We start from the raw sequence: 144179 nt of genomic DNA on the forward strand, positions 1-144179 counted from the left end.
TTTAGTCACTCGTAGGGTGAGTCATGCCTGAGAAGCCTAATTACCTTCATATGAATGTTTTACGTCACCGCTGGTTCTACAGACTCCCTTCAGCTTAAATTGGGGAAAATAGGTCACAGTTTGATGGCTTCCTGTAGAAATAAACTGAAAAGTGTCTCAGGTCAATTCAGTATTTGTCTCCTTTCAGTGAATCTTTCAATGATGGAAAGTTCATCTGTTGTAGATGTGGTGTCCATTTCATTCACTGGTTCTTTCTGAATTCAAAATGATGTTAAATAGAATAGAAACCATGAATGTGAGTGTGCTAAGCTTATTCTAAACCGCTCTTGTGTTATGCTGAACCTGAGATGATTATTCAAAGGTAATAAAAGCAGTGACTCCTCACATTGCTCCTCATAACTGGGTCAGGAACACTGAAAGAAGGTGTCTGACTGAATCTACCCTTTAGTCTGTTGTTCTTTTAGAGGGATTCTTTTACAAAAGTAGACACATAAAGAACCACATTGCGACCATATACTGCTAAAAACACCTCAAGCAAAACAAAAAAAAAAAAGACACTCATTACCTCTCTGGGACAAATTTGCTCTGAAAGTTGGCCCAGAGACACAAAACAGGACACGCACACATCCGTCCCTTTCATCATGTGCAACCTCGGTGTTTGTTCACCCTATCACTTCATCTGGGAGCTGGTTTGCTGGCCTCAGCAGGAACATGAATGGGGAGCAGCTTTACTCATCTGTTCTGCTGTATCTCACTCAGTGATGTCCCATACATTTAAATACCAAGTGAGAAAGAGCTGCCACTGGAGGAGAGATGCTGGTGAAAAATGAAACTCATGCCTGGCTCTGTGCTCTCCTTCTCCTGTATTTCCCATGTTGCCCTGCAGCAATTGGCTGCATATGGTGTAGCCACACAATGCAGTCAGTGAATGGCAGACGGGCAGGCGCAGTGAGGAGAGGCAGAGACAGGCAGCTGTGCGTAAGTAATGCCTCCACCAGAATCTGGGTCACACACACACACACACACACACACACACACACACACACACACACACTAGTTTCACATTGTCACATTATTTCACCCAGTTTTATAATTTAACAAGTCATGCTGTCCTATATAGGCTACAACGATGACAAGACAACTATAGGCATTCTGAAGCATTTGGATTAGAGTAAAGATGAAGAAAATACAAAATCTGATTATCATTGAACTCATGTTAAGGATGATTTTTATAATTAGACATAATACTGTAGAAAATAAAATAAAAAACCTAAAAATGCATGAGTGTGATAATAATGATCTGCAGATTATTGGTTATATTTTTGGTCTAACAGAGCTGGACTGTACGTCCTGACGACGTTACATGGTCAAACACCGGCGTGTTCACGCATTTTCCGCGCGCGGTGTCATTCTTGTACACGCAGTCAGGTGTCGCGGTTCTTTCACGCTACCGGCGACGCCCGCCCAGCATTTTCCCACGTTCACGTCGCGCTGCTTTCCACCGAGCCCATCCTATTTATTTATTTATATATTTCTGTGCTCGTGGATTCAGTGTATAGGGAGGGATGACGTACTGTGGAAGTGTGTGTGTGTGGGCGTGGATGGAAATGTCAACGTGCGGCTGAGAAGGAGGAAGGAGGAGGAAGGAGCCATATCTCTGATAGTTGATGGTATAGCCAATAACTCCTGAAAATACCACTTCAGTTTTTGCGTCAGCTGTTGAAAATAATCTAAAGTTTGCGATGTGCAGTTTGCGGAGCTCTGCATCTCCAAGTGCATGAGGTGAGTTAGAACCACCCCACGCACAAGAACAGCCTCCCTTCCTGGATGTGAAACACATCGACGTTTCAACATCAGGCAACTTGTAACCGCCGGATCTTTATTGAAGGTAGGTTTTTGTCTGTGTTCTAATGCCTGACAACTTGTGCAGAGTGTTGTTTTTCTGCTGACAGTCGTCTATCTGCAGCCGCACATCCGTGTTTCCTCCGCTAACGGTGCAGGCATTGACACAGAGCCATCACAGACCGTGGGGTTTTGCAGAGCTACATCATTATTTGGCTTCGGATGAGAGTCTGGGCCGCCTTATGGTCCACTCTCATCCCACCCGGTGTGAGAGATGAGGTGCATTTAGGTGCATGCTGAACCTGTGGTACATCTCTGGCCTCTATAGTGGACTCGGACAGCCCCATGAGGAAGTATGAATTCTGATGAAACACGACACGAGTGATTGAAATTCAGTGCTGTTTACCCACTTGATAACCTTACATTATTCGAGGCTTTTCCCGGTCTTAAAGGGAGGCCGCTGTGGGGACGTGGTGTACACTAAACGCACCATAACTGTATTGCATGTACATTGAAATGCGCCTCGGTGGTTGCAGAGAAGCATCAACATATGATGTAGTGGAGCTCCAGTGCAAGGACATCCGACCTCTGGTGCTGGAGGATGCTCCTGCAGCCCCACGCATGTCGCCGTGGGGTGTGGTTGGCAAACCGGACAGGCATCCATCCATCCACCCAGTCAGCAGTGTAATAATATTCCCTCCAGCAGCTCCCCTGCCTGTTTATCCCCCATTTGACACCTTATTATAGGACTGGAGACCACACCAAACCGCTCCTTTACTGTCCATCTGATGTGTTCACCAACAGGGGTCCTGTCTGTCAGAACTGCTCTGGAGTCTAGTAAATGTGTCCCAGCAGACAGCCAACATGTGTTGCACACTCACTTCTGCCTATTCAGCCCTCTTAGGTTAGGCTGCTACTAAAATGATTATGCATGCCCTGGTGTTCATTATGTGTAAGTAGAAACTAATCCCAAGAACAGGATAGCTCTTCTGTAGTTAGTTTGGTGACAGAAGAAGAGTGGGTCAATATAATGTGTATTTTACTCTGATCTCAACCTGCCTAATCCATGTAGTGCGTTTTTAGCAGTGCATCCATCTCATTTTGCATCTTCTGTCTACCTTCTTCTGACTCTACTTAATTTATCCCACTTATTTTTTTCATTCATAATCCCATATTTCCCACTTTAAAACTTGGATTGATCCTCGGCTACCAGTGTAATCCCTGTGGACTGTACTCACATGTGCTCTGCATCAGGCATAAAAAAGACCCCATTATTATTCTCATAATAGATAGATAGATAGATAGATAGATAGATAGATAGATAGATAGATAGATAGATAGATAGATAGATAGATAGATAGATAGATAGATAGATGTACTTTATCCCAAACTGGGAAATTACAGTGTAGCAACAGCATGACACATATAACAATCAATAATATAATATCACAGCAAACACGAGTAAAGAGAAATATAACATAAGAGCAAACACTATACACTGTACACTATAAATTAGAAGTATAAAAAGATCTGTGAAAAATCTGAAAAATAACTATAATGTGCTGAAATATAGCTGTAATGTGGTAAAACAAGTTGAAATACATACATTAACAAGAAATAAAAATGCCAATATGTGAGGAACATGATGAGGAAGTATCTGTACTGTTTTTATGTTTATTTATTTATGTCCGAACACAAGCACATAGGGTGTACATGAATGCAACATCCTAAATAGTGAAAACTGAGTGTCACATTAGTGTTTTCATTGGATTGTAGGTTTAGTAACTCAGTAGGTGTGTGTGAATCTGAGTGAAACAGAGCTATGAGAGGCAGGGTTTTGTTGATTTGTTTGGGTTGACTAGTCATTGGGGTCATTTACTTGTTGTCGTTCTGCTATCGTATTATTTTTTAGGTCATATGCTTCTCTAGTGGAGCATTTGGCTGCATTTCTCAGTCTCTCAATGGGATCTTTACAGTGTGTTCAGAGTGTCACTAGCCTGCAGAGTGTGTGCGTATGGACTGTGTGGAGATGTCTGGACTGTGACCAGACCTGTTCTGACAGCATGCAGCTTTGCATCACAGATGCTCTGACACTGCCACAATGGGAAGGTGTGTTTATGATTCCACATTTAAGCCAACACTGAATTGTGCAGAAACAGGATTGTGTCTCAGTCCGTCAGTCCTTCCACACCCTCGCTGTTGATTGTTAACCAAACAGAGGCATGAGGGAATCTTTATTTGAGCACCCATGTGCAGCTCTTTTATGTGTTTATTGGAGCCAGCAGCAGCTCTCCCAGAAGTCTAGTTAATGTTTGACGCCACGTGAGTGTGTGTGGTCTGTCACTAAAAAGGTCCACTCAAAGTCTGTAATAAGCTTGTTACCATTGTTAAGACGTCTGTCAACCAACTGTTTCTCACAAAAATAATCATATTTTTTTCAATCCGATGAAATACAGCTCATTTTTTAATTGCACTGCCAGACTAAGTGAATTGTTTTATCCTCTTGGTGATAGTCATTCAGCTGTTATGTAGCACAGTCTTACTACCTTATTAAAAAGTTATCTTTAAAGGCTCTGCAGAGATGCAACACACTGAGGACATATTTATTACCCCATTCTTTCTTGAATTGTTTTGGATGATTAGCCGGGACTATATTTGTGCTTTTGTTAACTGAAGTGAGTGGAGAGAAACTTTGTATCCCCAAAGAAACATGGGATGATAAGTTGTACAAAATCAGTTTGTTTCCATTTTGTGATTCCAGTTTTTGTATTGGCCAGATTAACTGCTATAGCCAATTTAATGAGGATAAAGAGTAGTATTGTATTGCCAACAGGTAGGAGGATAATGTTTTTGCCATGGTCAGTGATCCCTTCTTGCTGATTAGTTTAACAGACTGCAGAGGAGGACATATTTTCACCTGTTTTTACAATATATTGATTGATGTGTCTCAAGACTGCAGTCATCCAGTTTTTTTCTTAAAATATATATGAAAAAAAGATAAAACCACTTCTAATACATTGATTGTTAATATTATTGTAAACTTAATTTGAACCCAGGTGCCCCACCGCTGGGCTGCTATAACTGAAAATAGCTACATTATGAAGTACAGAGGAATTTCCTGCAGCAGTTATGAAACTACCTTCTATCTTTGTTCAACTATTAGAGCAGATTGTTTTGCAAGCGTCAAGGTTTCAACATCATAAGTAGTAACTAAGTATAAGTCAGAATGCTGATAATGGTATGATTTATTACATCAGCTTGTCTTATACAGTATTTCTACTCGAGGTATGTTTTTCATTGCAGATTTTCAGCTGAGACCCTTGAGCCGGAGTATATCTCCTAAGCAGCTGTTAGCTTAGTTGTGAAACTTCTTTCCTCTGTACAGTCACTAGTCAGTTACTGTTTTAACCTGTTCAGTACCTGAATACCACATACCTCTGTGAAACTACGGCTGTGGTTAATTTGGTGAGGCATGATGATTATTTTATTCATCAAGATGTTATTTTATAAGCTCTATCTGTATCTGCATGATACAAAAATATTGAAGATCTCTTGATCTTGGCAGTCATATTTCTTTTAAAGTTTGTAGCATAATATTACCCAGGTGTACGCTTCATATTTGTGACTGAATTAGGTAATTTAAGGTCTATGACCTGTGCTGGCCTTTGTTTGCATCTATGAACATTAGACGTCCTTGTTAACGTCTTGGTGCCCCTATAAAATGCTCCAGTTTCCCAAATAACATTCCTGGTTTTCCATGAAGTATAAACTGTGGAGGTGGCGGTTGCCAGCTTGTGCACACATGGCTCCACAGGTTTTGGTCTGAACTGTTTGTGGTTCATTAGATATATTCTCTGTGTGTGGGTCCTGTAAACATGTGTGACTCAGGAAAACTTGCATGATGAGAAATTTGTGATGCCCAATATTTAAAGAGGTCAGATAGGGATATGTGCATGTTTTTCTTCCCTGTAAGGAATTCCGTTTTATTAAGTTGAAGATTATTAATTCCTTAAGTGGAAATTCATTAACCTTTATTTCCATTACTTACATTAAGATTTAAGGTGTCCATGTTGGACACCATATGTTGAGCATCCACACCTCCCTCCCTTATAACCATTTGTCAAAAAATCTTTGAAAATGTATTATCATAATGATAATTGTGATTAATGGTGCTATTTTTTTTGTTTAAGTTTTGGCATCCACTGTAGTATAAGTATAATAATAGACTATTGCTCATAAAATTGGAATAATTTTGTTTTTAGACACATTCCTCTTTTTATTCCTATTTATACAAATGAATATTCACCTTTGACCAGGTCCAGTGATGACTATATTATATTGTAATTAAAGTGGGACTGGAGTCCCAGTTCCACTTTGTCTATCAAGAATAAATCCCATTGTCACAATCATTTCATAAGAACAGGTAATGCTATTTTATTCCATCTTTATGGGTGACTGTAGTTAAATTGCCCACATACACCTTGTTAAAATGAAGAGACATTTATGAGGGATAGAATTTTAATATATTAAAGATTACATTTTTTGCATTTTTTTCGGTGTTATTGAATATGGCAGATATGACTGAACTTGAATTTCCAAGCAAGATACTGAAATACTAGACCAAAGTAGAAGTCAGAATACACCACCATGATGATAGTTCTCCACTGAAGTCATAACAACTGTTTTTATACAGATGAATGGAGCAAATGTACAGTTATGCAGAATAATCACAGTTGTCTCCAATAACTGTGATATGTTGATTATCTTATAATTGTGACAGGCTTTACATTAACATACCAAAAATGGGAAACTGTTTCTAACACATATTTTCTTGTTAAATATGTGTGCTGCTTTCATTGCACGTGTGAAGTCTATTCAATATACTTTAGATAAATGCATGGGCTGTTACTACTTTGTATAAGACTTTTGGTGCTGCTGTGAATAGATGTCAGCTGTATCTGTCTCTGTTTGTTCTGTATAAAGACATAGAGAATAAGAGCTTGTGTCATTGTTTTCTATGCATGAAGGATCTCTCTTTGCCCGTTCCTATCTGTCTGTGTGAATGAGGGTGACATCACTGGTTGCCTCTGCTCTGCAACACCACCGTGCCAGCTCGTGGAGGAAGTAGAGTGAGAGAATGTAAAAGGAGAAGGGGGGATGGTTACAGGTTAATTTCACTGGTAGAGGTCTGCATTCCCCCCCTCTTTGACATGTCTCCTACAGGCTTAATCTTCCTCTATTTCCTTTCATCTCAGATCCCCACACCGGTTTCAAGATTTCACTGTGTACCCTGTGTATCAGTTCATATGGAAGAGTGCTTTCCTGCCCTCCAGCCTCACCACATTTCTGTCTCTCAGTCAACCTCAACACAGAGATGGAGGCAGATAACAAAATCCTGTGTGTGTGTATGTTTTACAAATGTGCAGCCTTTATGCATATACGACTGTGTGTGATTGCACTGTGAAACTCCACCTTCCCATCATTCTTTGCTCTGAGAGAAATAGAGTTTTGAGAGAGCAGGAGTTGCCTTGGTAACTATTGCTGCCATCTGTGTATGTTGTATGAATGTTTGGTGATGTGTGTGTAGGAAAAGATGGAGGCGCCTGCAGTCTTAATGCTCCACCTCCCTTCTTGTTGCATTATTTATTTAATCATCAGCAGAAAGACTGGAAGGTTATTGGGTTACTATTCATTCTAGGAACAGATTAGAGTCCTTTTTCAGTTCAGCGAATCTGTTTGTTTGTAGTAACACATTTACTACAAAATCAAGAAAGGTTAAAAATCTCCATGCCATGGTGTGCACACTCCACAAAATATCTTAAAGGGAAATACATTAATAATGAAATAAAATCATTATCTTCATTTTTGGTTCCATTTAGATGGTGCACTTGCCTGAACAATATGAACTTGTTACAGATAAAGTAATAGTTGTTGTAAAGTTGTAGGTTTTCTGATTTTTTTTTTTTTTTTTACACAAAGAATGTAATATACAAAAAATCATTATGGTCCCAATTCAAGTTATGTAACTTTATGTAGTGGGACAAAGAATGATGAATTATACCATCTTTTAGGTTTGTGATGTTTGTCAGTACAAGTCGAGAAAGTTGCAGTTGTTTGTAAAACTGTTGAAGTATCAGACCTGGAAACCATGTCAATAGAAGGACCGAATGCCTAAAAGTCACAATCGTTGGACATCATTGTGACTGAAGATGTCTCTGCAGCGTCAGCATGACCAGACTTGTGATTTTTGCCTCTTAACACTTTTCAACCAGAGTCTATAACAATGAGATGAGTTGCAGTAATGAATATTTTACTGTTGGTGACGTGTATCATTTGTGACCACAGATGTGTTTACTGAGTCAATGACCACAAAACTAGACATTACTGTTATTTTTAAAGCAAATAAAAGGTAAATATATGATGAATGTCATGTGAAAAACAAATGTGACTTTTTAACTCACAAAATTGTATTTTAAATAGGCAAACATCATATATGTCGCTAATAGCACAATTATTTCATTCTCACCATTGATTGTTCTTTTTTTTTTTTTTTTTTCTGAAGTTAGGTCTCGTGGGGCACACTGGATGGAAATTCACCTCTATATGTTGTGTTTGTGTGGTCTATTCATAATTATTTAGAATGCATGATCATACAAGAGCTATGTAACAATAATGCTGTAAACTAGAGGTTGACCAATATGGTTTTTGTAAGGCCGATGCTGATTTTTGAGGCCGATATTTAAGTCTGTTTTGTTTTTATGGGGTTTTTTTGTTTTTTTAAGCACACTGACTGTAAAATTGAATCGAAACACTCAGAAAATTAAGATTTTTATGCAGCAATATAAATGCAATTATTAGTACACGTACACGTAGTACTATTTTAGCATTTATTGAACTTCAAGTGTTGCCCACACAGGTGCCTGATCAAATATCTTATAACATTTTTACTACTGATAAAATATTGGCTTTCGAAAAAAAAAAAAAAAAAAAATTAAGGCCAATGGCTGATATTGAAAAAAATCAGTATATAGGGAAGATATATCAGCCGGCCAATATATCGGTCTACCTCTACTTTAAACATTCCATAAGTACCAGAATCAAGTAAGGAAGAAAGTTTGGACTATTCATTTATACAGTGACTAGGTCTGCATGAGTGCAGATCATATGACAAATTAATGTTGACCTTGATAAAATATCTTCAGATTGCTCACCCTACACACTGCATGTCACCATCACAAACATTTTATTTCCTAATATCAATATCTTTGTTGACCCTAAGAATCTAGTATCAGTGGCCAGTGTTTACAGCACTGATTAGATGAAATGAATGAAGCACTGATGTCTGATTGAAAATAATGTGGGAAATGTTGGAATGTTTGCTGCCATGTGATTAGATTTTCTGCCAGGGTGACATGATGCAGTGGCCTTTTCTTCTTTATATATCCATGTCCAAAGCAGATGAAAGGCTTAGAAAGAGAACTCATCAGAGTAAAGAATAAATCTGCAGGAAAAGAGAAATGTCCAGATAGATGTTGGAGGCTAGGGACCATGGTGATGGTGGCCAGACAGTTTTCATGCACTATAGAGCCTCTAAGTGCAGTCCAGGGAGCAGAACGGGACCATGATGAATGGCTGGTTTTGGATCCACGTGTATATGTTACAGGGAAAAGGGAGACAGAGGAGAGAGTAAATGTTAGTCGCAAAAATAGTCTGTTGTCCTCGGGCTGTTGTGCGTCATACGCCTTGTGCACAGAGTATAGTGCAGAGCAGTTTTGTGTAACAAATGTTTTTGCACTGACTCACTGTTTTCTCATCTTTTCCTTTCTCTATAACAGAACCTCTCAACAACATCCAGCATGATGTAGACTTGACGGCGAAAGTTCTGATGACGTGCCGGGGCAGCGTTGCAGGGCGGAGGAGAAGTGACTGACTCCCCCCTTCATTTCACCACACCTAGCACCTCTATGTCCGTCCTGTTTGGGCGGGTGGAGTGCTATGTCATCAACCACACCCCCTGCGGCCCCACCCCTTAAGAAGGGAAGGAAGCCGGAGAAATCTGAGGTGATGGCTGACTCGCCACAGGCCACCAATGAGGAGCTGCGGAGCAAGCTCATGGACGTCCAGATTGAGCTGCAGCAGGAGCGGGGCAAGGTGAGGAGGAAGAGCAAAACTGATGACAGTGAACCCCGGTAGATCAGATCAATCAGAGGAAAAAGATATATCTTCACACTTTCCCAATTTGTTATAGTTTTTCTAGCCTCTTATTCTCACTTTATTGACACATCAATCAGCAGATTTATTGTCTGTCTGTCGTCAGGGCAGTTTTCCACTCCTTGTATCTTCTTTGTGTAGTTCTCTCTGTTCTTAATTCTTCATGATTATACACGGATAGAGAAGAAAAAGAACACAGAAGCAGTCACTTCCCAGTGCAGATTTTTTTTTTTTTCAGTGTTCTGCATGCATGAAAGTATCTGCAACATATGAAAGAGTAAAGCTATCAGCATTTTGTTTATAGAATATTGATGACAGTTGAGGTGATTTCTGTGGCACTTTTCAAACTTAAGCATTAAGTGCTTTCCAGGTTAAAACATATATAGATTTATTTTTAACACTGAATTTATTCACGAGAAAAGAATAAGTTATCATTAAGCTAAATTAAAGAAGGTTGTGAAGTAAATGAAGTAACCACATGTGAGCAAATAAAAAGGAAATATAAGGTAAATATGTAAATATATCATATGACACAATTAGATTAAGTAGTAAAGTCTTGAATGTAAAAGTGGTAAAAGTGACATTGCAGAAATGACGATAATAAAACAAGCACAATATGATATTTGTAATTGGAATAAATAATAAGTTATATAAAATCAACAAGCCTATAAATTATACAGATGCAGATACATACTGATAAACTTTATGCATACTCATGGGGAAATAGTGTCCATTAGCACAAGAAAGAAAGACAGTGAAATAGAAATAAAATTAAGCAAGTAATATCAAAGAAATACAAAAATGAGAATGAATAATAAGAGGCTATTTAAAAATCATATAAAAAGGAGAAAAACTGAGTGTGAAATGGGAGGATGAATGCAAACACAAACCAGTTATGATTTAATATTTGTTTGAGCCCATTTAATCTCCATCTGAGAAGCATCTGCTACATGTTGAGGATTAGACCAGTCCATGGCTGTTTGATTTTGTTTTAGACTGCCTGGTCCCAGAGCACAGACTTGTAAATTTAGTCATCACAGCTCAGGCTGATTATAGTCAGGACGAATGTGTGAACTGGTGATAATGGAGTGCCGTTCCCTGCTGTTGTCCTTCTCCCAGGTGTGTAAGCTCCGAGAGCGGCTTCAGGAGCAGCGCCAGGCCCGGGAACTCGAGCAGCACAAACACGCTGTTGCTCTCACAGACCTGAGGGCCAAACTCCATGAAGAAAAGCTGCGTGAGATAGCGGCCGCCCGCGAGGCCCTGGCGCGGCAGCATGAAGTCGAGCTGGCTCGAGCAATCAAGATCCGGGATGTTGAGGTGCAGAGACTCCAGGGCCTGGTGAACGCACTGAGGGATGGAGCAGCTGACAAACTGAAAAATGCTCTTCTTGGAGAGGCCCGGGAGGAGGCCAGAAGGGCTTTTGATGGGGAGAGGCTAAAACTACAGCAGGAGGTAGGTGGCAGAGAATAATTATACAGCAAGTGAGGTTTCTCCAAAGATCTGTGGTGATGTTTTCATCACTGTCACTGTGGTGACACTCCATACAGATATGAGAGCGTGTACGAAGCCACAAGTCATGAACGTCTTCTATGTCGATTCATTTGTAATTATTTTCTCAACACTGTAGTTCCTTGGTCTATAAAATGCCAGAAAATGGTGAAATGGTGAAATATGTTGTTGTCAGTGCCAAAGCCCACAATGACTCCATCAAATGATATATTTGTTTGACAAACCAAAGATGTTCAGTGCAATGTCTTAGAGGAGCCAAGAAACAAAATAATGATAATCGTAACTGAAGCAAGAATTAAAAGAATGACTTAAACCAGTTAAATGATTATCAAACTGCAAAGTATCTCTGCTTTGTGGCAATAAATTATACCTCATGTCAGAGCGTACTAAGAATTAATGGGTATGTATAATATAGTATACAAATCTGTATGTGTAAATAAAACATGATGTAAGATCACAGAATTATGTAATGGGCATAGGTCAGTGAAAGTTTTTAATGGTATATCATATTTTTACAGTAAGACAAGAATGTTTTTGGAACGTTGGCAGTTTTATTGTGTGTGAGGCTGTGTGTAAATATGTGTGTGTCTTTGTTGAATGCTCATGTGGAACTGTATAAACCTTTGTGCATGTGCTGTTGAAAAACAGGAAGCAGTGTGGAAAAGCCTGTTGCCAAGTTATTGTTTCACTGAAGCCTTTATAGACAAACAGGGCATTTATCATTAACACAGTTTAATGGGACAGGACAAGTGTTTATGAAAGCATGAAGATCAATCTCTTTGTCATTTTTTTGTTGTTTTTGTGTGTATGAGTATCATGTTTTGTTTCGTTTTTGTTTTTTTTTTTTCTTTTTTTAGATCCAGGAGCAGAAAAATGCAAGGAAACAGGCTGAGGAGGCCCTGGCTAACGCTTTGCAAGCAGATAAAGCCAAAGCCGCTGATCTCCGCACAGCATATCAACAGCACCAAGATGAGGTGCATCGCATCAAACGGGACTGTGAGAAGGACATCCGACGACTGGTGAGACCACATACAACTGGGAAGACGTACATTACATACACTGCGTGTCCCTTATGTCAAACTAAAATGGCCCCTGACTGAGTTTTACAGTATTGGAAGTGATTTAAAAAGCTTATTTCAGCTTCATCAGGATTTTAACTGGGAACAACCATCTTTATTGCAACACAAATTTCACAGAATCACAAAACATGGAAGCACAATTAAGAAATCACAAGCCAGAATGATATTATTCCACAGTAATGGATAAGCATGAGGAACAAGTAGCTATTGTTTGACATTGCTCATCTGGTCCAATCATATCTGAGAGTTCCTCACACCTGTTTTTTCTGCTTCTGAAGTTCAGAGCTCAGAGTTTACTGTATCTTGTTGCTGTTGTTTGCCAATGTGAGGCTAATTGCTGTTCTGTCTGTCTTACCCTGGTTTTATTTTAACCTGTGCTTATCTTTAAAACAAGTATGTGTGTATTCACTACTGTCACTCATTAACCTTAATAGATCTAGTAAAATACAGATACAGTATTAAGTTTTATCAAGGGAATGTCTGAGAGAGGGAATTCTTCATATGATGGCTAATATTTGGTCACTGTAATGTACATGAGTCATACTTTGCTGATTGAATGGGAGCAGGCAATGCAGGAAATACCAGGGCTTAAAGAACAAAATGTGAAGGGAAGTAGAAGCAGGAACTTCTGTGAACACAACAATAGCAAAAACAAAGCTTCAGGAATTAATTTGATCTGGAGCTCATCATTTAATTGTCAATGTAACACATTCGGCACATGACCATAACAGCATGTAGGTTTTTAGAATGTAAATGTGGGACTAAAGGTGTGGAATTGAATGTTATTACACTTACTTTACTTTGCTTTGTTTTTACACAGAAGTACCACAAAAGAATATTGTATTTGACAAATACAATAGATGCACATATGAATAAACATTGTTTTATTGAATTTCACATATACAGTCTGTGATTTCTGATCTAAAAGAAGCGCATAGTTGAAGTAACTATTTAATGCTCCTCCTCCTATCTCCTCCACCTTTGCTCTTTCTTTCCTGCTGTAGATGGACGAGTTGAAGTCGAAGGACCGGGTGGTTTGTGCTCTGGAGAGGGAGTTGGGGGCGCAGGCTGGGTACGCCCAGAAACTGCAGCTCCAGAAGGAAGCTCTGGATGAGCAGCTGGGCCAGGTACGAGAGGCCGAGAGACACAACCACGGCAGCCCCAAAAGAGAGGTGGTGCCTGGGCTGGGGGACAACTCAGACCTACTCAACAACCAGGTATATACGCAAAAAGACCAAAACTGAACCGATACGTGGACACAGTTTTAAGGCTTTCACAAGCACATGCACACAACCTCATCATCGATATCAACAGAGGCATCCTATAGCTGAAATCATTATGACATCATGCAAGTGTAGTACGCACTTACTTCCACTTGTGTGTGTTCATTAACCCGTGTGAGCACTGGACACTTCTATTAATATTTCCATCAAAGAAAAAATTTATACATCAATTCACATTGTTGTTTTGTGTAAAAGACATCTGTTTTACCTGTGGTGAGTTTCAAGATTTAACCTTCCGGTATCTGGGTGTGCCTTTTAGGCACACTTTGCACTTCATTTAAAAAAAAAACTTCATATTATTTTTCACATTTTAAATAAGGTTAGGATTCAAATGTAGTTCATTTTTGCATGATCTTTAAAATTCTGGCCACCAACTAAAATTTGCACATTGTAAACAAAACAAAATTACGAGACTACCATCTGTCTCCCAAGTGTGCCTAAAACGCACTATTTCTTCCATTTGATATGTATGATTAGGGCTGACCTTAATTTACAAAAATAAAATCAAATTAAAGCAGAAAAATAAATCAATATATAATATTTAATAGTTTGATTTATACAGGGGTTGGACAAAATAATGGAAACACCTTAAAAAAATCAACAAAATATAATTTGATATGGTGTAGGTCCGCCTTTTGCGGCAATTACAGCCTCAATTCTCCAAGGTATTGATTCATACAACTTGTGAATTGTTTCCAAAGGAATTTTAAGCCATTCTTCAGTTAGAATACCCTCCAACTCTTTTAGAGACGATGGCGGTGGAAATCGACGTCTTACTTGAATCTCTAAAACTGACCATAAATGCTCAATAATGTTGAGGTCTGGGGACTGTGCCGGCCATACGAGATGCTCAACTTCATTAGAATGTTCCTCATGCCATTCTTTAACAATTCTAGCTGTATGGATTGGGGCATTATCATCTTGAGGTGAAGGTGTTTCCATTATTTTGTCCAACCCCTGTAGGTGTGTATTTTACACACACTTGGTGACAGATGCTAGTATTTTTGAACATTTGACCCAGCACCAAAAATAATAATGCAAATTAACTGATGTTGGAGTTAATCATTGACATATGCCAGGCTGCAAAAATCAAATAATATGTGATCCACTTTTTATGTAGTATATTAAAAAAAAAAAAAAAAAAAGTTTTGCATCCAAAAAAATGGTTTGTTTACATTATAAACACAGCATTTAAAGGGTTAAAAAATGTGACAGTTATTGAGTGTTTGGTATTTTTATTCACGGCTCAAGTTGATGAAATAGAAAAAAGTGTAAAAGAATTAAAAACAAACTGTATGAAAATTTTTTGACATTATACCACAAGTGTGCGAAAAAGGTACACTTGGTGCTTAGTAAGGGCCTTGCTGGATGGGATACCGGAGGGTTAAAGAGACTGTGGTAGGTTCCTGAAGGCAGCATGCCCGCCCCTTTCTGAATCTCCATTGGTTGGAACTGTCTTATTCATTATTCATTGTCATTTTGTGTCAGTTTAACATTTCTTGTACAGTGAAGTAAAAAAAATAAAATTTTAATGTTATTCATTGTTTATCTATTTATTTGGCTGTTTTTCATGTTACACTACTGTTGTGAACTAAACAAATAGCTAAATCCATCTGTAATTTACAAATTTCCATTTACACATAATGAAGGTGGGTTTTCACAAATAATTTCACTTTTTTTCCAAAATCAAAGTTATAATTCTTCAGCTTCAAGCTGAAGCTCCAACATTTTCATTGGAGTGTTCCAGTACAGATGAGTCTTTTTTCTACTGATAGCTGAGAATGTTCTTCACATTTTGTTATGCGGACTCCTAAGGGTTAAGTCAGACCTGCATATGTGACTCATATGCAGATCTTACTCATATACATTCATGAGGTGCATGTGAATACTGTTGATACTTCACTATGTCAACAACTTTCATTCCATGACCTCCTCTTTCCATCTCCACTACCTGCCTGCCTGCCTGCATGTGCGTCCCTTTTTCAGTTTGTATCTTCCTCCTCCTCTCCTCTCCCCCCGGCTCCACAGGAGGTGGACGAGCGTGACATGAGGAGGTTCCAGCTGAAGATAGCAGAGCTCCACGCCGTTATCAGGAAACTAGAGGACAGAAATGCACTGCTGGCCGACGAGAGGAATGAACTAGTGAGGAACACGCATACATACACATGCAGTTCCAGTCATAGATATACTGGATTACATCTGTGTAAACTTATACTTGACTCACAGATGCATCAGACATTGTACTACTTTGACATTGTCTTTTATTTGTTTCCCACATTTTCCAACTGACCGTTCTCTGTCATTATGAAATATAATTGTGTCCACCCCCCCTTGTTTCCTTCTTTTGTTCAGCTGAAGAGAGTGCGAGAGGCAGAGAGTCAAATGAAGCCCATGTTTGAGAAGAATAAGCGCCTGTCTAAGAAAAATGATGACCTCCTGCAAACACTGCAGCGCATGGAGGAGAAACTCAAGAACCTGAGCCGTGAGAACGCTGAGATGGTGAGAGGCCTTCACTGTGTTCTGCTGCTACCCTTTGTTTCCATTTCACTAGTTTTAAGTTAAAATGCTGGTACAAAATAGTAGATGCATTAGTTTTCATCAGCAGAAGCAAATAGGCTTTGTCATAGCACTTTCAAAGTCACTAAACATCTCCTCAAAGGAAAACAGGACCTCTAGTGGCCGTTTAAGGAAGCGCATGTAATGATTGGTAGTTCAGTCATAATTTAGCTTCTGTGGCTGTCTCTCCTCTCCAGAAAGAGAAGGCCTCCTCCTCTCGGCCCCCTTCACAACAGCAGTCCCATCAGCCCCAGCTAAAGCGACCGAGCTCCCTGACAGACCTGAGCCACGCCCACGAAGAACAGGAAGTGGAGTTCCTCAAACTGCAGATTGCTGAGCAGCGAGGCATCATCGATGAGCTCATACAGGTTAAGCAAGATTTTATACAAACTGATAAAATTATAGTTTAAGCTATATCTTAAATTGTAGCCCTCTCAGTGGTCTTGTCCTTTGGCTTTTATCAAGAATATAGAGATAGTACAGTAGACGTCTACAACTTTTTACAACAATTTTGTATTTTAAAATACCTAAACATAATTTTGATCAATTCCCACGTAATGTTTTTTTTAACTTGCCATCAAAAATGGTGACATAGTCTAAGCAGTTAATCATAGTTTGCGAATTCCCTTGTTATGTAGAGCGTCAGCCTACATGCTTTGTTCTTGTGTTTAAATGGATTCACATAAATCCCTAATCCCTCTAAATGATCAACTTTTTTCTTTTTTTTTGCTTTGTCATGATGATTAGGGATGGATGTCGTTCAAATTTTAGCAATAATACTACTACTCACTCTCATATTTCTCATCAATCTGTTTTTTTTTTTTTTTTTTCTTTTTTACAGTTTTCTTAAGATAAGATAAGATATGCCTTTATTAGTCCCACAAGGGGAAATTCCAGAAGTGAAAGGAGGTCAAGGTATATTACTGTAGTTTAGGGTTATGGGTGTGGATTAGTGTGGTTGAGTCTTTGCACAGATGTGATTTATTTGCCAAAGAAGTGTGAAACTTTTAAAATACTTGATTTATATTTATATATAAAATACTTGATTTATAGATGTATATTAGATAACTGCTTAGATTATATTATATGCTAAGGAATAGAATTGTGAATATTTCAGCCGCAGTGAAACAATCTGGTTAATTTTTAAGTCATTTTTAAGTCTTAAGTCAACTGTTTGTGGGTTCCAGACTTAACAAACATGACACACATGTCACAAGGACAGAGAAACAATGAGCTAAGTGGTTAAATCTGTACATATCTCTGCCTGTGTGTTGTAGATTTTCATGGATTTTTATGCATGTATAGACAGATTGCTCATGTACCTGACTTGTACTTGTGTCAGCAAATGAAGTGAACTCTTTACTGTTTAGTTTTTCCAGCCACTGTCATAATGAGCAGGGTCTGTGTGTGTGTTTGTACAGTATTATGTGTGACCGAGAGCTGTCCATGCCTCTAATATACACACTCCACACACATCTCTCTCTTATGAATTGAAAACAGCAAAATTACATCATAAATGAAAGTCTTCAGAAATAAGGATGGTGAAGACTATGTTTATGTAATGAATAATAATTATGACATCTATTTTCTTTATTTTTCCAGTAATGTTGTAGCTTATTGATACTTTGGTCTTTAATAATTTAGTCCCGGGGCCTGTTTGATCCCAGATTTTATCACCCATCCTTAGTCATGATCTAATTTGGACTTGTACATGAGAAAAATGCTGTGTTGTTGTATTTTATTCTGAAATACTTATAATACACTAATGTAATTTGAGTATAGGCGGTTCTTTCATAAGTAGACTTCCAAAATGCATGGAGAAAGAGGAAAAACTTGCTACAGGTCAAGATCTCCAGCACCATTTATCATATAGAAGAACTTTATATTAAAGGGGTCATATTTTGCTAAACCCACTTTTATTAGTCTTTGGTAAATTTATTTGTGTATTTGAGGACCCTAATAGTTCAAAACGTTTGAATTTGAACAATCCAGGTGCTGCAAAGCTATCTTTATATTCATTTTGGCAAAAATTGAGTGGATTCCGATATCCCGTTTCAATTCCTTCTTAATTTGTTATGTTTTATAACTAGTTACGTCAGGACAGTTGCACATATAAGGTCAAGACTTCTGATGAGCATTTCTCCGAGTACGACATAACTGTTTATCAGCAGCAGCGGTTGTAGTCCATACTGAAAATATGTCCAAACTTCAAGCAGATTACCTAAAATGTTCAGTTGTTGGTTATGAATACAATTGGCTGAATGGGACAGAGCAGTCAACAACCTGGAGGGGGTGGGTGTGAAGTTGCTCATGTGCATTTAAAGGGTCAGGGCCAGTGTCATTACTCAGAAATAGGGTTGAAGGTGGACCTGTGGAGTTTAATTAATGAAGTATTCAGACCCAGGCATAGCATTTACACTTTATATAGACCACAGGGAAATGTTTTAAAATGCATAATTCCATTTTTTTTTTTTTTAAAAAGCAAAATATCACTCCTTTTATTTAAGGTCTATTGTCTATATTTCAAGTGAAATATAGTTCCTCTGTATGAGTGCTGCTGGAGTTCTGGACCTGAAGGTTGTTCTTTCTTGTAGTAACTTTTGTGATCTGCTGTTGTCTACTTTTAGGAACGTGACCGATTGGTGATGAGCAAAAAGAACAGGAGGAAACCTCTAAAACTGTCTAAAGTAAGTGTGCAATATGTTTTTAAACATTCTCTCAATATGCTCGTAGTGTTGTAGCTTACTTACAACTACTCCACCTGTGGTCGCTTGATCTCAAGTAGAGTGTGTTTGTGTTTAATTGGTCTCAGGAGATAATAATGACAATGAGGAGCACCAAACTGCACACATGCATCTCCTGCTTCAGTTATTCCCACTGTGTCTGTTAATGATTTGTTTTGTCCTTTGTTATTTTATTTGAGTATTAACTGTTAATGCTGGGCCAACAATATATTTATCCCTCAGGTGACAAAAATACAGAGGTTCTCTGCTGTATTTCCGTTCTTCTCTGTTGTCTCTGATGTGTGAATGAAGGAGGGAAAAGACGAATTTGTGTAATTAGGTCAGGTGACTACATAAGAGGAAAAAATAATTGGCGTGTTGTGTGTTTGGTCTAATACACTGAGGGCCATACATGATGTTGCTAAGGGGAGGTGGAGTTTTAAGTCGTGTAATACGTATTTTCTCCCACTCTCCCACATCTCCTTCTGGAACCAGTTTGTCACCTTGGCGAGGTGGTTGCAGGTCTGGACTTGGCAGCGTAGCTCTTGGACTTGGACTTGAGAATCTGTCTGTGTTTTGGGATTTTAAAGAGGAAACATCAGCTGCTTTATGTGGGCGTGTTGCAGAAAACACTTTCTTGGACAGTACTGAAGGATTCCACTGCTCTGTATAGATCGCCTGAGACTGTCCAAGACATGGTTTTGGGAAAGTTTTTGGTCTAGTTTCAATATGACAGAGTACTTTCTTCTCATCCTCTACTTCTCCGCCTTCATCTGCCTGTGTGCCTTAGTCTGCCTCTATTTCTCTGGTTGCCAGGAAATGACTTATAAACATGATGGTAAGGACTATGTGGAGTTTGAGAAGTGAATGACATAGAAGGGAACAGAAATGCATGAAGGATGTGAACCTGTACGATCAGGCTGAACAGTTCAGACTGAACATCTGAAGATTATGTATATATGCAGATATGTCAATATGTCAAAAAACTAAATTTACCCAAAAAAATCTTTAATCTGTGTACTATATAATTTGGATTAATGATGACTTTTCTCTTGACAAATAGCCCCCATAAACTGGAAAACACTATTTATGAAAAGGTTTTGAATATATCTGAATAATCAATGTCCTTTTACGTTCTCCTTGCAGAGGCATGTTGTGGAGACATATTTTGGATTTGATGAGGAATCGATAGACTCTGAGACCTCCTCCCTTACCTCCTATAACACTGACCTGACTGACCGCACACCTGCCACTCCAGAGGAAGATTTAGAGGAGGTAAGAAAAAGAAAAATACTCTAATGAATAAATATGACTTGTTTTTAAAATGACAGATGCATTGGGGAAATCGAGGATATAAACCAGGCAGACCACAGCTAATGAGTTGAGGCACAGTTGTTTTATTTATGTTTTCACCGTGTTCCTCTTCAATATCTCAGAATGTTTCTCGTGAGGAGTCAGAGCTTCGCTTTCGTCAGCTGACCAGAGAGTACCAGGCTCTCCAGCGCGCCTACGCCCTCCTCCAAGAGCAGACTGGAGGCTCCCTGGATGCTGAGCGGGAAGCTAGGGTTTGTACTTTTATTCTTAGAGAACGCAGTGCAGATAGCAATACCTCCATGTGAAATAAAGAATAAACATTCACACCTTTATACATTTGTAGTGCAAAGCAGAAGGATGTTCTATTTTTGTAATGTTTACTTGCTGAGGTGAGTCACACAGATACTGGTGTTCAGAGGAATGCAGTTGTTTATTTCGATGAATGCTGTTGTCTGGCGTGTTGAAAGCAGGTAAATAATTGAATCCTGCTTGTATTAAAATAGAGGATGACTGATATGGATTTTTCTAAGGCTGATGCCAATTTTAAAAAAATTCGGTCAGCTGATGACTGATATCTACAGCCAATTTTTGAGGCTGATATTTAAGGCAAATTATTATTATTATTATTTTTTTAAAACACATTGACCGTAAAATACAATTGAAACACTCTAATAATTAAGATTTTATGCAGCAGTATAAAGGAAATTATTAACACGTGTACAAATAGTACTCTTTTGACTTTTTTTGAACTTCAAGGGCTGCCCACACAGGTGCCTGATCAAATGTCTTATAACATTTTTACTACTGATCAAATATCACCTTTCAAAAAAAAATTAAAACCGATGGCCGATATTGAAAAAAATCTATATATTGGTCCAATATATCGGCTGGCTGATATATCAGTCTACCTCTATATTTTTTATATTCAATTCGCTAGACACACAGGACATTCGGAGAATTGAGATGATGTTTCTTTAAAATGCCATGTAATGAAAAAAATAGGTGAAATTAGAACAAGTGGTATGAAAGATAAACTATAATAGAATATAAACGATATTAATCAAATCTATTTGCAGTAGCAGTGGTAGTGCAATACAGTAATGGTTATGGGGTGAGGAGGTGCGTAATGGAAACAAAAACAGCAGCACATATGGCAGTAGTGCTGGTGTATTAAATTAACTGGTGATGAAGTAGCCTAGGGCAGAAATGTGAGGATATGATACATTGAGATGCATCCAGAATTGTCATGTATTTGACTCAGTAACACTTATACCTGGTTGCTCATCTTCCCTCCCACAGACACGTGAGCAGCTGCAGGTGGAGCTCAGCAGCTGCCAGGCCAAGATAGTGGACCTGGAGAAGGCCCTGGCCGAGCGGGGGCAGGTAACAAAGACAAGCGATAGGGACAGGAACTCTCGGGTCTTGCTCTCAGTGGCCCTCCTGCATGTCTGTCTGGCTGCTCTGCTCCTGGGGTGGCACTTTGCTGACCAGGTTTGCCGCAGAATCCTGTGACGTCACTTCCTGCATGTGTGATGTCTCAGTTCTGTGCTCTGTACCTCATGTTTTGTTTCATCACCTGTCCTTCATGGTGTGGTTTCTTATTGGGTCTTTAAAGGTTCTTTGTGGAAGATTTAGACCAGGGGTGTCAAACATACGGCTCACGGGTCAAAACCAACTTGCCAAAAGGTCCAGTCCAGTCCATGGGATGAATTTGCAAAGTGTAAAATTACATGGAAGACACTGACAGTCAAGGCTATCACCGAGTCTTTACAAGTTCTTTTGATCATAAAATTAAATGCTATGTTTTTCAGTTGCCTTTGTAGATCAGTTGTGATCTGTAAATTGTAATACACATAATGAGGCATAATATTGTTAAAATTTAACTTATTTTTCTTAAGAAATATCAGGTTGATGGAAGCTCAGATTATTCACATTTTTTTAAAGGATAGTTTGTAAAAGTAAGTATTTTCATGCTGTAAATTGATTGATTTTTGCACTAAAACAAAGAGACAAATTTGGAGTTATCATTACTTATAGGTTATGCAATTCATTTACCAGCCAGGCTTGAGAGATGTGACCCCTGAACTAAAATGAGTTGGACACCCCTGATTTAAACAGTTATAATTGTTGAAATGGAACCTAATAATAGGAATGATTATGTTTTGATTAGTGCATAGTTTTTATTAAATTTGAATGGATCCACCATGTTGCACCACCAGGTTTTGACAGTAGCTCAGAACAAACCTCTTCTCCTTTTTTTTGTGTTACAGCAGATGTTCAATTGAAAATCTGAGTTGATATTCCCTTAAACCAAAAGAACTAACACAACAATACTGGCTTAAACTTGCACTCTTTGCTTTCTTGGGGTCCAGCATAGGGTAGGGTAATCATTTGGTTCCTATCTACAATTTAACTGCCAGATACCACTGAATATTACACACTGAACCTTTAAATTCTGTCAGTTTAGTGACAAGTGTGATCACCCATGAATATATGTGAATAGGATATGTTGCAGTAAAATGTGACATTTTAGCTACTGTTATTGTAGATTATTTAATATTTGGAAAACCAAACCATACTCTGACCTGTGAAAGAAAAAGGCTTGGCTGTTTTGTTAGTGAATATTATGAGGAACACTAATCAAATTCACAATGCTAACTGGAAACATATCACTTTTTGCTTTCTTTTTCAAGGTTTTCTTATGTGCCATTGCATGTCCCACTGTGGTTTGTTTCAGTTCTGTACTTTGAATTACTGCTCTGCTGTTTTTCATCACATAATGCCTTCTGTTGCTCTTGTTACTGTGAACACTTGATGAGTGAGAATGCAGTGTGTTGTGCCTCTCTTACCTCAGGAGAGGTCTATTCTTTCTTTGGATCAATAAACTTGTGTTAGTGCCACTCCTGTCTGTTTGTGTCTGCACTACGTTTGCATGTCTCTCAAAATTACTGTAGATGTTAAGCATCTGTGGTTTGGTGTTTGGCTGATTGTGTTTCTGACAGCTTTGTTCTGCACAACCTATTCCTCCAGGATCTTCTCTGTTCCTGCTAATGTTATTTCTTGCTGATGTTGTGTTTGGTTGTTATGACAGGATTCAAAATGGGTGGAGGAGAAGCAGTACTTGATCAGGAACAACCAGGAACTTCATGAAAAGGTGGATTGCATTAACCTTTACTCAGTCGTGCATCATTTATCTCACAATTGGAGTTAAGGCATGAAAGTACTTACCCAAATGCAGGACATTGACTGTGACTAATGCAGAGAACCTTTGTTTGTGCACATTTGTAGATGTGTGCCTTGCAGCAGGTGGAGTCACGGCTGCAGGCGGAGGTTCAGGATGCACGGGACCAAAATGAGCTGCTGGAGTTCAGGGTGCTGGAGCTGGAAGTAAGAGACTGCACCAACGTCAAAGTCTCATCAGGAGACGACAACAAAAATCTCAACTCCAGGCGCAAGACCTATATACAGTGACCCACCAGACAGACATATTTATTGTACACTTAGACACACTTGACTTCACTGTATAGACCTGTGTTTTCTTGTTTTTGCATGGCAGCTGTGTGTGTACCCCCATCCACTGAACTGGAATGTTGTTTTTTTAATACAAGAATGTTGTGTTGAGAGTATGATTTTTAATGGAATAAAATGTATTTAAGTTCACCTTCCAATCCCATCTTCATTCATTTTGTCTCATTTTTCAATGTCAGTCTTATGTTTCATTTACATTATCTATAAAGTATGGAAAGATCAACAGTAGACTGTAATTAGAAGATATGCTGTTCTTAAAGGACTATATATGTCATTTTGAGGAACAGTCTATAAAATTACTTCACTTTGAGCTTACTCTACATGTAGGGAAGTTTTGTTTGGATTCAAACAAAACGAATCCAGTTGAGATCATGTTCTTAGTTTTGATTTCAGCATGTATTTTCACACTCCCTGTTGGTTTGGTTCCCCCCTGTTTAAGTCTTTGGGTTGTCATCTCCCGCATTTTGGCAGATCCTGATCTTATTTTCAGTGTCATGTAAGTAAACCCCTCTTTCATTCCTCTCTCACTTTGTGTATATTGCCATTTTCATTCAGTTTCAGTCGTTCACACTCGATGTGTTGTTGCTCATGTTCAGTTGTTGTATCACTGTGTCACTTCTACATGATGTGTTTGTATGTTAAAGTGGTTATTGCTTCTTCTAGGAGAGGGAGCGAAGATCTCCAGCCCTGAATCTCCACATGTCTGCCTTCCCTGAGAACAGCAGCAGTGCCCTGCAGATCTACTGCCATCAGGAGGGGGTCAAGGTGAAAACACTCGCACAAAACCGTTTGGCTGTTTTATTTTATAATTCTCTTACTTGCACTGAATATGATGTGGTTTTGACTTCTGCAGGATGTGATCATTCCTGAACTGATGAAGAAACTGGATATCCTAGGGGATAACGGAGTGAGTTGAAACACACAGGTACCTGCGTTTTTCAGAAGGTATCGAATAATTACTGATAACACGATCTGTCTGTTGCGTTTCCTGTAGAACCTCAGAAATGAGGAGCAAGTGGCAGTGATCCAGGCAGGGACTGTGATCTCGCTGTGTGAAAAGGTCAGAGTAAGGACATTTTGTGTCTATACTGACACACAGTGGACACTTACTATCATAACACTGTCTGTCTGTCTGTCTCCAAAGATGTTACAGTACAAACACTTTATTTGAAACATTTTTGTCATGGTGGTCAGTGAAATGTATGTTTGTTTTACAGTGGTTAAAGCAGATAGATAGTACAGAGGCTGCCCTCACTCAGAAGATGATTGACTTGGAAAATGACAAGGTGAAAAATAGATCCCAAATGCTTTTTCCTGATTCTGCAGGGCACATTATACCCTGTCACGACCTGTAATATAACAAGTTATTTCTTACAGGAGCTGTTCAGTAAACAGAAGGGGTTCCTTGAGGAGGAACTGGACTACAGGAAGCAGGCCTTGGACCAGGCCTACATGGTACGGCGTCTGGAGCAGTGTAACACAGCAAACTTTACTGTAAACAAGTCAAGCTTCTCTGATAGACAAAAACAGCTTATTTACATTAATTGCAGCATTAAGATATTGCTGAAGGATAATGGTTCCTGATAAAGTGATTTATAAATGCAAAGGTGCAACATTCTCATGCTAGCATGACACATAAACATTTTGGACTCCATTAAACATTATGAATGCAACATCCTTCATGAAGGTATAATCTGTTACATTGTGTCGGGATACTGCATCTTTTACCACTAAATCTAAAAATAGGACTAAGGGTCCTGTAGTCCAACAGCATATTTAAAGACATTAATAAGACATTTGTTTGACCTTTCAAGGTCACTCAAGGTCAGAGGTCATGGCATCAAATGAAAGCCCATATGTGACTTCCTATCTATGCCAATAGTAATTATATCAATATCTTTGACTGTTGTGAAGTTATAGCGCTTTGACATTTTTCCCGTTATAAACCAATGGGGATTTAAAAAATTAAAAAATCTATAAAATATTCAAAAATTAATATTTCTCATGTCTTTGAACAAACTTGGTAGACCTTGCCCCTAGGAACCTCTGCTATGAATTTCACTTGATTCTGGCTGATGATTTTGGAAAAGAATCTTCTAGAAATCTGGACATAGATGACCTTGGGTGTGACCTTTCAAGGTCAGTCAAGGTCAAGGGTCATGGGACCAAAGGAAAGCCCATATGTGACTTCCTATCTATTGCCAGTGGTAATTATATCAATATCTTCAACTGTTTTCAAGTTACAGCTCTTTGAAATGTGTCCCATTATAAACCAATGGGAATTTGTAAAATTAAAAAAATTCAGAAAAAAATTCTAAATCAATATTTCCCAATTAATTAAACAAACTCAGAAGACCTTACCCCAAAGATGTCCTACAACAAATATCAAGTCATTGTGACTGACAATTTTGGAGAAGAAGATTCTTGAAAAATTGTTTACGGACGAATGAACGGACAGGCTGACGACAACTGATTCCAGTAGTCCATCGGACTAATACACAACCTATATTAACATCCTCTGCAACATTGATCAAACAACCAGTGAAAAAAATCTGAATTTCAGTATGAGTTTTTGCAGTGGTGGAGAATCCCAGCTCCATAAAGTACAAGTCCTGCCATGTATTGGTTCTACCTGTTCACTTAACACTGGTGATTCCATTTATTGTCCCATCTACGTGGATGAGGAGTTGCACTCATCACAGTGGGCTGGTTCAGTGAATGGTTGGAACAAATACATTGCAGAACTTTTAGTTTATGGAGCTAGGCTTCTCCACCACTTGGTTTATGAAACTTTAACTGTAAGATTAAACCTAACTGACTTATGTGTCTTGAGCCCAGAAAACAAACTTAACACTCTGCTCACTCTCCATATAGTTCTAACCATTTTATTTGGTCAGTTTTGGTGTTGCTTTGTTTTTATGGTCCCTCTTTATATTTTGGTCCTGAAAGCTTGACTTGTACATGGTGACTGTGGGACAGTTAGGTGTCAGAGAGTGAGACTAAGGCACTGTTTGTGTTGTTTGTACAATGTACCATGTAAAGGTCAAGCCCAAATAACCCCAAATATAAAGTGGAACAATGTTCCTCATATTTGCCATGGTCACAGTGATGTGTGTATGTGTTTGTGTGTTTCTGTTTGTATATGTGGATCTGTTGGATAAATGTGTGTGCTTGTGCATGATTGTGTGCGTTTCTGCATGTGCATGTGCACGTCGATGTGTGTGTGCTGTGTGTGCTTGTGTACCTGTATGTGTGTGTATGTGGCTGGCTGTGCAGAGGATCGAGGAGCTGGAGGCCACGCTGTATAGCGCTCTGCAGCAGGAGCAGCCAGCATGCCAGGCCGTGGCCGAGTCGCTGACAGACAGGCAGAGGGAGGAGCTGAGGCTCGCTGTGGATAAGCTGCGGCGTCAGATTCTCCGGCAGAGCCGGCAGTATGACAGTCAGATCTTACAGGAGCGCATGGAGCTCCTACAGCAGGCCCAGCAGGTAAGGCTTAAACCAAACCCAGTCAGGTTACTGAGTCCTGCCCGCCCTCAGTCTGACCCCTGGTACCTGTCCGAAACGTCTGAGCCCACCAAACCTCTGGTGGAATGAAAAAGATGCAGTATCCCTTTGTGTGCTACCTGTAACTTTACCTGTAAGTGAATCTGAGGAAGTGAGAGACAGAATGACGATGTGGCTTTGTGAGTGTGTGTTTCATTGTGATCTGAATACCCCCCCACTCCTTCAATATCCCTCCACTCTGCAGCCCTCACAATAGTTGTATACCCATGGCTTGTACAGTACATGTTATGCATCAACTACATCAACAACCACTGCACCTTGAACTTCATTTGAATCAGTTTTACTGTAATTTACTAACCCTAACTAAACTCTAACCAACACATGAATAAACCTATCATGAAACATAAACTAATCAAATGTGAAAATAAAAGACAGTAGGCCTTACAGGACATAGTAGGAAATTAACACTGTATAAAGGATCTGTTACGCCTCATTTATGTTGTTTAAAAATAAGAGATTTTGTGCATTTCTTTTTACAAGAATAGACTCCTTGGGAAATTTGAATAAAGACCTCCTCTAATAATTAAAAAAAAAAGAAAAGAAAAAAGGCAAAAAGACTGTGTGAATCTGTTTAAACTAATGTGATACTTAACAGTCAATGAATAAACTGGTCAGGTTTAAAGAGTCACTTTTCAGTGTTAAATCCGCTCTTCAGTTGCCATGGCAGCTCATTCTTACTCAACACTGAGCAACTGATACCATGGAGATAGAGAGCATGATGGGAAAGAAGTAGAGGATTTGGACTCAATACAGGAATAATTGACTTCACGCTGAACTCAGTGACTACAGTCTTTTTTTGTTTTTTGTTTCATTTTGACACCTAACCAGTCCTGTCTTTGCATTACAGAGAATTAGAGAGCTGGAGGACAGGATTGACTTGCAAAAGAGACAAATAAAGGAAATAGAGGAAAAGGTACTTATTCCACTTGCATCTGTGTATTTTTGTCATGTCTCTTAGAGAGGGCATGTCTGTTAGAGAATATCAAGTGTTGTTAATGATTTTCCAGTCTTGACATTATTCTTTCTTCTCTCTCTCTCTCTTTTTCCGCCTGTTAATTAAACTCTTTACGTTCCTTTAGTTTCTGTTCCTCTTTTTATTTTTCTCTTTAGCATTTATACTTTGGCCTTAATGAAAGCAACTGTGGACCGACATCAGGTAGCACCCACATAAATTGTATCATACTAGTTTCATTGATGATACTGGTGGCAAAATGAAATAAATTTTTTTTTTTCCTTTTTCTCAGCTGTTGGGGTACTCTGGAAGCAAGTGAGGATGAAGAAAAATCTTATTGTTTTTTATGCATTTGTAGACAGTTCTTGAAAACTTTATGGCCTTTTTGATAAACGTGCACTTTTTGCAGAAGACCCTAACCTGGAATGCAAACATATATGAAATTTATTACATGAACAGATATACATGAGATAAAAAAAAGGGATATTTATTTATGGCTGAAATCTTCTACAGTGGTTTTTGGACATGCAACACAAATCCTGAGTCCTCTGTGACTGGTAAACATGGATTTACTAAGAAGCGAGTCTCTGAATCAGTGGATTGTTGAAATGGAGACAAGCCCAGCCTCAGTTGAAAGAGTTACTAGTTGGATAATGAAAGAGTGCAATCAGAGAAGAAGAGAAGAGGAGTGAAAGTGCAAGGCTGAGAGGCAGGCGAAGAGAGAAGGTGAACACACTGTGTGCCAACTGGATAAAGAGGATTTTGGCAAAGTCCAGTGTCTGTGGTGTTTCTAAGGAGACGGTAACACACTGAAGCTTGGAATGAAAGCTGAAGATTCTGGAGGCTTTCTCTTTAAACTGAGAAGACGAAACTACCGTCAGTGAGAAGTAAGAACACGTTATTATTGAACTCCATGTTAGAATGGGCTGGTAGTGACTTCTTCATTCCTTGGTTCTGTTAATGTGAATAAGTTATCCATTCACCTCTGTGTTCCTCCCTGTACTAAGTAATGCATTAGCTGAACTTGCTTGGTTACTGATTAGGATGAGAGGACTGGTGAAACGTGGTACTGTAGGACGTACAGGAGGGGGAGGGGGAGGGATGATTAGGAGGTGGGGTAACCTGAGAAATACCTGTGCCCAACAACTTGCTACCAAGCTGTTGACATAGTTAATAATAGATGAATGAATTTTGTGCATGTGTGTCTTTTTATGTGTTTATTTTTTCTCAGATCTGTGTATGTATGTATGAATGTCATCTACACAACAAATGTAAAGACGTGTGGAGAAAAGATGTATCAGATTGAGTTTTTTCTTCCTGTACTGAATTGATGAGTTTCTGTGCTGCAGGTGAAACTCACCTCGTGGGCACAGGCTAATGGAGGATCACATGACCTCGTCAGACGTGAAGGACACTGGAAGTACTTCTGTTGCCATGGTAGAGGACGCCACCAGAACCGGTCCTGATCTGGACCTGCAGCTCCTGTGTGACAGAGTGAGGGTCCTGGAGCAGACTGCAGGTTCAGCCATCCACTCTGACAGCTACCTGAAGAACAGGTGAGAGACTGGGGGACAGGGGATCCAGTGACACACACACAAACACACACACACACCTGCCACTATGTACTCACTTTTGCCTAAGGTGATATCACATATCGCACACACACACACACCTAACTACACTGCACACTTGTATGTGAGGGTGCCGCTGTTAACATCTTCCCTGGCATTACTCGCTGCAGAGAGAGATTTTATTTCCATGACTTCATCTTTTCTTCAGTTTGTAAGTATAACAGTTAAGGTTAACTGGCTGAGCTTTAATCATTGGAAATTGTTATAGCTTTATGCGCAAATCAAATGTTCAAATTGTGAATTATTGATATGATTTAATGGTGTCTTGTCTGTGTTTTGTTGTTAGGATCAGACAGTTAGAGAGGTCAGAGAGGAGTCTGCTGCTTCAGCTCTATCAGCTGGCTGCTGCCACCCACCTCCCCAGCATGCAACACTCCCAGAGGCTGGATCAGAGACTCCATAAGCTCAAAGAGGAGGTCAGAAGCATGGTGAGTACTGTGGATCTATGGATGCATCAATATATGGAAAGGTGTAGATGATCAAGGGTTTACATAGTCTTGTACATGACATTTGTGTATTATTATTTTATTCTGAAGCCTTGGACATTCCTACTTTTTCTTAATACTCTGTGGAATATTTTTCTTATACAGTTCGTTTGCACTAAGTGTTTTGCTGGTAAATTGAACTGAGCTGCTAAACTGATTTTCATTGTTCGTGTGACAGTGACAATAAAGATCTATTCTATTCTATTCTATTCTATTCTATTTCAGACTCAGTTTTATTGTCATTCGATCAATGGTCCATGATAGAACAAAATAATGTAACCCATAAGAAAGATGAAGAATAAAATATAAAATAGAATATATAAACAGTAAGTAGGGCAAGTAGGGTAGAATAAAGCTACCATAAAAAATATGCAAAAAATATTAAAGAAAGATTAAAAAAAAAAAAAAAAAGATAAAATAAGTTCTTAATATGTACACAATTTCACAGTATGCAGCAACAGTAACAGTTAAAATGGCAGTGCATATAGAAGCAGGAACAGCGAAATGAAGTGGCAACAGTGAATAAAGTGGCATTGTTCAAAGTGCATGGTAGACAGTCTATGGGGGCAGATTGATGCACAGATTAGCAAATTTTGGAACCTTACATAACATCATTAAACAGAATTCCAAATAAGACGTCTTATGATTCTAACAGCAGTGGTAAAAACTGTCAAAGTTCACTGACAAAAGGTCTTTGTGAATACTATTTACTGGTAAGCCAATCAGTAGTAATTTTACAGTGTTATAAGTGTCATTGCTTGCAGTAGTGACAAATTTTATGTATACCTTTACATATTTCATATGTACTATAATTCCTTGTTTGAGATGAATCATCACCTTAGAAGTGGAAACCATTGGGATCCGGTGAAAATGTTTAATAGTTTACCTTTCATGTTTGTTTTTCTATCTCCAGTCAGTGTTGAAAAGGTTCAAAGTTTTCAAACACTGACAAATTGTGAAGTAAAATCTATTAACTTTGCTATTTTTAAGGAAGTACAAATATTCTCATTCTGTCTGACTTCATGTCTTCTTTGTTTGCTCGTCTTTGCTGCTCAGTCTCAGGAGAAGGAGCAACTAGAGCATATATGGAGGGAGCGACTGCAGCGTTGCCAGAGGCAGCTGAAGGCAAAAGAGGAGGAGATGAGTCGTCAGTCCCAGTACTTCCAGAACTTCAAAACCCAGCTCCAACATAAGCTCAACCAGAGCCAGGACAGAGAGCAGAGTCTACAAAATCGAATCTACGCCTTAGAAAAGCAGCTACTGGACATGACAGTGAGTGCAGCAACTGGCATAACAACAATCAGTGCCGTCAGAATCACTGCTGGAGCCGTAACACACTGGGAAGAACCGGACAGGCTCCCATCCCTGAGAGGACAGGGAGAAGGAGAAGAAGAGAAGAAGGAGGAGAGGAGGAAGCAATGGCCACCAAGTGTACGAGGGCGGGAACGTGATGAAGGAAAAATAGAGAAAGAAATAGAGGGGGGCGAAGACAAAAGTTTAAACCAGAACTCAAATGAGGCCAGGCTGCAAGGCTTTATCCTGAGCCTCCAGGAGGACCTCAGGGTGCTGCTGGAGCGAGAGGAAAATGGGATGACAGAACGAAGGGGACTGATGGACCAGCTTCAAGAAGCCCAAGAGAACAGTCATTTCCTGAGCTGCAAAGTGGAAGAGATGAAAGCAGAAATTCATCAGCTGAAGCTGTCTGAAAGTTCCCTGGAGGAGGAGGTTGAAGAGCTGAGGGAGGAGAACAACAGACTCCAGCAGAGCCTTCAGGAAGCAGCTAAACACACATTTAATCAGTCATCCACAATCCCAGAGTCCACATGTCTGAGTTCTGGAGCTAGTTCACCCAGCTGTAGTCCTGTTGCTTGTCCTCTGTCCTCCAACATTCTTCCAAATGGCTCCTCTGGGTGTTCTGAAAAGGTGCGTTAAACAGGATTTTTGTTCAAGGCCTGAATATATGATGATAATCAGTGTCTTCATAAAAACATTCTTAACACTGTGTTTGAATAGTCTTAAAAATATTTATGTTTAAAGCTATATGTAACTTTTTTGCATTAAAATGTCTATAATCTTCAAGATTCATGTTAGATGTTTTGTTGACTTATGCACTATTGTATTTCATTTGGTCATCAAAGACAACATATGCTTTTCACTAAAATAATATTTGACATTATTTGTGGCTGTTTCATTCCAGTAAAATATGGTTGAAATGACATAATATGTTATATGCCACTCACTGTAATGTGAAAAACGTTATGATCGCATTTTCATGAGCAATGGTAATGAAAACAACTTCTGTGATCTTCTGCTATTTTTCAATGTCATTGTGACTACATCTTTTATTATTATGTTGATAAAGATACTTCATACTGTGCATTTACATTGTGTGATACTTCCGTGTGTTTAGAATAATATTCATAATTTGTTATTATTGTTTTATCCCTATGTTCATTACTAAATTGTGATCTCTTAACAGGTCCAAGTCATGGATGAGCAAAAGGAAAAGCCACATGTATCTGCAGTTTCACCTTTTGACCACCAGGCTACAGCAGAGAGCACAGATAACACCCCAGTGGACCACTCCTCATCTGCAAAATCAGACACTTTACCTAAAAACGAACGGCTGAACTTCTTTGGCAACTTTGGCTCCAAAATGAACCCCAGCATCCAGTCGTTGACGGTAACTACGGAGACGGTAGATGAATTCAGATTAGGGGCCTGGTGTTACAGAGGTGTCCTGAACCTGGAGGAAAGCCCCAGTGAGGAATGTGATGCCCTGAGGGACGCCTACAGGAGTTTGGGCTTAGAGGAAGATCTTGACACAATTAAAGAGCAACGTGACCGCCTGGAGGACGCCCTGCAGCGCACACAGGAGCAGCTGCAGGTGACCACGCAGGAGAATGGGCGATTGAGATTACAAATTCACAAACAGCATGAAGAAGAAGAAGAGGAAGGAAAACTGGAGCTAGAGGTAGATATATCCAGGGTTTCTCCTGCTATTACATGGTGCAGCATTTAAGTCATTTTGGGAACCATCTTAGTCAAATTAATGTAAAATCAGTGTGGAGATGATGACTAACTAAATGATGTTTTTGTGATCTGATAGATGCAGTTGGTTTTCCAGAATTTGTATATGGTTATGGTAATAATCAATGTCCAAAATTATGTTAGAGTACATATGCTAGGGATGTCAAATTCACTTTCAAGTGAGCCAGAGAAGAAATAAAATAATACCCATGAATAATGACAACTCCAAACTCTTTTCTTTGTTTTAGAGAGAAAAAGTCAAATTACATTATGAAAATATTCACATGTACAAACTATCTTTTAAAAAATATGAGCAACATAAACAACCACAAAAAGCCTAAAATTTCTTAAGAAAAGTCAAAGTGCAATTTTAACAATATTTGCCTCAGCTTATCATTTACTCCTGTACATTTCAGGTTATATATGTTTGTTCATGTTATTACCTTTTTTTTGTGAAAGGATAGTTTGCAAATGTAATATTACATTTTTCACAGTAAAACACAGAGAGAAATTTAGAGTTATCATGTTATTATTTTACTGGTCCGACTTACATGAGATTACATTGATCTGTATGTGGCTCCTGAACTAAAATGATTCTGACATCCTTGATCCTTGTTAATATCTTCATTGTAGTTTTTGCAAGTTACAGATTCATTCCACGGGCCAGATTAAACCTTTTGCAGAGATGATTTTGGCCCACGGACAATATATTTAACACCCTTGACATATGCATTTATTGAAAAAACTTTCTTGGGGGAGGATGACCAAACACCCTTTGACAGGTGTTTTGTAAATTTAGGGGAAATTCTAATCCTGATATGAAGAGACGTTTGACTGAAAGTAAGTGTTGTTAGCTGTTTTGCACAAAAACGGAACTAAAAATAATGGTTGAAAACAAAGTGGAAAAAAATGGACCCTGAAAACAACAGAAAACCCTGATTTTACAACTGTTTGACTTTATTACTTGCTTATCTTTAATAAGAGCAACACAGGTATGACATTAACAGTAACACTGATCTAATTCTACCTGTTTGTAACCAGATTACCACACCATCCACCTGTGAGGGAGATGACCACCTTCATTCACCATCCACACAGGATAGTGCCATCTTCGCTCTTGCCGCTGATGATCTTGTCCAGGCCCTGAATCAAGAGAACCGGGCCTTGGCTGAGCGGATCCAGGAGCTGCAGACTCACATTGAACTCAGAGAGGAGGAGATCAAGAGGGAACAAACACAGGTGAAGGAGCTCGTCAGCAGGTTAGAGGCAGACAGAGCCCAGCAGGAGCAGGAGAACCAGGAGCAGGGGTGTTTGATCACAGAACTCACCAGGAAAACTGAGGATGATCTCAATACCATCATGGAGTTGCAGCAGAAGGTGGTGGAGAGTGAGAAGCATAAGATCAGATCACAGAATAAGGAGCTACATGGGTCTCAGTGGAAACAACATGAACATAAAAAAGCAGTATTCAGTAAGCAAAATAATCTAAATGAATGTGCAGACAGTTTGGTGACCAGTATGCCACAAGGGGATGAAAAGTCACAGTTGGAACCCCTGGATGATATGCCCCAGACACCACAATTTGTATTTCAAGACAGCAAGAAGCACTGTAGGTCACTGCAAACAAGCTCACAAGAAGATCTTCACATTAGTTCACTGACTGATCAACAGGACCATCTGAGCAGGTTGATCCAGAGCCTCAAAACAGAACAAGAAGAACTGACAGGCTGCATCAGCTGTCTGAGAACAGAGCAGCAGGAGGTGACATTATCAGTCCAAGCACAGACAGAAGAGAAGCAGCATTTAACTCGAGCAATTTGGGGACTGAAAGAGGAGAAAGATGGCATCTCCCAGTCTTTGGCTGGTCTAAAACAAGAGCGAGAGCACTTAACCAGGGCAGTATGTGGGCTTAAAGATGAGAGGGACAACTTTAAAAGATCAATGAGTGGCCTGAAAGAGGAGAAAGAGCAGCTCTTTACTTCTATATCTGATCTTAAAAGGGAGAAGGAGATACTTGAAGAATCTCTCTCGAGTGGAATCGAAGAGCGAGATCAGACGGTGCAGTCATTACAAAATCTACAGAACGACATTGACCAGTTAAGCCACGCGGTGCTTGATTTAAAACAGGAAAGGGATGAACTAATTGTCTTCCTGAAATCTCTGAACGAACAGAAAGTCAACGAACAATCTACTGATACTTTACTAGAAGACCGTGCCAAGCTGATAAAGTCAGTATCCAGCTTAAGAGAAGAACAAGAGAGAATTGAACTTTCAATTACTCACTTGAAACAAGAGGAAAAGCAGGTAATGCTGTTGCTCCAGGGACTAAAAGAGGAAAACAGCAGCCTGCTAAGCCAAACACAAACAGACGAGAGGAAGAAGCCACATCTGCTGAATATAAACAGTCCTGCTACAACCAAGACGAGGGAGGCAGAAAACGCTGAACCAAGGTGTCAGAATAACTTCATACAGGTATTAAGAATGCAGTGATTAATCCATCTGTACAATTTGTTAATATCCTTTAATATGTATGGCTCATTGTGTTATGAATATTCGCAGGAAAAGAATGATTTAATGAGAGAGATTGAAGCTTTGGGGACAGCACTTCAAAAATCACAAGAGGAGCTGGAGAAAACCCATGGGGAGGTGAGTTTACGTAACTTGAAAAAATCACACAAAACACAGAATGAGTGCAGTTGCAGCAGAGATAAAAGCACCTGCAGACCAAATGTTTCAGCTATATTTGTGTAATCACCCATCTGAAATAGTTTTCACTGTGTTCATATCACAAGGCTTCTACTGGCATGAAGTTTGAATGAAGTGAAAGATAATTTTGCTGATGACCTGATGTTCTGATGTTTTTTTGTGTGTGTAGACCCAGAGGCTGCACAGTGAACTGGGTCAGTCTGAAGCCAAAAGAGAGGAGGCAGAGAGGAAGGCATCCCAAGCAGTTGACAAAGTGGTGAGACTGACTGATGCAGCCAATCAGATGGAAGAAACTAGGAAAGAAAATGAAAGCCTAACAACCCAGGTATGATACGAGATGATAATTATCCCAGTGTTATAACAACCTCCTGTTATTTTGTTTCTTAATGTAGCTTCATGTTCGGTTACTAAACCAAAGGAAAATATCTTACTTTGAATTTTTGGTTATTTTTGTTGCTTTTGTTATATTTTCACTTTCAATTGCTATGAAGACACAGTTTATTTCCCCTCTAACCAGTGGGTTTATCTGTTTTAGGTGAAGGAGCTGCAGAACAAAGTGACAGGACTGCTGAAGGAGAAGACTGATGCTCTGTCGCTAAAGGCACAAATAGAAGAACATTATAACATCCTCACTGCTCAACTCAAAGCTAAAGTGAGAATAACAGAAAGTTGTTTTAGAGTTGGCATATAGACTTAACCCATAAAGACCCAGTGCTACTTTTGTGGCAGTTCCCAAATGAATTTTTAAGTGATTTATCGCCATTTATTATAATATTATCCTCTGTATTTCTGGTTTTTATCAGAGAAAATAATGTATTTTTCTGCATTTAATTTACTGACTATGTAGATGTATGTAGGGTTATTAAATCAGAAACAGAGAAAAGTGAAGAAAAAGTGACTTTTTCAGCAAAGATATGAATAACTGAACATAAAAACAAGTGTTTTCATCCACTGTCATTGATCAAACTCCATGGGTTTCACTGGTGAATCCATGTTGTAGAAGATGACAGTGTTTCCACGTTGACTACGGATCTTCTGAACACCAAATGGTTCATATCTGATGACCATGAAAAAATGATAAACTACATTTATACCAATTATTTACATGTACTGGTAGGATTAGTGGTTCAGAAGTTATTACCTCCACCAAGGAGGTTATGTTTTTGCCGGCGCTGATTTGTTTGTCTGTCTGTCGGTGTGCAAGATAACTCAAAAAGTTATGGATGGATTTGGATGAAAATTTCAGGAAATGTTGATATTGGCACAAGGAACAAATGATTAAATATTGGTGGCGATTGGGGGAGGGGGCACTGAACTGCCTTGGCGGAGGTCTGCACTCTCTGAGTGCTTTTTTAGTTAAACATTTTATACCAGTAGATGATCGTGGTTGCTCGTGGCTGTCTGGGTCTTTATGGATTAAAATAAATTACCCTTAATGTCCCATATAGTTTTTTTCGACTGATAAATGTGTATTGACAAATTAATGAAAGTGGAAAGTAGTACCATTCTGAGACTATCCTTACATTAGATGTATTAGATCTGTTTCTGGGTTTGACGTTTGAGTGAAACTTCGCAGACAGTGGCTTTAGAGGAGCTGAACTCTGAGTACATCAGTCTGAAACGAGGCCATGGCACCAAGGATGATCTTAGCACTGTTCTCATCTCACTCCGGACGCGTTACAATGACATCAGAGCCAAGGTGGGCAAAGAATCACTAACAGGTCAACAGTTAAGAAAGCTGTAAGTTATGAAAGAGTTTCCCATGTCTAAACTGATTTTGTTTGCAGTATGACGCTTTACTACAGAAGAAGAGCCAAACTGATCTAGATATGGCTCCTTTAAAGGTGAGGAAAGAGAGATACGCATGATTTTATACATTTAATTTTGTCAGTTGTGCTTGTATTTGGTGCATGCAGTGCCTCATTTTAATCTACAGCTTGCATGCATTATACAGTAATGGATAAAGGTTTTGGGACATCCTTAAAATTCTACATAATCTAACAATTAGAATGAAATATTTGCGGAAAAATCTTTTTTGTGTTTCAAAAGCTGTGGTGCATCAGACCTAAACAGATGCAACTTATTTATTTATTTAGTTAGTTAGTTAGTTAGTTATGACCTGGATGTGTTTCATTATTTTTGCTGAAACCTCCAGTTTTGATCTGGACAGAACAGAGCATGTGCAGAAGGGAGCATGTAGGTTTGGAGAATGGAACAATACTTGGCAGAGTTCACTGACTTAAGAGTGATTCCTAATGCAATATATCACAAATGCATGTGGTGTCCACAAACCTTTTTCCACCACTGTAATTCTCTAGCATTGTATCAGCAGATGGCCTGATTTGGATGTTTTGTCCAATAACAGGCCAAACTGTCGTGCCTGGTGCTGAAATGTCAGGAGAGGAACAACATACTGGCACAAATGTCCAAAGTCATGCACAAACATGGCTGTGTCGACTACGGGCTCAAACAGCAGGTGGACCAGCTGCTCCGTGACAGGGTTCTGCAGAGCTACACCACTTCCTTCACACCAGGAAGCATTAAAACCCAGAATTACAGCAGCGGATTAACAGCAGGAGTTTTCTCAAAAACTCAGGACTACAGCAATGGGTTAATACCTGCAACCCAGCCACACCAAAGTGAACTCACAGCTGAATGCAAAAAGCTTAGAAGTGAAAAATGTTCCTTTATTGTTAAAGCTGAATCTACAACTATTCTTCAAGACTGCACCAATGAAAAGATTTCTGCAGCAGAGAAAAATGCCATCTCTCCTGTGCCAACTTCACCAGTGCAAGAACCAGCCAGTGTCCAAGTGTCTCAGTTATCTACAGACAGCGTTAGCACCAACTTAACCCAGGTACATGCCAGGAAATAGAAACCGTCCCTGTTCACTCAATAAGCCTGACAAATTATTTAACCACTGTCTGTGAGGGAATTTGCCCTGACCATCTGTTCTGATCTGTTTACAGCTCTCCTCATCTGCCAGTGGACTGGTCCAGGATACAAGTGGTTTGCATCAGTCCAACACTAAAGCTGATCCCTCCCCAGATCGGACCGGTTTGTCAGAGCCAAGTGCGTTTTCCAGTAGTCCAGTTCCTGCCTCCTCAGGCACATCTATCAGTCTGAGCAAAAGGTTGAGTAGTCCTGAGAAGATCATCAGCCTACACGAGCAACTGCAGAAGACTCTACAGAGCAGCTATCAGGTACAAAAAACCTTTTACACATCCAGTAATATGACACAGGCCAACGCAACTGTTATATAATATGATCAAAATGTCACATCTTTGCATAAAATTCCAAGTCAAAGAAGTTTATTTACAAATAATGTCCCGAGCCAAACAACGGTCACTCCCAGATTCTGTTCAAAAGTTCTTTTTGATACAGGAAAGCAGGTATGATTTCAGTGGTGTTTGTATATTTACGGTACAAAAAGTGGTTAAATGTATAAAAAGAAGATGTATTTCTGTTATTGGAGTTAAATTATGGAATGACATAAATATACATTTAAAGATGTGTAATTCATTAATGGTTTTCAGAACATTGGTTTGTAAAAATATTTTCAAGGGATACAAGTAAGAATGCTTTTTGATATATTGATTGGTAGCTTAAAACTGATTTTGATTTGAATGTAGGCGAGGCGTATATAAACATTTAGCTTCTGCCTAAGCCTGTTCAGTCTCAACAGAATTCAGTCGGTTGACTTAAAATCAACCTCATGGATTGTATGTTCTGCATTATGGAAGATGATTGAATAAACTTAAACATTAAACCTTATTTATCCATTACTGACCTGAGAAAACAGTGAAACACAAAAGCACACAATCATACAGCCAGACAGATGCAGAATATGTGCGTATTTAAGAGACATAGAAATAATAGAAAGAGAAAAAGGGTTCAGAATAATAAATAGATGTAAAATTTCTTGGAAGACTCCCAGACTGTGATAAATACTGCTGGGGTTCAGACCATTAATTTTACTACTTAATCTGTTGATCTGGTTGAGAAGGTTGAGGTGAATGTAGCTCATGGCACCAAAACAAACTGTTACACTGAAGGTGATATAGGAAGTACTGACTGATCGACCTGAAGTTTATATACTCAAAAATAAAGCTGTTGCCGACATTTACACAAAATATTTTTACTGATGTTTTAAATGTGAGTTTGTTGTCAATATTAGTTTGAATGTATTTATATATGTCAACCCTCTGAGTGTTGGCCTGCAGTGTGGGGATGGTGGGGTGACCGTCGTGAGAATTTATGAGCAGCTCTTTGGTTTTTTTTATATTTAGGTCCAAGAAATATAGGTAATTTTATAACCAGATACATCATAATGCAGAATTTTTTCTTTCTAAAGTGAAATATTATGAATTAATCATAATTATATACTTTGAATTAAACATGTAACAAAAATAAAGTAGAAAATACTTTTAATGGTTGCAAACAAAATATATGTAAGCGTTCAATTGTGAGCATGGAAACCAAAACCAAATGTATGATACTAAGTAAGTAAACTTTATTTCTATAGTACTTTTCACAGATGAAATTTCAAAGTATATATTACAATATTGCAATGAATGTAGCATATTAAAATACATCTCATTAAAATGCTCTCATAATATACTCTTTAGTTGTACTCTTAAAGTGTAGAATTGCTTGATTTGTACTAGTAAATTGATACAAGCTCAAAATGAATGTTGAAATGTAAAAAAATGTACACATGGAACAGTTTAGTTTTAAGCCATAGCAGTAACATAAGGCTTGGCTTTGTCGTGAGCCTTTTTGATGCACAGTACATCATATCAAACAATATTATAAAATTAAACAAAAATTATTTTCTGGCTTGTTGCTGAATCCAGTGTAGACAATTAAGCATTGACCGTGTACTTTTGTTTCGTTTCTGTTTTTAACAGTAGTTGATCGTCAGTACATTCATATAATAAAAAACTGAATCACGCATTGCATTAATATGTGTCTAATATTCCTCTTTTCCCTGTAAGGCTCCAGTGAGCAGTGGAAGAGGACAGCAGACCAGGAAAAGTCTGTCGTTCTCAGCTCCAGTAGACCTGAACCTGGCCTCTCGGACCAACAGGCAGAACCTCAGCACTACTGTCCCTCATACCAACACCCTCCCAGTCACTGCAGCTTTAAGCCAAGTTAAACACACTCCAGTTGGAACAAGTAAACCTGTTCCCACTAATAAGCCAACAACGCTTTTCAGTGCAGTCACATCTCGTTCTGCAAATGTTACATTCTGTCCCAACAACCTTAACCATCTATTTAAAGCAGATGTAACTCCAACAGCATCTAATCTCTCTAGTTCCTCTAACTCTCTTATAGCAAATGCTGTACCAAGCAAAGCAAAATTCACCTCAAGCAGTGGTGCTAATATAACAGCATCTCCAAAGCTGACAAATAAAATATCTGCTATTACTGATGGATCTGATGTGACACAAACAGCTTTATCTGCTTTACCTCAGAACAACACTACCTTTTTGAGTAATGCCGTCAGTCCTACTAACTCTGATGTCTTAATACGCTCTGACACTCCTCCAAAAACCACTGCCTCAGACATGACTGCCCCAAGCATATCAACTGCTACCAAAAGTACTATTTTTAGCATGATTTCCAAAATGGACGGTGCTGCTCACACACATGATGGCCTCGTATCTGCTCATCGATCCACCAAGCCTGCCAAAAAGTCATCAGATGCCTCAGAAAAGGCCAAGTCACCAAGAACAAAACAAGGTAAAGCTCTTTTTCCATATGACATAAAAGAGTTATGCCAGTGCTGAAAGTCGTGACTGCAGAAAGCCTTTTATTTTTATGAAAAAAGGCCTTATTGCACAAACGCAAATGTGTGATAAAGCTTCTGTGCATAATTTTGATAAGCGTAGGATATTGCTTTGTGGTTGAGTACTGCTCAAATGTAATCATATAGAACCAGAACACAGACTATTTTGTTCTTCTGTCTCTTATATTGGAATAAATGTTATTTCGCATACCAGGACTTATTCTGCTGAGCTGAGAACACACTGTACATGACTTCAGATCTTTAGTTCTGTCTGCAATGAGCTGCAATGCCCTGGACTTGTACAAATATGTATTATTATTATTATAACCTTTAGTTAAACAGGAAAAAAGCTCATTGAGATTAAAAATCTCTTTTTCAAGAGTGTCCTGGCCAAGACAGCAGCAGCAGAAATTACACGAAATAGAAATCACAGCCATACATCGACACTAAAATATACATAAAACACAATAAAAGTCAGTTCTAAAACCATACATACAATACTAAAATAAGAACATATGTATAAAACACCATCATTATTTTAAAAGGTACTAAAAGTTTAACAACAGTGTTCTTTAAAAGCATGTCAAAGCAGAACCAGATTCAATCATTTAGAAAAACATCTACATCTACATTTATCCTTTTCCCATTCATTTAAAATGACTTTGAATGTATTTGAATGTAGTGTATTTATAGAGACCAGTTCCTTCAGTTTAATCTCCTTCTGTAAGTTGTTCCAGGCAGTGGGAGCAGAAAATTAAACTCTTTAAAACCTGACGTGTCATCACTGACACACCCTGTGCATATGCAGTTTTGATGGCTGTAACTCTTTCACTTTTTGTGCTGTTGGAAAAATTCCAACAGTTTCTGAAACCTGAGATGTTGTGCTTTACAGGCTTTATTGGGTCATTACAGTAATTTCCTCACACCTGTACGAGAAGCTGGAGAGGAAGCCATTTTAGCAGTGTTATACATGCACTAAATAGTAAATGGCTGCTACATTTTGAAAGTTCTCTGGAACTGGAAAGTGCTCTGGAAAAATTGGCAAAAGGACTTACTCACAGCATATTTTCTAACTTTTTTAGAGTCAAAATAAGAAAAAAAAAGTCCAGACAGACTTTTTTAAGCTGAGGGTTTAAAAGGCTTTCTTTCCCATGTATGTGCAGTTTATGTATGTCTTTCATCCACTGATTTAGAAAAATCTTAATCTGGACTTCATTTCTGTTTCCAGAAGCTCCAGCAGAGGTGCGTTCAGTAGAAGTCATCCAAACTGTGGGTCAGAGCAGCCTTATGATTGGCTGGGAGAGGCCACCACTTGATGAGCTGGGCTGTAGTAATGGCACATTTGTATATGGATACAGGGTAAGCAGGAGACGGTGGCATTCAGCCTAAACAGTATAAATGCACTGGTGTTGCCCTCTTGATTTTCTTTACTGTTTTTTTGTTTGTTTGTTTGTTTGTTTGTTTGTTTCTCAGCTGTTTGTAGACGGTGACTTCCACAAATCTGTTATGAGCTCAGCGTGCACTAAGGTATCACTGAAAGTTTATTGCAGTGTCATTCCATGTTCTGAGCCCTTTGAAAGGAAAGTAAATAAGAAGCTGTAATTTTGCATCTTTTCAACCAACAGTGCATTCTTGAGAACGTAGACATGAGCGTCCCCTTCCGCATCAGTGTACAAACACTGGGTTCTAATGGCCTCAGCTCCAACAGTGTCCACACCATGTACAGAACCCCACCTGCAAATGGCAACTAAGAAACACCAAACTTCACAGTGCATTACTGGCTGTCAGTAAGTGCATTCATATCAGAAGTGTCTGTTTCTCATATTAGCTCAGACCTTTGCTCAGGAGTGTTTACCTGTTTTTTTTTGTTGTTTTTTTTTCAGTCTTTCTGTAGATATTAACAACTTCTCAGTGGAATCCATCACCACCAGAGGCCAAGGTTACAATGGTAAGTACTGGGAGTGTTCCTGCCAATATGTGTGTTTGCTGATTATTATTCAATGTTTTAAACTACAGATCTTAGAAATTTCAGTTTTGTTCTGTTTGGCAGTCCCTATAAGTGATAAGTGGTAACTGCAGATTTGTTGTTGAACCGCATGTCTGGGAGATCAGAGCTGTGTAATGTCATCCAACATTATTCAGCTGATCACTCCCTATAGTAAGTGCAGTGATTCTCTGCATTAGTTAGAGTTTAACTGTGGAAGGGTGTGTCCAGCCTGTCACAACGAAATGTATTTCATTAGTCCGTTCAAGTTCCAGAATTCATGTTTTTTTCATGCAAGAGACAGTTTTCAGAGTTAAATATGACTAGCGCACTGACCAGTGGGGATCCACGGGTTCTATGTGGTAGTTTTTATGCTGTTGTGTAATTGTGCATGCTGTACTGCATTTGTCCAGTTGTCTCCGCCAAAGCGTTCTGGGTGTAGCAACGTGATTGTAAAGCTATTGTATTCCAAATTATTAATATCTCCCAAAATATTGGTCCTATCAACTTGCCGTTTTCGCTAGTCTGTTCCTTGAGCAAAAATGCATGAGTATGCCAAACTGCAGCAGTCAGCTCTTTCTGGATTTTATGTGAATCCCCAGACACACATATATGCACGTGCACAGAGGCCACATGGCTTTTGTAATATAGATACATGGGTGAGGTGGTTAATGCTAAACAATTATCATAATCAGTGTCTCATCTGATAAACGACTGCAGGTCTTCTTTCATCTCTCGCCTTCACCTACTGTCACACCTTAATGAAGGACAGAGTTCATTCAGGAAATACATTTTACTGTAATAGGAGAGTAGAAGAATACCATCTTTTATAGGTACAGTTTGACATAGGATGTATGAATGTAAAAATGTAATTATGACACGAATGAACACAGTAGCAAAAGCTCTACATGTGTTTCTCCTGTGATTTGTGCATAGTATTTCAGCTACTGTGGTTACTTCTGACCCACAGTTTTGAATGGACAGGTGAATGGACAGATTTATGGGGACAAACTTTTGAAGAAATCAAAGTGAACAGAGTTAGGTAGGAGTTAGGCCCTGATAGGTTGCATTAAAGGTTCTACACTGACTGAAGCTGCAATTGACAATCAATTAAGTCCCACAGTGCTCTGGTGTTGTTAAATGTTTGGCCACAGATGATGTGTGTGTTCTCTCATAGCTCATCTAAGTTACAGTTTGACAGGTAACACCGCTGGGACTGTGTGTGTTCAGGCCTTATGTTACAGGTCACTGTCACTTTGGTGATGCAAAATGTGTCACTACTGTTTGGAGACGATGATTATTTTCATGAGAATGTTATCATAGACACCCACATCATAAAACTGTAAATACAAGGACTGTCATGTCATATTCTCACTTAGTCATATACTCAATCTCCGTGGACTTAACAGATCTTAACAAATCGTAGATATTGTTACTTTAAAGCAGCGTATGACTTTCATCACAGATTTTTCTTCAAATTTGTAAAACCTGAGTGATAGCTTAATTATCACTAATCCATTAGTCTTTCCAGGCTTACACACCTGAATCACTTCCCTCACGGTGAACAACTTTGAAGACGACTCCATTACAAGTATTAGACATCAGTTTCATGGTGTTTTCAGAATATGTCATTGTGTAGGCTTATCATACACGTACTGTAAAGAGCGAGTGAGCAGTGAGGGCCTGGTCATACCCTGGGGTATTCAAATCCGGTCCTTGAGGGCCAGTATCCTGCAGGTTTTACATGTTTCCCTCTTCCGTCACACCAGGAAGCCATTACATTGTTATCAGGCTTCTGCAGAGCATGATGATGAGCTGATCATTAATTGAACCAAGTGTGCTGGAAGAGGGAAATATCTAAAACATGCAGGATAACAGCCCTCGAGGACCAGATTTGAATAGCCCTGCTGCTTGCTAGGCATGTATAATAAGCCTGCACAATGACATATTCTGAAAATGCCATGAAACTGATGTCTAAGTATTGTTTTTCTCGATCACACACCCTGTGTTATGAGATGACAATTGACTTACAGTGATTTCTTCCATTTCTTCTGACTCGGTAGTGAACACGGTTTCATTGCTTGTCGTCTCCATGTTTGTTGCTGCTGTGGCTGCATGGAATTCCCATTCCCACAATGCACTTCACAACAAAGTTTCCTAAAAGGCCAGAGTGACGTTTCGGTTTGGTATGTAAACAAATGGACTGCCTGTGATGGAGTCATCTTTGAAGTTGTTCAACATGAGGGAAGTGATTCAGGTGTGTAAGCACAGAAAGACTAATGGATTAGTGATAATTAGGCTATCACTGGGGTTTTACAAATTTAAAGAAAAATTTGTGATGAAAGTCATACGCTGCTTTAAAGACATTGCATCCTGATCAGTACTTCATTTGAGTATGTATTATTTTTATGCTCCTTTATATTGTACACATATTTTACTCTCCATTCAACTACATTTTCATATTATAGTTTTTCACCCTGTCCCTGTGCAGTGAAATCTATGTGTCCCCAAATGTGTGGATTTTAAATGTTTGTTATAAACTGACGAATTAAGTTTTAATTCTCCTTTAGCAAAAGAAAATGAAAATGATTGTTTTGAAAATGCATTGTCCCTAAGCTGAAACAGGGCTGTTTTCCATGTCTTTAACTGTGAAAAATTGACTTCATATATTCTATATGCTGTTCTCACAAGACAGCAACTCTACAAACATATGATGATGATGATGTAACTGTAATATAAGTAAAAAAAAAAAAAAAAAAAAAGTCATATACAGTATATAATAGTAGAACAGTCACCGGAACAACTTTTTCCTATTTTAAGTACATTTTTCTGGTAATGCTTTAATGCAGAAGTTATTTGTAGTGAAGTAGAAGCACCCCTGGGTGCCATTTGTTCTAACTCCTTCAAAGTTTGATATTGTACAGTAATATTCTTTTTGTTTCCCTGTGTCCTGTGTGTCCTATGTGTGTATGTCCTTCACTGTACAGCCATCTATAGCTGCAGCCCTCTGAGGGACCGTCCTAACCTCTATCTCAGCTGAGAACAAATGAGACACCTTCACACTGCTGGGATTACCCTCGCCATGTGAGGCTCAGGTCAACCAATCAGATAAACTCATCTTATGTTGTCATTATTAGCCAATGAACACGGGCTGGCCACTGAACCTCAAAGTGATCACCTGAAGATGTCAATCATGAACCATGTAAGACTGGTTCATCTGCACTCAGAGGTCATCTGTAGATCCATGGGTTGGAATGGGAGGTTTGGACTTTACAAACAGGACATCGTGGCTGCCAGTCAGAATATTAACTTCGACAGACTGATAAACTGTAAACTTAACGAAGCCAAGATCAATCATATTTTTAAACGCTGCCTGTGAAACCAATATTTAATGTTGGGACGATGTCTGCATCTGCTGCACACGTTTACACTGTGTTAAAAAACGAGTGATCACAAGTCACACTGCTTCACCGATGATCCCGGCTGCTGCCTCACTGGACTATTTGTGAATGGTCGGCCAGAGGGACGTTTATAAAAGGCCTTTTAAACAACACATGCTGTATAATGCGCAGATGCAACATTATGTCGGAAGCTCATCTTACTTGATTTTTACACATTAAGCCAAATATGAGAAAAAGTGACTCACTCCAAAGACTTCAGTTTCCTTCTGCTCATATGTATAAACACAGATGTTATTTTAGTTCTGAAATTTGCACACAATCATCACTGATATCTAGAGATAAAAGAGATTACCACTGATATTTTTTTGTAGAGGATATAATAAAAATCTGCCAATAGTGTATACAAAATGTACCACTTAACAGTATATCTTTTTGTATGAGTGACAGTTGTTTTTTCATACCCATGTCTCTGTTAATTGATGTTTGCACGCTCATGTTGTTTTATACACTATTCACATTACATATATAACGTTCTTTTGCTACTTATGTACGGGTGTAGAGTGATTATGGTGCAGCAAAGGTATTTTTCTATCAGTACTTGATTTCGCATTGATTCCTTAATACTATACAGAGAATAAATGTTTATACTGTCATCCAGCTGTGAGTGTGTTTGTGGATTAATGGAGTTAAAGATACATATGAGAGGTTGCAAAATGCCTCCTGTGTAAATTTAGCTTCACATTTTCCCACAGAGTGAATAATTAACTTTCTCCTGCTTATAAAACTTAGAAACTTCCTCCTAATTACCACTAGATGGCAGACATTCACAGTTCTGAAGTCTCTGTCAATGGACTTGGATAGAACTAAGGCATTATATCTGACAGGTGCTTTCATCTGAGATTTAGTGGTGTGTGTAATGCTGACGTTCATACAAAGATATGCTCAAGTAGCCTAAAACATCTTAGTGTCTGCTCTGAATTCAATATAAATCAGGCACAACACCAAAAACCAAAGAGGAAGAAGAGGCATCAGCAGCAAAAAGAAGCTTAATAATCACCTGCTGTGCTCGGCAGCTTTGGGAGGTCCTCGGAGACGTCAACGCTCCAGCTCAGCAGAAAGAGCTGGAGTGGAGGAGTGTGTGCATCTGAGTGTTTGTGTATTGGTGTATGACTTCAGGGCAAAGGTGCACAGTGCTCCTCAACTGTGAGCAAAGAAATAAAAATGTCTTCACCTGTCTTCTTTAAACTTTTCTCCTCTTCCTTTTCCTCTCTTTTTTTTTTTTTTTTTTTTGCAGCTCTGGTTCACACAGAGCTGTATTCCACTAACAAACAAGATGAAGTATTACATAACTGAATGTTCAAATGTTCAATATAACTTAAATCTGCATCAAAAAATGATAAATATGTAATAAAAAAACAACAACAAAAAAGATAGGCACACCAAACCCCGCCCCTCGCAGGTATTGTAACTTATTTTGGCATGGATCCAGCTGATGTCATCATGTCTATGCGTGTGCTGATATCAGCATATCAGTTGCCTCTATATATGCGCCAAGTTTGGAGTAAATTGAAACAAAATTGCTGTTTTTATAGACATTTGAAATTTTGCCCCTTTTAAGTAAATGGGAGAAGAAAAAAGATTTTAAAAATTCATAAAAAATGTAAACTTTAACCTACTTGTTGCCAGAATGTAACCACATCTATTCTGGGTCATTGGTAATCTATGAACACAACTTGGTATGAATTCAACCAATAGTTTTGCTGCTACAGACATGTGAAATTTCACCCATTGTAAGTAAATGGGGAAAAAAGATTTTAAAAATTCATAAAAAATTTGAACTTTGACCTACTGTTCCTAAAATGTGATCAGATCTATTCTTGGTCACTGGCAATCTATGAACCCAATTTAATATGAATTCAACCAATAGTTTTGCTGCTAGAGTGTTAACAAACAAACCCAACCCAAAACAATATCCCTTGCTTCCCCTTCGGGGGGTAGGGTAAATTCAACTAGAACTTCAACACTGCGGGTTAGAAAGAGTTGAAATTAAATTATAACAATGTCAGATAGTTGGTTGTTTTTTTTTTCAACGAACTTTCTGAATAAACTCACCAAACAAAAGAATGTTATAAAGTAATAAACTAGAAAAGCACTCGGAGAGCCCCCCACCACCACCACCAGCACCACTAAAATTTAATCATTTGTTCCTTGTGCCAGTACCAACATTTCCTGAAAGTTTCATCCAAATCCATCCATATCTTTTTGAGTTATCTTGCTAACAAACAAACCCTGATGAAAACATAACCTCCACCGTTCCTTGACGGAGGTAATAAAACCTCAAAGCTGAAAGTATTTTCTGGTTGCACAGAATAAATCTGCAGTAAAAAAGGTAGATGAAGCATTACAAATATCTTAGTTCATGTTGATAATGAGCTTTATTGTTATTTATATGTACCTCAGCTTACTGTACTCTACTTGTCCCTTTCAGTTTGCTTTGCTTGATTTTATACCTGAAATAATCAAAAATAAAATTAAGAATAAAACTGACAATCAAGTGTCTAAAATGGAAAAAGGCAGCATTTTAATATTAGCAACTGATGCCAAACCCTAGTGATTTGCTGTTTTTATTTTCTCTTATGCAATAATGAACTGATTTTTGTCACTCAAAATAACAGATTTAATTGGAGATCATTTTAAAGGTTCTGATGCCCATTTTCTCATCCATTCTACCACTTGATAGACCAAGAAAATCAATTCATTGAGAAAATTTCAGGCTGGTTATGCAATGATTAAAGGAGGGAACAGCCCAGGTTTGTTGCAGGCTGAAGGGATATAGTGTGCATGCATCAAAAATTAAATTACATTATTTATGCAAAAGAATACAGCACATTTGCTGCACTGCATGTTTGAGCCATCACATTTAAGATGAAAGGTGGTCCACTGTGGTCCTGTGCTGCACCAACTGGAGAAGCTTTAATAAACAAAAATCTGCAATGCAGCTGTTTGACACAACTGGCCCCTGAATCAGCCTAAAGAAAGTCAGCTGGACCCACAGGACTCTCATTACGCTCTCCAGGGAGACGCACCTTCATTATTAACACACAGCAACAAACATGATGAGCATGCTTCAGTAGTGTGTACTTAACGTGCTGTTTACACAAGTTAATGACCTCTGTGTTAATTAATTTTCCATGCTGGGTGTTAATGATGCAAAGCTCAACTCGGCCTTTCCCCATGTAGGCCAGCATCAGAAAGGAGAAGAGCGACATGAGAGGAAAACCAGAGCTGCAGATATGAAGGAGTGTGTTTGCATGACTTGTCACAGCGGTGTCACTGGTGGACAGCTGGGTTCAAGCCTCAAGAATATTAGGATGTGACACTGTGAGACACTTCTGGAGCTTTCTGTGAGTGTGTGGTCCTTGTTTTTCTATCCTGATGGGAACTCTGACCTGACTGACGGGGTACATGGGGACCAAATCTGAGGTCCCCGCAAGAGGAGTTTTTGAAGGGTTAAGTCTTATTTTAAAGGCTAAAGCTCCAGTGGAGAGTAAGCTGGATAGGGAAACACCAGATTTAAAAATATTCACTCTCTAGCAGTTTAGTGTTAAAAGAAGGAAGCTAAAATATCATGAGTATGAGGGTGAATGTGTTTTTTAGGACCAACTGTAGACAAAAAAAGAAGGAAGAAAAAAAAATAAGGAAAAAATATGTTCCATGGTATGTTTAACAAATATAACAAAAAAAAGAGGGAAGACTTACTTTAAGAATAGTTGTCTTTGTTTTGCTTTGTTTTTCTTTTTTATACAGAGAACTTATATGGAACGTGTGTATGTTAAATGTCATGCTTTACCATTGGTGATTTTTCAGACATGGAATGCAAATCTCCTTAGTTATCTGTTGTAAACTATCTTTCCAAATGAAAAAATAGAGTTACAAAAAAAAAAAAAAAACATGGACATAAGGTAGCTCCACAAAAGTGATGCCAAAACATCAGGATTGGCTCCTGGTGGCTGGCTGTAGTGTAGCTCATAAATCCTGTGATGATTTTCCCAAATTTTGTCGGTGAATTTATCCATTTTAGGTAGAATTCATCAGACTGACTTGTATTCAACTTGCCATCTTTCTGATCAGTTTGTTTTTTAAATTATTTAATCTCATAAAAAAAGGTGATTGATGGCTGTTATGACCAATCACAGCCCGGAATCTATCAGACATGCAGCAGGATAGTAATCAGACGGTTGTGTCTCTATTACATCACAGAAGCAACATACCAACTTACAGCATGTTATCCGGGATTTTGATCAATTTTTTTTCATTGCAGATCACAGCAAACATCTTTATATGCAGACGGAACAGAATAGTTTGTAAAGATAGACACTTTGGATGGAGTTTTAGTGGCAGTTCGTCATTATAGTTGCATGGGTTTTTATATCCCTTGTTTATGAAAAGACCTGTGATTTGACATAATGTTCGATCATAAAGTAAATTTTGAGACAAGATTAGGCACAGAGGTCTGGTTTTATTTCAGACTTCTTAAATTGCTTCACAGTGGAGAAGTCCAACTCCTTCCCATGGGACTTTATTTTAGACAAAAAAAAAAAAAAACAGTCATTGGTGAAAGAAATTTTTTTTTTTATACTATTTGAATCACAGCAAAATTTACACATACGATGTTTGCTAATTTAGCATAGTTTTGCAAGACAATAAAGTTTCAGGTTGTTGTGAAACCGCTGAAAGTCTGTGAATATACATAAATAGAAAGAGTACACACCTGGACATCATGTAAGTAATATCAACCTCATTCTCAATGAGGTTACATGTGTTAAGGTAATGATGTCGGTCTTGGTGTTCTGTGTCACTTGCAAGGAGAGATGGAGTCCACTGAGTTGTTTTGCACAATACTACATGTTACTTTACTGACTTTACTAATAACTGTGACTTTCTTGACTTGTAAAATTGTATTTTAAAAAGACAAACTTATATGTTTCATCAAAACTGGATCAAACTATTTTTGGTCTCTCACCACTGATCACCATTCATTTTTTTTTTTTCTCTCTGAAATCCAGTCTGATACAGCACACCAGAAAGGGATAGACCTCACTTCTCTATACGGTGAAATGTTAATTTACCCAACAGAGCTAAAACCATATTGACTACTAAGCTTTAAGGTTATAGATTAGACATACAGATCTATGGTTAGGATAAAGGGCGATTGGGAAAGCATTATGTCAATGAGTGTCCTCATGGGGATAGTCAAACAAACCAGTGTGTGCATTTATGGCTGCGTAGGACAGTGTACTATCCCTGCACAGTGTGTGTGTGTGTGTGTGTGTGTGTGTGTGTGTGCAGTTTAAGTGTGTGTGCAATGATGCAGATAGACAGTTGTCATCAGCAGGGTGTCTCGAGGGGGGTTTGCTTGAAAAGGAGCAGATGAGAAAGAGGAGAGCAGAGAAAAAAGAGGAGGGATGGTTTTAATTTCACCCAGAGGGGGATGTTGTCACTCCATCACTGCCACTGACACCTTAAGCAGCCTGAGCCCAAGTGGGGTGGCGGTCTGGAGTTGACTTCCAAACCTCCAGGGCAGTACTTGCTGCTCACACCCAGACACCAGCTCTAAAAGTGGGTTTCTCCTGCTGCTGTGTGTGGGCAGATGTGTTGTGGTGCTGGAAGGTTGTTGTCATCAGGGTATTTTTGTGTTGAGTTGTCTAGTGGTTGCAATGTGATCCCGGTGGAGTGTATAGCTCATGTATGCTGCAGGCGTGTGTATAGTGGTACATATGTGCATATAGTTGTACCATTATGGAGGAATATTTATACATGTTAAAAAAACATACCCTGTACCAGCTGCTGAGTGGTGAAGCTTTCTCTTTGTATACAGATTTTCCTCTGTTCTTTTTTCCTCCTGTGTTTCTGAAACCTCCTTCATTCACACCATGTCAGTGTCTGTTGTGGTTCTATCAGTCCATCTCAGAGCCTGTTATATTTAGAGGCACAGCACTATCAGGGCTTACAGCTGGCCGCCTGTGATTCAATTCTGACACATCTACAGCATTCAAAGCAATCTCCTCTCATTTTGTCTCGCTCATTTTTCTGCCTCTGTCCTCCTCCTCTCTCTTTTTTTTGTGCCCTTCACTTTTCCTTATCCTCATGCATCCACACTTTCTTCATCTTTTTTTTTTTCATATAATTTTGCATCTTCCCAGCAAAAGAATTCTAAATAAATTCTCTTTCATTCTCCCTTCTGTTTCTTGTTTGTATTGTTTCTTCATACACCTTATTGGCTCCATTTCAGCCTCCTTTCATCTTTAACATTTTCTCACCCAAGTCGTTCATGTTCCTGCTGTTTTTCCTTTTCTTTGGCCGTCTGCCCTGGATTTTCAGTCTATGCAATTCAATTTGAAGTGGTTTACCGGTCTCTCTTTCAGCTCTTGTTTCTTCTCTCCCCCACTCTAGTTGCCTTTCAATTTTCTCTGCATCTTTATCTTCCATAGTAGCCATCAGGTAAGCTCTCTTTAACGAACCAGAGAATAAATAAATCCATATTGAAACAAACATCAAACAGCGCAGCTTCTAATTTGAGAAGAGACAAGCAATTAACCGTTATTGCATCCTGGAATATGTGCGTAAAAGCACTCCTAATCTCATTAATCATGAACAATAGGGGCGGTAATGGAGAAGCATGTTTATGCAAATTCCTGCACACAGTAATCTCCTCCATGCTTAATAGCCAAAACTGTGGTGGCGCCTCGGCAAACAATCCACCCCCTTCCTTTCTCTGCTTAACCGCTTGACTTGCTTTTATTTTCTCCACCTCTCCTCTTTCTTCTTTTATGTCACCGTTTGACTCATCACCTTTTGCAGCCTTTGTGAAGTGTAAAGCTGAATATTCAGAGTCTGTGGGAAACAACTCCCTCCACGCCTTAATACAGTTTTCACTTTGATAACAAATAACCCTAAAATTGTACAGGACATTGAGTTTTACTTCCTATCTTTAAAATCTCCTTCCTTTCTTTTGACACATCCCTATTCTGTTCCGTAAGTTCTCTTTATTTCTTGTTTTTCCCTGCCGTTTATTAGCATTTTTATTGTTTCATTGCTTCTCTTCCTCTTCGCTCCCTCTGTAGTGTCCGCTTACATCAATTTTCCCATCTCTTCTACTCCTAACTTCGCTTTTATTAGTGTTTTTCTATAGTTTGCATTGTAGCCATCGGTCCAGTACCCACATGCGATTCAGGACTAAATATAGCCCACAAGGGTTTTATAAGATTATTGCTCCACATCCTATCTGCCTCTGCTTCTTCTCTCTCCGGTATATTTCCAGCTTTTCTTCTCTTTTAGGCTTGTCATTTCTTTTGAGTTATGGGCTAGTTTCAGATGATGATCATAGCCTGGATGTAAAGCCTCAAGATGGATCAGCAGGACATGATCATTACTGTATTGGTCAATTACAACTTAATCAATTGACTGGGCATCATTGGAAAAGGGAGTCAATGGAGCGATTGAGTAGAGGCTTTTTAGATAATCAATAACTACAGATGGTCAACAGATTAGAGGAAACACCAACATAAGCTATCTTAATAAGACCTGCCATATGCCACCACTTTTACACTGATTCTCCAAGTCTCTGATCTCTAATGTGGGGATGAAGAACTGTGTCTAACATACTGGTCCAAAATCTCTCATCCCATTCCATGGATGACTTGAAGCGGATTCACATCATCAAATCATTCCATGACCTCTCACCCTCTTCATGGCAATAAAGGATATCAAGCCATCAAGATACCTCTGTCTGTGAAATGACTATTTTTATGGAGGCACAATTTTCTTCGGAAAAGGCAGAGAAGTAATCTAAAATATAGATACTGTTTATGCAGATTTGTTTCTATTAGACATTCCTGCTGATAATGTGTGGTACCAGCGACAAGCTAAAACAATGTTTTGCATAATGTTGTAGTAGATGAACAATACACACTGCTTCATACTGTGATAAGCTGAACTGCAAAATAAATGACAAATGACAAAAGTGCTGTTTGGCTAATGTTTTCATGATACATGAGCAAGTGTTATTATACATATATGTATGTTTATGTATATTATATCACAGATTTATACATTTTGAAAGAATCTGAAAGTAAATGTATTCTAATATGCAAACAGTGTTTTGAAGTAGATCTGGTAGCTCTGAGATAAACATTTCTTTTGAGCAAAACCCATTCTCTCATTAATTCACAGAATTTCACATTTTGACCTGATATTGTATCTTGAAAACTGTAGCTAATAAGCACTTTTGACATATTTTTTCTTAATTAGAGAATCAGATTTGATCCAATTTGACTGTTTTTTATTCTTTTAATTGTAGACCAGTGCAATAAGCAAAGCTTGCTTTCATTTACATTCTCTTGTAGTTTAATTGTTCAGGAGCTGGACATATTAAAGAAAACTAACTTTCTGACTTAATACAAGACAATCTGGTTATATCAACATATTTTTTGTAGATGAAGGAATTTTCATCATAAAAAAGATCACTTCTATCAGGATTTTTCTTTGTTTTCATTTACATCAAGTCCATTCATCCTGTGTTGAGCTATTTCATTCATTTAAAGGAACTGTTAAATAATTTAACATTGACATGATCATAAAGAGAAAACATCACCATCAAACATGTCTTTTATCATCTAGTAAATCGTAGGTATGTAATTGGTTGAGTTTATTAGTTGAGGGCAGTGGGAGGGGTTGAAGGAGGAGGTGTGTACAGTATGAACAGTGTGTGTGTGTGTGTGTGTGTGTTTCCCTTCAGAGTGAAAACAGATCAGTGTGTTTGCTCTGCTGGGGAGCTGTCCATTGTCACTGGTGCTGAAAGTGGATTACTGCCTGCCCATTGAAGGGGGTGGGGTGGGGTGGAGTGGGGAGAATTCGATAAACAAGAGTGAAGAAAAAAAAAGAACAAAAGAAGGAAAACCAAGAAGAGTTCATTACTGCAGTCCCAGAGGCTCTCTGCAGATTGAAAGGAAGTTTCATGGAAACTTGGATCGTAAGAGCAAGTCTAACAAGCTTTGCTTGTCTTTCTTGGACACTGAGTTTATTTCTTTAATACACTCTTTCTCTCTCTCTCTCACTCTCTTGCTTTCTCTCTCTCTCATAAATGCAGTTCTCGCTCTCAAGCAGTCAGTAATTTGGGCACATTGAGAGGTGGATGAAGAAGGCAGAGGAGGAGGAGGAAGAGGGGGAGGAGGAAGAGGGGGAGGAGGAGGGGTGGGGGAGGGAAAGCGGGGGAAACAGTGGGAGATCACCGTTTCTTTTTTTTTCCCCCCCTCCAGCTCAGCAGGACGGAAGGCGACACAGTGAGAAGAGCGCACTCTTCCTCTTCCTCTCCTTCATTCTGTTGGATTCATCCACTCTGCCAGAAGAAGTTCTATTGATTCCTGCTTCGATTTGAGAGTTGTGCTGCTGGTGCTGATTTGGTCCTGGAAACCCCTGTCCTGTCCTGCCCTGGCCCTGCTCAGCTCAGCCTGCTGTGTCCCGGGTCACTGACAGGATGGCGGGGTGTGCAAAGCGCTGCAAGCAAGGACTGGTCAAGTTTGCCTTATCCCTCCACAAACTGGTCACTGGGACACTTATTAAAGGTAGGTGCATGCTTCAACAGATTCATCTCTTTTTGTGCTACTTACATATCCACTTATGTAATTTGCTTCCCATGCACATGGTAGTCTAAGTATGTATCTATCACAAACAAAGACTGAAGTCAGTTTCAGTTCATGCATCTGAGGTGTTGTTTAAGACTAAGATGTTACAGGCAAGGCCACAAACAAGCTCAAAACATTTACAGTTCTACAAAACTAGAAGTGAAAGTTCAGCCTACTTCATCTTTCATCTTCAGTTTGTACAACTCTGTTCTTTACTCTTCCCTGCTCCACACTTTCCTGTTGACCTCGTTCTGTTCAGTATGTTCTCCAGAGGGAAGGAGTGAAGGAGACAGAGATGAAGGGAGTAAGCAGCAACTAGCGAGGAGAGATAAAGTTGATATAGAGTGGGGTGCGTGTGCACTGGTGATAAATGTGAGTAATAAAACACGTCTGTGTGGGAATGGAGAAAATTCTACACACATCCAGCTAAGAGGATGGGGAGGGGTTTATTGTTGTTGTGATTCATTAGATGTTTGTGTGCATCCGTGGCTTAGTGCTTAAATGTATGGCTTCTATGTGTGTGTGTATGTGTGTCCTTGTACATGTGACTGTGTGCAACATAAAGGAGATATATTTTTTAGCTAATTCCGCTGCTTTTATTGTTGAACCTTCTAAGCGGTGCAGGAAAAAACATACAAAGGCAGGCCTCAGAAAATGCATGCAGCACATCATCCGCCTAGAGGCACACATACATGCACATGCACACGTAAATATCCACACACACATCAAACACACATGCACCCTTACAGTATAATACTCTATGAGCCGATTGACATTTTGTCTGGAGGGATGAGAAACATCAAAGTCGTCGGTCACACACATACAGTAGATGCATAAAACATTCTTAGATGTGGGCCAGAGACACACACACAATCTTTTGCATACACAAACATTTGTGGATGGCTCAAGAGTTCACTCACAGTGGGTAGCATTGCCCTCAAGGTCCCATGCACAACGTCATGAAGGAGCCACTGCTGAGGTTTTGTTGCGTAACAAATTACCTCTTGGAAAATAAACTCAGGCATAATCAGAAATTGAAGCAGCAGTAACCATGAACATCAAGTCACACACATAGAAGAGTAAAATATAGACTTGCCCCAAAGCCCTCAATAATATGCACACACGTGTAAAAATGCATGGCACTAATATGCAGACATTAACACACCCACTCAGACTTGAAGGAAATGATCTGGAGCGAAAATATCCGGGTCTGCAAAATAGATAAATATCCAGACACAAACACTTACACAAATATGCACAAACACACATGCATGTACAGTCTATGCACACACAGGTGTACATCTGTTGTTTCTCAGCATTCCAGCGGGAGTTGGATCTGCATCTGCAGCAACATCAAATTAGAGAACAGCCATAAAGCCAAATGAACTAGACACACACACACACACACACACACACACACACATACACACACATACACACTCACACACACACAAACAAGCATACATGCACGCACGCACACACACACACACACACACACACACACACACACACACACAACACACAAATTCCAGCTCCTTAAATGGCCATTACAATTTTGTAGCTTTATGGATTGTGTTTACTACCCATTGTGTTTCAATTTGGGGGTTGGTGTTTTAATTGGGCTTCAAGATCCCCTGGCTGGCCTATGCTTTTTTGTTTAAGAGGACAAACCCAAAAGGTGCAAATAATTAATTTGTTTCATCTCTGTGGTAACTTCATATCAAATAATAAATGTGTATTTTTCAGTACTTTCAATCTTTTCTTTTCTTTTTTTTTGCTCAGGTCTGCTTTAGATGAAGTCCTAGATAAGGTCTACTCTTTATAAACACCAGTAACTGTACAGCTGTAAACTGGTCAGGGTCTATTCTAATTTTGTTTTACTTGTTTACTTGGTCTAATGGTGGCTAATAGTCTAATGTTCTTTGCCTATAATTTTGTTTTTCCAAGGATTTGTTTTCCAGGCTGCTGATAAAGGTCAAAACCAACCAAAAATAATGCTTTAGTATTGTTTCTGTGAAAATGAATAATGTGTAGAAGCTGAATACAGAATTTTCTCTGTTTCTCAGTGTTTTATTAACAGATCAACTTCTACCTCCTCAGCTACTGCTGCATTAGTCTTTTACTGTTATGCAGTGTTCAGTGTTTGTCCTCTGCTACTTTCTTTCCAGAGATGAAACAGAACAGATGTGGCTCTTGTGGAGTTTTAGGCAAAAATAAAAAAGCTCTTAAAGGTGAGAATCAGCAAATCATCAGCCAAGGTCAGAACAGAACAGTTTCAGAGCCTGAAGAATTACACACTTTTGTTAATTCATCTCTAAGTATATGGAATTGACCCTGAGAAGTATTGAGTTATCTATTTATGGTCCCATCAATAGTAATCTTTTTCTTCGATAAGTTTTTTTTTTTTCTTGTATAGCCAAAAGGCTTGGCTGTATTGTCGCTCTTCACTGTGAGTCAGACTTCAGATGACCTTTAACTATCAACACTTTAGAAGCTGCTGCAATAAATTGTACTCAACAACAGCCCTGTAGTTCTTCCACTAACAACAGGCACTCTACAGCATTCACATCCCTGATAAAAGAAAAGATGAATGGTTGTGATTGCGTCCAGGGAGTGTGTGACTTGAGGGTAACGTATATACAAGTTGACTCAAAAGGATTTAGTATTAAGAAGAATGAGTCTCAGAGCAGCATTGACCTCTGCTGGTAGAACAGAGACATTACAGTTAATGAGAAAAAAAAAAAAAAAGACAGCAAGCTTATGTGTGTGGGCTGTGGTTATGTTCAATTTGAGGTTTATGACAAAAGGCTACAAGTACCATTTGTGTTTTTTATGTAAAAAAAAAAACAAACAAACCAAAAAAAAAAAACCAAGAATAATTACATAACATATTTGCCTGTCATGTTTTCTGCCTAAGCCTGTCATATCAAAATGTCAGTAAATTTCCTTACATGCGTATATACAATTGAAATTCTTCTCCCACTCTTAAACTTCTCTTCCTTCTTTTAGCTGCAAGCTCATCCCTTTCATGTCTTTCCTCTTAGTTCTCCCTGACTGCCTGTCACATTATGAACTGTCTTAGCCCCAAACTCCTCAGCTTCCTGTCATCTCTTGGAACCCTGTAAACATCCTGTTAAGCCGTGCCAGGCCATAAACATCCTGCATGATTTCACTTATCCTATCCATGCAGCCTGGCCTCAGGTGTTCTCTGCTGGCACACAAGTATAACCTGCCCGGACTAAGAAAGCTGCACTCTGTGGTGGTCTGAGCACATGTGATTCCACCTCATGGCTGCTTTTGGCGTACAGTTCTATCCTTGGCTGAAAACCCACAGAAAAAAAAAACAAAAAAAAAAAAACATACAACTGAATTCGTGCAGCAAGAATGCCTCAGGCTACTATTAAACTCAGACCTACTCATGTTTTAAATACAATTTGTGGCCTGTATATTTCTCTTCTGCTCTCTTTTCTCACATCTCACTATTTAATAAAGCATAAATTCTTTAAAAATTAACTCTGACCCTGTAAATTCTATTTAAACTTTTCTACACCTCCCTCTGGAGGGCATCAGCTAATCATAAACTCCTTCAGAGGAAACCTTCCTGAAGGAACAAAATATGAAACTTGAAATATGCTGACTCCTCTCAAGTCTTCAAAGCAATCTTCTGTTGGGAGTAAGGGAGAATGCAATGTTAATCATCCTTCTCCTCCTTCCTGCCTGCCAGAACAGTGTATCTCCAAAAGGGGAAAAAGAAAATGCACTTCACTGTTTATAGTTGAAATAAGCTAAAATTCACTGTCTCATGTGGCAAATGTTGTATTAAAGGGGATTAATATCAGGTTTGGCTTAAATATGAAGATTCATCACTATAGTTCTTCAAATGGACAATAATATTTTTGCCAAAACTCCTTAAATGGGCTGGCTTTCTTCCATTTGTGACTTTCTCAGACTGCTCAGCAGAGGGCGTCACATTCAGCCTTTTTTTTTCTTCACCATTGCAGACTTGTCATTGTCAGAGCAGATCAGACTAAAAGTTGAGTTTTGACTAAATGACCCTATAAATATTCACCAGCTCAAAGTGCCTAGCTGATGAAGCAGCTCTTCTTCTGATGGCTGATGAATGCTGACAGACAGTGAGTTGGATTTTCGAAGCTTCTCCAGCATCGGCCACGAAGACTCAGATCTGCTGGTGTTTCTCATAAGTGCTTAATGAAATATTCAGCAGCTGCTTTTTCCATTAGATATTCGCTTCAGGTACCCCTCTTTGAGACAGGGGGACCGGGCTTAGTTCTGAATTCAGAAAAGAAATGCAGGAAAAGTAGGATGGATAAGAGCAGGAAAGAAAGAGATGATAGGATGGGAGCCTGTTTGTTGAGTGCACGACATGTGTATATGAGTGAATCCATGTGTGTTTATGTGCTCTCCAGCTTTGATGTAGATATTAATGTGCATGTGTGTGATCTGTACCTCTGCGTTGGTTTCTGCTCCAAACTGCTGTCATATCACTTTCACTAAGCCAAAGGGGACACGCTGAATGTTTCATATGATAAAATAATGCATAATAATTCATACGTAAAAGGCTCTCAGGGGAGGAGACGCCAGTCCCCCACTAACACTGTAATCAATCCCCATGCTGGATTCAGTTAATACATCCCATCACTTTCATCAGCTGGGGGGAAAGGATGAGAGGAACAGCTAGGGGCGAGAGTCATGTGGTTCACATAAGCCACTCAGGTACCAAACAAGACTTATCTCCACTTTTCAAAAATGAAAACAGCATTTTCGTTTGCACATTCAGTATATTTTTCACATATTTATACAGGAGGCAGCAGGTAAATGGTATTATTTTCTCCACGTCCATCTTTGTATGAAAACAGTTACTCACCAACAGATACATCAATCTTTATGACACTTGCACATACACTACTACGACTTTCAGCTGCTCCCTTTAGGGGTCGCCACAACAAATCATCTACTTACAGCACATCTGACCCTGTCTCCTGCATCTTCTTCTTTCACACCAACTACCTGCATGTTCTCCTTCACCACATCCATAAATCTTATTTTTGCCTCCTGCCTGGTGGCTCCACCTTCATCATCCTTCTACCAATACATTTACGCGAAAAAATTATTAGACCGCCCTTGTTTTCTTCAGTTTCTTGTTCATTTTAATGCCTGGTACAACTAAAGGTACATTTGTTTGGACAAATATAATGATAACAACAAAAATAGCTCATAAGAGTTTAATTTCAGAGCTGATACCTATCCATTTTCCATGTTTTCTTGATAATAACCAAAATCACTTCAGTTCTTACATCAATAGCTATGGCATTGTACTGCCAAAAACAGTGCTTTCAGGCATTCCATGTTTTCTTTTCTGTCTGTTTTAGTCACATGATACACACAGGAGGTAGTACTTGATTGCATCACCATTGTTTTTGATGACTTTTGATGGTCTAATAATTTTTTCCGCAACCATATATTCACTATCCTTCCCTTTTTACATGTATTTTGTACTTTTGGGTGAGTTGGGGTGTTTTTAATGCCTGAGTGTGGTTTTTAAATTTTGTCCTACAGCTGTGACAAAAGACAAATTTCTGTTTTTTCTTGGAACAGACAATAAAGCTCCCTCCGTCCGTCCGTCCGTCCGTCCCTATCTATCTATCTATCTATCTATCTATCTATCTATCTATCTATTGTATCTTTCTCTCTCTCTCTCTCTCTCTCTCTCTCTCTAAACCATCTCAGTCTGGCCTCCCTCACTTTGTCCCCGAAATTTCCAACATGAGCTGTCCCTCTGTATGTATGTATGCATGCCTGTCTCCACTTGCACATGCACTGAATAGCCGTTACATTACGATCACTGAAAGGAGAAGTGGTGATAATGTTGATTATCTCCTTATAACGGCACTTTTCTGTTGGAAGGATATTGTTGCCAGCACAAGACTTTAGTCCTCAGAGTTGATTTGTTGGAGTTTTACAAGGGCCATATTGTAATTGTGATGACTGGGTCAAAGTACCTCCTAAGTGCAGGTCTTGTTAGGTGTTCCTGGTCTGCAGTGTTCAGTACCCTACCTACGTAAATCAGATCTCAATCCCGCCAATCACAGTTTTTCCCTCGTCAAAATTCCTCACATATTGCCACTGGCCTTTTTGCTGCTTACAACATCAACTTTGACGACTAACTGTTCAATTGTTGCCTAATATATCCCTCCTGCTGACAGTCACCATTGTAATGAGATAATCAGTATAATTACCACTGTACTATCAGTGGTCATAACATTATGGCTGACTGGTGTGTATTTACTGTATATGTAGCATCTACATTAAAAATTTACAAGAAAATCCATTGTTTGCTGTAATGCTAGACACTGTTCATACAAATTAAACTTCATGTGATGGTTTCAAATGTTAGGTATGTTTCACTGGATGAAACTTAACCTGAAAGGGCTTTTATTGTGAAACTATAGGAACATGCTGTGGAAAAACTGAATCTGAGTACTGTGAAAACACACCAAACACAAAACATCTGAAGCACGTTGTTGTAGATTAATAGTTTGACATTACTTGCCGGAGCTGAGTTTGCAATGCTGTTTTTTTTTTTTTTTTATCGTGGAATTTTGTTAAAAAAAAGGAAAAAGAAAGTGTATTTTTATGTTCATGTGGCTTTGTGACAGATTACATTTGGTATTTTTATCTGAGTACAGTTTGTTTCTTTAGAATACACTGATGATAATGAACAAATAGAAGATTTTGGAAAAAATAAAAGTAACCATACAGCTAGTTCACTGAAAAAGTGCATGCATACATACACACACACACACACACGCACACTATATCAGCAAAAATATTGAGCATTATGTACAGTTTATTGAGCTTCCCACTGTCATTGATTTGAAATATTATCGTGATGAAAATGTTCATATCAGTTGTAAATAATTATTATAACGAACGACAAATCAACGTGTCTTTTAAGTTTAAAGGCTGTTTTTTTTTCTTGAGTTATGCTTGAAACCAGATGTTTACTTGTGGCTTAAAATGATTATTTATGGTACGAATGTATATATTATATTCATAATATTTCAGAAGTAAAACATTTATACAATTATATTGATAAAAAATAGTTCAGTGTTGAGTAAAATTAGGTGTGTTTAAAATGAAACATACACTATGAAGCATTTTGAAGGCTTGGGTGATGATGTAAACAAAATTAACCCTAAAAATGAAAACTGTTAATCGCAGTGCAATTTAAAATTACAATATGACATACTGTATGTCAGTATCGTTTTGTAGCTCAGCTTCTTGTTAGCAATTAAACACCTAAATTCAATATGTCCCAATGCTTTTGTCCATGTAGTGTGTGTAAAGTTGTCTGAGTGATATTTCCACAAGTAGTCTGAAGGTGAGGGATGCATAGAACCAACACCCAAGAGAGAAGAAGGAATGAAAAGGCCCAGAATGAAAACTAGAAAAAACAAGTCCTGCTAGGTCAAAGTACAACCCAGTTCAGTCCATGAAGGTCAGTTCTCATGTTGACTCCTTTCCCTCTTAAATCTTACAGTAAAGGGTCCTCATGTTTCAAAGACCCTGATCTAAGTACTGGACAAAGACATGAACAAGGAACCACACCATTCAGCCATCTTCATTTGCACTTTTGAAGAAGCCAGTGGTCTGGTGTGTCAGCTGTCCACTGTCTGTTTCCAGGAATAGTAGTGGAGGGTGACAGAGTACAGTAGCACCCCCAGGCAAGGTGATAGTGTCTGTAAAACATTTATGGCAAAAGAAACAGTAAATATTTCAACTGAGCTGAAAAATAAACAGATAAACCTTGCTGTTATTGTCTGTTACTGGTTTATGTGGTAGACTCAGGGACACAGGGGACAATAAAGGTTTAACCTCAGTCCAACCAGAATTAAAGAGCTCTGTGAGACGTGTCATCTGTGTATCGACCAGAGGGAGGAGGTTACATGTGTCTACAAAGCAGAGTTTCTCACAACCTGACTAGTGACTTAAAGTATGTAGGTGGCTTCAGTGCTGAATACTTCTAAGAGATTCAATCTGAGGTAGAGAAACTGCAGCTTTGGCCATGAGGAGACAAATACTGTTTATTGTTTTAATAAAACTGTTACATCAGAGAAAACTTCAAACAGTGCAGATTCACCTTAACATACCGCAGTTCAGTTAAAACCATTTCAAAACAGATTCCTTTGAATATAAACTGCAAATAAAGTCAATTTTCTGATTTGCTCCACTGTTGCAGGTATTTATCCACCTTCTGAGATGTAACCCTGATTCTGTGTGATTCTATCATTCTAGTGTGTGAGGAATGACATTTTGTTACTATTGATTACAGCAGAGGCAAATAAAAGTCTGACATTCTGCATTATTCTCTATGTAAACAAACCAAAACAAACAGCAATACATTAATATACATTTAGAGCTATAACCGATTAATCGATTAGGTGTTTGAAGCCAATGCAAAAATTCCCAATTCGATTAATCGACTAAAATTGATTGAAGGGAGATATTCTATTACAATTTTCCTGAATTGAAGCTTCTTTGTGCGTCACAATAAGCGTCCATGTGAAACACAACAGTGGAACCAATGTTTAACAGCAGAGAAATGCAGGAAACAAAGCTTTCATTCAGGAGAATTGTGGTTGAATGATTTTTTTGGATCACTTTGAGTTGATTAATCGGTTGCAGCTCTATATACATTATATATTATAAAACTACAAACAGTTACTGATGAAAAATTGTAAATGAATTAAAGCTCCATCCAAATCTGTCATTTGGGGTAAAAAGGTTAGAGGTGAAATAGAACAATGACTGTAGTTCTGAAATCTGAAAAGGGCTCTAACATTAGCCCTCAAAACACTTTTCCCCCTAAAAGACAGTTGTATTAAAAGGTCCTTTCTGCCTAATCTTGAAAAAGTCTAATTTTTAGATATATGCCTGATCGTAGTCTGCAATTTAAAATGAGATTATCAGCACCAAAACAGGTTATTTCCAAATGCTTTGTCCGGCTTCCCTGGTCGGATTGGACAAGACTGGACTGATTTACGGCAGACTTATGTCAGTATGACAACAACACACCGACTGGTAGAGTTTGGTAGTTAAAAGTAAGCTGAACAAGTGAGGAGTAAGAGCTGTCCTTTTTCCTATAGGAAGGGATTTTTTGGATTTATTTTGTTGTGATGGTGGACACTGGAACTGGAGCTGAACTGGCAGAAAGAAAAAGAAAGATGAACGGGAGAGTGATAGAGCACAGACTAAAACACCAGTAAAGCTCTGCATTGAACGGATGGATAGAACTAAAGGAGTTAAAGGAATGAAAACAGAGCTGGAGTCGTCCCTCTTCCTTCCCCACAGGTATAGAATGCTTCTGTTCTTTATACATACGTGTTGGAACATTGTATTTTTCTATTGTGTCTGTTGGTAGCTCAGTCAAACACTTAGTAAACACATCTGTGTTAGCCACAGGGCTAGCTCTTTAGCATTGGTAATCTGTTTTATTTGGAGCATTGTTTCAGTCCCAAACTAAGGGCTTTGGAAGGTGAGACTGAAATGGTTCTGTATGGAGTTGAATGTTCATGCTGGGGCCTGGATACTAAACTGTCCTTCAGGAACAGGACAATTCTAACAGTAGAATACTGTGAATGCAGAAGGCTAAAGCAGCTAGCACTGAACTGCTAATGCAGAATGAGGAAGATGTTGAATGACTGAGGTCATTTCTGGAAATAGTTGAATGCTTTGTGGAAAAGCTAGTGCACGTGTATATTACTGGGACATATCTTAGACCACCGGTCTGTAACACTCTGGAGCTCCGGAGTAAAAGAGGCATGTACAAACAGGAGTTGGATGTCCAAAGTTAGGTTTCACTTTCGTTTTCCCGCCACTTACTAAACTACACTAAAAACAAACTTTATGAAGTTTGCTTGTTGTCTCATTTCAAATGTCACTTTGCACCCTGCAAGTTGCTGTCTTCAAAAAAGACATGCAGAGTTGGAAAGAAGCTCTACTCTTCATTCAATAGCTTCAAAACATGCAGTCCTTGGCCAGAATTATGCCCTTACGACAGTAGGTGCTAGTGCTCATGGGAAACGGAGTCTTTGTCCCTTAAAAACACCACCGATTCCGGCCGAAGATGTCGTTCCAATCCACTTTAAACGAATTCTTTGTCCAGGACCTTTAACAAGTTTCAACTAATAAGTCATGAAAATGACTTTGTCACACAGACCTTAAAATGTACTGTTTTACAGGGTCAGTAACCTCTGACCCCTGCTGGTCACTTCAGACTCCAAAATGTATCATAGTGATGGCAAAATTTGCAGACTACTTGGAATGGCAGTTCAGAAGCCAACAGGGGACATCACGGTTCCTCATCCACTGATAAAACACAGTCTATGGCATTCATCATACTATCATGGCACGATACCATATGGCTCACACACTGATTCCAGGACTCCATGAATCTTTTTGTTATATTATCCTCTGTACAACACGTGGTGAAAGACTTTGACATTGAGAAATATACTTTTTGAACTCACTTACTAATTCTCTCTCAAAATTTAGCATAAAGCATTGAGATAAAATAAACTTATAGATGCTTCTTTTAGGTCCATTCATGATCCCCTCAGTTTTCCTAAAAAAAGTCTGATGATTACAGTTTCTTCCTGAAGAGTAATATTTGCTTATTTTATGAATATTTCAGTTTCATTTTGTCCCAGTTTCGAGTTTTTTTCTGTGTTGCACGCATTGTAATCTGTTTTTGTTTACATTTACAAAATACAATTATGTTGGTCAGTAAACCCATTTAAATCTTTATTGTCATCAGTTAAATGAAGGTTCAAGTGAATTAAGAAATCACAGATTTTAGTTTTTATTGCATTTTAGAAAATAGGGTTTGTAATATAATACATAATTGAGCCCACAAGCAAGTATTGTCTGCGCTGCCGAAATCTGATAAAATTAATTTCCCTGGCACAGAGCGGCACTGTTAAAAACCCATCAATAAGCCACACTACTGCACTGAGTGATATCATGCTGCACGAGGAGCAGTAGCAATTTCTCAAACTCTGACCTGCTATTCACTCACATTTTTTAGTTTTATTAATATATTGAACCTTTTTTAATATAACACTATAGATCCGTGAACCTTTTTTGAATGTGATTTGAATTTTACTCTTAATATAAAGTCTTTTGTGCACAGTGAGACATTTTGTTCATCTCACTGCTTCAGAAATCTCTTATAAATCTGGACAAATGAAACCAGTGTGTGAAAAGTTTGCTCTTGGGCATTGCTTACTCACCTGCTACTCATTGATGACATTCCAGCCTTGTTGCATTGCTCTGACTTCAATGATAGGAGCAGCTGATGTGTGTTTATTAGAGGAAAAAAACAACATGTGATTGACTCTACAGCAGGAATTGGCTGATCTCAGCGTTGTTACACTTCATTCGTGTGCCTATCAGGATCATTGAACTCGTCTCCTCTGCTTCTCACTTCACTAAATCAATCTGTTTGTTCTGATGACTCAGACAACACTGAGCAGCTTTGAGCCACTTTGTGTCCAGGTGCAGCTTTTTCGCCGTTCCCTGAATGTCTCCGTTTGTCTCTATTTAGTCCCTCTTTTTTTTTTATTTCCCTCCCTCAATCCATCCTGCCATCCTACTTATGTCATTCTCCACATATTCATTTTATCTTCCCTTCTTCCTTTAACCCCCTTACCTTCCATCCATCCTGCCCTCCCAATTCTCTCCTCTCATTTGTTTCTTCCCAGCTTCTTCTTTCCCCTCCCTAACCTGCCCACATCTACCTCACCTTCTAAAGTCCCCACTCTCATTTGTCTGGCTCTCATCTTCTCCACTGCCACTTTCCTCTCCACAGGTATTGCCCCCATGCCTCATTTTTTTCTTCCTCTTTCCCTCCAACTCTGCTGCCTTCTCTATTCTCTGCTCTCACTGCCCTCGTCCTCTCCTCTCCTCCATGCGGTCGTCACTATGACAGACTCCATCCAATCTTCATCTGATAAGGCCAGGCAGTAACTAACCATCCAATTTATTATTCACTGCCTGTTCACCACAGTCACTGTTCTTGTCAACACCTTTTCTCTCTATGCCATCAAACGCTCTCGGGCATTTCCCCCCTTTCATCGCTCCGCAGTCTAGCCTAATCTTTTTCTGTCTTTATCCTCCATCTGTCCTGCCAGCCATCGCAATCTAGTAAAAGGTCTGTTGTGTAATGGTTAATAAATGATGGGAAAAAGGTAGGTTGGCACTCAGAATGATCCACAGCTCCCTGGACAGGATGAGTAGCAGCACAGACGATGTCAAGCTTAATGTCTTGGAAGAATCTGGCATTCAGCCTAATGTGATGAACCTGTTGCTGTTTAGTTTAAGTGCAGATCTACAAAGCTATTTTACTTTCAACGATTTACCTGCTGAGAAGTTAATGCCTCAATTACTTTGATGGCAAGATAGATCCATATCTTAATTAGATGTCGTGTAAAATCATTTGATTTTGCTTTTGATTAACAGTAAATATGTTTTTATGTGGTGAAAAAAATCTAAATGTAAGCTTGACTGGTTAGATTTTATGCAGATCAGTGTTATTCATCACATTTTACGATGCTGCTTTTTAGTGTTAAAAGTAAATGCATTACCTAAATAGAATTTTTCACAGAATAGAAACATAAACATATCTCATACTTGAAGTATAACAACAAGAATCATTGGTGACTGTACAAGACCAAATCAGAAAGTGGGTAAATGCAAATTTAAAACAGTTATTAAAAAAAGAGATATTTGAGTTGTATTTCATTGTAGGCAACACAGACACAATATATTTAATGGTTTGTCCTAGGGATAGTGTTCTTAAAACTGTTCTTGAAAAAACAAATTGACACAATAGCTCCTCAAAGCATTGAAACAAACAAAAAATTGACCAGAATTGATTTCAAATGTGTTTTATTCTTATACTTCACTACACTTTAAGGGCCGTTTTTGTAATTATTTAGAGCAAAACCTTTACTTTTACTGGCATATCTTCATTTTTATTTCATTACTTTTATTCTTTAAGAGCTTCTGAGTGTTGCTTTATTGGAACACTAGTCTTGTTCCAGTTGAGCATTAAGAATACTTGGGTAGATACAGGGCATTATATGACAGTAAGTCATTTTAAAGTATATACATTTTGTATATATGGGGATTCCTGTGTACCGTCCACCTATGCCACTCAAGACATCATACCCCCACTTTGCCACAGTAATTTTCTAAACTCACTCCTTTGCCAGTTTCATTTGATTCATAAATCTACATCCATTCTTTACATTAAGGCTTCACCATATGCAAGATAAAGTAATGTTTGTAATGATGCTACTTCATTTAACATTAGAAACAGAAAACTCATTAAAGAGGCATGACTTTTTTTTACCCGATTACATGTTTAAGGTAAAATTTTGTCCCATTCTTTTTTAAGTAAGTCTTATGATGTACACCAGTTTAAGATCTTTGTCCTCACATTTTTCATTTCAAGAAGCTCCACACATTCTCTATTGTGGGCAGGCCGGTCCAGCGTCAGCACCCTCTTCTTCCTCAGCCAGGTCTTTGCAAAGTGAGCAAAATGAGGTCTTGCATTGTCCTGTTGAAATATGCTTGGATGACCCTGAAAAACTTGTCATTTTGGGGGCAGCATATATTGTTCCAAAACCTTTTTGTCCTTTTCTGCATTAACGGTGCATCGTTGAGGTGAAAGAGAACTTTGCCAAGGACAATGACACAACCTCAGGCCACGACAGACTCTGGCTTCTGGACTTGTTGCTGGTAACAGTCTGGATTGTCCTTACTGTCTTTGCTCTGGAGAATGAGGTGTCAATGTCTAGACATGGAGAACTTGACTTTTAATGGATGATGTTTTAATCACCTGTTTGAAATTACAGTGTTTTTAACAAAATTTATTATAAGCCAGAAATTGACTTTTTTTTTAATGTTTTGCTGTGAGGAAATGATTTGTCATCTTTATATGATGCTGCTAAGTAGATAAAAGAGTCATTATTTTTATTGTATGTTCTAGTTCTAGGGGGACCAGTCTGCCTATTTATTCTATTCTATTCTATTCTATTCTATTCTATTCTATTCTATTCTATTCTATTCTATTTACAGGTTGTATTCTGTTCTCTCTTTGCTGTGTGAAAAAAAATGTCACCATTAGAGGCATTGATCAAAACGGCCTGTATTTCATGTAATCCAATGGATTTTGAAAGTGTTTGATCTGCCAAAGTCTGTCTCCCTGCTGATAAATAGTGTGTAGTGCTTCAGCTGAAGTTAAACATCATCACTACAGCAAATCACGCTCTCTTATCTCGTCGATTCAGCTGAGCTTTTAGAATTTAATCAGTGTTTCTGTGTGCCACCGCTGTGGAGTGTATTTAAAGACCTGTTTCTGCCTGATAATGTGTTGCTGCTCTTGTGTATGTTTGTGTTTGCATTTGTGCACAGACAAATGTGGCTCTGAGTATGACTGTGTTTGCATTACATCTGTGATTCAGACCATTTCCGCTGAGGTAAAAAGAAGAGTGATATGAGTGTGGGGGTGAGCTCTTGCATACCCATGAATTGTCTCTCATCATTACACTCACACCTGCCCTGCAGTGCTCGTTTTTCTCTCTTCCATTATCTATCTGCCTATTTCTGCTTCTGTTCTCTTGTTCATTTTTGGTCTTTTTTTCCCCTCTACACCTCAGTCTGTCACACCTCCCCTTTCCTCCCTCCGTCTGACTTGTTTTTACTCTGCATTGATCCTCACCATGCAGGCTACTGCAGGCACTAGCTTTTAATGAATGCCATGGCCTAATGGCTTTATCATTGGCCTTGATGGCCTTAGCACAGCCACAGCGATGGCTCAGCTGTAAATTGTTTTCTTAACTAAAGCCACGTGAGGAATTTCAATAGGGGTTGCAGTCGATAGACGTTGTGCAACCCGCCAATCTCAACAGCAGGGGGTTACATGTAAGGCAAGGGGTTAAGACTGATTGACAGGGAAGTACATGTGTGAGGTGGACTGTGTTGTGGACTGGCGTCATTGCCCTACTTGTGTTCCTGAGCTGATAGCTTCATCAGCATGACTCGAGTCCAAAAACATGTCTGATACAACGTGTTGATGGCGGCAGTGACATATGCGAGGCGACATTCCTGCAAATGTAGTGGTGTCAGATGTACAGGGTTTTTGTCCACGACCCTCCCGCTTGCAGAATAATTACACACACACACACACACATACACATACACATACACACACACACACACACACCACCTGTCAGACTTGTGCATGTAGAGATAAGACAGCAAATACACTCCACACTCAGGCTGTTTGCCTGGTGAATAGCAAAGGGGGACAGATCAGTCTAGCCCTCCTTTATCTCCCCTCACCTCTTACACTCTTTATCTCTTTCTATTTCTCTTTCACCCCCCCTCCCAGTGTTCCTCCCCCACTTTGCCTTCTGCACTGTTTGTGAATCCTCCCAATTTGTCTCCGTCTCTTCTTTTCCTCTCCTGCTCTTTTCCTCCTCCTTTCTCTCCCTCCTTCTCTTCATTCTCTCATTGCTTCTCCCTCCTCTGCTTCCATCCTTTGAGTTTCGTCCTCTCCACTCACACACGCCCCTCCACTCTCTCCTCACTCTCTCTCTCTCTCTGTCTCTGTCTTTTTTTCCGTGCAACAGTGTGCAATCCCTCTTTCCCCACCAGACAGACAAAGAGACAGAGCGACTGAGAGGAATAGGAGAAGAAGAGGGAGCGGAGGGGAGACAGAAAAGCAGATACATAAAGAGGCACAGAGGAATTGATGGAATGACAGACTGGTCGCAGGGGACAGACTGAGAAAGAGAGAGAGGAAAGAGGGAGTGTATGCAAGGGAGAGCGAGAGATAGAAGGGATGCAAAATAGGCAGCTTCAGTGACAGTGTAGACAAAGGTAGCTTTAGAGTGCATGTGCGCCCTCTATTTCATTCACACACTCTCTCTCTCACTCGCTCACAAACACACACCTACCCCTCTCTCTCTCTCTCTCCCTCTCTTTCTCTCTCTCTCTCTCTCTCTCTCTCTCTCTCTCTCTCTCTCTATCCCTGTGTGTCTCTTTCACACAGACAAACACACACACCCTCAAGCAGAAGCAGTCGAGCTGTATGGGTGTGAGGCAGATTGAGAAGTGATATCTGTACTTCCACACACACAGCTGGCTGATGGACTAACTTAAATACAACACATACACCACTAGTGCACGCACATAATACTCAGTAGCACACCTTAGACGGGTGGACACTCACACTCATACCTTGACACACACACAACCTGTCTGCGTCCAGAAGTCAACATGGGTCTTGTGATGGGAACCTTTTCCATGCAAACCAAGCAGGTGAACTACCACAAAGGTAAGGATTTGTATTTCAAAAAATTCTTCCTTGTGATGTGTTTTGTGTGAACATGAGCACACGCATGAGGCTGTCATATGAGAGGCGCACCTGTCTTGTTGCGTGTCTGTACTTTGATGATGGAGTCATGTACAGTATGTTTGCTTTCAGAGTCATGAATATTGCACAGGAAGTGCATTATGGGAATGAGCTGCATGTATACTGAACAGCGATCCAAAGTTAGCCCAAAAAAAAAAAAAAAAAAAAAAAGTAATTCATTATTGGTTTATGATGCAATCTCAAGGCCATCTGTCCTCTATTCGAACTGTGGATTTAGAGACATATGTTAGTGTGTAGGGGCAGCTGTGGCATTGGGTATGGCTATAAAAGGTGATGGAATTTACCCCTGTCGGCTCTCCAAACTAACCTGCTTCCTATCTGCCTTGGTATTGTTTGACAGGATGAAAATGGCACTGGCACTGAGACATACATGAAAATGTGTTAACTGTTTATATTTGTAAAATGGTATGAGTCTGCATTTTTTAAACATGAAATTAATTTGTTATATATTTGCAAAAGTCAGGCCTAGATGTAGGAGTGCATATATGGGGGACATATATTGTATGTATTTGTCTGAAAGTGTTTGTGTGTGTTGTAAATCAGCATGCTGTAATCCAACAGCCTTTGGTCATGGTCTAAGTCTGTTGACCTCAGACCTGATGGTTATCGCCAGCAGTCACAGAGCTGCATCACACAGAGTGAAGGGACAGAAATCAAGAGCCACATCATGTTTCATCAATCTGTCCTTTGTATGTGAAGAAAAAAAATACAAAAAACACTAATTGGACCATTAACCAGTCAGCTGCAAAGTGGGACCATGTAAAACAGACTGAGCGTCACATATGGTGTGAAAAAACTGTGGAGGCGATGCAAGTGATGTGATTATGTGCCTGTGAATGTTGTGTAAGCCCCTCAGGAAAACGCCTTTGAGTTGTCGAAATTTTGTCAAATATTACAGCCCGGCCACACAGAGTATTTGAACTAGCTGTCCAAACACTTTAGAGACCCTATAAATGGTTTTCTGAAACACGGGCAGACTGGATATAGCATCCTGCGTGGGTTGTTTATTTTAATTCCAGACCTGCGCCTCATTTCACTGCATGGCAACAGCTCTCAGCAGATACTTCAGATCGGTACTGAACAGACACTTGAGGCACATTTTCAAGGTGGATGTTTTCTGCAGCCAAAAATATAAAAACTACAGGAACTTTACAGAAAACACAGATTAACACACATGCCATGGGGAACTCGGCCGTGTTGTCCTCTTACCAGCATAACCCATTTACATGTCAGGAAAGGTAACGATGCTTACAAAGCAACTAGCATACTGTGTATTTTTAGCAAATATTGCACAGATAGAGCTGGAACAACCTTTAAATACTTTGAAGTTTGTTCTATTGGGATGCGAGGCAGTGGGAGGAGGCGATAGATGAGTAAAAGAGGGAGAGAAAAATTGAGAAAAGTTGAGAGAGGAGGCGAGGTTACTCCTCAGGGGGATGCAGAGTGAGTGTCAGGGAAAGTGTGTGTGTGTGTTTCACCATCTGCTGCAGTGTTATAAAAAGTGGCCTAATGAAAGCAGGGCAGGATTCATTTTACATGGAAGGTTGGCCCATCCTTGATCACAACCCAACATGAGGCGAAGACCAGCTGAGAGGGGCCCGAAGTTTCTGTAAGTAATTTTCAGCATAAAACTTCACAAAGAATTTCCCAGGATGCACATAAACTCAAGTCATGGATCCAAGTTGATGACTTGACAAAATCGAACATAACCTGAAGTCTATATTCTCCACAAAATATTAAAAGTTAGATCGTAAGTGTTTCATTTTCCCGACACTTTTACACCTGCAGCAGTAGTGGCTTTTCCATTGGACATCTGTGCAAAACTTGACTGATATTTACTAAATGTCGAAAAAACAGAAGTGCGTAATATCTGTTTTTCCATTAAATCACAAATGCAATGATTTGTTTATTTAGTATCATGAGATGACATGAGAAGTCATTCCATGAAAATGGTGACAAACATAAATATCATGTTGATTTACAGACATATTCATTATTATTATATATTACCCCTCTATCCTGGACTAAATTAAAAGATGATTCGGTTTCCTGGTGTGTCCACACATACTGCGCCATGTTTCTTGTAAAACTCTTCTTCTTCACTTGTTGTAACATCTGTTAACATCCTTTTTTTTCTTTAGTCACGTGACTCTAATTGCGGAAAAAGGTCTGTCCATTGCAGTTTTGTATGATATACCAATTTTGCTACACCCAAAAAAACACCTCTTGCCAGTGCAAAAACATGTCATCAAAAAATGAGAATTTTGGCGAAATGATTCTGTTAGAATTCCATTGGCAAATTTTTAGTTATATTCATTCAAGTTATATTCATGCAATTTGAGGGTCAATGGAAAAGCGACTAGTGATGCATATTGAGCAAACAGATGGGAAAGGTGCATTTGGCGGTTTAGATTAAGAAAACAGAAAGTACATATAAAATGTACAGATATCCTGACCAGAAATGGAAAAATTGCTTTAGTAGAGGATTAATATTATATTTATTTTCAACTTTGTATTATTTGATGTAAAGTGTTTTGCTGTAAAAGTGTTCCTTTAATAAAATGGTGATATAGGTTATGACCTGTGAAAATCACTATTATATCTCAAAACTCAAATCTTTAGCACTGAATATTTTAATCACATAAATATTTTCATTTATCCTGTGAGAGCTTCATACAATATGTAACACTGTTATATATTTGTTTTATGTTTTCATTACTATTCATGCCTCTTAAAATTACTCAGATTAATAAACTGAAAGGGTAAATCACATATATGACGGCACACTGAAATAAAACTGTAAACTGTAATAAAAATGTGATATGGGGTCACAAGCTGTTACAAAGGACAAGAAGAATTATTACACAGTCTTTCCATCTACTGCATGTCCTCACTGTGACACTGTCATATACTCTCCTTGGCCTCTGTTTTACCTGGTGAGAGATGCACACTGTAAAGCTCTACAAAGGCAGTTCATTTACACTCAAACAATTTTATAGTGATGAATTGAGGATGTATTCAATGGACCTGTAAGGCACACTGGAGCAGGAGATATACTCCTATCACACTGGACAAAAGACCCACTGACACATGCCTTTTGTCTTCAGCTCTAATAACTGCGTGGTAGTTATGGGTATTTATCAACAGTGAAAGGATACAAAACACTAAGATCTACAATATTTTTTCCTGTCTTCCAGGTCTCCATTCTACATCCATAAAAGATGAAATAATATGTAAGATTATTCTAATTGAAGGGGTTTGTGAGGAAACTTAACTTCTGCTCCTCTTCTTGACTCTGTTTTCAAGCTTCATATTGAGGTGTTTTTGGCCAATCACCAATCTTTTTACATATAAAAGACATTCCTATTGGCTGATTTACTAAAGCAGCAAGCCCCAAGATGCCATGATTTACAGTAATTTTACAGTTATGAGGTACTTTTGGGCATGACACAAATGCAATATGTTGATACCAACCAACCTTTCCTCTGCCAAGCTATTATTCAGTCAAAAAATGGTTGCTAGGCAACACACAGATGCATTGGAAAGTAGACTGCAATTAAAGATTGGACTGTTTATTAACATTTATCTGGCCGTCAATTGTGCAGAATGTTGAGCTCAGTTTTGTTCTCACCCCTTTCACAAAGGTCTATATTTCTAACTTCTCTATTGTTGACCGACAGTAACATTGCAGGGATATTCACATTTATATCCTGTCACATACATGATTCCTCTTGCCTCTAAGCCAAGATCAGAGAGTTTTTCAGTACTCTCCCATCAGATTTGGAAACAGTGAAGACCACCAAGTGTGCTTCATTGTTCTCTCTTCATATCATGACATTCCAGCTCTCAGTTTTCTCTCTCATTAAATTCAGCATGTTTCTCTTTCTCTTTTCTTTTTTCCATTTTCATGCCCTTCCATGCCTTCCTCACCCAGTAAATAAAACATCACAATCTAATCTGACATTGGGAAACCATATGTTACACCTTAAACTGATATTATGTGGTCACAAGTGATTTTTAACAAGGTTTTGAATGTGGCTTTGAACCATTAGAATCAACAACTAGAACTAAATTCACCTGGTTGTGTTGGTCTGGTGGGAAGATTTCTTTAATTTCCTTGTATCTGCTTAGAGTAACTTCAATACATGAGCAAAACTGAATATACAGCATTCCATAAAATTACAGTTACTTTAAGAAGAAAAGTACAAAATTGCAGTAATGGGTGATGCTCTACACCGCTTATATGGCCATAGGCTGGTGTTGAGGCATTTATCTATATGTGTTATTCTTCACCTGGGGCAGCAGAAGGGAATTTATCCACTGTCAAAGAGCACAAACTACTCTGCTTCTATGAAATATTTCCCAGCGGCTATGTTATAAACTACAAAACCTGCTCCTTGCCGACACATTCATCTCCCTGTCCACTCACTCCATTTGTTTTTGCCTCTACTTTTATTCCTCTGTACTCTCTCACCCTCCTGAACACATTTACACCTTCTCTCTCTCTCTCTCTTTCTCTTTGTCTTGCTCTTGCTCTCACCTCATTTCACCTCCTCATTTTGTCTTTTATGTGTTTCTCTCTTCAACTTTTTCCCTTCTGTTCTCCTCTTGATCTATGGCTATTCATCTGCCGTTAGTGGTTATCTCAGGGTGTCTGTCTTTGTCTCTTCCGCGCTCTCAAAGCTTCACATCTTTTTGTGCTTTAAGTTTCGTGCAGAGAAATAGCCTTGTCCTACTCTGAGATCTCTCTAACTGTTTGAAGCTTTGCTAATCATGCATTTTGTTTGCGGCCAACGGGGTGTATGTATGTAAATGTGTGTTTCTATATATGTGAGTGTGCTGTATGTGGGTCTTCTGGAGTACAAGTGCTCAATGTATCCATATGCTCCAGGCTGAAGAGCTGAGAAGAGGAGCCCTGTATCCTTAATAGGCTTTACAGTTTCCACCCCTCTCTCTCATCCCTGCACATCAAAAGAAGTGCACCAAAAGGCCCAATTAGGACAGCAAAAAGCTTTATTAGGCACATGGCAATGTGAAAAAAAGGGTTTCTGCTTAATCCCATGCCTGAAGCATGTGTGTGTTGGTGTATGATTGAGTATGAGCGTGTAATGATGGGAATGCGATATTACAGCTTCATATCTTATATTTGTTCTGTTTTATCCTGTTCTGTGTAGATTTTCACAGGAAGCTTCATTCTAGCTTAATTTTTTAAAACTCTACTTGTCATTTGAGATCCTCGCTGTTTGATCTTCTACTGTTGTAAATTAAACCCACGTTTGAACATTTTATTAAATAAAAAATCAATAAACTGTATGAATAAAGACACTGTATTTGCATAATATTTGTAGGCAAATGCTTTGCTTAGTTCTTCAAAGATAAACAATATTTTCTGTGCAATTTATCTCCATAGGCAGCTCAGCCCTGTGCTTGCCTTCAGGCCTTTGTAATACTGAAGCCAATGAGAGAAATGCAGATGATGAATATAGATAGCTACTTAGCTCTAACTATATGGTTAGGCTTGTAAGCACATAACAGCAGTGACACACATCACTTGAGCAAAATTAATGTGACAGTTGAAATGAGACCTATAAAGTATAGCCGTAGATTTTGCCAATGTGGCATTTTACATCAAGCTGAAATCCAATTTAATTTTCATCCAAAATAAATTTCAGAAGGGTTGTCAGCAGTTAATGGACAAGAAGAATAATGGGGAAACAGTAAAGTGTTGCAATAGTTTCCTTTTCTCAAAAAAATATAAAAATAGCAAATGCTTTGAGTTTTATTTTCTTAGACTTCTTCAAAACTGATGTGTTGTTTGTCTAAATTTGCAGAACCTTGTATTTCCATACCAACCTGTAGAATACAAATTTAACACAAATGGTAAAAGATATGAAAAACACAATATTTATGCATTAATGAAACTTTATTTTTACTTGATCAGCTGAAAAGTTTCCTTTCTCATTAATCCCATACTTATTTTTTGTTCTTTTGTTTCCTGTCTTACAAATACTGAATAAACTATGCTTTCTCAGAGTAAAACTACAGTTTTCTTGGTGACCTCTGACAAATAAGAAAGCTGTTACAGTGTGAGAGCAGCACAGAGGTAAGATGAACAGCTTCAATTACCTACTGTCTACTGTATATTGCGAACGATACACCGTTAAGTGAGAAATCACAAGCATTTGTCTTTGTTTTTACTGAGGTTCAAACACCATACACTATTTGCTATTTCAAACTCGCTCTGTGTTGCTCTGCTGTTTGTGTTACAAACATGGCCAACATCAGGTCTGAGACTCGTGATTCACAGTTGTGTCATAAACATGACAACTCTGTCTCTGCTTGAATAAACCATTGCAGAAAAGGTGATTCACAGCCAAACACATCTTTCTGTTAGCAATCATTGTGCTGTCGTCCACACAAACAATTCTTTCTATTGGCTTGTTTTTCTTCAAAATTTTCTTTTGTATTGTTTTTATGGGAGTAAAAATCAGTGTAAACAATTGGGAAATTAGTTTTGTTTCATTAGTCCGAAATTCGAGACACTTCTTAAATATCAAAGACATCTTCAAATCTACTATCCCAAGGTTCCAGAGAAATATTTGACACTTGTGAAAATTCTTTATTTTTTTCTTTTCTTTTGCAGAATTAGAGCTGTGGCTCAGTATCTGAATGACTGTTTACCAATGACTTAATGAGCTGAACACCAAATAGACAGTGTCAGTACCTTCTGTTACTCTGTCAGTCCTTCTGGATAAAGTTTCTTTAAACAACAATCAGATAACCTGGTGCTTTTGTCTTCTACTGCTGCCTATGTATGTTTACCAAAGCAGAAGAAGACAATTCTTCTTGTCTTCTCTTTGTCTTTCTTTGCACTGAAGGGTACTGCTTTACAAAGATCATTTATATCATTCCACATTCCTGCTTTCTTTGTGTTTTTCTATGCTATTCTTTTATGTCTTCTGATTCCGTCTTTCCTCTCTGCATGTCGATACTTCCTCCTCTTCTTGATGATTCCATTTATCTCTGTCTGTGCTTATCTCCTCTTTTTCTCTTTTACCTTAGATGATGACAGATCAATAGCAGTGGCTCCTTTAATTATTCACCTTTTTCATAATGTAATGGGGACTCAAAAGGGGCTCAGCATGCGTCCACTAATAAAGATACAGTGAAGCATCAGTGTGAGAAGTCATTTGGACAGCTGTAGATATTAGTATTGATTTTCCTAATAGACATGTTCTTCCCTGTCCAAACCCACGCTGCCCAGATGAGTAATTGCATAGCCTTGTGTGCCGACAAGACAGTTTCATACAGCAACATGATAGAGTCATTATGGATAGCTGCTTGAATGAGCCATTTAGGAGGCAAAGGATGGGTTTTCAAGATGTAGGACTACAGGTTAGCATTGAGGTTGGTCTAAATGTGCAGCTGCGAGGAGCTGAGCTGATTTTCTAAAGCTTCCACTTTGCATTTTAATCTTAATCAAGATCTTTAGAGTTTCATTCTCACTCACTCCCCCACTTTTTTTTCCTCTTTGGCTTTGTTCTTCCACCCTCTTCTGCTGAAATTCTGTGTTTGCATATGCCACTTGCTCTCTCCTCTGCCTTTTCTTCCTCGCAATGCTCTCGCCCACTCTTCTGGCACTTGTTACCCTCCTGTTTCTCCATCTTTTACTCCCTGCATCTCAGTATAATCTCCTGCTTGAAGCCTTTCTGGTGTATTTCCTTCTTCTTCCTCCACCATGGCCCAGTATGTTACCATCTCCGCCTTTGCTGCTTATCCTCTTTCCTTATTTCTTGCCATACTACTTCTTCCAGTATGGCTGTTATTCTCTCTTTCCTTAAAAGTGTGACATGGGTCTAGTAAAACAGTCTGCAGCCATTCACTCACATGCCTGCAGGGAAACAGTAGGCAATTCGGGAGCAATATTACACACACATAAAAAACCAAAAAGAAAAAAAAAAAAAACAAACACACTTGCACACACAGAGTGTAGCCTCTCGTGCTTTCTGCTCAACAGACAGACTTTGAAATGATTACTAGAAGCAGAAACATTTCTGTCAGTGTGTGGAAACAGGCCTGTCAGGGACTGGAGGGAGATAGAGAGGGACGGAGATTTGAGATCAGAACAAGCCGGGAACACAGTATGAAACGACAGGAACACTAGGCTGATACGTGCGCAGAGATTTATAGCGAGAGATGGCTAGATAAAGGCGTACTGGTGTAGGCCGTATGCCTGGAGACAAATTCATAGATAAGGGGGTGGAGAGAGATGGATAGATATAGTTTAAGGCTAAAGATGAAGTAGGGGCAGTGAAGATAGTTAGAAATCACTTTGATAGCCTGTAAATTCCTATAGGCACATTATAGACGCTGTTATACAGCAGAGGAAGCAGGCAGGAAGAATGAAATGTGTGTGCGTTTGTGTGTATGGTAGTTGGTGGATGGTAGAGGGGATGGATGTAGCAGGAAATGGTCATGCTACATGGTGCTGCATGCTGCTACGATGTCACCGTGGTCCACAGAGACCTCATCCTATAATCAGCCAGTCTATCTGCTCACAGTATGTAAAATGCATGTGTGCACATAGTGAATCTGTGCGAGCATGTGTGTCTGTGTAGGCAGGGTGATAGCATTATACTCCCCACTGCTGTCCATTCTGTCTCTCTTGCTGTTGTGAAAGAAAAAAAAAAAATCACATCCGACTATTCATGAGCACATTTTCACAGAAGCAGATTGCACTTTTTTTTTTTTTTTTTACTCACCACGCTAAATCTTTCCCGCTAAATCTTCCCATATGGCTTCCTAACAATCATCCCTCGTTCATTATTCACCATCATCTGACTGAAAAATGCCCCATATTTGGAGCAGTTGCTACATTTGTAGAAGCCTTTCAATAGAAGGCGAGATTGATATGAGAGGACATTCTCCAAATTGACGACTGAAAACTTGGCTGTAAAGCCTGACACATACATCATTTACAGAGGCGCTTGTGACTCTTTTTAACATAATTTTTGCTCATTTAGGGGCAAGAAGACAGGCTCCATAATGCTTTTATCCTTGAGGTGAGCTCAAACTTAGATTATAGCATGCAGTGACATTTTTATATGTATCCTCAGGCTGGCAGCTTTCATATCTGGAAGCTTTAGAGCCATCAGACAGAACAGTGACATATGGATCAGAGCTGAGCATCCACCAAGTTCATGTTGATACTTTTATCTGCTGGCAGCATTCAGGGGCATCATTGAAACACATGTTTTTCATGTCCTTTCCCAGTTCGGCTCATACAGTTTATCATCCATAAATGTCATCCGTTGGTCTGTTTGCACTTTCAGACCTCATGCATAGCTTGTATTGATCGGATGGTAATTAAAATGTGATTGAATTTGAGTGTACGCTTGCAGGCAACAGCACAAGCTCTGACAGAATTATAAGACACTTGGCTTGATGCTTCTTTTCCACCCTATTAAATCCCTCATTCTTTCTCTATCCCCTGTCACTTCCTGCTTTTAATCTCTCCCTCTTCTTCCGTCTTTGACTTAAAGCCTTACACCTCTTTTCTTCTCTCTTAGTGCCCGTCTCCTTTACTTCCTTCCTTCCTTTATTTCATCCTGCCCTGGGAGCTGATCTGCCACCAAGCACTCTCCACCCTTTTACCCACCCCTTGTAAGTGTGTGTATGTGTATGTAGGGGTATTATGGATGGATGAACAGGAGTGATGGATGGGGTGAATGGAGGTGTTGATGGATGGAAGTGGCCTTTTCATGAACATGATTTTGGTACAAGAGGAAAACCAGTGACGCTCAAGGCTGCTCCCACTCTTTATCACATGCACATGTTTTCTTTTAGTCAGTAATTCATTTTTAGACATTAGTCAATATTTGGGTCTTTATCTGTTGGCATATTTGTTCATCTCAGGTGTGAAATGCAGCAGGGCATGTTTGTTGTTCTTTTTTCCGTAGTGATTCATTGAGTGTTTGTTTCAATGCTTACACTCGTAATAATTTAGAATTCAGATTTTTTCCTGAATCGCTGATGCTCTGCTCAGGCTGTTGGCTTGTTGTGAGGGTGCGTGGGAGAGATGGGGAGGGAGGCAGCAACCCCAAATGAAAAAAAAAAAAAAAAAACACACACACACAAGGAAATGGGAGGGAGGGAGATAGAGAATGAGTGTAGAAAAGGAGGAGAGAGAAAGAAAGGAGGAGCGGCGTGAGATGGAGTGAGGAGACATGAAAGGAGGGATGATAGGATGAGGGTTTCTGCTGAGAGCAGCCACACAGAGGGGAGGAGTGAGAGGGGGAGAGAGAGAGAGAGAGAGAGAGAGGAGAAGAGGATGAGAAGAGGAAAGAGGGCGAGGGAGTGTGTGTGTTTTAGCCGTCCAAACACGTGATGTGAAGAGATACAGACTTCAGCATACAGACGCGCTTGTTTCCACGACGACAACTGCAAACATGGGGGCTGTGGTGGGTACGCTGACCATGCAGACCAAGCAGAGGAGGCCGTCCAGGGGTGAGGGAATACACACACAAACACACACATATGCATGAAGATAATATGCTTTTAATCCCTGGCACATATACATGCTGTAATCTCACACTAAAGAACAGTGAAACTTTTTTCACACATACATGCTGTATCACACACACTCACACAAGTACACACACAGTGTACATACATGGGCTGCAGCGTTAAGAATCATAACTGTAATCCTGTCAAGATGGAGAGAAAGAAAGACCCTATACCACACACTCCATATGCCCATATGGTTTATGGTGTGTGTGAGAAAAAGAAGTAAAAAAGAGAAGAGAGACCAACAGGTGTTCCCAAAGGAAAAGGAGTCTTTATTCTACAAAGTTTTTAGTACAACAGTGTGTGTGTGTGTGTGTGTGCATGCATGCGTGTGTGTGTGCATGCGTGTGTGTGTGTGTTTGCATGTGTGTACACCCAAGTGACTATTGTGGAGCTTATCTTTTTTGACAGACAAAACCCAGAGAGGAAAGTAGGAGTCTGCTGCTTTTACTCTGTTTGAACGTGTAAATATGCTCATCTTTAGGTGTGTGTGTGTGTGTGTGTGTGTGTGTGTGTGTGTGTGTACGTGTGTGTGTGTTCATGTGCTAGAGTATGTGCATGTATGAGTGTGTGAGTATTTGTGTGTGTCGCTGCGTCTGTCTGTCTGTCTGCCAGTGCGTACAGACGCAAAGCTCAGACGCTGGTAAACACACACATGTTGGAGGTATTTGTCACTCTGCTCACACACTGCTTTTCCGTCTTGCTGTTACCTTGGAAGCACGGTAGCCATGGCAACAAAAGATGTCAGTTTTGGGGTGGGAGGGGTTGTGGGGGGCTTGATGAGATTGGGGTATTCCTAAGTAAGTCAAGGCCATGTGAAAGAGATCGATTGTAGGAGAAATAAATACACAGACAAACCAAGGAAGAATGTTTTTTTTTTGTTTTGTTTTGATGACCTGTTGCCTGTGATGAATGTTTTACTCCATCATTACTCATTCATAATAAAGCCTGTAAACCTTGTTTATATAACTCTAACAGATCCAAACACATCTCGTAAATAAGCACAGCGAGAAAAAGAGCAGCACTAGAGTGAAAACACCCTCTCTTAAAGTGTGCAGTCTTTTAAATGTATCTGTTAAGGCAGGCTATTACCTTTTTTAGTGCAAAATTAGCCCATGCAGGCTTTTTCCAAATGAGTGCATAAGGCTGGCTTCATCTTTTCAATAAGCTTTTTTTCCTCCCACTAGCTCAAACAAACACCTTTTCCCATGGGTGTTACAAAGGCAAGCGTAAATTTGTTTCTATTTTGAATAATGAAGTGGCTGTAGAGGCATCACACTGTTGAAATGTGTGAAATCTGGCTTTCTCTGCAAATGAAAACAAGCCTTTTTTGCCTCCAAACCAGCTTTGCAAAACATTAAAAGAACAGGATCTGGGGCTGGTGGTATTATGAGGTTGTTGTAATCCTGGTGTTGGGTTGTGTTGTTTTGTGATACTTCAGCATCTCTCTTTGTCCTGCTGCAACATGATATCTGCATCCATCCAGGATTAGCGTAGTACTGTAACGGGGCTAGTATGTATGCAGCCGCCAATTTTGTTGTGTTTCAGATGACTTACTATCTGGGATCGCAACACTTACAGCAACACTGAAAGAAGACGACTACAGATTAGATTCCTACATGATTGATCCTCTGAGCACGGAGTCATCCTCGGAGGGAAAAAAAAAACAAAAAAACATGACCATATTTGCACTCCATGCCTGCATGAATATTTGCATGTCTTTACAGTTGTTTTTTTTTCTTCATCAGGGCTCTTTGTTGTTCTATCAGCTTGTCCTTGCTTTATTTTCTGTCAAGTCCATCCTCTGGTCTTTTGTTCTGACAGACTCTTTGTCTTCTACCTGTTGTGTGTTGTGTGTAGCTACTGTTGCCTCCAACATCTGCTGTAGTGCCCTCTGACAACTCATCTCTCTAGCAACAGTTTCACCTGCCATTTTCCTGCTCCCTGGTGAATTTTTTATATCTTTTCAGCTCCTATACTGTGCTCTCTTGCTCCCTGCAGCAATGTTGTCTCAATCGTCTCCCTCCCTCCTCTCCTTTTCTGTCACTCCTCTACTTTTGCTTTTATCTCCTTTTCTTTTTGCAATCTGCCTCCTTCTCCTCCCCACCCCTCAACCATTTTCTTCGAGTTGTCTTTTTCATCCTTCTGCGTCTTTTCTTTACTACTTTACCCCTTCTCCCGTCTCTTCCCCCTGTTGTTTCCCCTTTTTCTCCCTCCCACTCCTTTTCCATGCTTGTTTCACTATCACACTTTCTTCTAATTTCCCCCCCGCCACTCTTTCACATGCCACCACCACAATCTGCTCCTGGCACTCTCATCTCCATACCTCTCTCCCCGCTCTTTTATGCCTCTATTCTTCCTCTCATTTGCTCCCTTTCTCCGTCACCCACGCTCCCATTAGCTGGTGTGAGTGCTTATTAAGTCATCTCGTCATTCTCCTCCCTTGGCATCCAACAGTGTGTATGCCTGTTCCATACTGTGTGCGCTTGTGTGTGTGTGTGTGTGTGTGTGTGTGTGTGTGTGTGTGAGTATTTTGGCAGATTTCGAGTCTAGCCATGTATTTACACAAAAAATCAATATTGGCATTCTGCTATGTGTGTAAATGAGCTGATTTGACTCACTCTTCCCAAACATAATCAACAGTGGCACACTAACATTTGAGGAAGTGACATTATAGGCGGGACTGTGTATGTCACCTCCTTCTGTATACACAAACACACAACACTGCAATGCACCCTCTGGCACTTCAGTCCTATTTCACAGACTGAGGATTAGAAAAGCACAGGAATGAGAGTATACGTTGTTTTATACACCCGGGTGCTTTAATGTTTCCTTTATCTATGACCCTTCAAATAATGTGTTCATGTTTGTTTTGAGGGTGTGTGCCTGAATGCTTATGGCTCTCTGCATGTTCATCTATGTGTGAGCGAGTCACTGGACTTTGAATGAACCACCCAAAGGCCAGGCAGGGATTGGCCCCCCTGTCCACTGACTTGATGACTGTAGAAAACAACGCGTCTCCGAATGAGCTGTCCTCCTGGAGCTAGAATTTACACTGTGGAAATTGGTTATGTGTGCATCTTTACATGGTGTAAATAGGACTGTTTCAGCTAAAGTCTATTTTTAAAATTCTCCATCCGTGTACCTCCCGGGAGCCAAGGGGCCCATGGAGCCGTTACTCTTGTGGAGAGCTCTCTCTACCATTAAAGAGGCCTTTGAGAACGACCCCTCTCCATTGCCGACAGGGTGGCAGATTAGGCTAATTCAGATTATGCAAATGACACACTCTTTGGCAAGGATTACTGGACACCGTATGAGAACGAAAGAGAGAGCACGGCAGAGATACAGTGGCAGAGTGAGAGAAGAGTTTGGCAGAGTAAAAGAGATAAGGAGGGAGAGAAAAAGAGATTCAGTGGGCAGCAGAAGAAAGGGATGGATGCAGGAGGAAAGAAAAGCTAATATCAAATAGCAGAGCCAGCAATAGTTAGAGGGAAGGCACTGTGGGAGCTAAATCCTGTTTCTGGGTTGGAGGAATACTGTGAGAGATGATGTAATTTTTTAACTGGGTATTGGGAGATTGACGGGCAGTCTTTTCTTTGCTGACAGTTTCAGCTGAAGCTTAATGCTCCAAAGAAGATCTGAAGGAAAAAGGTCCAGGCTTTTGGTCACTGTCCCATTCTACAGCTTATAATAGCTTGTGTAGCAGCTGGAAGGGTAGCTCTCGAGTTGGCTTTCTAGGTTAGGTTTATATAGGTTTCATAACCTGCTAACTCTGCAGATCCAGTTCAAGAACATGAATTATTCAGGTTTCTGGAGCTCACCTGTTTCTAAAAAGTGTAAACAGGTGGCAAAAAAGGAACATTTAAATAACACTGCGATTTAGGGAGCACCTAGTTGCTTATCTGCTTTCTTGGTTTAGAATCTGATCCAGTTAAACTGTAGGAGAACAGAAACAGAACAGAATCATCTATGAAGTGGATCACGGGCCCCTAAGAAAGAACTGCAGTCTAAGCTACTATTTATGACATTCAGGCTGCCACACATTCCACCATTAAGGGTTAAAAATTTATACTATACTATAATACTTGGACAATATGATTTGAAGCAAGTGATGTAAACAGTTGATTGTAATCAGGAAGCAAACAGGGGCTTGCATGACAAAATTATCAAAATAAAAATGAAGTAAAAACAATGCTATTCAAAGATATACGAAGGGATCTGTATGTTTCAGCCTCTTTGGTGCAGATCTCTTGGACGACACTGCGTCAGGAAATATCATTTATCTGTCGCTGATGGAACCACATTGGCCTAGGATTAATATGGCAAGCCTTTTTAACCCATAAAGACCAAAACAGCCACTGATGACCCAAGCCATCTACTGATCTAAAATGTGCAATAACTTCTGAACCACTAAACCTAGCAATACATGTAAATAACTGGTGCAAAATGCATTTTGTCATCTTTTCATGGTCATCAGATATGACCCAGCTGGATGTTCAGGCTCCGTAGTGAACATGGAAACGCTGTCATCCTCTACAAAATTGATTCATCAGTAAAACCCATGGAGTTGGATCAATGTCAGTGGATGGACACACCTGGTTTATGTTCAGTTAATGATAGATTTTATTGAAAAAGTCACTTTTTCTTCAGTTTTCTCTGTTTTAGATATAATAACAATCAACTTTAATCTGAGCTTTTATGAACATCCACATGATTAATAAATTAAATATAGGAAAATACCTGATGGTCACCAATTGAACACAAAATACAGAGGATAATGTTATAATAAATGCCAATAAATCACTAAAGAAAAGTTAAATATAGAGAAAAAAATATTTTGGAACTGCCATCAAAGTAGCACCTGGGTCGTCATGGGTTAAAGCACTACAAAACCCAACTACATCAACAAATACCACTTAAAACCAGACTAACTTGATGAAAAGAAGCCTTATGGTTTGTTTAGAGGTTTGCTCTCTGTGGAGGCACCTAAATACAATAGCTACGTTTAATAGTTTAATAGTTTTATATGCAATAGGGAAGAAAAGGGTGGGTTCCTCCAACTAATGGGGCAATGGGATTTTAGATTTACATTAAAAGGGGTCGTATTTTGCTAAACCCACTTTTATTAGTCTTTGGTACGTTTAATTGTGTATTTGGAGACCCTAATAGTTAAAAAAGTTCGAATTTGAACCCTCCAGGTGCTGCAAAGCTATCTTTTTATTTATTTTGGCCAATGGCAAAGTGGCTAATCGGGAGATTCGAGAGGATTCCTGATGGGCCGGCTCATGTCAGTCTGGACTTTGGGCCGGTTGGATAGGAAAAATAATTTTGACACTTATCTGTCACTTCTTTAACCTTCTTCTTGCATTCATTCTCCATTCAACTATGCATTCATTCTCCATTCATCTGACAGCGCATCCCCTACATCACAGTAGATTCGATGGGTTCAACCATCTGAGAGAATTCTTCCCTCCCAAATGTTTCAGTTGGTTTGGCCAACGAGTCGTCTTTTCTGGAGCGTTAGCGCGAGTCATTCGGTGGTGATGGAGGGCAGGAAGAGGCCAGGTGGAATCGAAAAGGCCAGGTTAAAGAAAATGAAGCGACTGAAGAGTGTAGTGTAAAGCTGGTGGATTTACCTACCAGCACTGGAAAGAAACATATAATTTTAAATTATTTTAATTTCAACTTATTGCTCCTGTACAAAGGTGAATACGTTTTTATCTTTATCATATTTTTTTACCTTATAAATGTTTATCTAATTTAAATTTGAATTAAACATATTGTTAAAGTGAAGTGTTTTCTGTTAACTTACCAATGTGCACCTGAACTTATAACCAATAAAAAGGCATTGTAAAAGCTAGCTGCTGTTTAATTTATTCAAATTCCTCCTCCATGGAAAAAGTCAGCTGGTTTAGGCATGAAACTCCCAAGCTGAAAAAGGGGCCCACTCTGCCCCTGATTTTGGCAAAATTGATTGGGTTTCTAGAACCCATTTTAATTCCTGCTTTATCTGTTACATCTATAACTTATGTCACTACATTTGCACATATCAGGTTTAACATTTCTCTGAGTACACCATAATTGTTTGTCAGCAGCAGCAGTGGTTAGTCCATACTGAAAATATGTCCAAACTTTGAGCCGATTACCTAAAATGTTCAGTTGTTGCTTGAATGGTACAGAGCAGCACAGCCAACAACCTGGAGGGGGTGGGGTGTGAAGTGGCTCATTTGCATTTAAAGGGCCAGCGCTCAAAACAACCTTTCTGGTGTCATTACTCAGAAATAGGGTTGAAGATGGACCTGTGGAGTTGAATTAATGAAGAATTCAGACCCAAGCATAGCATTTATAGTTTATGTAGACCACAGAGAAATGTTTTAAAATGCATAATTCCATTTAAAAAAAAGCTAAATATCACTCCTTTAAGCAAACAGCTCTTCACCTCTGATTGGTGTGACTTGTGTTCCATCATTATTGTGATAGTGACGGGCATTGTGTGTGTGTCAACCAAAGGTCTGAAACACACACAGAGGTGAGGCATGCAGTGTGTCTACTGGACCTCAGCAATATTAACAGCTGCCAAAATATATTTAGTTCGTAGTGAGTTATTATAACATTTTTATCTCTATGTTTACGCAGTCCAGTCTGTTATAGTCTGATTTCACTGGACACAAACGTGATAAGCTGCAGTGGAAACAAAAAGAGTGACAAAATTTGCATGTCTTTCCACACAGCTTTTAGTTTACAGGGAGAGTTTTACCTTTTTCTTTTACTTGGTGAGGAGGGAGGCGAGCCCCATGCATATTCCTGCTTGTTGTGAAGTTCTGCTCCAGGACAGACAGGTGAGGACTTTGAGTGAGGTGGTTAGAGGTCACCTGTCAAACTAAAACGCAGGTGTCCTGAGGTGAGCTCAGAAAGAATAGACATGTCTTCTTCAGGCAAATTACCCCAGAGTACCTGGTTCACCAGACTGAATTAACTGATTAACCTTTCACTGCATACGTTATACGCATGATACGTTCTTGTAATTCAGTTGTATCTGATTTAACTGGCAAAATTATATGTCAAGAACAGCCTTAAGTAACTTAAATACTTTAAACAGCCGCTGTTTTCATTTACTTGAACTTACTTTTACAGTTTTACAGCATATATCAAACTGTACCAACAGAAGAAGATGTTATTCTGTCACTGTAAAATATTCAGTTACGGAAAAAATTATTAGACCATCAAAAGTCATCAGAAACAATGGTTATGCAATCAAGTACTAACTCCTGTGTGTATCATGTGACTAAAACAGACAGAAAAGAAAACATGGAATGCCTAAAAGCACTGTTTTTGGCAGTACAATGTCACAGCTACTGATGCAAAAACTAAAGTGATTTTGGTTATTATCAAGAAAACATGGAAAGTGACGAGATATCAGCTCTGAAATTAAACTCTTATGAGCTATTTTTGTTGTTATCATTATATTTGTCCAAACAAATGTACCTTTAGTTTTACCAGGCATTAAAATGAACAAGAAATTGCAGAAAACAAGGGTGGTCTAATAATTTTTGCGCGACTGTATTTTTACGCTAGTTAGAGTTTCAGGTTTATTTGTCATGTGCGTTCAGATACAAGTACCATGGCAATGAAACACAGTGTGCCCTGACTCTCTCTCTGCCCAATATTGAAAATCAGTTACACCAACAGGAATTAATCCTAATAGGTAATATTACCTCGGTTGTTTGTGAAGGTGCTATTGCAAAAAAAGAGAGGAAAAGAGAAACAGATGTGCAGTACCTTCAGTAGTGGTAAGACTGCTCTATCAGCTGATCACATGAGGCTCTGAATGTAAACAATCAGCATGCGGACGCTAATATCTATCTGTGAGGAATGTCCAAGGGCAACGTAAGGGGGAGAACAGTGATAACAATTGTAGAGGCCCCAAGAAAATAACAAAACATTAGTCTTTTTTTTTCTTTACAAAATTATTAACCTATGACCATAAAAGAATGTGTACTTCACAATAATCACGTAAGTTTTTTTCCATTAGTTTTGTTTTTTGCAAAAAAAAAGAAGAATCCATCCAAAAATTAAAACTGTATAATTTGTGTTTGTTCGTCAATGTAAAAGAAAAAGCAAAAAAACCCCCTAATACTGTTACCATTAAAAATATTATTAAAATGTAAACCTTTCTAATCAGTCCTACATGAAATCATAAAACCTATTGCAAGGTATTACATTTTTAGGATTTGCATGGTTTGCGGCATTGAAGTGGTGGCGCCCAAACTGATATTTTTTTCATGGGGGCCCCAAAGCCCTGGCGGCACCCCTGGGAATGCTGCTTCATAGGTGCAAGTGGACCATCCAAACACATTTAGTGCTGACAGAGTGGACACACCACCATTAAACTGCATGTGAATCATTGTAATCACTTTGGTTTAGTGGCCACTGGTCAGCTGACTGATGTTGCTGAATGAGATGGTTCTGACCTTTTTGACTCGCAGTTCAAACACAAACCTGTAATTACCACTTACCACCTACAGTAAAGTTCAGGGAGTATAAGAATAACTACCTCATAATAATAACACTGTTGTTGAGTGAAGTTGTGGTCAAAACCCATCCATGGCAATATTTTAACTTTGATACAGACCCTGGAAATTACACCAAGTAACTTTTAAAATGCACAATGAAATTCATGAGTGTTTCACTTTTAATTCATGGATTATATTTCCAATCATAGTTATCGTTCTTATTGCACACATTCTGGGAGACATACACACAAGATTTTGAATGGTGGAGTCATGAACACCAATGTGACGTGCAACAACCGTCTGCGTCATTCCTGCACGCAGCATCCCATCACGGTTGGCTGCACTCAAGCATGGCATTTTTGTTACATTTTCCCCATTTTTGCTTCAAGGTTTTTATTGGGAGGGTGACGTGTACAAAGTCCACACATTTTTGGTTAACAATTTAGCCCATCCCAGCATTTCACTCCCCTACCCAGTTTGTACGTAACTTTCAGAAATTGCTCTGTGGTTGAAAAAAGCACAATCAGTCAGGCAGAACGACAGTATATTGTGGGTCTGAGAAGCTGTTTGGGATGTCTGAATACATCTCATGACAATTCTAGCAAATTTTTAAATGTGCGTTTTTAAAGTTGCTTAGTGTAAATACATTTATGACAATGTTTTCTGACATAAATTATATATTGTGCTTATATACTAGTATTTGAACAAATTTTTACATCACTCATTATCAGTGTCTTATAGCTTTGAAAGAGAAATTCTCATTTGTAGTCCTTTTGTACGGTGGCCGACAAGGGCCAAACACATTGCAACGACCCAATGCGTCTCAATTAGAGAAAACAGCTGCAAGTACAGAAACAATGTGAATTCACAAACTCAAACACAAGTCTAAATGAGGCACAAAAAGAGAAACGTGGTGCAAATAAAACATGCGCTGCAAGAAACAAAAACAACTGCATAATCATCAAATGCTCTGCAAATAAAGAAATAATGCAAACCAAGAAAACATCTGCAAACGAAAAACGCTGCATAATCAGTCACTTCAACAGAAGTCCTCCAAACCTTCAATTTGTTCCCACTGTAGTTTGAAACACTGTCAGTCAGCTGTTCTCCATCTCTCTCTCCATCCTGTGCGTCTCTGCATTGAGCTGTTCTGCTGACAGCGCCCCCTACAGGTTTGGAGCACTTCCGTTGTAGTGACTGGTTATGCAGTATTTTTTTGTTTGCAGATGTTTTCTTGGTTTGAATTGTTTTGTGCTTTGCATTGTTTTTCTATTTGCAGAGCATTTGATGATTATGCATTTGATTTTGGTGTCTTGCGGCACATTTTTTCATTTGCACCCCGTTTCTCTTTTTGTACCTCATTTAGACTTGTGTCTGAGTTTGTGAATTTGCATTGTTTCTGTACTTGCAGCTGTTTTTTTCTAATTGCGACGCATTGGGCCATTGCAATGTGTTTGGCCCTTGTCAGCCACCATATTTTTGAACCATAAATCACAGTTAATGTTTTAAACCAGTAAATACAAGTATAAGCATTTATTCATGCATTATAATTTAATAATTATTAGTAGTATTAGTGGCAGCAGCGACAGTAGTAGAAGTAGTAGTAGTAGTAGTAGTGGTATTTTCTACTGGAATGCACTTCACAAAATGAGTCACAGTTTTACAGTATAATTCCTGCTAGCATGACAGCACTCTAAAATCCAATTATACACAATAATGCAACCATGCAACTACAGTTCACGTTTTATTCTCAGTTTTAATTTGCAAACAGTAAAATAAATACTCCTCTAAGCAAAGCAATAAAACTTTTAATACATCACAGCACAAAATGTAGCCATTGCAGTTTTATTGAGGTAAAGGAACATTTCCGCTCCATTCCTTTTTGGCAGGCGATGTCAACCACTAGTCACCTACATGATTTTACATCAGAAATACACTCAGAGGCAAAGGCATCAAGATGGTGAGAGAGTGTTTAACACCATCACACATGTCGTTGGTGGCACAGGCTGCCTATACTGTCTGTCCTGAACACTTTGAGATGTGGCAGGACTTCTTTGCCTTCTGCTCCGTTTTTTTTTTTTTTTTTTTTTTTCAGTTCCCGCTTGTCAAGTATGTTCTGAATTCTCTTCTCCCAGGTCAACCTCCAGTAGGATCACGGAATGTCTCAAAATAACTAATTCAGCATAAACTTTACTGAAATGAACTTGACACACACATAAATTAACCAAACAAGGATTTTCATGAAGAGAAAGGTCTCTGCAAAATGAAATAACCATTAAAAAGAAAATAAATTATGAATAAAATAAATCATGAAGCTGTGTTTCTACTGGGCTAGACACATTCAGAGTTGTTTTCAGGAAGAATGGAACAAAATTGAATCTAAAATGCTTCATCAATTCATGTCTGGAGTCGAGTACTTTGTAAAGAGATGGCACCATTAATAAGTGGTACATGATTTACTGTAACTATTTTCTGTTTTCAGTTGTATACAAATCAAAGATAATTAAAAAATCATTCTTCCCACTTTCTGCTTTAACATACTGAACAATTTTTTTGTGATTTGAGGATGGGTTAAAGTTGTATTCACATTATATTTTGTGACATATATTGATGTGTCATTCGCTTCTACTGAAATAGCCCCAGGCTGCTTTATATTCCATTTAAAGGCTATTAGTGAAGAGGATATGATGCCACTGACAGTTGATCAAATGAAATGGGCCATTACAATGAAGAAAACTATTGATTTCAGTGAATTTGAGCATCAATGGAAACATGTAGAAGTACACTGCCAATAAAATATGGGCTTGCTTATATAAGTCCCTATTAAGGCTATACACATTTTACTGATCTTTGAATACACACAGTATAGGTACATGAAATATAACCAGCAGGGAGGTAACCTAGCTTAATTATTTGGCAATACATATGAAACATATGCCTCTTTCTGAATTATTCATTATCCATATGCCTGTCTATGAAATGTTTTTCATGTGTCATTAATAACAATATTTTCTTTTTAGACATCTCAAAGCATTAGTTTGTTTCCTAACAGAATAACTGTGAGAAATATCAGTGTGTGTTACATTTAATCATAACAATAATCTTCTTGATTGGTCACAGCCAGAGACAGCAGAGGGTTGATTACTCGAACAAACACAATATACACTTAATCATACTTATCAAGTGATGTTTACACTCATGAGCATCTTTGAAATGTCTCACAGATTAAATTAAATGCTGCTCTTGCCACTAAATGTAATTTCACCCAGCACGGTTGTTTTAATTCCTCAACAGTAAATAAAGCAAACCTCCATCTGACAACTCTGTGGGAAACCTTTTGATACAGCAGAGCCCCCTGCTGTCTGTAAGTCTGTGGCTGCACTTCAGCTCACTGGGCCATCGCAGCTCCTTTTTACATTCCCATTATAACAAAATCTCAGCTGGAGCCAGTTTCACAACATGATTTAAAGTAGTGTGTTGCATTACAACAGCCTAACTTTGCTTAAGGAAGTAAAACAGTTCAACGAAGGTAAATATGGACTTACTTTACATTCAAAAAGTTAGCTACTTCCAGTGGCGGTATCACGGATTTGGAACCCTGTAAGAAAAAAAAAAATCAAAACACTTTGGGCCCCACCACTTCAGTGCCACAAACCCTAAAAATCTAACACTGTGCATGCATGGATTAATATTCTGTTTACAATAGGTTTTACAGTTTGTGCAAGAATGATGAGAAAGATGAAAGTCATTTTAAAATTTATTTTTAATTTATTTTTGAATGATAACAATATTAGATATTATTTGTACATCAGTGTACAAATACAAATAAAATATAGATTTATTTTTAGGATGGATGGATTTTTGAATTTTATTCTTTTTTGAAAAACCAAAACAAATGCAAAGAACAAATATGTTTATTAGCATCTTGTGAAACAAACATTCATTTATGGTAGGAGGTTTTCATTAAAAAAAAACTGACTAGTGTTCTGGTATTTTCTAGGGCCCCTGATGGTAATGGGCTCTTGAAATCATAATCACTTTTCTGCCCCTTACTTGGCCCCTGGTTGCTCCACTCCCAGACTAATTTATAACTTTATTTCCGTGGTAACATTCTCTGAGTACCGCTAACACCGAAAAGTGGGTTGTACACTGAGCTTTGTTGATAATATTGAGCTAACAAAGAGAAGGTAAAGTGTTTTAGAGGCTGCAGCCACTCTCAGTAAGTATTCAGTCAAAAGAAGAGTTCATTATATTCATTGTAACTACACTAAACCCGACTGATGAAGCCCTGCCAAAATAAGGAGGTTTATTTTCTAAAACCATTCATTGTTATTGTTAAAGCTGTGGGATGAACTTTAACTGTAAAATTTACATACAAAACAAAAGCTGGGCTGCCTGAAGAAGCAGTGGCATTGAGCCATGGTTTCTTTGCTTGAAAACATTTCAGTTTTTCCTAGCACTCATGGCAAATTAGCTCCATTGTCAAGAATTAAATAGCTGTGTACTGCTCATAAATGCTGGCAAACATTTGACTGTTTTCAGTCTTTGGGAAGCCAGCCTGAGTTCCCAATGAGTATGTTTATTTTTGGTGTTACAGCTGCCATAATATGCAGGCTATATACTGTGGATGTAGGGTAAAGCACATTTAATTGGTAGTGTTTCTGTATGTATAAAAATGCTGGTCAAATGTGAAGGAATGCAAGAAATCTACACAAAATAAACTTTAGTGTCTGCTGCTCTCTGCTGGTAAAGTCATGTCATAGCAAGTAACGGGATGCTAAGTCAGTGCAATTCAGATCTGGAAGGATGTTGTTGAGGTGTTGGTGTTGATATTGTTACAGCAGGAGTTTTCACAGTGGATAAATTAGATGAGGTGATGTTTATACTGTCGAGTCATACTGTAGGCTACAGAAGGACTAAGGCATGTTACTAAAGTCACATTGTGGTAAATTAAGCCCTTTGTTGTTTGGGGATGAATGTGTGTCTTAATGGCACCAATTTATCAAGTGCTGATCTACTCACATAACCGCTCACGTACACATACACACACAAATAAGTACACATATGGTCCAACAGCAGAAGGTGAGTTTATCATTGTTACAGTATGTATGCACGGGTTGGACCCTCAAGTTACAGCTCTGTTCCCAGAGTGAAGGACATGGTGACGTTAACAGAGTAGGGGTGGCACAGAGAGAGAGAGAGAGAGAGAGAGAGAGAGAAACAGAAAAACAGGGGGAAAAGGGGGAAGATGTATGTGGGGAAGGGGGGGGTTGGTGGAATGGAGCGAAGGTCAGGAGAAGAGAGGGAGATGCCCCAGGGAAAACAGAGACAGGGGGATAAAAAGACAGAGATAGAGAGGGGCAGGTGAGTGCTGGACTCACTCAGAATAAAGCCAGATGGAGAGTTTGTAGGTACGGGGAGGAATATATTGTGAGGGATTTTATTATAAGCTTAGTTTTGCATGGAGAAACAAAACAAGTCCAGGTTTTCAAGTATGGAATAAGTCTGTTTTTGTGCATCTGGATGGTGTATGTGTAAAAGTTAACAAGGCCAGGGGACAGGAGAAATAAATAATAATAATAATGGAAACTGAAAAAGAGGAGCACAGTGAAAACAGCCTGCAAACTATAGCCATCATTCTTCTGTGCTGTGGGGCCGTCAAAATGCTGCACCTACTGGGAGTCATCACTGTAGAGGGTGAGTCAGTGTTCCAGTTACTTGTACTGTAGTCCAGTAACTCCAGCAGCAGAAATCACAAAATAGTTTTGCTGAATTATTCATGTGTGAATGAAAATATGTGGGATTTCAGCTATATTTACTCACCTGCTGCTGTCTTAGAAACTTAAAAAAACAGTAAACTTGTGAAAAGTGTTAGATGCAGGAAAGCTGTTGTAATACTTAGCAGAATATGTAGTTTTTTTTGTTATTTTTAGAGATAGTTCTACCATATAGTTGCTTAATTTCTTACATATTGCTGTATTGATCCCATTTAATGTCACAAATGATATTAAAGTGATTGTGTCTGAATATATCACAGCTATAAACAAATAAAAAAAGACTTTATTATTTTAATAATAAGTTACAATAGAGGCATCAGTACTCACAGCTACATGAAAATACATATGCCATTGATGTTTTGTAAATGCATTTCTTTTATACCAGTGCATTCTCAGCTACAGTGGAGGTGGGATGAATAAATAATGCCTAATACTGGATTCCCCTTTCTCTTCATACGTTAGGCAGTTGAGAAAAACAACAGCAAAAACAAGAATTTTCTCTTTTGTTTTTACTCTCAGGTATAGAAATCAATTTAAAACCTCCCACAAATTGTTTCTCTCACATATGAATAAACTTTTAGCGTTATGTGCTTGTACATTGAGTGAATTATAGGAGTTACTTCATAGGATCCTCTGGGTGCAGCTCTGTTAGATGTTTTGTTGCTAAATAAATATTGCTCTAAGATTCAGTCCTAAACACTGCTGTGCCTTTTATTTCTCTAATAGGCTTCACAGTGCAAATGGTATTTCTGAAATTGGACAGTGTGTATGGTGGCAGTTCTTCACGTAAGCGTGGAGTGTGACGATGACTGTGATAGTGCACTCATGGACAATAGAGTTTTGAAGCCTTTCAAGGAAAATGTGGTTAGTTTTATAGGTGGTATAGGTGCATGAATCATTCACCGTGCAGGTAATGGAAAGTAAAAACAGCCCACAACATTTTGATCAGCCATCTGCATTCATAGCATGACAGACTTTGTGGAGGTGGTGTGTGGTTTTGTCATTGTTGTGTTAGAGAGAGTGAATTTATACCTGAGGACAGCTGGGAATCAGATGGGAATAACCTCACCATGGGCATGACTCTGAACCTCCACCTTAACGTGTCACTGACAAAGAGTGAACCGCCGGTGTAAGCATGTGAACTTTACGGTTCTGTGTGCACGTGAGCAAGGGGAAAGACACATAAAGGAGAAACTGACAGGCAACTCAGAACAGTTAAAGCAATACAGGTAGCCATATTGTAATAGTGTACTCAAATAACTGGGAGCAATTAACTTCACAGACCTGCATCAAGGCTAATAATTCACCCCACTTTTTATACAACAATATAATTAGCCCTCAAAGACCTGACCAAAGCATACTAAGTTTACTTCTTAACCATAAATCCTCTCAGTACATCTAAATAATTCAGGTAAAATGCAGTTTCTCAGCTTTTCCTTTGCCTTTTTCAGACATGCGAAAAACTATCATTTTCTGCAACACTGATACACCAATAAAAGCCCCTGTAGTATGACTTTTTCTACTTTTTTCTGTGTTCTAATATAACCTATATATTCACTCTGAGCTTTTGTGGACGTCAGGATGGTCAGTGAATTAAATATAGAAGAAACATCTGACTTTCATGATAAAATGCAAAATGTACTCAGGGAAGGTTAGAGAAAACTTCATTTAGAAGTCATCACAAAAATAGTTTTAGGTCTTCAAGGGTTAAAGCACATTAAGTCACTAACAGTGGACCTAGTTGGCATCAGCTGGTGGTCAGTTTACTCTAATATCACTGATACTACTCTAAGTTTAAGATTAGCTTGGGGGTTTCCAGTGTTAAAAATGGTGAACAACACTTCAAGCCTCCTGTCTGTTTTTATGGACCTGCTCTAAAATCTAAGGCAGGGGTGTCAAACTCATTACTTTCAGGGGCTGCATTCAGCCCAATTTGATCTCAAGTGGGCCGGACTAGTAAAGTAATATAACCTATGAATAATGACAACTTTTTCTCTGTTTAAGTGCAAAAAAAAAAAACCCATAAAATTATGAAAATATTTACATTTACAAACTATCCTTTAACAAAAAACATGTGAATAACCTGAAAAAAAAATGAAATTTGTAAGAAAAATAAGTGCAGTTTTAACAATATAATGTCTCAACTTATCATTTATACATGTGCATTACGCATAATGTTACACAAACATTTGGTAACAAGGATAATATTGTTAAAAATTTGGAGTTTGAAACTAAAATAAGAACAATTTCTCATTTAGTTTCTCATTTGCCCAGGTCATTGTTCTTCTTGGTAGTTCTTTGAGGTTCAACTGGACTAGTTTGGCTTCAGAAGAGCAAAACTAGTCCAGTTGAACCTAGGAGAATGGACTTGTCATTACCTATTGGTTGTTATACTATTATTTTACTTTAGATCATATTGGTCTGTATGTGGAACCTGAAATAAAATGAGTCTGACACCCTTGATTGTTAATATCTTCAGTGTAATTTTTGCACTGTGCAAATTCATCCCACAGGCCAGATTGGACCTTTTGACGGCCTGGTTTTGGCCCCCTGGCCGCACGTTTGAGACCCCTGATCTAATGGGTTCATCTTCAGTCTGTGTCCTACCTTTTCAACAGGTTTTTAAAAAATCAATGCAAAGGTTTTTGTGTAATCCCCCTGAGAAGAAGGCCAACGGATGGACAAATGAAAGAGTGGTGGAGCTAATTAGCTGTGTTCTGTTTTGTAGAGTCTAAACACATACGTTTTAAAAATAGACATCTATAGTGCAGCATTTGGTCGATATATTTACATCAGCTGTTCAAACCACATCACAGTATGTGTTCCCAAAGTGTGAAGGACATAATGATGATACAAACAGGAAGAGTGGCTATGAGGCCCTGTGAAAATGCCTGCCTTGTACTTATGATTCATTAAGTGAATAAAAACCATTGAACAGAAATATAAAGGTCTAATGAAGTTTTATGAGGTACAAACTGTCATGGCACAGAAATGTTTCTATTGCAAAACTGTTGATGCTTCAAATTCTGGCTGTGCCAAGGTTATAAAGGATAAAGGTTGAGGTCTGTGACATTAAATTAAAGATGATCATAACATTTGCCCTGATAGAAGCTGTAGATCACATGTTCTATCTGTACTGGACACTGTGACTTTACCAGCTTCCATTCTAACACCTTCCTACTCAAATTATATGAGAGAACACCGATCACTTCATGAAATATGGAGTTCGAAGGAAGCAGTTGTGAGCAATGAGTTCATCAATAATTTCAATCAGTGAGTTAAATGTGCTCGATCACAGTATTGGACACCAAAATGTAGCCTAAGCTCTTACAAACAGAACATGCACAACAGCACTGGTGTTGGAATATACACATTTAACCATTTACAAATGAATCATTGGTACCGCGCTATGTGCAACACTATGACTAAGGGACTGACCTAAGTTTTTTAAGGGTTCATACCTAACCAGCTTAGGCTATTAGTAATCAAGGAGATCAAAAATCAATATTTGGAACTAACAAACATTTGCTGTAAGTTGTAGGTTGATGTCAAATTTTAGCGTGATTTCATTAAATCACCATTATATCCATTGTTTGTTTATTTGTTAATTTGATTGTTTGTTAACACTCCAGCAGCAAAACTACTGGTTGAATTCATACCAAAATGGGTTTATAGATTGGTAGTGACCCAGAATAGACGTGGTTACATTTTGGGAAAAGTAGGTCAAAGTTCAATTTTTTTAATGAATTTTTAAAATCTTTTTTTTCTCCATTTACTTATAATGGGTGAAATTTCACATGTCTATAAAAACATCAATTTTGTTTACAATTACTTCAGACTTGGCACATATATAGACGCAGTTGATATGCTGACATCATCACACACATAGACATGATGACATCAGCTGGATCGATGCAGAAATAAGCTACAATACATGCAAGGGGCGGGGTTTGTTGTGCCTGGCACCACTTGTTCATTTGCATATCTTGTACATGTACATTTTGTATGGCAGCTACCTTAACCAGGTCTCCCTTGCAAAAGATACACACCTCTATGGGACTTCCTGGTTATATAAAGGTAAATTAATAAATAAATGAGACTTCTACACGACTGTCAAACTGAATCATCAAAGAAAGCAGATTAATGATAATTCTTTGCTATTTTTCTCTATAAATAACAGGAAAATTAATGAATGATCTTGTCTAATTTTAGTGTCGAAAGGTAATTACTGTGTGGCATGTAATGAATCAGATAATGGGCTTCAGAAACAGAGTGGAGACTACAGAGGCAGCTAAATCAGAGCCAGAAAAGTCATCTTCCCTGATATTAGATAACAGAATGGATGTGTATGTCCTGAATCAAAGCCTGAACATTGTTTATATGTCATGTGATGTTATATATCTCCTTCCAAACTAAATAAATACACATATTTGCATATACTTAAATCTCAACATCTTTCAATAATCTTCTAATAAGTTAGGGGAAGAGAATAGTATATATCAAATATCAAATCTTTGCCATGTGCTGTATGTTCAAGTACCGCCCAACAGTGTAAGTGGAGGTCTATGATGGACAACCAAGCAGACATTATTCAGCAAAGTCTAAAATAATATGTGGTGTCTTTTTTTTGTCTAGTACTTTACTGCTGCACATTATGACCACTTTATCATATTCTGAATTTTATTACTAGTTCTATTAAATTATGCACAGTTATACCAGTGTGCATAATTATTACAGCGAAGATTGCTGAGGGGAGAATGAGCACTGATGAAAATGTGTGGATGGCTGCCTGAGAAAGAGGGAAAGAGAATGTCTCGCTTTTATGCTGTCACGTTCACCTACAGGCATTTTGTGTAAGCCTGTGTGTGTGTATGAGTCTGTTGTATATGTATATGTGTGTGTTGTCTCAGAGTGGTTTGTCCTTCCTCCCCTCCCCTCCAGCGAGGAGAGTAATGAGTTGTTAATGATACGGCCGGTGAGAGAAGGCCCATGGAGCTGTTGGACTGACCTCTACCTCTCACCACCTCCATCTCTCATCCTCACCTCTCCTCCCCCTTTTTTGTGATGAATATCATCATCTCTTTTTTTTTTTTTTTAATCTCAGATCAAGCTTGAGTGCAACTACTTTACCGAGACACTATGCGCTCCCCTAAATCCCATTTCCTTCAAGTACTAGGCTGTTTTCTCCTCTCATTTCTTGCGTATGAGTTAAGTAACGTTGCCTCTGTATGTGTTCATGCAGATAAAGCCGACGATGACTTGGAGATGACTATGGTCTGCCATCGACCAGAAGGCCTCGACCAGTTAGAAGCTCAAACTAACTTCAGCAAAAGAGAGCTGCAAGTGCTTTACAGAGGCTTCAAGAACGTAAGTGATGACAGTTGTCACACATTTTTAACCCTCAAAGGCCTGAACAACTGCAAACGCACAACAGCATTTTCTGATCTTAAATGTTTTGTAACTTTTCAACCACTAATCCGATAAATACATTTAAATAATTCAGGTAAAATACACTTTCTCTGCTTTTCATCAGTATCAGATGTGCCGTTTTTGGACATTCAGAGACTCTTTAGTGAAAGTCTAAATCTTTTTCTACACCCCATGTAGTTTTCAAATGACAGTGGGTGTAGACGTCTATTTTTACATTCAATTAATGATATATTCTGAGGCAAAAGTCACTTTTTCTTCCATTTTCTCTGTTCTGATATGATAACTATTGATTTACTCTGAGCTTTTATGGTCTGGATCAGAGGTGTCAAATACAGTCGTGGAAAAAATTATTAGACCATCAAACGTCATCAAAAACAATGGTTATGCAATCAAGTACTAATGCCTGTGTGTATCATGTGACTAAAACAGACAGAAAAGAAAACATGGAATGCCTTAAAGCACTGTTTGTGGCAGTACAATGCCATAGCTATTGATGTAAGAACTGAGGTGATTTTGGTTATTATCAAGAAAACCATGGAAAATGACTAGATGTCAGCTCTGAAATTAAACTCTTATGAGCTATTTTTTGTTGTTATCATTATATTTGTCCAAACAAAGGTACCTTTAGTTGTACCAGGCATTAAAGTGAACAAGAAACTGAAGAAAACAAGGGTGGTCTAATAATTTTTTCTGTATTATCCGACTGTATATGGCCTGTGGTTTCAAAACCAGCCAACCAAAGGGTCCAATCCAGCCCACAAGGTGAATTGTGCAAAAAATAAACTGAAGATATTAACAGTCAAGCCATTTCTTATAGGTTGTTATGCTATTATTTTACTGGTCTGGTTAGGTTGAGATAAATTTGGACTGTATGTGGTCCTTAAACTAAAATGAGGTCTTGATGGTTGGGGAATTACATATAGAAAAACTTCACTTTCACTGAAAAATGCAACATGCAGAGAATAATATTATAGTAAATGCTCATAAATCACTTTGGAAATGATGAATGTTGAGAAAAATTCATTTGGAAGTCCCCACAAAAATAGTTATGCATCTTTAAGGGTTAAAATGATGTCTTTTGTTACAATTTTGAACCACTTTATTGAATTCTTGGGCTAAATATTTGCAGGTTTTAAGCATCCTGGCCTGTGGTGCAATCCATTTTAAACCAGCGATACTCTAGAAAAGTTTATGATCAGTGAGATTTGAGGGGAACATTAACATCTGATCATTTAATCAGATCTCCCATTCAGAAAGAAAGCCTCCTAATAAAATTCATAATCTCTCTCTCTAAACTGAGGTCATAAAGAGGGATGACAAAAACTCAAAGTAAGATTAAAAAGAATAAAAAAAAAAAATAAAAAAAAAAGGGCTTGTTTTTACCTTTCCAAAGTACCATTTTGGTTTGGCTGTTCCTTCTATGATAGCATAAAACCTTGTTAGCCTCTTAAATAAAGTTACAAAGTTAAATAATACTAGAATGAATATTATCTGTCCTCACTCAGTATGTCACACATTTTATCTGCAGGAGTTGCCCACATTGTGAACTCAATTTTAAGTAAAATAACCATTAAGAGCAATTTATATGTCTCTGTGCTCATAGAGAGGACACTGATAAGATGGCAAATTGAGGTAATGCTTATTGGAATTTAGTTCAACGTATCATCATTAGGAAAATGACACTTCTATGATGTCAGCAATGCCATTGTATTGGAATAGACTCTATCAGGAATCTAGTTTGACAAGTTAACAGTGCAGTAAAAGATTCATGTTGCACTTTTGATAGCGTTGCAAAACAGTAAACACTAAGACTCTTCATATGATATCAGTCAACATTAACCCATAAAGACCCAAACAACCACCACTGTCCAAAAAGCATCTACTGATCTAAAATGTTTAATACCTGCTGATCCACAAATCCTATCAATACATGTAAATAATTGGTGTAAAATAGAATTTGCCATCTTTTCATGGTCATCAGATATGACCCATTTGGACGTTCAGAGGCTCCGTAGTGAACACAGAAACACTGTCATCTTCTGAAGCATTGATTCACCAGTAAAACCCACAGAGTTTGATAAATGACAGTGGATGGAGACACTTGGTTTTACGTTGAGTTCAGATATCTTTGTTGAAAAAGTCACTTATTCTTCAGTTTTCTTGTTTTTGATACAATAACACTCAATTTTAATCCATAAAGACCCAGTGCTACTTTTTTGACAGTTTGCAAATGAATTTTAACTCTATTTTTTAATATTTCTTAAGTGATATTATGCTCTGTATTTTGCATTTTTAAGTGAAAATCACCTACTTTCCTATATTTAATTTAATGATCAAATAGATGTTCATAAAGGGTTAGATTAAACTTGAGGGTTATTATATGAAAAACTGAGAAAACTGTTGAAAAAGTGAATTTATCAGTTAAATATATCATTAACTGAACATAAACCAAGTGTCTTCAACTACTGTCACTGATGCAACTCCATGGGTTTTCCTGGTGAAGCAATGTTGTAGAAGATGACAGTGTTTCCACGGTAACTACGGAGCCTCTGAACGTCCAAATGGGTCATATCTGATGACCATGAAAAGATGACAAACTGTATTTTACACCGATTATTTACATGTATTGATAAGATTAGTAGATCAACAGGTATTTAACATTTTAAATCAGTGTGGTTTTGGTTGCTGATGTATGTTTGGGTCTTTAATCTGAACATTTACATGATCAGTTAAATATAAGAAAATACCTGATTTCCACTGAATAATGCAAAATACAGAGAATAATATTATGAGAAACGGTGATAAATCATTTAAGAAAAACTTATTCATTCATTATCTGAACCCGCTTTATCCTCACTAAGGTCACGGGGGTCGCTTGGAGCTTATCCCAGCTACTTATGCGCGAAGGCGGGGTACACCCTGGACATTTCGGCAGTTCATCGCAGGGCTGACATTTACAGACAAACAATCACTCTCACATTCACACCTATGGGTAATTTAGATTAACCAATTTACCTATCAGTGCATGTCTTTGGATGGTGGGAGGAAGCCAGAGTACCCGGAGAGAACCCACGCAGACATGGGGAGAACATGCAAACTCCACATCGACTGGTGTTGGAATCGAACCCAGGACCTTCTTGCTGTGAGGCATGAGTGCTATCCACTGCACCACCGTGTCACCTTTAAAAATTTAATAGAGAGAAAAATTCATTTGGGAACTGCCATAAAAGTAGCACTGGGTCTTTATGGGTTAATATCAATATTCAGGTCCTGATCAAGCCTCCTTCTCAGTCCAATTTAATATTGTCTTGATTCTACCTATTAAACAGCTCTTTTTTATCTTTGCAGGAGTGTCCAAGCGGCGTTGTGAATGAGGAAACATTTAAACAAATTTACTCCCAGTTCTTTCCACATGGAGGTGAGGCGTGTGTCTGCAAATGCTGTTATAGGTTTCTGTGGCTCTTCTAATATAAAAACTGACAAAATCTTTCTCACTTTTTGACAGATGCCAGTACATATGCACACTACCTGTTCAATGCATTTGACACAGGGCATTCGGGATCCATAAAGTTTGAGGTTTGCTGTATACATACATACATACAGTATATATATTTGAACAGATCCCACTTAGATTGCATTGATAAGCTCATTTCTTAGTTAATCTGACATTTTTGTCCTCCATCAGGACTTTGTAACTGCTCTGTCCATCCTGCTGAGGGGCACTGTCACTGAGAAACTCCAGTGGACGTTTAATCTCTATGATATCAACAGAGATGGTTATATCAACAAAGAGGTGTGTGTTATATTTAAGCATCACACACATGACTTTGTGTCAAAAGCTTAATATCACAGTTTAACTTGTATGTTTTTGTTCTGTTGCTTTTGACAGGAGATGACAGACATCGTCAGAGCGATATATGACATGATGGGGAAGTACACATACCCTGTGTTAAAACATGACGCACCCAAACAGCATGTTGATGCCTTTTTTCAGGTGAAGATGAGTCTTTGAAATAAATAAGAAGATCATTAAGATAACACAATATGGGACAGTATAAGTTAAATATTAGGTCAGATGCTTTATATGTCCAACACAAACATCACCTTTCTGAAAGTTAGAGGATTTAAGACTAAGCAGTGATGAAAATTTCATACATAAAATGATTGTACAAGCTTGGTTAAGAGTTAAAATATAATGGTAATGGTATAGACCTATTTGTTCATTGTCCTGGTTTGAAGTTTAACCCTTTCATGCATAGTGGTCACTAAAGTGGATAACTATTCTACAGATGCTCTTTTGTATATTCATGGGTTTGGTTTTAATTCCACATCAGCACCATCCCATACATTGCAATTCATACCATTACTGTAACTTTGCTGTTCTTGATAAACCTGATCTGCAGTAACATGTTTGAGTGTATAGCAAGTGGTATTTGTTATTAGACTGTAATTACCAGTTTTCTTAAACAAAGTTTTTTTTTTTTTTTGCATATTATCTCCATGAACTGAGTTATGACTAGTATTAGAGTATGTTAAAATGTGAGAAAACATCAGATTAGTCCCATTAAAAGTGTTTTTATTTCATAGTTTTCAAACAGTGTATTACTTTCTGATACTGCATTTTAAATGCATGTTTTTTTGCTTCAAAAATGAAACACATGGTGTCCAGCTGAGTGGACATTTTTGTAACTCCATGAAAAATAGGTTCATGAAAAAAAATTTAATTGCATTATTTTTTTCATGCCTAAAAAGGAATAAAAACACTCAGGAAAAAAAATCTTGACTAACGTTTTTATAATTCATGCATGAAAGGGTTAAAGACGGGAGTGAGTACTTGAAACAATGTTAAGTTATTGATGACAAATGGGGGTGGGATAAAATAAGTTTTCTTCTTCCCACTTTTTTTCAAGCACAAATGAATATATTTGAAGTATTGTACCTGCATGTATTCTGTTGATTGTTTTGTTGCATGAAGGTCATTTGTGTTATAAATGTGTACTCGCTCAAAATAAATGAACGAATTAATGAATAAATGAAAAAGTAACAAAAAATAAATTGCATTTCTCTTTGCAGAAAATGGACAAAAACAGAGATGGCGTGGTCACTCTTGATGAATTCATCCTTTCTTGTCAAGAGGTATAGTTTTATCCTTTAACCTTCTGACCTTTTGAAGGGAAAGTAAAACTTACACTTCGTCTCTTAAAAGGGTCTTGATTGCTTGCCTGTTTTCTCCTTTGCAAACATCATTTTCTATTGCCTATTAATTACCACCCTTGCTGCCTAGAAATGTTTTTCTGCAGAGATATCCACAGACTGTAAAACATTGCCCTCATTTTACGGGTTTTTACTGCCCCCTAGTGGCCTGAAAACTGAATTAAATAGTGATTGTTGGACTGCTTTCTTCTTGCACAGAATCTTCTCAGTTTCCCTTTTTTTTTTTTTTTGTTACCAAACACAGGATGAAAACATCATGAGGTCTCTACAGCTCTTTGAAAATGTCATCTAGACGACAGCGAAGAGGGTGGATAAAGAAAGACAGAAGAGGAAAAACAAAGGATGAAGAGAAGGATGAGAAGAAGAAGTGAACAGAAACCTACAGGAGAAAAAAGAAACGCATTTAGAAAGTGGCAGAAAATAAAGAGCTGTCACGTTGGGAGTGACAGGTTATTAAAAACTGTACGGAGAAGGTCTTAATGTAACAAATCCACGGTGACAAACCGGGATAAGTCCTTAAGACTCAACCCTTTACCTTCATTTGGGCTCTATGTGACCATTTACCTCTGCTACTACGTGTCTCCACATCCCACTCTTGTTACTGGTGTTGCAGTTACAGTCATCTTGGACGGTGTGTATTTTATGGCATACTGTAAATACTAAACCTTACATATTATTTGGCCCAAATTTTACAAGGATCTCACAATAAAAATTAACCAAATTGGAAGAACTGGAATTTGTAAAAGCATAGTACCATCAATGAAATGCATTTGAACTAAATGAAAGCATGATGAGTTCTGTTTTCATCATGAAATTCTCCGTCAATGTGGCAAAAAGAGCAATATTGTTAAGCATGCACAGCAGAAACGATACATTCAGTGTGTAGTGTGGTCCATAAAAACTTGGTGGCAATATACTAAACTTACAGCAGAGCTCCATTTTCCATATCAGGACTGGGCTGACACACAGATCCACAGAACCTCGGTCAAACACAGACCTGTAGGGGTTTGCAAAGCTGATTTCCTGCCAGTCTTACGTCTTGTGACAGCTTACAACAGTCTCTAAACGTCCTCTTAAATCCTACTGTGTGTGTTTCCGTGGTGTCAGTCAGTGTTTCAGTGTTTCCGCGACTCAAATGTAAATATTTAACTGTTGTATTTGTGGCTTAAACATACTGTCTGCAATCACTTGTGTCTGCCTGTGTGTTTCTGACTCTAACTGTCTGTCTGTCTTTCTGTCAAATTGGATATATCTGTAATTATTCTACCAGATACTCATTGTACACTTGGTCTGACTTAAGGTTAACTGACATATAGATGAAGAGGGATGTGCATGTGTATGTGTGTGTGGCGTCCCGATGTAAAATTTCTGTTTGCCTGAATATATTTATCATTTATTCAAGCATGTAGCTTCATCTTGTGGTCGTAAAAGCCCAGACAGCCCGGTCCAGCTGATCTGACCGTGTTTTTTTTTTTTTTTTTTTTGGCTAGAGAGGAGAGTTTTGTCTTTAACTCTGTCTGTTAAAAACACTGACTCAGAATGACCAACATTTCACTGTGAGGGAGAAATTAGAAGAGAGGAGTCGGGTAGAGGCCCAGTGAAGAAGGAACAGAAAGGAAGACAAATAACACGGCGGAAAATGAGAGTAAAGACCTTTTCACTGATTTTGAAGGAATGGAAGCCATCTTTCAAACAAGAGCCATCACTTTGAAGATTGAACGAGACAAAAATAAAGATTTATAAATGATTTACTGTCATGCCCACTCACTGTGCTATCAATAATATAATAAAATTCCTCAGTGAGATGTGTCACAGCTCATCTCAAACGTACCCAGACATACATTCAAACGAACTGACAGACAGTAAGACAAACAGATAGACAGGCATACAGACAGACAGATCAAAACTGTCAGAATGAAATAATGTGTGTATTGAAATATTGTATAAAACCATTATATTTATCAATAAACTTTTCAAGAAACAAAATTATCGTTTGTTTTTGTGTGTATTTTTTTTTCCTATTGCTCCATAAGTTTTTTTTTCTTCATATTTACAGCTTATAATTATTGTATGTTAAACCTTAAAATCATTTTTATGGTGCATCATAAAGAGCATAAGCAAAAGGTTCACAAGAACAGTTTATACTGTTATTTACACACCTATACAATGAACGTACAAAAAGAGATGTGCCTCAATTCAAAAGGCACGGTTCACAAATAAAGCATGTGCATATGAAAAAAAAACTTCACCATCATTACTGAACATGCATCACTGCCTTTATTACCAACTTACAGCCTCTTTCATATTTTCCTGCTTCTCTTTCCACTAATCCTGACATATGTTTTTTTTTTCCATTATTACTGATTACAGTAGTTTATGTATAATGTGTTCATTTTGGGGGGTAAGGTGCACCACACCTGAGTATGTACAGGTGATTGTGGTGGTGCAATAGGACTGAGTGAATCAAAAAATGAGATCTGAAAAGGTTTAAGTACCAGGACAGCTGAAAAACATTCATCAGAACCAGATTTCTTCTGTACTTTCAGCAAGACATTTGTTTTGTATTTTAATAAAAGAGAGTAGGAGAATCATTAAAAACACATTGGCCGTGTATTCTGTTATTTTGTCTAACTGGCACTGGAGGACGGCCCTTCCTTTTATTTGTTTGGTGCTCTTTTCCAAAAAAAAACAAAAAAAAAAACTGAGCCAACCCTGTTTAAGAGTAACAAAACCAATCTGTGGCAGGATAAGAAGATTGTTGCATTGAGAGGAAAAAAAACACCTTCTCAAAATGCTCAGTTATATTGCTGCTAAACTAACAACCTCTTTTAGGTCCAGGGAGTTAATTTTTTTTTCTCCCTCTTATTCTAATAAACAGAATACATACAAGCAGAGAAGAAGACAAGGACAAAGTGACAATTTTTGTGTGTTTCAGCACATTTTTGGGTTTGAGTCTTGCAGAATTTTAGTCCAAGAATGTTCTGCTTTTTGCTTCAAACATCACTCACCATCATTTCAGGTCCAGCTCCACAACCATCCACTCAGCTTTGCCTTGTCCAACATTATATTTGTTTTTTCTTTTTTTTTTTTTTTTTTTTTTTTTGCCCATTGCATGGAATCAAAGAAAGTCCCGAAGATGCTGTCCTCGTGAGGGGCTAATTTAATGTATGTATCCTCCCGCGGATAATAAATGATGATCATGGATTACAGTCTGACACCTCATGAAGAAGACGTCACTTTTGTGTTTTGGTCTTTATTCCCTCTCCTCGGCCCAGGGTTGGAGGTTCTGCAGGGCATACAGGGAGGAGTTATGGGCGCACAGTGGATCCGACACGGCTGATTCGCTGAGGGACTTCTGGAGGGCGGACTGCTGCAGCTGCAGGATCAGCCGATTGGCCTGTTGACGCTCCGCCTCCCGCTCCTCGGCTGTCTGTCTCCTGGAAAAAAAAAAGAAAAATGAGGAAAAATGAAACACGAATAAATGAATAAAATGTGATGTTATGTAAGATTGTAAAATAAAACAGAGAAGATAAGAAGGAGTAGGATTTTTTTTTTTTTTACAATGATAGCGTTAACGTGCAGTGATGTGGTGCATGTGTGATGTGTTTAATGTTTCTTTTAATTTTTTATACTTGTACTCTGAGACCTCTGCATAATAATTTATATGTACCTGAATGTGTACAAATGGTATATAAAACTATCTTATCTTATCTTATCTTATCTTATCTTATCTTATCTTATCTTATAGAATAAAAAGAAATCTATAAATCCTAAAATAAAGAAGTGTCACGGCAAAAAGTCATTTCAATATACTAATATGTGGGTGCAAATAATATTAATATTATTTACGTGTTTATTTTTGAATGACGCATCTTCAATTATCATATATGTGGCACATGTAAAATAGAAAAACTGACAAATAAATTAACAAATAAAAATAAATATCGTAACTAAAAGGTCTTGTAGTCCTAGATTTTTTATTTATTTATTTATTTATTTTTAACTCTTTTTGATTCCGTGTAAAAAGACAGACACATGCAACAAAGTTTGCATTTCACAGAACGTGTAAAACAAACTGACACGTCGTGGGTTATGGTGGAAGTGTGATATTTTCTGATTTTTAACAGAGGAATGATAAAATATGTGAACAACCTCCACTTGGTCCTGCGGTTCTGGAACCAGGTTTTGACCTGTGCATCTGTCATCTTCAGACTCTTGGCCAGGGCGGCCCGCTCGGCGCTGGCCAGGTACTTCTGCCGGTGGAAGCGCTTCTCCAGCTCACAGATCTGCACCCTGGAGAAGGAGGTCCGGGGCTTTTTCCGTTTGGGAGGTGTCCGGTTTTGGTAAGGGTGTCCTATCCGCCGCGTCACCGCAAACGGCACCAGAGCCGCTGCATGGACAGACAGACAGACAGACAGACAGACAGACAGACAGACCAAGTGAGTGGATGATGAAATTCCTACACCACCAAACTAATTCACTCCTCACTCTGTATGGAAATCCAGGCCCATACATCATAAGTATGTGCCCTGTACGACAATAATTCCTCCTATAGACTGTGTAGGCCAAATGTGAAATGGAAATATTATATCATAACAGACACCCAGGCCATTGGAAACAGGACAATTTACAAACAATTAATGTAAAAGTTGTTTGAGTTTAATGAAAGTCACTCGGTCTCTGTATTGTTATTTACAGAGAATAAAGATGGTCTGTTGGTCTAACTTTAAATATATGCAGATTTTTATTTTAAGGTTTATTAATCTACAGAAAAGACATCAGTAAACTGGGAATTCAAACATTACAACCAGACATTTTATAGGATGTTGGTCAGAATTCTATTAATAATAAATAATAATAATAATAAATGTATTATTCTTATTCTTATTCTTGTTATTGTTGTTGTTGTTGTTGTTGTTTGACTTCATTATTTATTTTATTAACTTAATCAATTTTAGGGTTTACTTTGATCAATTTCAGATGGACAGTCATTCAGTCTTTTTATTGATCAGTTTTTAACAGTAATTAAATGACCCATGTGATTGTTTATCTATGCAGACATTATGTCCAAGTCTTAAAACCAAGTGAAGTCATTAATGAAAACTCGTGAATAATAAAATGTTAGTAAACAGGTGCCAGATATAGTGGTTTTATAGTGATTAGATTAATTTTTAAAGTTGGATGTTAATATATTTGTTGTCTTTAAATGACTGTAGTGGTGACCTTTCAGTTGACTTTTAACAGCCTTTACTCTTATTCGGCACAGGTGTTTTTAAATAGTCCACAAACACTCAGTAACCTTTTACACACAATCAAATATTCATCAGGGGAACCCACTCAGACTAACAGCTGGCCTACCTGATATTCTGTCCTTGGCGAACCTGTTTCCTATCCAGGGGAAGCACAGCCCACCAAACCCAGGGACAGCGCTCTGAACCGGGGTCGGGGGTCCCGGGGCTGTCACGGGTCTGTGCGCCGGGACTCGAATCACTCCCCGGCTTCCCAGACTCCTGCTCTCCCCGTAAGACCCCGAAGCCTCCACCGGAGGCATTATACCGGAGAGCGAGATTGACAGCGCGGTGTAGGAGGGCGCGCTGGCCCCGGTAGGGCTTCCTAAACTGTAATAACCGTCCCCGTTGCTTATATCTGATCCACTTTGTCTTCCTGCCGTGCGCCCGTTTTCTGGCTCGGTTCCGGCTCCCAGGATCTGATCGATGCCGAAGCTGATAGGTTCGTGGTGGGCCGGTTTGGGAGGAGGGCTCGGCGCGCTTGGTGCTTGCTCCATTCCCGTCGCTGTGTCGCAAAAAGGACGAAAAACTGAAGAAAATGTTTTCAGGGGGCTGCACAGCGGGGTCAAACTGTTCCAAAAGTCAACGCCAGTAGTGTCTCCATCGTCGTCCAGCCGTGTGTTCAGGGTCCAGTGCGTCCTTGTTTTCTTAAACAGGCCTCTGTCAGAGGACTGGGTCCTCTCTGCAGGCTGTGCTGAAAGTTTGATGGGCGTTTAGAGAGATGTGACGCTCTGTCCTCCTCTCAGCGCGTCAAAACGCTCCGTCTAGCAGCTCGGTCCTCCTCCATCTCTCTCCACCTTTCATTGGCTGGCACCGGGATGACTGATTGAATGTTAATGGGAGTAGGCCCTCGATTTGGCACAGTAACCAAGATGTCCCATAACCACGGGCGTCAGCGTGTTCTAAACTGTATAAGGCAAAAATGGCATCTCCTTTTTCTTCTAAGTGAGTCAGAGTTTGATGTTGCGGTTTCTATGAACATAATGAAGACTTAGGAACAAGCGATAACTTTATGGAAATGCGTATTTTATGTGTTGAAAAGTATGTCATCATGGATCACTGAAGATCTGTGTTCTTCTAAACTGTGTGCGTACATCTTATATATTTCAGAACTCGTCACTCGTCTGTAATTGTTTCGTTTCTTTCTCGGTTTGTATTAATGTGAACAGGTAACACGTTTCTGTAGCGAATGATGTCAGATTAAAGAAAAAAACAAAAAAACTTCCACACACCTAAGGGTTTGATGAATTGACCTTGCTGCCCATTACCACTTTTCAGACCAGACACAAAATGCGCATCATTTGTTCTCTCGCTGCCTGTGACACATCTTCAGTCTGTATCATTTGACACATGTGGAATGTATGCGGTAATAAGTCTAGACGAAACAGGTTGGCAGCAATAAGAAAGTATTTCATAAGAGAAATATTATTTATCATGGACGCTTTGTAAAAGGAAATTCAAAAGACAGACCTGTTAGACTCGATTTATATTCCAGATCATTTAAATCCCTTTAAATGCTTCATCTCTCAATAATAAAATACCCAGTTTTCTTTGACGTTCGCCTGTACAGTGACATTTCATTGTAAAATACCTAAAATATTGGATCTTTACGAAGAAACCAAAATAAAGAAAATCCTGCATTTTCTATTTGTTCTTTAAACATAGATTTAAATTTCTTGTCACATTAATGCTTCTTATTGAACACCTGCACGTTCTCCCCAGATATTTGGTTGAAAAATAAAATAACATTTAAAAGAATAGCAAAGCAATTACAGCAGCATTTATTGTAAGGTCGTGGGAAGACAATAAACATAATTAATCTATACTAATAAGCGTATGGCAGATTTAACTTGTGCGTAATTACGCACTTAGAAGAAACCGACCACGTCGCTATAAAATCAAAGGTCAGTGTCCTTATTGGACATCCACCATTGTGCTTGGTGCTCTTATTTGTTCCTTGTTGCCAGTGCCACATTAAATGACCTGACATGGGAAAGCCATCGGCTACCTCAGATAAAGTGTCGGGGCTCTGGAAGTGCTAACCACTGAGATTCATTGTAACAGGCGCCCAAAGTGACCTGATAATCACATTTTCACTAACTTGTCTCTGAGACAGACAAATGCGCATCGGGTTTGGATGCGGCAGGTGGCTTTTTAAGGTCTCACGTTACTTCACCATAACTAAGTAATGCCCTGCATATTCATTTAAGCAACAGAGGGGTCTGAATTTGAGACGTTTGGGAGAAGATACGTTCAACCTGTTTTGTAGACCTCTATTTCAATTTCACATTTTAGATTAAGTTTTACTGTTAATCAGAATATATTTAGAGTGTAACATATTTATCAACCAATTAGAGTTAGTGAAATTACATTAAAATATAAACTGTAAAATCAGATAGGTTTTTTTCTGAATTAAAACTGAATTTGTTCTGTAATTTTCCAGGTCATTAAAAAGCTGCAAAAACAAAAACGGAAAATGCAAAGATACTGTAGTAGGTAGGTAATATAAATTCCGCATTTCGCTTTTCACAATATAGTTTTATGAAGCAATATGAGATGGGACAAGGCCTGAGGTGTTTGTTTGGCAATATGGACAGACTCTGAGTGTTGGCTGGTTCACCCTGCCATATGTGAACTCACCGGTGGCTTTTGATGGGGGAGAATTGGTCTGTTATAGCTGTCAGCTTTGTGGACATTTTTATGTTTCTCTTGATGACATTTGCGTAATAATTGTCCAAAAGCAAATATTACAGACTACATGAGTGCAACGTTTACCGAAATTGAGTGAATTGATTTATAATATTTGTATGTTCACTTTTTATGGGATGACGTCAACTGATTAAATGCCTCGTGTAAATTAATAATTGCTGCATTTATTCTAAGTGCTCTATAAAGTAATGCCAGTCCAGTGTCTGTAAATAGCAGAGGGGTCCCACAGGTTGCAGATGTTGGGTGTTAGTAATCCGGTGTAATCCAAAGATTAAGGAGTGATTATGACACATTAGCCCAGACCTACAGAGATACCACCATGATACCGGTTATCCAAAAAAAAAAACACATCAGGAAAAGCCCCAGCCCGCCCTCTGCCAGCCTTTATGAATTTATTGATGCCCTGAAAGTTGAAGACATTGTCGAATCTTTTTTTATTACTCCAGTATTAAAACAGAACAGGTAAAAAAAATAACTGACACCAAGAGTCTTCTAAAAAAAAAAAAAAAAAAAAAAAAACCTCACACATAACCCTCTTGAAAAGCAGCCTTGAGGTTGTCTAGTTTAGGCGTAGAGGCCAAAATGTTTAGATAGTGGCAAATTACGAGCAGTTTCTGAAAAGCCTACAGCGCGCACGAACAATTAAGACGCACATTAATCCTGTTTTTTTTTCCACAGGCAATATAAAAGCTGACACTCTGATTCCAAAAGTCCAAAAAGAAACGACAACAAAAGAGTGAAAGAGTGCGATTTGTTTGAGAAATTACCACTTGATCTGCATAATCGGGGGTCTGGGCTGCAGCTCGGTACCCGGGGGCTGCGTTTTTATTGCGCGTCTCTTCGCCGTTATCAATTTCAGCAGCGCGCCTGACTTTTTAAAAGGGGGACGAGGCCGGCTGCTTCTGAATAATGAATGACACGCTTTTATATTGTCGCTAAAGTGCCCGTGATGTTACAATATGAAAAGGCAGCGGTAAGTAATAGTGCATTTAAAGGGGATGTAGTGTATTATTATGATGTAAAAGAGAAGGAGAGAGGGGGTAGAGAGAGGGAGATGAGAGGAGAGTAGCACCCAGAGAGAGAGAGAGAGAGATTGTTTTATTACAATAAGAGGAGATGAGTTTGCCTCGCAGCGAAATGGGGACCAGTTAATGAAACTTTACCGCAGCTAACGATTTCCCCTCCCTCGCTCTAAAAACCGCCCTTATGAAATATTTAAACTATTTAATATAGGTAGTATTAAGCTGAAAGACACTGGCATCGGCCATCTGACAACATTTACAAGGCTGTGGATTTTTTAAAGTTGTATAAACAAAGCTTTACGGCCCACATACAACAAAAGTCGTATAGTAAATCATGCTCACATTGAGTGCAATATAGTGAAAATGTGTTTTACTGTTGGGAGACTTGATTTAGTCTAATTTACACTTTTCTTCATTCCACACCATGCATCTTTTCACGCACAGATGCAGCAGTTACAGGCTCATCCTATCAATATAAAGCCTGTCTTGTCTATAATGGGAGGGATAGCCAGGCATGGCCCCAGTGTGGTGGTATAGTGTTTCATATTGACATGCTCAGTGGGATTGTTGGATGAGAAGAGAGGAATGGGATCCCCCATCAGGGACATGGTCAGGGCCATCATCATCTCTGGGCTGTCACCGGACCATTGCTCTGTGCTTTGCGGACACAATTTATCTGCCAGACATTTAAAAAGCAGATAAACAATGTAAAATGTCACTGTAAATGTCAAAGATATAGCTTTGGAGATATTAAAGGATTTTAATTACTGCATATAAAGGCTGTCATCTAGAGGTTCAGGGAAGACATAATTCATTTTTCCATTAATCAAACACAAAAGCAAAAGAATGATTCTTATAAATTAATTCTTAGCTTGTTGTAGAAGTGTTACCTACAGTAATGCTGGATATATTTTTCATTTGAAAGCAAACAGCAACCAACAGAGCAACTTAAAGCATTTTAAACTTGTATACAAATCAGACAAGTAAGCTTTTTTGCAAGTATCATTATGCATATTTAACCACATAAAGATGCCCTGACATGGTAGATATTTGTTTCGTTGAACATCGCATACTTGTTACACTTGAGGAAGAGTCTGCCTGGACTCTGTGTGTGCGTGTGTGAGGGTTGAGCATGTTAGCCTGTCTGATGGTTGAATGCATGGCTGCCTCTTCACGCTGGTTAAAAGTCAGGGAGGGAGGGAGAGATCCACACAGAGAGGAGGATGGAGAGGAAGAGAGTGAGAAAGGGAAGTAAGCAACCACACAGACATGAATTATAGGGATGGACAGAGAGCAGAAGGCAAAAACAGGATGGATGGCTCAGACTGAGATGTGAGAGAAAGAGTTAAAGCATTAATGGGGGTCATTTGGAGCTGATGATAATTGAACACATGGCTTGAGTTTGAACAAGCATTTTCCCACAGCGTTGTCTGGTTTTTATATTGAGACTTAACCTCTGGCTTATCTGTTTTGAGTGATAAGTAAAAGTTTGTCTGCTCTTTCCGTGGAGCCACATTCTTAGTGTGTGATCATACTTTCAGAGGGATCTGCCATTGATGAAATGACTGATGTAATTAATAAGTGCGTTTGCCACTGCATTAATGACTTACAACTGATTTATGGGTGCGTGTGAGCATGCCAGTGCGTGCTTGTGTTTAAGAGCAGCTGAGTGCTCCTGAACGCCCCTGGTCGTGGCGCTAATGTGTTAATTCATTACTGCTTGTAGTCAGTTGCATTGTGTCAGAGCTGTGTTTCCCATCTCTCTCTGTCTGTGTTCTCTCCGCCTCATAAAGCCGATTATCCGCCGCATGTCCACCGTTCCACCCATTCTCTCCTGCCTCTTGACCTCCTCACCCCTCCTGTTGCCTGCCCGCAGGGTGCTCAGGCAGGGGAGGAGGGGAGGGAGGGACAGAGGACCAGCTGCCACCAGCCATAGTGCTCTGCTGCCTGGCAGAGGGAGCCACTCCAGCCCCCTGCTTCGATGGGCCTTCTGGCCCCTCAGGGTGGGAGGGGGGGCACCAGCCTCATGCCACCAGCCCCACCTGTCTTGCTCCAGGCAGAATAGTGTGACCGATTAGACACACACACACACACACACACACACACACACACACACACACACACACACGCACACACACACACACACACACACACACACACAGTAAAACTCAGACACACACAGACACATCACATCAAGCAAATCACTGCTCGATGACCCCAGAATGTAATCTCCCCAGTAGGGCCAGAACAACTAATCATAATATCAACAAAATCACAATATGGGCAAGTGCAATGTGGAAATTGCAGGAGCTGCATAGAATAACATATCATTTTGTGGTTTTAAAAAAGATGACCCAAGCTGAAAGTCATGTTGCCCACACAAAGGAACACCCTTATTTGGGACAGACCCAAGAAAAAAATCACCTCATCTTTTTTGCATTTTTTTTCAGAGAGATAAAAAAAAAGTGTGACTCTATAAAATTTTAACTTGTACAACATTTTTAATATTTGTCCAAATAATTACAATAGGAATATTTTCCATATCATTCAGTCCTACACTCTGGTAGCTCTGACTGGATCCAACATACTTTGAAAAAGTTTTGCAAGTTGCAGAATTCTCCCTGTACGAGTAAACCTGGAGTTAAACTGTAATCAGAAAATTAAGCAGATTTCCTTAAATGATTTTACATGTCAGCAGGGAATAGGTCTTTTCAAATCCTGTCCCTCACTTGCACACACACATTACATAGACACAACATGCTGTCACACACTGCACTACATTATGCCCCTCCTCATACACACTTGAATACACAGAGGCACTTTGCTTTGAGGCGTGAAAGAGCGAGAGCTAAGTGAGGCCACTCCAGAGCGCTATTCTCTATATTGATTTCCCATTATCAGACCCTAGTCCCTGTGGAGTCATTAGTGCCGGGATCAAACAGACAGACAGAGAAGGAGACTAATACCAGTCACTTACACCAGCACAGGGAGATCACCTTACTTCCCTGAGGGTAGGAAGGCCAGAGTGGAGCAGAGGAGGAGAGGAAACGAGGAAGGGGGGGTAGTGGACGGACGAGTGCAACGGGCTAACAGATGGAGACGGCAATGTGGAGAGAGAGAGGAAGAGGAAAGAGGTGGGGTTTCACGGTGGAACGTTCACGGGCAAATGGTAGACTCTTTGATCACTTTATTTGGCTGCTCTGTTTAGTCTGTTGTTGCGGAAATGTCTTGTCTCACAGTCTTGTCTCATTGTTCTTCTCCTGTTCACCTTTCCAGTGGAACCCCCAACATTATCTGTTAATACTCAGTTCAAGTTCTCATGTTTTCACTGATGGTTGACTTTTCTTTTTGTCCAATCCTGTAAAAATGTAGCAAATATAACTGCTCATCCTTCTCTCTGTCAATAATTCTATGGTAAAGATGCAATGATGAATGGTTTTCATGTAGCCTGCAGCTGTCCCTACACCACAGAGAGACAAAGAGAGAGAGAGAGATGCACAAAGAAAGAGTGAAAGAAGAATATGAAATGTGAGATACTCATTTTGGTCCCTTGCTTCATAATTTTGGTGGATGTATTTATTCTCTATGGATTCAGGGGGAACAATGAATTTGTGGTATGAATCAACACCATCCATCTTCTTCACTTCTGCCTGCCAGTGAGCCCTGGAAGTGCTGGTCAGGCTTTACTTGACGCACACATGTAAGCTGGTACACAAGCACACACAAACACAGACACATGGCTCAGACGGGGGTGACCCTGGCCTGACCCCCCTGCTGACCCCCAATCTGTTCCCCAACCTCACACCATGAGAGACCGGGGCACACCAGGATAGGGACACACATGCACACAGACACACACATACACACATACACATTGGCATATCACGCAATGTGTGATCTGATGGATATTTCCTCAGACAGTACCATGTGTGTGGGCAGTGTGTGTGTGTGTGTATGTGTGTATGTGTGTATGTCTAAGTGTGTGAGGTGCTGTACCCTCTGCCCCCTCCTACTGGTGTTAATTGATTCTTGGTGCGCTTTGCTGATTGGTGTGAGGACCCCTAGAGGCGGGCCCTCTCTCCATCAATGCCCCCTCCCCATTTAGGTAGCACCTTTCAAACACACTCAGCACACATGCAGTACATGTCTACTGCAAATATACTGTAAAGTATATGGTATATGTCTGTATGATATATACCCACAGACTGCTGACTGCATATGGTCTTATATACTGTATATGAACAGATAAGACACACACACACACACACACACACACACACATACACACACACACATGCATTTATGTCTTTCAGGGGGTTTTCACACCCTGGTAAAGAGGAAGCTGGCGAGCTGACATGAGCAGATTGTGGATCATATGAGACGATCCACTTAGAAAAAAATCAGTGTCTTAGAGGTGATTCATGAACAATATAGGTGGGCGTAGGTGTGTGTGCATACGTGTGTATGTGTGAGTGAGAGCAAGCCAAAAAGACAGTAAGAGAGATGAATCTCTGGTTATTAATTTCCAGCCGCGGCCCCTGGGTGAGATGTTAATATAGGGCTGATTGTGACTAATTTCTTATTAATTGCCATCAGCGATTACACAGTGGCCAGTAATGTGGCTAATTTGTTGAAATGAATTTGGTTTTCAGAGGCATTTTAATTGCTGCAGGTGGGCAGCGTCCTCTGCACACTGTCGCTTTTGTTTTTCAGCAGGAAACTTTTGAAGTAGTGCTGCTGTGTGTATGAATAGTGTTAATGAGTGAAATGTGGAGGATTATTGTATCAGTATGTGTCCATATGTCTTGGTATGTCTGTGGTTTGCATGTGTTTCTGCTGCTTTATGTAAAGACATGTGCATAAACAAATCTTTGCAGCTTCATTGTAAATGCCATTGATATGTTATTCATCAGGTTTATGCATCCTCCTACATTCATATATATGTACAAGTTCATGATCATTACAGTGGGGATGGAGGGACGTGTAAGTTGTTGCCTTTGTTTGTTGAATGTTTATAGCTTCCGTTAGCACAGTCACAACGACCACTGAGGAACCAGTAGATACAAAATCCAAATCCCCCTATAAAAGAGGAGATGCCCTCTGGGCAGCCATAGCTCATAGTTGGCCTGATTTAGTGGCAGCCAGGAATCTCGGCTTGAATAAAGACAGAGAGAGCGAGGGGAGAGTGGGGGAGAGAGAGAAAGAGAGAGGAAAAGATAGCTCCCTGTGTGATAAATAGCCCCGGCTCTCTCTATTGCATTAGCCGTCCGGGCCGATAGATTGCGAGCCCAATAGACCCAGACGTATGCGATTGGTTTCTCATATAAAAGTTGCATATTAAATTCCTTCACAGGACTGTGCCCCCCAAGCATGAAGGAGGGAAGGAAGAAATGGGAGTTAAAAAGCAGAAAGTGGAGAAAGGAATGGAAGAGCAAGAAAAAGGCTTTTTATGAGAGGTGAAACGAAGGCAGAGAGTTGGGGATGCCTGAGAACAAGAGGGAAAGATAATGGCAGGAGAAAAGTAGCTTGATGGTAGAAAAGACAAATGGTGATGTCATGTATTTAATAAGTCCGTGGATATTGGGCGATGAGTGAGACCGTACGTCCATTTAATCAGTATTGCTTCCCAATGAAGATTTCTCTCTTGTTTTGTGCTCACTCCTCCTTCTTCTGTTCTCAGCCGTTCTCCACATGCTAACGACCTCTCTAATTGTTTCCAAGCTCATTAAGATGCTGATGTTTTAATAGTAATTAATCCGTCATTTGCCTACATGCAAACACGGGCCACTGAGGTTTGTTCATCGCTGTTTCAATACACTGATAATGCAGTAGCCTAGTCAAAGGAGACAATATCCTGCTAATTTAGCTCATCACTGTTAATTGGTTGTTAAGTGCCTTTAATTACCAGGCAGGCTCTGGGATTTCACTGGGAAGAAAGAGAAGGATCGTATGATTGTCCCTGCTGTCTAATGGTTCTTGAGTGAACTTTGATAGCTGGAATAAATGACCAAAGAGTGAAAAGAGACACACACATTGACCCTGTTCTGTTTCTACCACTGCGTCCCTTTCCTCATTTCCTTTCTTCTTTCCTTCCTTTCCTCCATCCTCCTGTCCCTTCTTCCATCTCTGTCTCACTCCCTATCTCTTTCTCCAGATATTATTAACTCATTAAGTTTTTTTCATTATTTTTAATAAAAGATGAGTTATGGCTTTAGCCTCAGTGTGGCAGCATCCCCCCACACCCTCCTCCCTCCACTCCCTCTCTCTCTTCCTTCCTCTTCAACCATTTACTCCTTCCCCTCCTCCTCCTCTCCCAGTTTTATCCTTCCTTCTTGGCCATATTGTGCATCCTCTGATCTGTTTGACCCTTGAACTGCAGCTTTTGACCTCGGTGTTACTGGTTACTACCTTCTGTCCGTCTTCTTTGCTTGCGCCACAGTCACTCACATCTATCAATCATCTCTCTTTCTCATAGCGCTGAGCAGTCTTTGGATGGCATTCATAAGATTTATGATTCATGATTCTTCTGTGTGTGTGTGTTACTGAGAGACAGAGAGAGAGAAGAGACAGAAGGAGAAAGTGAGACGGAGAGAGAGATGAGAGACAAGAGAAAGAGAGGGAGAAGAAGAGGGGTTTGTCGATGACACACTTGAATAATGACAATATCTATGATTGATAGCTTGTACAGAGCCAGTCAGTGTGTGTACTGTATTTGTGTGCGTACATTTGTGAAAGACAGAGAGAGAGAGAGCAAGAGAGTTTATATGTTGTGTTTTTCCCCACATTAATCTGATGTAAAAGAAGCGATGATAAATGGTTTTCATGTTATTTGAGCTGTCAATGGTCACTCAGAAAAAAAGAGAGAGGAACAGAGAAGTATAGCAGGTGACCAGAAGTACCGAGGGACACATGATATTTATGTAGGAAAAAAGAGGTACTCAGGGAGATGAAAGTGTAATAAATGTCTTTTACTCAGAGTGGATGCAGTTCACACCAGAGTACTGAGATGTTAACCATTTGGGCTTTCAGCCATTAAACGCCTTAATGAAATATTTACGGCAACTATTTATCACTTCCTTCATTTCCTTTTTCATTATGAATTTTAACATTAGGTTGGTTTTGTCAAAAATGTACCAAAACTCAGAATAAGAGGCTTGTGTTTTCATATGAATATGATGCTGAAAATGTCTGGTTAAGTCAAACCGAAGTGAGTATTTTCCAAAGTGACAATGTTCCTTCTTTGTATTTCCTTTGACAGTGTTTCTTTCCTTTCCAAAATTCATTTTTCCACAAGTCAAGTTTTATTTTTGTTCAGAAAGAAAGAAAAACAAGATTCATGAGGAATATCTGCAGTTCGGTCTGTACAACTATTACATAATAACCTTATTTGAGCTGGATGCAATTACTTTGCGGTTCGGCATCATACGTAATGATCTCTACTCACCTGTACAAACGGCAATGTTGTATTTCCTCCTCTTTTTCCATATGATTTTCCTCTGTTTGTGATTTGACTAATGCTGTTAATGTTATCTTCTTGTAAACCTTTCATTGTGTGGTGACATACATGCTAGTTTGTAGATTTCAGTTTGTATATTTTAGTTATTTATATCAAATATGCCCACCGGAATTGTTTTTTTTACAAAGCCTAAGAGGCAAAACATATAGGTAATTCTCCTGCCTCATGCTGGCCATAGCGTTTGGCCGGAAACATTATATTTTACAGTTGTCCATCTGCCCAGCTGTACATCTGTCTGACTCATGAGCACAATATCCTAGGAATTTCTTTGAGGCAAATATTCACTGGGTGGAAGGTGGGTTGATAGGATTTTGGTGGCCAAATGTCAAAGGTCAAAGCTACAAAAAATCTAAATTTTCATTCACTCAGTTCTATCAAAACTACACACACATATGTCTAATAGTACAAGAAGATGAAGTGGTGACATTTTATATTCAAAAGTTCACAGGAATACTTCACAGTAACATCATAATATTCTGTAAAAACACCTTCCTGTCCATTATGCAACACCATACTCCTTGGTAGAAATCATCTCCAAGTTAAGACAACATGTATCTTAAAAATCACACATGATGTGAGTGTAATGACAAGTTAGTCTTCACTACATTTATCATATGGGTTTGGACAGATTGGACATGGATGTAAACTGTGACTTGACTGGTTTATGGAGGCACACAGGCATGGGGTGGAAATTATACTTATTTATGTGTCCGAGTGGTCATTATTATAAATGGCTCTTCGTCTTCATTATGTGTCCTGTATGTGAATGATCAAAGTAGTCAGTACTATTAAAGGAATAACATATGAACTGAAAGAAGCAAATCACCGGGATAAATTATTTTCCTAACAATTAATCATCAAGTAAAATTGTTATCATTGTGTTTGTGTTGTCTTGTTTTTATTAGAGTGCATATGACCCAAAGATATTTTTGTCATAGAAATATTCAAATAAAAATAAACTGCTCTTTTTTTGATCCACCACGAATTTAAGGGATATGCTTTAGTGTAGCAGTGTTAAGCTCTAATGTTAATGTCTATTTAAGCCTATGTCTGTTTCTTTGTCATTTTACTGTATAGTTGGCTTTAGCAGGACTCTCAGTGCTGCTTGGATTCTCTAAATGCTCCTTGAAAGTCTTTCCCACTAAATCAGCCGCGATACCGTTGGCTATAAATGGTCATACTGAAGTTTGAAGCAGTGAGAGCTGACAGCTGTGATGGTGTGGCTGAATCTACTTATATTTGTTACCACTCATACTCTGTATCATAACAAATGATAATCCCTATCCATTTTTAACTACAACCCATCCAAAAAACAGCAGTATATCATTATAGTGCCTTCTTTAATTATCTGGTTTGCTCTTTATTTGTGTGGTTGTATTTTTTTCCTTTATAAGAAACAGTACATGCTACTTTTCAGTCTTCAAATACATTAAAATATGTTACAATACATACACAACATAAATCAGCTTTAAACAACTTACAGAGCAAAAGTTAACACACAGTCAGACATCATCTGTAATCTTTAAAGCAACCACAAATACACATTCACATATATCACATATACAGGGTAAGTACAATTAAAATCCATTTGTCATTTGTTTTGTTCCACACTGATTATTTGAAACATTTATTTTTATTTATTTTTCCTTCCATTAACTTTGTCCAGGGTGATGCTTTGTGTTTCCACTAGAGGGCACACTTGAGCCAGCACAAAAAATAGCATAAAGACAGGCGAGCGTCAATACTATTCACAATAACTTAATGTCAGAGCCATCATTTGTTTTTTGTGGTGTTTGGATGCAATGACATTATGGTTTGACTTCTTGGCTTTTATGTAGAAGCATCATCTTTTTTTTTTGGTCCTGGAAAGACAGAGGCCTGCTGTTTGCATACAGTTGGTCCTTGCTGATGAGATGTGGAGTGGCTGAGGTTCTATTCCCTCCCATTTATGTATGTTAACTTATGGATAGACTGAATGCTAACAAAAAGAGACACACAAAGGAATAGCATCAAATAACTGTCTCGCAATAACTTTAAGTGCTCAGTATTCAGTAAGAAAACATCTGATTTATGTCACAGGGTATGTATGGATTGGTTCATTCTCTTTGCTCAACAACCGCTATTAATACACAAAGACATTTTTGAGGTATAGAAGTTAAAAATGTGTCACACACAAAGACACTAGCAGAAACCATGACTATAGCTGCACTTTTTCCAGAACATGTACCACTGTACCATAATAAAACAGACACACATTTTAAATAAATATGCTCTTGAGATGGTCATAGCTGTCGATAACCTATAACCCAAAAGAAATTCAAAAGTAATGCAGTGATATTAATATATTATTTCTTCATGGTTTGTCTGGTCGAGTTCATTTCATTTGTAAATATACACCCATTCCTGACCTTCAGGCTGCAACGTATTCAAGAAGCACACATTCAGGATGAATATAAACCTAATAATGACTGATAATAAGACGTGATTTGATCGTCTGATTGTAATCATGATTTGCTTTAGTATATGTAAACAAATGCATGAGAAAATTATTGAAATGTTAAAAACAATGTTATTCAAAGATAGACAGGATAGAACTTGGATGTTCTTCCCTCTATGGTACAGGACAGAATTAAAGGATTCAAAGGTCCTGAATGTATTTCAGTGTGCAAAGGGCTCGGGCTCCAGCCTAAGTCAAAAGGCTGTGGTCTGTGACAGCACCGCATAAAGAACTGTCATTCATCTAGAGTTGATAGAACCACATGGATTCAGGGTGGAAAACCTTTGTTAAACACTTTAATATGTAGATACATCCACGAATGCCAATTCAAAGCTTACTGTGCCAAAATAAAACCTTCAGTTACACTGCAGTTGTTGACTTCTCTGGGTTCAGTGGCATCTTAAGTTTAGCCATTGCCCTTTACACTCACATTCAGTTTCCTTCAAGTATCTAATTCTGTTCTGTGGACGGTGAATCAGCCAAACCCATCCCTATTTTTCTTTGAAGAACATTGTTTTGAACATTTTAATAATATTCTCACACATTTGCTGGTGACAGGTGACCTTTGGCCCATTTTTGTTCCTGTAGGACTAAACCTTTCCTGGATACTGCTTTTGTACCAAACCATGATTAAAATTGCTTCTTTCAAATGACATTGTTTTAAAATTATTTTAACTGCTTGCTCTAAAGTGCTCCTTTTCCAACATTTTCTTGAATGTGTTGTAGCCTGAATATCAGGAATGGATGTAAATTTATAAATGAAATCAGACAAAACATGAAATAAGTCTGCAATGATATACAACTCAAAGTCAGTTTTGATATTCCTGCATTATTTTTTAATTTGCATCTTACATACTGATAAAGACTGATCACTCACTTTAGTTTAGCAGCAACACAAGCCTATGGATTTTTACCATTTTAATGCTGTAAAAATCTTAAAATTTAGGCATCAAAAATGTGACGATTTGATGAAGATGTTATATAATTTTCACCAGTGCACTGGGATCAACATGTCATTTACACTTAGAGATTAACAAAACTGTTCTCATTGTGTTATCTTTTCTCTTCTTTTTTTTTTTTGGTAACAAATGCTATAATGTTATATTAATGCATGTAAGATATATTTACATACAACTTACACACTGATCTGACAATTGTGTCTCCACAAAGAAATTAGCACAATATAAAAAACTGAGTAACACTGCATCAAAATCACATTTTTTGGCCTGATGAGCATGTTGCCATATGGCCCGATACACTGTTGTTGTTAACACCGCTAGGATCTGTGTGTCACTGTTCATTTGTTCAGGGCCAGACATGACCTATGGCGGCTAAAGGGATGTCAGTATTCCCTCCAGTATGTGTGTTTGTGTTTACTTACACAGAACATTGTGGGTGTCTCTGCTGCGGCACTGAGGACTTCCAAATATAGGGTCTGTCCATTTTTTGCCCATCTATTTTGTCTCTTGTTCTTTGCCTTGCGGATGGTTTCTGATTCTGTGTTGTGTCTGTAGTGAACACAGCATCCACCTCACCAGCACAGACTCAGCACGACCTGGACTCACAGACAACAATGAAAATTCAAAGAAGGAAGAGACAGACACAATTTATTGTATGTTCCAAAGCAATCACAAAAGGATAAGATGTGGTAATCAAGCATTTTAATATGAGAGTTCACCTTTCATTTCCATTTACATCTGTGGCTGCAGTGCCATTTGCAAATTGGATAGTTGCTGATGGTGTGTTGTTGATTTCTTGTAGCATAAAGTTTTGATCTGTTAGTCCGGCCCTGCAGGTGGAAGGGGTGTGGCCACACAGCAGCGTCACTTCTGTAAGCTGATCTCTGGCTGAAGTACACAAAAATGAAGACTAAAAATTAATATAATATAGATATAACTCATTCTTTGTCTGAAATGACAATTGTATACCACATACCTGATTCTCTAACTTTTTTCATTTGATTCATTCTACACCTTTCTAAAGCTTTACCTGCTGTTATAACTGGTGAAGGCTGCCGGCTCCTCCATGTACTGTAAGGGCATCGACATCTCAGTAGATGTGTGTAGGCTGACCTGAAGTCCCTGTTTAGAGCTCCATAGAGGATTGGGTTCAGAGCTGAGTTGGCATAACCCAGCCACAACACAATTTGAAACTGTGGTACATTATTCGGGTCTTGATGCTCCTGTATTCCCAACACTGTGAACAGGATAAAATAAGGCAGCCAGCAAACCACAAAAGCTCCTATCACTGCTGCTAGTGTCACTGTGGCTTTGTGCTCCCGCAGGGCCACGGCTGTAACACTGGAAACCACAGTGGTAGTGATGGACGAGTTGCTCCTGCAGTTGTAGCTGGTTACGCAGGTGGGCCGAGCACTGACTATGCGTTTGGCCTGTGATCGTGCAATGCGAAGTATTTGCAGGTAGGTCCAGCACATAGCCACTAGGGGCAGGTAGAAGGTGAGTAGAGAGTCTGTGAGTACATAGGGTCTGTTAAGTTCAAAACGACACCTCCTCTCTTGATCCTGAGGCCCATGGTTCTGCACTGTCCCATTAACAGTGTTCCAGCCCATTTGGATTGGTAAGAAGGACACTGCAACTGACACTGTCCAAACACTTACCATAGCCACCGCCACTCTCCAAGGCAACACCAATGAGGTGTACCTCAGGGGCATGGTCACTGCCATGTAGCGGTCTACACTGATGGCCAGGAGGGTCAGGATAGAAGCGGTGCACAGCATGACATCCATGGAGATGTAGAAGTTGCAGAAAACTGGACCAAGTGGCCAGTCATCGGTGAGCTGAAGAAGTGCAGAGAAAGGTAGGACCAAAGCACCAAGTAGAAGGTCTGTTACAGCCAGTGACACAATGAAGCAGTTGGTGAGGCAGCGGAGGCGCCGGGAAGCACAGACAGCAAGGCACACCAACACATTACCACCAATGGTCAGAAGGATGAGGAGGGACAGGAGGATACCCAGCATCACTTTTGACACCACTCTCTCTGGGACTTCAGTGGAGTTGTGTGTTGTCACTGGAAATGGTGTTGTCACTGGAGTTTCATTGGAATCCATGCTTATCTGCTTTTCAACTTTGGAACTACAGAATGTTTAGCTCTTTGTAAAGTTTCCTAAGCTGCTATAAAATGTTACTAAATTTAGTCATCACTCTGGTTGTTAATTTTCACACCATCTAATCAGAACATCTGCATGGTCCAAGGTCAGATGAGATGTTGGAGCTGCTTCTTCTTTCTCTCTGTTCCACCACCCAGTGTTATGTTTGTCTTAGCAGCTAACTTGAATTTTCACACCTTTCAAATGCCTTCCCATCTGTTCAAAAAAATCAAGCAATTTTCGCAAGAGCCCAGTTAATGAATAGTTGTTTCCTCTGAAATTTTGCCACTGATGTTTGAAGTCATCACTCTGTCTGGCTGCTGAGATGCCAGTGATGGCTGTGGGCCAGCTGTGTGGTTGTGTGGCGGATTCATAGTGGTCCTTTGCCTCTCGTGGGTCTCGTTGCCATCATCTATGGCTGCAGTGACACCTAGTGGAGAAGGATGAGTAACACAATCAATGAACAGTTAGTACAATTTCAGTTCATAGCAGAACCAGTATAAAAAAGTAATGATTGCTTTAATCATAACTGGATTTTAGTCAGAAATAAAATTTAAAAATTTCCACTTAATCACTGTTCTGCTTTTGCATCATCAAACATTTAAAGCACAGAATCAATACTTGATTTTTTTTTTCTTTGTATGGTTGCACTCCCATTGCTCACTTAACAATATTGCACAGCATTACAGCATTTTGGAGGTGCAGTTTGCTTCATGAACTCTGTCCCCAGGCAACTTAAAAGTGTGTGTTTATTATAAGTCCTTTCTGACTCTTTCTAGATCATCAGGGCATCATGTTTATACACAAATTTAGCTGTAGTGAAGTGTTTACAGGACAAATAGATTTACACTTTGAGCCATGCCAGAAAATTGCGATATGGGGGCCAAAAAAAAAAAAAATCACAATAAAACTACATAAGTGACCTAGTGTTATATGTTCAGGAGAGAGGTTTAAAGAAAAATGATGAAAAATGATCTTTTAGAGCAACTTGGAGTGAAAGAGATCAACTGAAAAAGCGCCTTGACTTATGAATGAAGTACTGCATGATGGTGTTACAAAAGAAGCAAAAAATATAATGAATGCACATGGTTTTCTAAAATATAACCGAGATATACTGAGTTTGTATTCAGGCCAAGAAGATGTAGTTGTTATGGCCATGACTGCCGATGGAAAAGAATTCAGTCATCACAGTTTTATTATGACTACAACCGTAGTGGGAGCTTTTTACAATACAAACAGCTGTCAAACTTTATTTGTGACCAATATTGTCCAGGTATTTCATGGTACCCACTGTGTAAGCAAAAGTAAAGCTGCCATTTTAGACAGTGAGCTAATGAGAATTCCAGTCTATCTATAATAAAACCATAAAACAAGACAGATGAATATGTTTGTTGGGGGCGTAATTCTTTTTTCTTTCCATCAAGGGAAAGTGGAACTGTGTAAACAGCCAGTGTGTGTCTGTGAAAATTAAGATGATGCTAGGAATTGTTTAAGTTTTATGTTAATACATTTAATTAACATTTTATAGCAGTTATGTGGAAAAGTCCCGTACAAATGAACCCGTCAGATTCTTTAAATGGAAGTTGTGAGGCATTTATTTAAAGGTTTCTACAGGATGATGAGGCTTGCCTTATGAAAAATGACTGTGCCTGTGTACAGATCACCTCAACTTGTTGCCAAATTTTCAGCTGAGAGTAAAAAAATGTTATTAATCAAGTGAAAATAAACACAATGTCGAGGGTGTCTTTTGATTTAAATGCACAGAAAATATTCCCCCACAGATTCAGTTAAATTTTGGGGTTTCTAATGCAGACCTTGCGGAGAACGTTACAGTGTTATTTGTCCTCTGTGAACTCATTCCTTAATGGCATGCGAGCATGAGTTTTTAATGTGTGCTTGGAGGAATGAGGGTAACTACTTGATAAATGTGTCTGTATGTGTGCGTGCGTGCGCGTGTGTGGCGTACATGCGTTTGCGTCAGTGGGTGGTGGGTAATGTTTGCTCGTCTATTTTCTAACACTGTAATGGATATTGGGACATTTGCCAGACTTGGCAGAGCAACTCACTTATCACCTCAAAGAGAGAGAAAGAGAGATGGTCACAGAGGCATGAGGCAAAAAAAAAAAAAAAAAATCATATGATATCATTATAAAAAAAACATATAAAAAGGTTTTAATTAAATCTGGGCATAAAACCAGAACACCAGAACACCATCCTTATATCTTTGAACTCTTCTAATCTTTGTTCTGTGGATACATTTCTGTCACCAACTCACTACTTTGAACTTCATCCAGAGCAAACACTGATAACAGTCACTAATGTATGAAGTGGAGTTCTCAAATGCCCATGACATCTCCAGCTTCAGATTTGACAGAACTGCAGACTGAGTAGCTAGGACTAAACATTTCGGATGTTTTCATCATCAAAACATGTCTCTCTCACTGTCAGTCACTTTTATGTTTCTGCCTCACACAGCTTTGTGCACAAACAGTTGGATTCATATTTGGCTTATGTCCGACCAAGGCCTATAAATATGATCCGTGAATGGGCATGTATTAGGGTCACTCAAAGTTTTGCGACAAGGGCAACTTTTCCTTAACTCAGGAATGCAATGCATCTATGAATGTATGTGTGGGTTGTTTTTTTTTTACATAGACATTTGTTATCTGCTTCAGCCAAATGCATTAGTGCTTTTTCCCATGTTACAGTGTATGTCTGTGAGAGTATGACCATATTCATTTCCTGTGTTTATTTTTGCATAAACATTGGTGCTTTATTAAAACCATATTAATATACAATCTTTCCCACTAACTTGAAAACAGACACAAATAAGTACATGATTAATGAAGCATGAATAAGATGCGAATGAAATCATAACATCTGCATTTTAACAATGCCAAATGACTGATTGTCTGTGACATGCAGTCTAATTATAGTCACAGTCAACCAGTAGAGGTGCTGATAAATACATCCTGCCACAGAAATAAAACATTGCTCATTTACACTGTGCACTAACTTATTTCTGACCATCTGTTTTCTGTCACAAATATCTCATTAGTTCTCCCTGATGGAAAATAAAAGTAAGTCTTTCGATATATTTGAATGTATTTAAATGTATTGACAAATGCACACACATATATAGATGCATCTAAGTGTAAAGTACTTGGACACAGCACACCAACACACATGTCTAAGTAATGGATGTTGAGGACTATAATGGATTGCCAAGACTGCTGAGTGTTTTTTTTCTCCATGGGATATTATGGGTACTCTTTTTTCAGGCTGTGTTTTTTTTTTTTTTTTTAAGGTGCACATTTTCACAGTAAAAATACTAATGGTTTGCATGGACTTGTAATTTTGTAGTCTTCTTCCCAGATCAGGTGTTTTTTAGGGTTTAACTGTGGTGACAACCAGCACCTTGTGGACAAACAATGGCATATTAACTGACTTACTTTAAGAAGATCCCACAGAGGACGATATTTCATTTACAGCTTCCTCCTTTTGTCTCCTATTTCTCAGCAGAAGGAAGATGCAAATGAACTTCAATCTGCCCCATCAAGGCCTTCCATTACTGAGTAAGTGGTCTGGTAAAAAGAGACCAATTTGGGTATTGAGATGAAAGGCAGACAGAAAAGGATTTGGAACAGGGCCTCTAACAGACATGGTTTGGGCTCAGAGATGAGTAATGAGGTTATTTACTTCTCAGCTGGGACGTGCTGCCTGATTTGTGAGATTCTCCAAATACCAAGTGTTCATTCTGTGACCTTTTTATACCAGCCAGATGTGTCTTTTTAGAAAGAAATCACGAGAAAAATAACCGATTTCCGTGAACCCCATATCTAAGCTAATTGCACGTACCTCCATATATGCAAGAGTGTTTGAATATGTTTACATAGGAAATCAGTAGATGCAGTCCCATGAAATCTTTGCAGAAGTGTGATATGCCCTGTGTCAGCAGGATAGAGATTAGTCATAGACCAAAAAATGACTCATGTGATCCTTAATTTGTTCCAATTATCACTCAATTGCATTTCACATACTGTGTGTGTTCTAAAGACTAGTGGTGGATATGCCTCAGTCAGCATAATGGACTGAGATCAGTGGCCTCTTTTCTGCAGCGCTGCTGAAAAGAACATTTGACAGGTGACACATATTATGCTGTTTTCACTTCATTTTCACAGAGATTAACATTTTTCTGTGACATGATCAGCACATGATTTGGACATTTCTTCTTGCCACCTTTTTTTCATACTGACAAACATTGCAGACGAAACTGCTCCAGAATTCAATTTCTTTGATACCGTATAAGAAATGTATGGTCAACTGACATTAACATGGTGGAGGCAGGGATGATAAAAAAAAGCCTGCAGATATTGAAACAACTTTGGTTCTTTTGTGCAATGTAATGTAATCAGACATTTGAAAGCTTCATTTATAATACAATTAAGCAGCACAGGCTCATTCACTTCCTCTGCACTTACAAAGAAATCTATGGATGTTTGTATTTTTGTGCATGTGCAGAAGCTTGTGTTTATGTGTGTGTGGCTGTGGGAGTCTCTATGAACGCCTGTGTGTGTGTGTGTGTGTGTGTGTGTGTGTGTGTGTGTGTGTGTGTGTCGGTGTGTTTTCCTGTTCGTTTTTGCTCTTGAAAGAGGTACCCAGAAAGAGAGTTGGGTGAGAGGGAAATGTTCTCAGATGGTGGGTTGCTCAGCAACAATAAGGTTTTCTGACCACTGGAGGGACACTGTGGATCTTGACAAAGCGTGAAAATGAAACACACTGAGTGACAGACACAAGTACGCATCGGGGATAACACTCATAAAATATGTATAGACACTAACAGCATGAAGTGAGTGGTAGACACACATAAACACATGTTACATATAAAGTAATGGATTGTCCTCAGTTGCTCTCTGGCAGTGTTGACCTCTCCACACATCTGTTATGTCAACATTTCAGCTTCCACATAAACGTGTCTGAAACACTTACTTTAAAAATGTAGGCAGATACACAGCCATTAGGAAAGAAAAACACCCAGACTGGGATATTTTTGTAGCATCTTACAATTGTACTTTCAAGGTATGTGCTGAACTGCTGAGCATCTCCTGACCAGGTTATGACACAAACCACATCCTCTCAGTATATTCTGATCTACAGCAGAATCACTCCTGTTTCTAACTGGCTTTACTTTCCTATGATATGCAGCATTTTTATCTCACTACGCAGTATTACTCTTCCAGATATTTTTTCTCTCTTAATCCCAGAAGTGTTTCTTGTTTCAGAAAACAGCACCCAGAAGGGACAGATCTGTAGCTGAATTTCCAGGTGGCATAGAACACTCATATTTTAACTTCTATTAATAATTTCTCATTAAAAGGGAGCGTGTCAAAGCATCACAAAATTGGCGACATAACTTTTTCAACAAAGAACAATGTCACAGCAGTCATCCAGCACAATTTCCAGATGTTTTTTTATGTTCCGCTGTAACCTTTGTATGAGACTGGATTTTTTTTCTCTGCTACTTTGATGAAGTGATAAAAAAATATTATCATATGGTTGCCTTGGATATCCACACTGTAAATCGATTAAAGAATATATTAACATATGTTATACATAATAGAATTAACAAAATGAATGATTCATATCTAATAATGTGAAACTCCAAGGAAATTACAGAACAGAGTGAAAATTATAATCCATTTATCTGTGAATTGTGCTTTATGTGTGTATTATACTAGTAGAACAGAGAACATAAAAATTGGATTCCAAATGAAGAACCTTGGTGACCCAAATACATCAGCAGGTAAAAGATTAATTTGGTCTTTAGTTTCATTACTCACACACACATTCACATGCAAACACACAGAATAATCTCACTTCCTCATTTTCTGGACTGATTGCATGACCCCTTTGTATATTTGTCATTGTGCAGTGTTCACATATGAACTCCAGCTTCAGAACTGATTCAGTCATAGTTAAACAGTTTCATAAAACCATCAATTAAATTTTGTCAGCAACTGAGCGGAAAAACCTTCTTGAAGCTCTGCTGTTTCGAGGGGTGTGCCTCTGTTCATACCTGAGTCTGTCATTCACATGCCGCTAAAGGATTCTATCACATCTTTTTCTTTCATTTGCCTTTTATTCAACAGACAATGAATTACAACTCTGAAAATTATGACTCCAAAATGCATAAATATACTTCATATGCACGGGATTTGCTTTTATGCTGCTGTTTTTCATTTAAAGAGTTTGTTGAATATTGAATATTCAACAAATGTGATCTCAAATTAGGAAATACTCAGAGTTTCTTTGATTGTGCAGTGAAAAGGAACATGTTATCTTACACAGTTTAAATGTAAAGCGAGTATAGACTAGAAAATTCTTGAGCTCACCTCAGTGCTGCGCTGCCTTTTCTGTGTTGACTGCCCCCGCTACTGTGCTCTGCTCTCAGTGACTAGAACCACAGTGTGTGTGTGTGTGTGTGTTTGTGTGAAATGAATGTGTGTGGGAAGGAGAAGTGAGAGAGGGAGAGAGAGGGAGACTCACACAGAGCTCCCTCTCTTTCTCTTAGCGTCCCTGTCTTTTCCTATTATTCTTCGCTATTTCTTTAAGGTAATTTGTTCTATAAATTATTTTAATAGCTCTTCTGTTCTTTCAGCGTATGTTCTAACTCACATTTGCCAGCTGCTCCTTAACAAATTGAAGCCTTTGGAGTACGGGCAGTGTTAGGAGAATAACCCGAGCAACCTGTTGCATTCAGTGCAAATCACATCATTGCCAAAATAAGCCCAGTTTGTAGACAGAAATGAAATGTGAAGGTGTGTATTATCTAAATGCATAATTGAAAGTTGTTTCCTGAAATAAATACTTCAGCATCTAAACTATATGTAATGCAATTTAATTATTTAAGGTTTCCTCAGAACCTCCTGGCTGGATGGCTTTAGGGTAAATCTCTGAGAATTGGCAGCAGATGGACTGAAGTGATGTCAATGACCCGACAGGTCACAAAGATTTCTAAATCTATCTCTCTATTTCTGGTGCAGCTTTTTACTCAGCCTTTGTATCTATTTTTTATGTGCTTTGGCGGCTGGTGTGGTTCTTTCCTTTCTGCTGTGAACTTCATCTCCTCGGCTTCAGGCTAACATTCATAAGTCATTATCATATTTCTCTTCATACCTTTTGTCTATTTTGTCCTCCCTTTTCTTTATCTGTCTAGTCTCTGCCTGTCTTTGGCTCGGTCTTAGCCTTCATGGCTTTGTTCATATCAAAGCTGATCTTGGATTTAATGTTCCGTTTTGTTTTTTCCTCTATGTTACTGACTGTTCTTTATATTTGAAGACCCTGGTGCTAAAAGTACTGTAGTCACAAAAAAATATTTATAGGGTGGATTTAAGCTTAAAAAAAAAAAACATGAATTGAATTGTCCAAAAATGTGACTTCAGTACTTTCAGCACCAGGGTCTTCATTTCTTTGCTGTGCTTATCTCTCTTGCTGCTAAGATTCATTTAACACATTTTTCTGTTTGTTTCTTTCATGTTTTCATTCTTTTTTCCTTTACATACACCTTCAGGCTCCACCCTTATTTCTCCTTGTGAGTCACAGTAACAAGTTTCCACCTCTGTTCCTCTACATATAACACTGCGATAACATATCTTTCTTTATCATTTTTCTTTCTTCTCTTCTACTCCCCTTCTTTTTGCATCTTACTCACCTCTCCTTACTCTTACTCATGTCTCCTCACAAAAACTAATTATCACTTATTCCGTCACTTCCATATTGTGTACAACACCTAGCTTTAAGTGTTTCTGAGCTCAACTGCGTGTCACCATAACAACAAAAAATGTGCTTGACTTGGTTTTTAGCTGTTTAGGACTCCAAATTCCTAATCAATGGTGCAATTTCTCATTTGTAGGTGATGAATTGTATCACCTCTGGACTGCACCATGGTTGATTGTTTCCTGGCTTCAGGAAACAGCCAACTATGGTGCATTTGGGCTTCAGCGTTCCCATGTTATAGATTAAGGAAAAGACCATTTATTACAGCTGGTCATGTTTAAAATAGCTAGTTGGCAGAGGTAGCTTAAATTCCATTAGCATTGTAATAGAATTTTTTTGTTATGGGAAGTTAAACCACAGTTCCCAGTCTAGGTCAACAGTGTGTTTAAAACATGCAACATCTTGATAAGATAAGATGAGGTAATGCCAAGGGAAGAAAAAAAAAGAAAGAAAAATAAATCAGGCCTCTACCACCCTCTTTTGGATTTGCATTGTCATGACATTAACTTTGTGAAAATGCGTCATTTGGCTTAAATTCTACAGTATGTTAACTACAGGCAAACACAAACACCACAAACTAAGCCAAAATCTCACTACTGAGAAGTAAGTCGTCTATCTGAGTTATGGATGAATATCATATCATAACACATCAATAAGGTATTTGTACTACAGGTGGCTCAGAAAATGTGTGCTGACAAAGCAACATGTGCTCTCAAAATGATGAATGGTGACCAGACACCTGTGACTGCTGTGTGGCATTTACCACCTTAAATTCATTTTCTTTAACCTTTTGGAGGTTAGCTAATATATGGTGAAAGCAAGCCTCATGAGGAAACACATATTTAACATTAACCCATAAAGACCCAGTGCTACTTTTGTGTCAGTTCCCAAATTAATTTGTCTGTAGATTTCACCTTTCTCAAATGACTTATCCCCATTTATTATAAAATCATCCTCTGTATTTTGCATTTTTCAGTGAAAATCATGTATTTTCTGATGTTTAATTTACCGGTCATATAGTTGTTCATAAAAACTGAGAGTAAATTCAAAGGTAATTAAATCGGAAAAACAGAAAACTGAGGAAAAAGTAACTTTTTTTTGCAAAGATATAAATAACTGAACATAAAATCAAGTGTGTCCATCCACTGTCATTGATCCAACTCTGTGGGTTTTACTGGTGGATCAATGTTGTAGAAGATGATGGTGTGTCCATGTTCACTATGGAGCCTCTGAACATCCAAATGGGTCATATCTGATGACCATGAAAAGATGACAAACTGCATTTTACATCAATTATTGATATATTGATATGATTAGTGGATCAACAGGTGTTAAACAGTTTACATCAGTAGATGGTTTTCGTCACCAGTGGCTGTTTGGGTCTTTATAGGTTTAACACTGACCATCATTTTGTTTGTGTGCCAAGTTGTGACACTGTAATCGGATAAGAGTCCATTTGCAAAACAGCCTTTTTATTCTTCATGCTACTATTTTCTGTCCAAGAAAAAATTCAGTTTAAATGGTGAGGACTGGGAGGAGCAATCACTGTTATTGATGCTTCATATGCCATTATAGTCATCCAAGTTATTATCCCAGACATACTGCAGATCATAACAGAAATGTGAATGATACTGAATGCAAACTATTGGTCGCAAGTGGAAATGTCAACTAGAGGGGGCAATGGCAATAACATCAGTCAAGTTGCAATTATTCAACACTAGAAAACATAGATTACATTATTAAATATATTACATAGCAGAATAAAACAGCATTTTGTAAAAAAAAAAGTTCTATCAAACATGTATTACTATTTTGGATTACTTTGGGACAGTCTTTGTGAACAATGTTTAAAGGATGTTTGTTGCCCGTTTTTATTCCATTGGGGATGCTGTGAAAATGGGAGGCTGGTGGTTACCATGGCAACATCATATGAGGTATACTATTAAGGTGAAACATTGGGTGGGAGTGAATTTGTTTGAAACCTCAGATATAACTCCAGCTTATTATAAATAATTAATTTAACACATGGAATAACAAATCAGCATCTAATTGTTCTTCTTGTCCTTAATGTATGTAAAACAATGAACAACTAGCCTGGCCTAAAAGAAGACATGAAAACTTAACAAAGATAAAGCAGTGCTCCAAACTACTTCTTAAACTGGGAACTTTATAGTGTAATGCTTATGCAATAGTACTTGATGAGCATTTTTAAAAGTGCTTATTTCCTTTCTTGAAACAGAAACAACAAAAATACCACTGTTTTGCTGTGACTGGCGTGGTTTCCGAGTACCTTTCTTGTGGCAGATGGGGGAAAATGGGAAGGGAGGACAAAGCATTGGTGAGCTGAGGCTTTCTATAAATGAACATGACATCAAGCTGTTTTCTCTGATGTTGCATTCTAACGCTTTTGATTTCACCGGCTTGAGAGATGATACAGATAAAGAGGAGATGAGGGAAGACTAAGAGACAAGAGCTCTGGCAGACAATCGATCGAAGTCATCCAAGGTTGAAAACTACATTTACAGTGTGGTATCCATTATGTATTTGGTTCATATTTGAGATTAAACATATTTATTGTATTGTCATCACACAAGCCCATGATCACAGGTGTTCTTACTCTTACGATATGACTTATTTTAATGCTTAGTTTGTACCTTTTTGGCCCCTTTCTAACTAGAACCACCACTATCAATATTTTACTCTTCATTTCAGTGAACAAAATGGAGGTTTCAACCGCTGCACAAGCCTGTATGCTCTATCCACTGTATATACACCTACTTCCCCTTAACTGACTGAAGGCAGGAAGAGAGGAGAGACAGAAGAGGAAGAGAGACGAAGGGGGATGGGCTTATTACTGTGCTTTCATTTAAAGTAAAGCAAATGCAGAAGTGAGAGATTGAGCAGACACCCTAAAAGAGAGAGAGAGAGAGAGAGAGAGAGAGAGAGAGAGAGAGAGAGAGAGAGAGAGAGAGATAGTTAAACAAGGAGGAGAGTCTGAAATAAAGGCTCAAAGTTAAAAGTGGTGAAGGACTTCATGCAATCATGGGCCCTTGGACCAAGACTACAACAGAGCGGTATGGTGTTGGTAAGTCAATATTCATCCACTCGGGTGTTTGTCTGTATGTGTGACGGCACTAATATATTACTATGGTGTGTTGTGAAATGAGATGGTTAACGACTGTTGGTACAAATAAAAAAGGTAGACGAACCTCTCTTCCTGCTTTACAGGATGTGAGAAGGTGTTAACGGCCTTCAGAGCTTACACATCCACACCAGATGCAGCTCCCATAAACAACCTAAAAACTAAAATATGATCTAAACTAAACTAAAAATATGGTCTTTTAACTTTAGTGCAAGAAAAACTCACAAGTGCTACTGGTGATTGTGTGGGAATTAAATCATAAACAAAATTTTTATCACCCACAGCAGCTGGAGAGATGATTGAAAGATGATGGCTAGAAGGCAATCACCATGCATTACAGATTATGCATCACATAAATGCTGAATCTTCAAGACATATTATAAATGAAATTAGAATTTCAAATGTAAGTGCATTGGTTTTGGCACCAGTATGAAATCCTAAACTGTATTGTACTGAGTTTCTACACAATCTGTTGCTTATCTTATATGTGGCTTGAATATGGCTGATTGTTAGCATGTGTTATTCTTAGATATGTGAGACAGACAGCAAAAATACATATTTCTGTCCTCTGATACAGGTTAGCATGTCATCACTGACCTGCTATAGACTAAATGCAATAATTTTATTGCTGACATTTCAGCCGATAAAATTCATGTAACATCCCAATAGCTGTTCCATCTAGAACTTATGGTTTACATACTAAAGGACTGAATTAGCAATAGAAAATGTAGAAATGTAGAAACATAATTAGTCATTTAATGCTGATTTGGACCGAAGAATAATCTGATGTTGTGTGTACAACTGAGACAAACAAATGGCAGGAAGAAGGAAGGAAGTCTATAAGAGTTTGAAACTGTACAACTGAATACTGTAAAACCACAAGTTCTGAACCTGTAAGGTGTTTTCATTTAGTTGGTTTAACTGCTTGAAAGGCAAAAACTTTTATTGTGTCAAGATGAATTAGGGCAGCAATAAATAGATAGCATGGTTAGTTTATGCAAGTGGACAACTCCAGCTTGTACCTTCAGTAATGTTATTACGGTCTCTAAGTAATGACATATTTACACAGTCTCTGGATAGGCTACTATGTAATTTCATTAATGTCTAAATATTGAACTCGTGGCATTTCATAGAAAAATATTTAAACTTAATATGATGTTATTATACTTATCATATAATTGATTTCCTGCTTTTGTTTCTTGTCATTATTTGGAAACTTTACCTTGACAGAATCTTACTGAGTAACACTGTTCAGTAGGCTAAATGGTTAATAGTTTAACCCAGCAGCACTGACCCCAAAACAGTTACAGCAGATAACCAACTCTGTTTTAAATGATCACTTTGTACAGTGACTGTCATCTTAACTTTTGTAATCCCAGGCTGTACAACAAACCAGTAAAAAAAAGTTTTTCATCCGGCAGCAATCACTGAGATGAACAAATATTACAAATAGCAGCTATTCATTTATGTATGTATCGTGGTTTTGTTATCATTTTCTCTATTTAAGAACTTTAGTTGTTGGAACATTGCAAGTGTTACTTTATTCATATATCATGTTTTATTAGTGTCTGCATCTGTGCTGTTTGTAAAATGCACATCAAGAGGGATGCTTTGTCTTAACTGCAAACCAATACCACCAATGGGTATAAATGAAGTAACCTAAGCTGATTTCTATTATCCTGACCTATTCTTTGTAGTTCCCTCCTCCTCAATCTATACTCCGCTAAAAGTCTCCGTATGGTCATGTAATCAGAGCAACAAGAAGGCTGGTGCTACAATGGATCAATCAGAGATGATGATGATGATGGTGTTCAGTGATCATTGCC

The 144179-nt window shown here is 38.7% G+C and overlaps 6 protein-coding genes across 13 annotated transcripts in view; 4 read left to right on the forward strand and 2 right to left on the reverse strand.

The window, feature by feature from the left end:
• Positions 1-867: 867 nt before the first annotated feature.
• On the forward strand, positions 868-29033 carry jakmip1 (janus kinase and microtubule interacting protein 1). 4 transcript variants are annotated; one of them, XM_030144809.1, is made up of 23 exons: positions 868-978; positions 9678-9993; positions 11173-11505; positions 12420-12581; positions 13646-13858; positions 15911-16066; positions 16277-16423; positions 16678-16848; positions 19108-19167; positions 20350-20478; positions 20640-20768; positions 21817-21900; positions 23609-23671; positions 23806-23904; positions 24709-24810; positions 24899-24952; positions 25040-25105; positions 25263-25331; positions 25423-25500; positions 27322-27531; positions 28457-28522; positions 28689-28765; positions 28854-29033. In XM_030144809.1, exons 2-22 carry the CDS (start codon positions 9838-9840, stop codon positions 28737-28739), a joined length of 2598 nt encoding a protein of 865 aa, XP_030000669.1. In that variant the 5' UTR covers positions 868-978; positions 9678-9837; the 3' UTR covers positions 28740-28765; positions 28854-29033. The 4 variants fall into 4 exon arrangements, with proteins under 4 accessions (XP_030000669.1, XP_030000668.1, XP_030000670.1 ...); XM_030144808.1 differs by lacking the exon at positions 868-978 and adding an exon at positions 1413-1888; XM_030144810.1 differs by lacking the exon at positions 868-978 and adding an exon at positions 1414-1888 and having other exon boundaries at positions 15953-16066.
• A 129-nt stretch (positions 29034-29162) lies between these two features.
• LOC115426673 (golgin subfamily A member 4-like) lies at positions 29163-48243 on the forward strand. 3 transcript variants are annotated; one of them, XM_030144804.1, is made up of 19 exons: positions 29163-29448; positions 29911-30117; positions 30479-30620; positions 31734-32600; positions 33157-33651; positions 34749-36179; positions 36267-36353; positions 36583-36738; positions 36949-37065; positions 37990-38112; positions 38201-38257; positions 38779-39270; positions 39383-39616; positions 41411-42158; positions 43433-43563; positions 43678-43731; positions 43830-43995; positions 44088-44152; positions 47176-48243. In XM_030144804.1, the coding sequence occupies exons 2-17, from the start codon at positions 29939-29941 to the stop codon at positions 43953-43955; spliced, it is 5439 nt and encodes a 1812-aa protein (XP_030000664.1). In that variant the 5' UTR covers positions 29163-29448; positions 29911-29938; the 3' UTR covers positions 43956-43995; positions 44088-44152; positions 47176-48243. The 3 variants fall into 3 exon arrangements, with proteins under 3 accessions (XP_030000664.1, XP_030000666.1, XP_030000665.1); XM_030144806.1 differs by having other exon boundaries at positions 44099-44152; XM_030144805.1 differs by having other exon boundaries at positions 43830-43991.
• An 8575-nt stretch (positions 48244-56818) lies between these two features.
• On the forward strand, positions 56819-111283 carry kcnip1a (Kv channel interacting protein 1 a). Its single transcript, XM_030144813.1, has 8 exons — positions 56819-57212; positions 103896-104020; positions 107432-107501; positions 107589-107659; positions 107769-107876; positions 107973-108077; positions 109157-109219; positions 109542-111283. The coding sequence occupies exons 1-8, from the start codon at positions 57125-57127 to the stop codon at positions 109587-109589; spliced, it is 678 nt and encodes a 225-aa protein (XP_030000673.1). The 5' UTR covers positions 56819-57124; the 3' UTR covers positions 109590-111283.
• A 1267-nt stretch (positions 111284-112550) lies between these two features.
• On the reverse strand, positions 112551-115082 carry tlx3a (T cell leukemia homeobox 3a). Its single transcript, XM_030144812.1, has 3 exons — positions 114656-115082; positions 113450-113687; positions 112551-112734 (listed from the first exon to the last, which is right to left on the reverse strand). The coding sequence occupies exons 1-3, from the start codon at positions 115080-115082 to the stop codon at positions 112551-112553; spliced, it is 849 nt and encodes a 282-aa protein (XP_030000672.1).
• A 12089-nt stretch (positions 115083-127171) lies between these two features.
• hrh2a (histamine receptor H2a) lies at positions 127172-137893 on the reverse strand. 3 transcript variants are annotated; one of them, XR_003936379.1, is made up of 5 exons: positions 137828-137893; positions 130319-131865; positions 130008-130176; positions 129711-129884; positions 127172-127810 (listed from the first exon to the last, which is right to left on the reverse strand). XR_003936379.1 is itself a non-coding variant. In XM_030144774.1 (4 exons), exons 2-4 carry the CDS (start codon positions 131394-131396, stop codon positions 129875-129877), a joined length of 1257 nt encoding a protein of 418 aa, XP_030000634.1. In that variant the 5' UTR covers positions 131397-131865; positions 137828-137893; the 3' UTR covers positions 127172-129874. The 3 variants fall into 3 exon arrangements, 1 of the variants encoding a protein (XP_030000634.1); XR_003936380.1 differs by lacking the exon at positions 137828-137893 and adding an exon at positions 133402-133501; XM_030144774.1 differs by having other exon boundaries at positions 127172-129884.
• Positions 137894-142145: 4252 nt separating this feature from the next.
• Positions 142146-144179, forward strand: part of dock2 (dedicator of cytokinesis 2) — a 100592-nt gene continuing 98558 nt past the window's right edge. The window contains exon 1 of the mRNA XM_030145253.1: positions 142146-142296. Coding sequence (XP_030001113.1) covers positions 142254-142296 — 43 coding nt within the window. The 5' untranslated portion in view covers positions 142146-142253. The remainder of the gene's footprint in view (positions 142297-144179) is intronic.

Source organism: Sphaeramia orbicularis, chromosome 10 (genome assembly GCF_902148855.1).
Source record: "Sphaeramia orbicularis chromosome 10, fSphaOr1.1, whole genome shotgun sequence".
NCBI classification, from domain to species: domain Eukaryota; kingdom Metazoa; phylum Chordata; class Actinopteri; order Kurtiformes; family Apogonidae; genus Sphaeramia; species Sphaeramia orbicularis.

Coding starts and splice junctions, on each gene's coding strand:
- kcnip1a (XM_030144813.1), top strand. CDS start 57,125: ATGGCGGGGTGTGCAAAGCGCTGCAAGCAAGGACTGGTCAAGTTTGCC. Junction 107,502..107,588: donor CCAGTTCTTTCCACATGGAG/GTGAGGCGTGTG, acceptor ACTTTTTGACAG/ATGCCAGTACATATGCACAC. Junction 109,220..109,541: donor TCATCCTTTCTTGTCAAGAG/GTATAGTTTTAT, acceptor TACCAAACACAG/GATGAAAACATCATGAGGTC.
- hrh2a (XM_030144774.1), bottom strand. CDS start 131,396: ATGGATTCCAATGAAACTCCAGTGACAACACCATTTCCAGTGACAACA. Junction 130,177..130,318: donor TTCACCAGTTATAACAGCAG/GTAAAGCTTTAG, acceptor TGTGTACTTCAG/CCAGAGATCAGCTTACAGAA.
- jakmip1 (XM_030144809.1), top strand. CDS start 9,838: ATGTCATCAACCACACCCCCTGCGGCCCCACCCCTTAAGAAGGGAAGG. Junction 19,168..20,349: donor AACCTCTAAAACTGTCTAAA/GTAAGTGTGCAA, acceptor TTCTCCTTGCAG/AGGCATGTTGTGGAGACATA. Junction 24,953..25,039: donor ATATCCTAGGGGATAACGGA/GTGAGTTGAAAC, acceptor CGTTTCCTGTAG/AACCTCAGAAATGAGGAGCA.
- tlx3a (XM_030144812.1), bottom strand. CDS start 115,082: ATGGAGCAAGCACCAAGCGCGCCGAGCCCTCCTCCCAAACCGGCCCAC. Junction 113,688..114,655: donor CGCCAAGGACAGAATATCAG/GTAGGCCAGCTG, acceptor CTGTCCATGCAG/CGGCTCTGGTGCCGTTTGCG. Junction 112,735..113,449: donor AACCGCAGGACCAAGTGGAG/GTTGTTCACATA, acceptor TTTTTTTTCCAG/GAGACAGACAGCCGAGGAGC.
- LOC115426673 (XM_030144804.1), top strand. CDS start 29,939: ATGGAGGATCACATGACCTCGTCAGACGTGAAGGACACTGGAAGTACT. Junction 30,621..31,733: donor AAGAGGAGGTCAGAAGCATG/GTGAGTACTGTG, acceptor TTTGCTGCTCAG/TCTCAGGAGAAGGAGCAACT. Junction 42,159..43,432: donor GTCACCAAGAACAAAACAAG/GTAAAGCTCTTT, acceptor TTCTGTTTCCAG/AAGCTCCAGCAGAGGTGCGT.